We start from the raw sequence: 144,179 nt of genomic DNA, 5'->3' as shown, positions 1-144,179 counted from the left end.
TAAGAAGAGCTTCCTCACGGCCAGATGTCCAACTTGAAGCCCCGGGTGATATTTAACATATAACTTCCCCCTAGCGGCAACGAAACAAATTATTGAATGCATACCAGCGGGCAGTGACTTAAGAACTTAATCGACGAGAATATGTAAAATCAATGAGACTATTATCTATGTAATCAGCGAAAGAATCTAATAAGGTGGAATATTTCAATTTTTTTGTTCTGTGATGATGTATTAATAATATAATATAAATTGTTTTACATAATTTCGAGCTGGCCCTCCTTTTGTTACTTGCTAATATCTTTTATTGTGAAATCGGAACAATGCCAAAACAAAAGATTTAATTTACCTATTTAAATAAACCAGGGAAACCTATAGACCAAGCTACTTATGTAGTGTTTATTTATTTATTATATACCTTATTCTATTTAACGATCCACTAGCTCCCAAGTTGCTTGTGTGCAGGGAGTCTAAAATTGTCTTGTTCACCACCTCGTGTCCCCTCTGGTAATACTTCTTTTTTTATTATTTTTGTCCAGCTTTTTCCTAGGCCTTTTCTTATTAAATTAAAATTATATAATTTTAGGGCACGAGGGGCGTACCAAACTGCAGTAGCAGTAGCCTAGGTACTTACGCTCGCTATTCCTAAAGGGTTGGCTTCTGATGCTGTTGTGGCTGAATCAATGTTTTCTTCTCAGCATTTTTTTTTATTGAAAACTTTTCCATGATTATAACAGTGATAAAACCATCAGTGTAATACGAGATTGCAGATAGATAACAGTTTGTTAGAAGATGCTCACAGAATGGACAATATCCATGGCTGTCCTAGCGACGCCAAGTGCATTCGCTCACCATCTATTGGCAATATATTGAACTACGACTAGCAAACACTTGCTACAAAAAGACCAGGCAACTCTACTTTGTTAAGCTGGATGAATATCCACCATCTAGGATTTTTATTTTATGACTCTAAATAATGTAGTCTGTTAGCACTGTAGACGTACTGATTCCTAGGCATTAATAGTTTTTTTCCATTATTATTTTGGCTCTAGGGGGAGGGGGTTAACACCCAACCCACCCACCCTCGCTGCGCCACTGTTTACCTCAACACAACATGTGACGACAGTGTGTGTAGTGTGCGTTCAATGTGTGTACTGTGCATCCTGTATGTGTACTGTGTGTTCAGTGTGTGTACTGTGCATCCTGTGTGTGTACTGTGTGTGTAATATGTGTACTGTGTACAGTGTGTTTACTTTGTGTCTAGTGTGTGTACTGTGCGTCCAGTGCGTGTACTGTGCATCCAGTGTGTATACTGTGCATCCAGTGTGTGTACTGTGTGTCCAGTGTGTGTATTAATGGTTCAGTGTGTGTACTGTATGTCCAGTGTGTGTACTGTGTGTCCAGCATGTGTACTGTGTGTCTAGTAGGTATGTGTACTGTCCGTGTATTGTGCATCCATTGTGTGTACTGTGTGTTCAGTGTGTGTGCTGTGTGTTCAGTGTGTGTGCTGTGTGTTCAGTGTGTGTGCTGTGTGTTCAGTGTCTGTACTGTGTGTACTGTTCATCCTGTGTGTGTACTGTGTGGTCAGTGTGTGTACTGTGTGTAGTATGAATCTTGTGTGTGTACTGAGCATCCAGTGTGTGTGCATTGTGTTTACTGTGTGTCCAGTGTGTATACTGAGGTTCCAGTGTGTGTACTGTGCATCCAGTGTGTATACTGTGCATCCAGTGTGTGTGTACTGTGTGTCCAGTGTGTGTATTGATGGTTCAGTGTGTGTACTGTGCGTTCATTTCTTTTGTTGAATTTGTGTCGTTTCGTTAAATTTTCGAAGTCAAATCTGTTGTAGCTCTGAATATGTAATAGTTCATAAACTCTTGGTCTTGATCAAATATTTTTCATGGATTCTAGGTGCTTTTGTAAGCATAAAACATGTTCTGTTGGTCTAAATGCTTGTAATTGATTTTATCGATACTTAATTTACCAGTGCGACATATGTTGTTTAAAATCTGTTATATTAGCTATCGAAGAATAAAGTTTTTTGGTTCGGAGATATCTGGTCTATATATCTGACACTATACATGACCTGATCTCGTGGTGAAAAACGCTTAGTCTATATGTATATCATTTTACATGATCTGGTTGGAATGTATTTCTAGCATTGAAAAAATAGACATCCAGGTTAGGCATCGCGGCAATGTATATATTTCGTCGGACAGGTATCTTGCCTAGTGTTGTTTTTCGTAAAGTGAATGATTAATTAACTCCGTGGAAAACAGAATTTTTAAATTTATTTTATGCTTTATTTGTCCTTATCACTGGCCGAGAATCAAACCAAAGACGGAAATCTATCGCGTCAATCATTATTTTAATAAGTGATATTTTGGTGAATTTTGGAATTTTTCTCGACTTTATAGGTGAATAAATACGAATATTCAAGATGGCGGTTATAACTATTTACTACTGGATGGTTGGCTAGGAAACTAAGCTGTTTTTATGACTTTTGAACCATATTTTTATTTGAATAAGAGAATTTTTCACATAAAATTAAAAATTATTTTATAGATGAAGTATCGAACCAAGGATATGAATCGATAGAATCAATCAGTTTATTAATTGCAGAGTTTTAAAATGAATTTTGGAATTTTTTCCGAATTTTTTGTTAGTAAATAATTACGAATTTCCAAATTTCAAGATGGTGGTTACTGTTAGAGATTACTGTCTGTTAATAAATAACACTGCACTCTTGTGGCTACAAATTAAACTAATATGGCAGCAACAGGCTTTAGCAAATGGCATGTTTACTACGTGACACTAGTGCTCCTTGTAACAGGTATTGAAAACAAGATGGCATCGATGTCCTCTAACAGGCGATGTTTGTTAACTAGCAGTCTCAATGGCCAAGTGGTTAAACACATGTTTTCCAACCTAAAGGCCAGAGCTGCGATGGTTCGAATCACATGGCTTTGTACAAAGAATTAAATTTAATATGTCGATAAGGCACATATCAGCTCTGGTAGGTAATGGAACAACTACGGTACCTTATGTGAGCGATGCTGGTGCTCTCTAGGAATAAACAGAGATAACCAAGATGTCGGTATCCAAGATGGTAGCCTCCAGCCGACGATAATATGGTGGCCATGTCGTCATCCAATATGGCGGCCTCCAGCAGACAAAAACAAGATGTCGGACATGATGTCAGAATCAAAAAAAGTGGTTGTGAAGTCAGATTCAAAATGGCAGACATGTTATTATAATTCAAGATGGCGGTCACAACGAAAAATGCAACATTCTATAATCCAAGACGTCGAACACAATGAAATGTGCAACGATGACATCATACACATCCAAGGTGGCGGGCGTAACAAAGTGCAGCATTAGTGAACAGGGCACTCGATTTAAAGATGGCAGATCCCAGATGGTGGATCCAAGATGGCTGCCGGGGTCAAGGTGAAATATCAAGGTCATGCAAGATGACTGCTATGACATCACGATCCACAGACTAAATCCCGGGTTCTGTTGTCAAAGCCCACTGAATTCATTGGTTTACATTGGATTCTGTTGTGAAAGATATTGGAACAGAAAGTATTGGGTTTTGTTGTTTTCTGTTGTAAAGCAGTCTGTTGGATTCTATTGTATTTGAGTGTTTATTATTGTATTCTGATGGGTTGAATTGTTTTCTTTGCAAAGAGTTCTGTTGGTTTCTATTATATTCCAGTGTTTTTCATTGTATTTTGTTGGGTCTTGTTGTTTTCTGTTGCAAAGAGTTATGTTTGTTTCTGTTGTATTCCAGTGTTTTTCATTGTATTCTGTTGGGTTTTGTTGTTTTCTGTTGCGAAGAGTTCTGTTGTATTCTAGTGTTTTATACAGCAGCATCATTGTTATTTACACTGAAGATAGTAGTAAATAGGTTGTATTATCACTAAACAGATAAATGTATATATGTCTGTCATGTTTAGTTATTCGTGTGATTCTGTAACGTTCCAACCCAATGTTCCTACAATAATTCTGACTGCTAAGCTGGTGAACCAGTAAAAACCTTGATGGCAGAGTCCGGTAAAGTTGAAGCATTATGAAAACCAATATGTGCCTTCGGGTGGGGGAACGTGTTAAGTAGAGCATGCCTTCATTTTTTCATACACATAAGAAAAGCAAAATTCATTTATGAATTAACCAAAATATCTGTTAATGCTTATTAGTACTTGGAATTGAATATTTTTATTGGGAAGTGAACTGAGTTTGTCACCAGCATCATTTACAGTTTTTACATAGCCTATGGTAATTTGACACAATTGTATTTCTCATTTCTAAACAAAATTTCATTGTGGTCTTAAGAGACTAAAGCAGAATCAAATAATAGTGTACTTGTATAATATCCAAATAAGAAAATGATTGAAGAAATGTATCCAAGTTTCATTGTTATTAGTTTACATATTTATTTTTAATGTGTAGTATATATGTACCTGTTCTTCTTGTGTTATTTCTTACTGGTTCAGAAAGACACAAAGTTTGTGAATACATATATGCTAACAAAGATTATTTGGTTTTATATTACAAACTTTTTACAGTGTAACGTGCGGCTGCGCTCAATATGACATTTCGTCTAAAGAACAAATATAGATTGGCCGTGGAAGCGCCAGGCAGAAACAGTACTAAACACATTACCCATAGGGGCACAGCGCACGCACAACAAAATTTATGATTAACCTCCTTAAAACTTGGTAAGGTTATGTAGATCGTGATCAAGGATAAGAAAATAATAAGATTTGGTTTGGTTTATATAGGCATTTACTAAATCTTACTTAATGATTTTGTTGCTGTTATTTTTGAATTTACAAACATTATTCCACTGAAGATGACCCATGGCATTACAGCCGAAACAAAATACCAAGAAAATTGTTTACCTTATTTGCTATACTTAATACATTAAATCTTGTTAAACAATAAACCAAATGGGAGGCCCCGGGGCAAGATCTTATATTAAGTAACAATGGTTATACTTGACTGAATCTTAGGTCATTTGGTCTTTTAACTTTACAGGCCATTGAATATTGAGCGCGCAGGCTCTTCATAAGACAAATTATAAAAAATTACATTTACTCCTTAAATAAATAAAAAGTGTCCTGAAACTGGTTGTTTAGAATTCTAAATTATTTTGTGGTTTTTCCACTCAGGGGAAAAGATGTTGAAAGCTGGAACTCTTGAGAAATTCTCCGATTGCAGGAGGCGATGAATTTCGGTGAACTGACTCATGAAGTGCGCATTCGGGAGTTGAATTTGGAGCGGAATTTCTCGTCCTAATTCTTGATCCCCGCCTGCAACCAGTATTCCCATCCAATTAGGTTGGTTAACAGGCGGCTGATGTTGGGCGAAGTTAAGCCCACGAGAACAGGAAAAGAAAAGTGTGTGTGGGGCGACGAAACAACTTACCTAAGCTGCGGGGTGGAGTAGATCAGGTCGGTCCCTGGAGATGGCCAGGTGATGCGCGACGCGGAAGTTCGCGGTCGCCATGAAAAATAATAAGACCAAAAAAAAATATTTCAAAAACTAAACTATTTCGGACAGCTAAAAAATTAAAAATTTAGTGCTAAGGCACTTGGCCTTGTCGATAACCAACTGCATGCTTTAGAGAAAGCGGTTCACGACTTTTCAGAAGCGCGTTGTCTCAGGCTGCGCAGAGAGATCCGCCCTTACCGCGTGCTGCCCGCCGAATCGTCAAAAATGGCGCCGGCTCGCCTAATTCAAACTGTCTTTGGTCGCCTGTCCAGGGGAGGGGCTTCGGTAAACCCGAAGGGAACCCGAATGGTTCCGATTGAGGTAGCCGCACTCTAGCGCGTCCTGGCGAGTGCGCACAGAACTACAAGCCCTAAACGACCTCTCGACTTGGATGCAAGTCGATCCTTAAGGCCTGGCTTGGATAGGAGGGGAGCATGCTGTCCTCTGGCGGAGAGGCGAGGGAGCATGCCCGGTAGTTGGCGAAACTCCCGCGAGATGTCGTGTGTGGTCCATCTGGGGCGCGAGGGGCTGTGGCCTTCATCCCGGGCATTGGCGCGGCTGTGGGTTATGACCTGCGTGGACCAGAAGAAACAGGGGGGGGGGGGGGGCTACGACCGGTGACTGACCCGGCCTGGGAACAGGATGGTCTGACACGACGCTACGTGTTGTTGGGCTGATGAATGGAACACCGTTTCGTGAGAGGGACAGCTAGCTTCAGCACAGCTCCGAGAAGAGGAGTTAGCATCTTTGGGAGCAGATAACAGCTTTTCTAGTCACGCTACTGTCTAGGGTGAACAGCTCGATGCGTGACACCTAGCAGGGTCCAGACGAGACGATCGCTGGCCCAGCATGTCACCAGCAAACCTCAGCCTTAGTCGCTGGGAACGGCGTTGGGAGCACTGGACTGCTAAACAAACTAACCTGTCGGTACACTCGACTGAACAAATCTCGATGAGAAAAAAAATGCAGTGGGACATCATATGGAAGATAAAGTAAAAAAAAATAAAAATTTCATAAAATTAAGTAAATCGTACATTTGTGCCTGAAATTATCACTGAAACGGCACAACAGATTGGTATTATTTGAATACTATAAAAATATAATCCTATTAATAAAGACACTGATTTAATTCAAGGTATATAAATTCTATAATCATGTAAAAAGGAATTTTAGCCAACAACCTACAGTGGGGTTTTTAAAAATAAATGCTGTAAAATAAAGAAATGCTAGGTGTGCTGACACTAGTATTTTTTCCTCTCTCATGTTTTTAAAAGAATCTTCATTATTGGAATACATTTTTTAAATTTAGTATTTTGGGAACACTGGCAATTAAGTGCATTAGTATTTATTTATTCTAAGAGCATGGCATTTTTCATTCATAGCTAATTTTCATAGATGAGATTCAGAGCCACTAATCCAAAATTTTCATCAAGAATAAATATGAATAATAAATTAATGTCCATTTACCTGACAAAATAAAAAATACATTATACATTAACAAATAATTGTGTACTTCAATTACATTTTCATTCTAAAAATTGTTTATCTGATTGTAAGCTATTCCTCAAAAATACAAACAATATACTTTATAATAACTGTCAAATTTTTATTTAAATATATATATATATACATATATTTAAACCAACTAGTAGATAAATACCAAAACATAAACAATTATAAAACTAGAATACAACAGAACTTCTTTGAAACAAAATACAACATAACAAAACAGAATACAATGAAAAACACTAGAATATAGCAGAAACCAAAAGAATTCTTTGCAACAGAAAACAACAAGACTCAACGGAATACAATGAAAAACACTGGAATAAAACTAAAACCAACATAACTCTTCGCAACAGAAAACAACAAAACCCAATATAATACAGTTAATAACACTGGAATACAACAGAAACCAACAGAACTCTGCAACATAAAACAATCAAACCAAACCGAATACAATAAAAACACTGGAATACAACAGAAAACAACAATGCCCAACAGAATACAATGAAAAACATTGGAATACAACAGAAACCAATAAAACCCAACAGAATACAATGAAAAACATTGGAATACAACAGAAACCAACGAAACCCAACAGAATACAATGAAAAACACTATAATATTACAGAAACCAACAGTATTCTTTGCAACAGAAAAAAGAACTAACAGAATACAATGACAAACACTGGAACACAACAGAAACCAACAAAACTCTTTGCAATAGAAAACAACAAAACCCAACAGCTTACTATGAAAAACACTGGAATACAACTAAAACCAGCATAACTCTTCGCAACAGAAAAAAAACAAGACCCAATATAATACAGTTAATAACACTGGAATACAACAGAAACCAACAGAACTCTGCAACATAAAACAACAAAACCCAACAGAATACAATGAATAACACTGGAATACAACAAAAACCATTAGAACACTTTGCAACAGAGAACAATACAACCTAATATAATACAATGAACAACATTGGAATACAACCAAAACCAACAGAACTCTTTGCAACATAAAACAACAAACCCAACAGAATACAATGAATAACACTGAAATGCAACAGAAACCAACAGAACCCTTTACAACAGAAAACAACAAGACCCAACATAATACAATAAAAACCACAAAAAAAACAGAATTCATTAGAATGTTTTACAACAGAAACCAATAGAAAGCGGCCAATTCCCGCATTAAATACAACAGAAAATCCGGTTGTATCCTATTGTATTTCAGTTGGTTTCTGTTGTAAAGTTTTGTTGTATTTTCTGTTGTTTTCTGTTGTAAATTTTTGGTAGGGGGTGCTTCGCCCCCGCGTGTTCCAATAGGGTCGTCGGCGGTGTTACTGGAGTGTGGGAGTGCTACTCTAGATAGGAAACAATGGCCCTAAACAGCATGGTGCGCTGATTCCTAGTTGGTTGTAGGTATACTGACTACCTAAGAAAAAAATATCTTCAAATTACTTTGCATTTAATCGTACATTGCACGGTTGACATGGTACGACAAGGACATGATGAGGTTACATAATACACACGATAGAATTATTAAAATTACACTGTGGCAATGGTTACTAAATTAAACCCTAACGAACAGTCTCGTAAGAGGGGATTCTTTGATTAGTTGGACAGCCAACCCCATTAATAGCTGAAAACTTGTCCGTGACCAGGCTCACCTGTATGAGTCGCGGGTTCACACTATGTGGATGTTTTCATTACGTTGAGGTCAGCAGGTGTCTGCTCGACAGAATAGATAAAGTTCTGTAGGTGGGAGTCTGCCCGGTCCATAAAATGACTAAGTCGCGGACCTGCCTCGCGCAACGAGCAAATTTAAGTTGCCGGGTTAAGCCCTTTACCGTAAAGCAGGTGCGGGAGCAGTCGAGAAATAAAAATGGAAAGGATTGAAGTTGATGAAATATAATTACCAGAGTTGAACAATCTGTGACGAAAAAGTTGAGGTCGTCCCACGGACTCCACGTCTGTACCGGCCCGCGAGGACGCAGATACTGCCTCCAACCCTGGTGCGAGAGGAGAGGTAGCCTCTTTCTTCCGCCAAGGTTTCCTATATGTGATGTTACTTTAAGATTAAATTAAAATTAAATAGTTATGATTTACAATACTCTCTTCTAATAATTACTTAAGCATACATTGAGTGGCGGAAGGCCTATAATTTTTTGTGTTCCAAAAATATATAAAAATTATATTCAAAAAATAAAAGTCAAGCTGGAGACTGTCTGTCGCTTGTCGACTGCTCCAGTAGCTAATTTACAGTGGAAACAGGGAGGTGTTACGTTGGCTCGACACTATTATTAATTTTAGGCTTTAAGGTGCAAGGTACAATCTGGATGTTCGTATACATCGCATTCCCACAGGGGTAACATATTGACTCCTAAGACACACTTTATGAAGGAGGCATGAAATTGCCAGTATAAAAGTGCATACCACATGTATATATTTACATTCTTAAAACAAAAGGCAATAGGTGTTTTTAACATGTAATTAGTTAAAAACACTCACCTGGCGTCAGTGGCTTGTTTGATTCACGTGGGGTGGGCTATGGGTGAGTTCCGCTAGCGGGGTTCAGTACTGGCGGGTGGAGTTCGGGCTTTATGGCCTTCGGCGGGATGACAAGGTGATATGTTGTTAAATTTGGGGCGAGAGGCCCGGAGTCCTAACGAGTGGGTTAAATGGCTTCTGATTGGATGGAATAAGCCCACAGAGTACTTGCCCCGCCCACCAAACAAATACAAAGAGGGTTAATTACCTAACTTAAAAGGGCCTCATAAGTGCAAAGCAGAGCGCTCTGTCGGGGAAAACCGGAAGTGACTCGGCGTTGGTACGCCAGAGTCCCGCGAGGGGGGATTAGCGAAAGCTGGGCTCCATTCAAGCCCACTCTGCAGCTCTGTCGGGGTGGAATGGAACTTATAGTGAGTTGTGGTAGCGGCCAGCAGAGGTCTCGCTCCGATGCCTAACTAAAGGTAAGTTAGTTCACTTTTCCGCCCGGAGATGGCACAAGCTGTCTGTTCACCCGCCAGGGGTTTGTTCTAGAGACCGGGAGGTCGTTGATCTGGGTGGAAGTTCCGGGAATGGATGTAGAGGTGGGGTGGGTGTAAGCTTGTAAGAAATATCTTGTGCCGGGCGCCGATACGTGCTCGACGGCACTGAAATATTAGGAAGGGGACATGCCTGGCATTGCCAACCTAAGCTGGGCTCTTAGGGCCGAATTCAGAGAGCTCTTTCGACAGTTATCCACACACCGAAAGGCTTTTCCATTGAAGCTGCTCGGCAGAGACGTTTTTCAGTGGTTGGTTGACTGCTGGATAAGGAGAGCCAACCACTTGAAAGTGAATGTGGTCTGAAGCTCATTCGAATGCCTGTTCAGTTGAAAATTGGTGGAGCAGTTGATGGTTTTAATATATAATTCCCACATAAAAACGTTTTCATGTATGTTTGTAATTGTTTAAAACATTTTTGTCATATGGCAGATATGTAAAATATGTTTTGGAATTATATATGCGTTTTTAAAGAAATCGTTTCGCCCACAAAGTGTGCATCAGACACGTGTTTTGTAGCGATTGCAGAATATTTGGATGAATTTCCAAATCACATTGACGAGGTTTTAGAATTTTTTTATGATCTTAAAAATGCAAATACAGTTCCGCGAAGGTATGTAAGAAATTTAGCAGACCCGTTTGATTTTTGTCGGGATCAAGAGTTCGAAACACAATTTTTTTTCTCTGTAAGAAACTGCATCTGTTTTTTTTTTTGTTTTGTTTTCGATTACGGTTTTGTGCTTTTTCACGAGATCAAAAATAATCGCTTTTTCATCTGGAGAAAACACTATAATTTTAGGCAACGTATCCATCTTAAGAAAATTTCTCAACCTCGTGTAGGGTTACCAGACGTCCGGCAAAAGGAGGACATGTCCTACTTTTTATGTATTTTTTTGCGTTCGGCCGGATTTTCCTTAATGCTCCAAAATGTCCGGCTTTTTTATAAAGTGAGATAATTCCTGCAGTTACACTCTGGGCAAAGCGCGCGCTGTCCGCAGAGTCATCCCACTAGTAAGTAGTACTATGACAGCTTGACAGGTAGCAGCACATGCAGAAGCACGTGTTTTTAATATGCTGTATATGCGTAGTTTGTTTGATTCTTTATACTGAAACTGTATTAAATGCCAAAACATTGTAAAATATCGTACTCCATTGTAATTAATTCATGGCTTTTTAAAAAATATATATATTGCCCTCCGTTTTAATGAAATGTCCTCCTTTTGCGAGATGAATGTCGTCCTTTTTTAATATCAGTGTCTGGTAACCCTAACCTCGTGTCCAATCCAAACAAAATATTATTTTCAGCGGGAGGGCAAACAAAAGACAATCGAAATGAAATAGGGCGCTTTTCCACACACACTCCAAGTACTTGATCTAAGAAAATTTTTGTGCCATGTTGCCAGATCTTCACTGAAAGTGGATGGGAACAAGCTTTCAGCTGGCAGTCATTCGAAAGGCGTTTTTGAAGTATGAGAGGTGGAGAGTCTGCCAGATGAATGAGAGTTGGATGCGCATTCGAAGGTCAACTCTGAATTCGGGCCTTAGAACTGGGTTGCTGCGGGAGGCAGCTGAGGTCCGCGCTGCCTGTCACGAAGTCGGACATAGTTTCTGATCGGGTTCGTGAAATGGTGCGGGGAGAAAAGTGAGGCGAATTTCTAGCATAGGCGAAATTACATCTGGGTGAAGGTTGGAGTGTTGGGAAAGTGTCGCAAGACTCTCATATGCACAAAGGTCTAACAAAGTTTATGTTGGAGAATTTGGGTGAAAAATAAATTTGTGTCAAATATATTCAAATTTATGGCACAATGCTGGACTTATAAATGCCAGCATGGGTAACAGATGTCTGTCGTTTCCTTGTATTGTAGGCGAACTGCTGGCCACCCAGAGGCGACAATGAAAAACTACTCCACACCAAGGTCAGTCGAGTGTCCGAATCCGACGGGCCAGTATAACAGGTAATGTTCTGGCATACTGAAATCCAGCTCCATCAGTAGAATAGAGGGCGCGCACCAAGAACAGAGGGTAGTTGGGAGTGATTGGCTGGCCAGCCCTCTGTTCCGACTTGAACAGCAGCCACTGATGACCTTAGGGGTGTACTGAACTCTAAGCCATCAATTTCATGAAATGCAGGGGCAGCCAACAAAGACTCTGCTGAACACTAGCCCCAGGTTACATCGAGGACCATGACCAAAGGCCATAAGCACCATCAGAAGAACCTTCTGGCCATCCCACGGGACACCAAGAATCTATTGTGTTGTTGGGTGAATGGCATCCACAGCAGCCTCCCAGAGAGTGAATAGTGGGATAAGGAGGGAGGATCACTTTATATGCGACCTCATTGCCGTTAATATCCTTTGAGGTCACTATGGGACATCGCTCCACCTCAGTGAGGTAAAGGGTCTTTTGTGCAACACAACAAACAGTTGCTGCTATGACCTGTGTTTACTTTTATTTTTTATTTTATTCCCAATGTTTAACTTTATTAGGCATTTCACAGTGCCTTAAAATTGTGTTGATAGTAAACTCTGCCCGGCGAATGTTTTGTTCCATGTAGTGACGCCGCCGTCAGTGCTCCCTCTGAGAGCACAGGCCGTTATGTGTCCTCAACACCTGATCAGTGCCGCGCCTCGAACGCGCCCGCGCGCGCAACAAAGTGCAGTGCCCCGAACGTAGTGACGTCAGTCACGGCCCCCTACGTGTGCAAAGCGCCCGGCCGGGTGTGGCACTGCGCAAGGGTATTAATTATTCATGCATTTGATAAGATAAACAGAAACTCATAAATCTAAAACCATTAATAATTAATGTTAATTTAATAATCATTTTATAAAGGGTTATCATTCACAAAAATGGCCGAAGTCATCTTCTCGCGCTCCGCAGTTTTCCCGCGGAATTTCCCCCCTCCCTGGCCCCGGCGGCCAGGGAGGTTAGTCAGTCGCCATCCAGCACTCGCCCGGGCCGGCAGCCCACGCACGGGGAGCTCTCAACTTTCGCGCCAACAGTCACTACAATAGGTAATTATAGCCAAATCGTTTTAATTCAGCTCCCCGGTCGGCCCGAATCGACCGTTCGAGACCCCGCGCGGTCCTTTACTAAAATGTGCAGTCCAATACAGGACTTTTAGTATACTACGTAAATGATTAGGTGGCCCATCGTGGCACCTGCGCCTCACACTGTAAAGTCCCACATCGGGACGTAGTTCATCGCCCACGCAGGGCGGCACTGCGCCAAATGCGAATCTAAAACATTCAGACGAGTCAGTAACTGGGACGTGCCACGGTCACGTGTGTGATATCCTGCAGGATTCCACCGCGCCCCGTACCCAGCATAACGTGGCCCTCGCCACCCCGCGGAGTAGCCGCAGTTAGTTAACCAGTTGAGTGGAACAATTTACCTAGACCCGAACACGGGACTAATCGCAGTGACTATTGTGTAGTGTTTGATTTTAAGTAATTTCGTGTGAACAACCTCCCCACGCATTTCACGTTGCGTGCCGCAGACTTTCATACAGGTATGAACAGACTTATCGCCTGCCTGAGCATTCCACTCGCAATTCGCCGGGATTAGCCCCTATCGACGTACTTGCCACCGGGCTACCGTGTGGCCGTAAAAAGTCCGCCAATAGTGAGTGGCGGGCGCGGAGCTTAGGTCGACAATGAAGCAGCCAGTTACGTGAGCGTGTAACGTGTAAAGTGTGCGACGGAATAAACCAGCTAAAAGTACGTGTGTGTTTTTATTAATAAGGCGTCCTGGGAGGCCAAAACAGCCCGGGGAGTCCTTTGTCGACGCGTCCCTGCCTGCAGCCACGAGGCCAGGAACCCCGCCCTTAAGACCCAAAATTAATTAAACAGTTTAGATTCACGTAAAATTCAGATCAGGCAACGGGGACGGCGTCAGTAGTATGTAGCAGGCGGGCAATAAGAAGTCTGCATTAGAGTCGTTGACATTGCAGCGAGCACAGAGAATGTTCATGCAGTGCAACACTCCACAGCTTGGGGCTGTAGAACTTAGCATTTCTCTCTAGGACACAGTTTATCATCAAACTGAGTAGATATGAACATAGAACATGCCATCGCCCGGGTTCTCGTGTTCGAGATCCGGCAGGGTTCCTAGCAGGAAGGCTGTTTTCTTGCGGAGAAACGTGTCCGGGAGGGCGCCAGGTTAACTCGGTGGTTAACCACAAGGTGGGTCGTGGGGTACGAAGGCCCCTGCCTGGCCCAATAGGAATGGCGGTGGTGGTTGTGATGTTAGGGGTCCCTAATGCCTGCTGTACTACTGGCCCTACACAGCATAGGACGCTGATCCCTAACTGTATTGGGGAGGTTCACAAATAACGTACATGGTTTTGCACTGTCGTTTACACGCCGCGCACGGAGTGTGCGGAGTGGACGTTTAATTAACGTTGGCAATTACACTTGCAGTTACAGTCACACGATTTCCCTACATAAAATACACTATCATTTTACACTGAGTGCTATGACGCACCGTCCCTAAAATTACGTCCTAAAGCCAGTCGAGGTTGAGGGGGAGAGTTTGATTGGAGTCGGCCAATCCCGTAATTTGCGAACGGCGACTCGCGGGCCCACCTGTGTGGACCGCGGCTCGCTATTAAATTAATTGAAGTCTTCGATTAGATGCGGCCAGTGCCTGTGCACACGGCAGTTAACTTAAAGTCTCTTATGGTGGAAGTCGGCTCGTGCCGTATATTGCACTGCCCCGCGTAATGCGTTGTGCGGGGCATGTTAAATTTACGCGGCTGGGATAGGCCCTACACCGAAAAAGGACCGGGCGCACACGGGGAGTAATTAAAAAAAGGTTTCGAAGTTTGACTATAGTTACCTGAAGGAAGTTCAGTGAAGACAAAGGGTGATGGCTCCCCGTGGGACGAGCGTCCGTCCCGGTCCGCGAGTTGCTCGGTACTGGCATCTGGCCCTGGCGCGATGGGAGGGGTGAGCATCCTCTCATGCCAAGGTTTCTAAAGTTCCGTTATTCGTAAAGTATTATATTAATAGCAAGATGTAAGTGGCTCTAAATTCACACAATATAAATTAATAATTAACCTAATATATATATATATACATTTTAGAAATAAGCTGTAACACGTTTATATGAAATAAGTTTAAATAATCAGAGTCACACTGGAGACTGTTCGTTGCTTGATGACTGCTCCAGTGGTGAATGATAAATGATAATTTGGGGCGATTTTAATTAAGTTACATACTACGTTTTTGAAATCAGGCTGAAGGCCGCAAGGGGAGCACTCACAACTGTATTATTAAAAAACCACACGTGAGTGACCCGGCCACTCCTACGTCGCACTTCCCTTGCATGGGTTTGTTAATTAAAAGTGAGGTAGTCTTAAATGTGTGTTGAATATACAATGTACGGGACTCGGGTTGTCTGGTCGATTAGGTCATGGGCGTTGATTATACCTTCGTTCCGCGGCGCTCGCCTGACTCGGGTGGACCAGGGCTAGGGGCGCGTTCCGTTAAGCAGGATCGGATACTGGCGTTTGCAGGTCGGGCTTTAGGGTGGCCTTCGGTCGGACGACGTCAAACACCCCTAACCCCCTCGAGAAGCCCGACCTTGCGCCGCTAGTGACCCCGCCACGTGGGGCCACCCATAGCTTCGGCAGCAGGTCCATCCAGGAGGTGCTCGCAGTGGCCGCAGCTGGTAGTCTCTGCACTCCGGTCCCATGTCATCCCACGTCGAACATCCGGGTGCTGGCCTGGTGGCATGGTCCCTCGGCGCCTTCCCCTGGTCATAGTCAGCCAGGTAACCTGGCGGGCGGCGGGTCTTCCGGGGTCGGCCACTGGGTCCGTCTCCCGGGCTAGTGGGCCCGCTGTGAGACTCGGGTACCCTAGGCCGCAAGTCCTCCGGTGCTGGGCACACTGTGGCTTGGTATGGCCTCCTCTCCCGTTCCGATATGCCGGGCGGGTTTGGATCGGAGGCTTTCCCGGCCACGTCGTCCGGCTGTCACCACGGGGGTGGATTCGGCATCGTCCTCTTCTGTCGATGCGCCAGGGGTGTGTGAGAGCTCGGTGATGGAGAGCACCCAGTGGTTGTCCCCCTGTTGCTCTGGTGGTGTCGCGTGTTCAGCGATGTCTGGGTCGGAGGACCACTCGATGAGGGGGTCTTGGGGCTCTCCCTGCAGTCCCTCTTCCAGGTCGTTCCTGTCCACTCAGGAGGGGTGTTTTCCTCTGGCTGATTGGGTACGTCGTCCGTGGGTGCGTTGACAGTGCTCCCAGGGGTTGTGGCCAGGACGTACATCTCCAGGTGTCGAGGGAGGCGCTGTTGCCGGTGAGGTCGTGACCTCACCTCGTCTTCGGAGTCTGTCTCTGTGGGGTGTTGCCCGGGGGGCTCATGGAGCGTGGCTCCTGTCCCCATGAACATGGTGTCGGTGAACATGTGCGTGTGGGGTCGCCGTGTTTCCGGCTGTTGTGTGGGTGTCGGTTCCGGTGGGTCGTCCTCCGCGTGTGCCGCGTCGTCGTCTGGGGGTAGGGGGTTTCTCTCACCGCCATTCGTTCCCCTGGCAAGGTGGTGGGCCAGATTTCGTCCCTGTGGACCTTATTTAGGCGCCGTCTTTCGGTGCGGACTAGATATCTTGTCCTCCCCAGTCGCCATTGTACGGTGTACGGGCCACTCCAGCGTGGGGCTAGCCCCGCGCAATAGTTGCGGGGTGCGGCTGAGATTGTGTGCATTCGTGCGATTACTTGATCGCCTACTTGCACGGCAGGTGTTTGGTGGTTGGTGATTGGCATTATTTTGGCGGCATAATCTTCCTGTCGACGTCGAGCCCCGTCGTGGAGGGCGATACGCCGTTGGTCACGTCCCTCTGTGGTTTCGTTGGGGTGTGGGGCACCATGTGTGGCCCATTCGCCTGGCAATGGAAGGTTGTGTCCCTAGATCATTTTGGCGGCGTGAGTCCTGTGGCGGCATTACGGCGGTGGCATACGCAGAAGAGTGCGTCCGCTATGTGTGCGTCCCACTGTGAGTGGTCCACCCCCAATCGGATGCGGAGCTGCGCCTTCAGCTCCTGGTTACGCCGTTCTGTCGGGTTCGCCCTTGGGTGGTAGGCGGGCGTGGTATGGTGCCTAATCTGTTGGTCGTGGCACCAAACTTTCCAGTGGTGTCCCAGGAACTGGCTTGCGTTGTCTGTCAGGACTGATTGGGGGTAGCCCCAGCGCGACAGGAACTCTCGGGTTAGTATCGCGATGATCGTGGGCGTCCTCGCATTGCCGCATGGATACGCTTCTGTCCACGGGGTGAATAAGTCCGTCACCACGAGGAGGGAGCATTTTCCGCGTGGTGAGTGGGGGTAGGGCCCCATCCCGTCCAGGGCTATCGTCTGGAAGGCGGTGGTGGGCTCCCGAGGTTGCTGTTGCTCCTCGCTGTCCCATCGTCATGCCTTCCTCGCCTGGCAGACCTCGCACTCCCGGACGTACTCACGTACATTGTGCGTGATACCCGGCCAGTGGTAGTGTCGGCCAATCTCCCATCGTGTCTGGTCGGTCCCCGCATGTCCGGCGAGGTCGTGGTCGTGGAAGAACCGAGCGTCGCCTCGCGAGCCTCTGGTGGGACGTAGGTCCGCCAGTCTCTGTGTTCTCCCGGTTTTCGTGCCATAATCACGCCCTTTTGCACGCGCCATGCTTCGTCCCCAGCGATCGCCTGTTGGCGGTGTCTGTCGGCGTCCAGTGACGTCCCTTGGGCCCGGCTCACCCGGTGCTGTACATCGGCTACGGTGTTGGGCGGGTCCTTGTCCCCATCCTCGTCTGCCGTTATGCGTGTACACGCCGAGTCCTGTCGTGTCCCATCGTATGCTGTGCCCAGCGGTAGTATGCCCTCCCAGTCGTCGGTGTTTGTCAAATCCGCCTGCTCGTCAGGTTCCTGGGAGAGTAAGTCCGGCAGCTGGTTTTCGGTGCCAGGGATATGTTCTACATCGAAGTCGAAAGACTGGAGGAACAGGGTCCACTGGATTAGTTTGCCCTTCCTCCCCTGCATCGTGTGTAGCCATGTGAGGCATCGATTGTCAGTCCTCAGCCTGAAACTCTTCCCCTCCAGGTGGGGCCGGTACCTCTTCATGGCCCAGACCACGGCTAGAAACTCTTGCTCATTACTATGGTACTGGCATTCGTCCGGCCCGAGCTTCGCGCTAGCGTAGTCGACGACCTCCCTGTCGCCGTTCTGGCCCACATGAAAGAGTACCGCGCCCACGCCACGTGCGCTGGCGTCCATCTGTAGGTAGAGGCGGCACCCAGGGTCTACTCGCGTGAGTATGTGGCAGCGGGTGAAGGCGGCTTTTATCCCATCAAAGGCACATTGCGCGTGTTCGCTCCATCAGTACCGCGACTGAGGGGATAGTAGATCGGTCAGCGGGACTATTATCTGTTAAAATTCGGGTATGTAGCTCCTAAGCCAGTTCAGGAGCCCAATGAACAGTTGCAATTGCTTGCGTGTTCGTGGGGGTTCCACCTCTGCGATCTTCCGCATGTGTCCGGGCTGGGGCCGATTTCCTGCCACGCTCACGAGGTGTCCCAAAAATTCCACTTCTTGGGTCCCGATGTGGCACTTCTGGGGCGCGACTGCAGTGGCGTAGCGTGCCATCTCGGCGCCTGGGGCGGGAGACCCATTTTGCCGCCCCCATTCTATAGGTGCTTAGTTAAAATTAAATTTCACATGCAATGAGGTACCTTTTATTGAAGTTAAAATAGGATGAGCGGTTTTACAAGCGGATTCTACGGGCCTTATGAGCAGCGAAGTCAGAAATAACTTTGTCAAAATCAATATTAGCAGCCAATTCTTGTTCAATCGACAATATAGCCAAGTTTGATAGTCTAGCGGAGCTCATAGTAGATCTGAGGTAATTTTTTATTAGCTTCAACTTCGAAAAACTTCTCTCACAACTTGCAACACTAATCGCCAAAGTCAAATATATTCGAATCAAGATGACTATATTTGGAACCGAAATTACGAGATTCAGTTTTTGAATGAACTGGAGGAGCTCCAGTGGTCCTTTACCACTTATATCTTCCTCTGATTCAGAACAGGCAACAACAAACTGCTGAAGACGCTTCCGCTCCATCTGAAACTCGTCCTTGTCGATGTCTTCTAATACATGGGAAAGATCACACTCGAACTTGCTGTCCAAAAGTTTCGCTGGCATCAAAAATCCGAACTTGTCCGATATTTCTTGAATTTGCTGGAATCGAGTCGTCATTTCTTGAATGATCTTGTCGAATTATGAGATAATCTCTCGACGGATTTCCTGTTCGTGAGACAAAGCTGCATCTTCAGAAGATTCATCGCCATGCATGCGTTTTTTCCTGTGAATTCTTCTCGTTTTGAGTTCGTAACCGAGTTTTTCGCAGAGAGTCATAGCAAAGTCAATTGCTTCTTGCACGAAACGGTCTCTACTTTCCACTAAGAGGGTTTTTAAAGCGCAGAGTTTTATTTGCATGTTAAGGTGTGTCAATTTTTTGCTAGATTTCGCCTATGTTAATTGGTATTTACAGCGGTGATACGCCAGGTGCGTATCTATATTTGTATTTGTATTAATATATTCTTATATATTTTTAATGCCTTTTTGGTAATTATATTTAATTTTCGGAGCTCCGAAGTATATGATCAAATTATAATTTTTGGGGGGAATTGTTAAAGTATTTTTTTAGTATTATTATATAGCTATTTTTTTGTAAGTAGTAATAGGGAATGTATTTTATGATGGATGCGCCGATTTGTGATGAAACGATTTTATGAGATATACATATTTATTAAATGTTGTCATATAAATTTTGCGTCTTTTTAACTTGCTGCCTCCTCTCACTGTTCGCAACCTTATTAGTATTTTTTAAGCCTGCTATTAATTTGGGTTTTGATATTTTTTTGGGTTTACCTGCGCTCGCGGTACGGGGCAATATAGGAGTTTTACTGTGTCCCGGTTTGCGGAAGTTGTTTGGTTTGCCCTGGGTTAAGGTCAAACTTTACAGTACAGTGCGTAGTACTAAATTCAATGAGTGCGAAAGAGAGGCATCGACACGGGCCGACGCGTGAAACAAAAGATTTTGTATGAGTAATTAACATAATAAGGAGTGCCGCTCAACTCGGCTCGCGCGCGCCGGGCGGCGCGGCGTGATGCGGTGTTGCCGTTCCTATGTAAACAAACAAACTTTATAAAAGAGCTCTGTCAGTGATTTCGCAGTTTTTCTTTTAAATAAATACTAAAAAATAGTTGGTGCGCAAAATGTTAGATAAAAATGGAACATTATAGTGTGTGTGACACATGCAATGAATGAATCATAGATCAGATCTCAACCCGCTTCACCGGCGACCCGCCCCCGCGGGCTGCCGCCCGGGGCGGGCCGCCCCCTCCGCCCCACCCACGCTACGCCACTGCGCGACTGTTAGGTGGTGTGTGGCCAGGCGTTCTAATACCAGCGCGATGTGTCTAATGTGGTCCTCCCACATCTCGGAGAATACTATCACGTCATCCAGGTAAGCGATTGCGAATTGACCTCTAACACTCGGGTCATCATCCCTTGAAAAGTGGCTGAGGTGCATTTTAACCCAAAAGGCATGGCGCGAAACTGGAATTTTTGTCCGTCAGGAATCGTGAATGCCGTCTTCTTCCTGTCCTCAGCTTGTATGGGTACTTGCCAGTAGCTGGCCTTCAGGTCGAGTGTGCTGAAGACCCTAGCTCGACCGAGTCCGGCCACGGCGGCCTCGACGCTGATTTGAGGTGGAGAGGCGCTGATCGTGATTGCATTTAACGGACGGAAGTTGACGCAAAAACGCAACGAGCCGTCCTTCTTGGGGGCCAGAACCTTGCATGCGTTATAATGGCTGCTTGACGGCTCAATCACCCCATCCTTGAGCATGTTCGACACCTGTTCGCGGATGGCTCGTTGTTCACGGAATCCGTAGCCTCTCAGGGACTCGTGCACAGGGTTTTCGTGTGTTGTCGGGATATGATGCTCTAGTTGTGCGCCTGAGGAGGTCGATGACACTGAAGACATCTCGCCTCTCTGCTAGTACGCGGTTGACAGCTGCTTGGTACTCGAGAGGGACATTGTGACGCAACTGCTCCAAGGTTAAGCTCTCTGCGTGTGTTTCGGGGGTGGCCCCGATAGCGTACACCGTGAGGTGTTCGCGGTTACCGATATGAACTCACGTGGATCTTATTTCTATCACAGCCGCTTGCTCTGCTAACCACAGCTGGCCTAGTACGATCTCCTCGTGCAAGTTCTCAACGACAAGGGCAGTCACTATGGTGGTGAAGTCCCAAAGGCTTACCTTGAGCTCTGCTTGTCCCACTGTCACTCCTGGTTGGGTGCTAATTGATAGTCTCAGCTCGACCTTGTGTGGCTGCAGGGTGCCGGGCGGCACCAGGTAGGGTGCCACGAAGACGTGGCTCGCGCCTGTGTCCACCAGGGCCGCCGCGGGGTGTCCGTTGACCTCCACCGGGAGGCGAAGTAGGCCGTCTTGGGCGTGGGTCAGCTGGTTCAGCTGTAGTGGCGTCTCCTCCGCGTGTTGCGCAGGTTGGGTCGTGGTGTTCGGAGGCATGGTGTTCAGCGCCATGCCCCCCGAGTCGCATTTCCTGTCGTGGTGGCGGGTTTGTTTGTTTGCTGGCGAGTGGGGCAGTCGTTGTGCCAGTGACGTGTGCCGGTGGGGCAGCCTAGTCGGCACTGTAGTAGTTGAGGGTCACCTCGCTGTGGTGTCCCGTCGTACCATCCTGGTGTCACTGCTTCGCGGTGTGGTGGTGCACCTTCGATGGCGCGGTGCCGTGTGGGTGGTGGGTACCCGCCTGTATTGGGGTTATGCCTGATGGGCGACCTCGGCTCTAGTGCGAAGCTGGTGTTCCCGCGTCCCGTGTTTGGTGTATTGCAGCGCCACAGTCCTTGGAGGTTACATTCAGTTTCTGTGGCCTGTTTTACGTAGGCCTCTGTGTACTCAGGTCGACAACACCGCATGAAGGGTTGCAGTTCGTTTCGCATCAGGGCCGTCACTGTGGTGAGAGCGGCGATCGGTTCGGTGGTGTGTGCTACTCGCTTGAACAACTGGATCTTCTGAGCTACGAAATGTTCGGCAGGTTCACCGTCGCGTTGGTGTTCGCCGTAGAATCGGGAGGTGCACTGGACTAGCGATTGGTCGGTGTCGAACCGGTTTCTGAGTGACGCCGCGAATTCTTCCCAGGGCATGCCGAACCGTCCCCAGAGGCCCCACCACTGGCGGGCGGTCCCCTTCAGCTGCTCGCTGACGCGTACGGACCACTCGTCTGCCGGCATCCCAGACCGCGCTAGCCTCGCTTCGCAGTGTGTTAGGAACTCCTTCGGGTCCTCGTGCCCGACTCCGCTGAATTCTGGTAGCACTAGCTTCCCTGAGTAGCATGGACCGTGGCTGTACATGCCGGTGTGTGGTACGGCGAGTGACAATGGTTTGCGGGCGTAGATAGCGGTCGGGTGGGTGTGCGTATCCATCTGGCACATAGTTGGTAGCATGTTTACCAATGTATCGCTGGTCGTTGCTTCTGTATTGAGTGGTACCCACTGCCACGGTAATGGTACCTGAGATTTTTCCGGTGGCGCTTCGTCCCATGGTCTGACCCAGGTGTGATCGGGCACTTTGTTCAGGTGGGCTGTGCACTGACACGTTCGGTACCATGGTAGTGATCCCGTCAGCAGGTCGACATTTTTGGGCAGTAGGCAGTGTGCACACACGATGCTTCTAGGTGGTGCCTACATGTTTTTGCGGTTGTTCTGGGCTATTGTTTACTGTTCACTAGGGCTGGTTAGCGTGCGCGCGCATGTAGTGTGCACGGCGTTGCGGTCGGCGTCTGGAGAGGCGCCCGGACAGCCGCACAAAGCGGAGGTCAAGAATGGCCGCGGCGCAGGCGAGGTTGCGGATCGGCGCGCGCAGCGAAGGCCGAGAGCGCCCGTACAGTCGCACAAAGCAGAGGGCGGGAACGGGCGAGCTGGGGGTGGGGGAGTGCGGAAAGCCGTGCGCAGCGACAGCCAAGAGCGCCCGGACAGTCTAACAAAGCGGAGGTCGAAAATGTCCGCGGCGGAGGAGGGGATGAGGATGGGCGTACGAAGCGACGGGCGAGAGCACCCAGACAGTCGCACAAAGCGGAGGACAGAAATGGGCGCTGTGGAGGAGGGGTGTGGAGGGGTGCGGGTGGTGACGTTGGTGGTCTGCATCACGCGCTGGGCCGGAATGCTCGATGGGAGAGAGGGGGGTTGTTGGAGCCCCTTTGTTTCCTCGCCTGGTCGCGCCGGCCTGTCTGACCCTAATCACTTTTCCTGCGCAAAATGGCCGTCCTGTGTCCGCGCTGTGGCCTGAGAAAAAAAATGGACACAAAGATAGCTAAAAAAGAAAGTTTTTCCGGAAATTTTTCTGTAACGAACGTGAAGGAAATCTTGAATTTTCTGTCTTCGCCCCACGTTGGGCGAAAAATGCCATCGCCCGGGTTCTCGTGTTCGAGATCCGGCGGGGTTCCTAGCGGGAAGGCTGTTTTCTTGCGGAGAAACGTGTCCGGGAGGGCGCCAGGTTAACTCGGTGGTTAACCACGAGGTGGGACGTGGGGTACGAAGGCCCCTGCGTGGCCCAATAGGAACGGCGGCGGTGGTCGTGATGTTAGGGGTCCCTAATGCCTGCTGCACTACTGGCCCTACACAGCACAGGACACTGATCCCTAACTGGATTGGGGAGGTTCACAAATAACATACATGGTTTTGCACTGTCGTTTACACGTCGCGCACTGAGTGTGCGGAGTGGACGTTTAATTAACGTTGGCAATTACACTTGCAGTTAGAGTCACACTGTTTCCCTACATAAAGTGCACTATCATTATACACTGGGCGCTCTGACGCGCCGTCACTAAAATTACGTCCTCACGCCAGTCAATGTTGAGGGGGAGAGTTTGATTGGAGTCGGCCAATCCCGTAATTTGCGAACGGCCGCTCGCGGGCCCACCGGTGTGGACCGCGGCTCGCTATTAAATTAATTGAAGTCTTCGATTAGATGCGGCCAGTGCCTGTGCACACGGCAGTTAACTTAAAGTCTCTTATGGTGGAAGTCGGCTCGTGCCGTATATTGCACTGCCCCGCGTAATGCGTTGTGCGGGGCATGTTATGTTTACGCGGCTGGGATAGGCCCTACACCGGAAAAGGACCGGGCGCACACGGGGAGTAATTAAAAAAAGGTTTCGAAGTTTGACTATAGTTACCTGAAGGAAGTTCAGTGAAGACAAAGGGTGATGGCTCCCCGTGGGACGTGCGTCCGTCCCGGTCCGCGAGTTGCTCGGTACTGGCATCTGGCCCTGGCGCGATGGGAGAGGTGAGCATCCTCTCGCGCCAAGGTTTCAAAAGTTCCGTTATTCGTAAAATATTATATTAATAACAAGATGTGGCTCTAAATTCACACAATAAAAATTCATAATTAACTTAATATATATATATATATATATATATATATATATATATATATTCGTTTTAGAATTTAGCTGTAACAAGTTTATATGAAATGAGTTTGAATAATCAGTCACACTGGAGACTGTTCGTCGCTTGATGACTGCTCCATTGGTGAATGACAAATGATAATTTGGGGCGGTTTTAATTAAGTTACATACTACGTTACTGAAATTAGGCTGAAGGCCGCAAGGGGAGCACTCACAACTGTATTATTAAAAATCCACACGTGAGTGACCCGGCCACTCCTACGTCGCACTTCCCTTGCACGGGGTTGTTAATTTAAAGTGAGGTATTCTTTAATGTGTGTTGAATATACAATGTACGGGACTCAGGTTGTCTGGTCGATTAGGTCATGGGCGTTGATTATACCTTCGTTCCGCGGCGCTCTCCTGACTCGGGTGGGCCATGGCTTGGGGCGCGTTCCGTTAGCAGGGTCGGATACTGGCGGTTGCAGGTTGAGCTTTAGGGTGGCCTTCGGTCGGACGACGTCAAACGTTTCACAGACCATAACACTCGTGCATTCAGTCATTCAGCATCATTTATCGCACATGTAAAATTTTTCATACATAGCATGAGTTGAGAGTATAACTTTTTCGGGAAGGGTCGTGAAACATATAGTACATTGTGGTTGGCTGAATAAATTCAGTGCCAACTTCCGCGTGTGTACTTACCGAGTGATCGATGTCCTGGACGCTATACAGTCTGGGTTAGGCCTGAGCACGACAAATTAACAGATCCTTTACCACCTAGGTGGAACCCTATTCCCTGGAGTTTCTCTTGCTCTACCGACTGTGAGCCAGTGCAATAACCTTTTCCCTCACTTATAACCGAGTGGTCCCCTTAATCCCCATCAATCCAGGTTTATAGACCTTGTCAATATTACATTAAGTACTTTAGTTTCACACTAGACAAATACACACAGTGTAACCTTTTATCCACATTATAGTTACTTATGCAGATTTTTTAAAATGGTTAATTTTACATTTAATTCATTGATTAACATTTCCCACATTATGTCTCAGAAAAAAAAATCTTACAATTCAGTTTCTAAGAATTATAAACTTAATATAGCAATTAATGTCTTACAGTATTTAATAGATGTGTATCATAACAAAACTAATTGAAATAGAACAATACATATATATTTTAAATGTATTTTATTTTCTCTGCTACAATGGTAATCAATACCTAGTAACCTGAAGAATGACAATAAAATCAAAAAATTACATGTGTTGCTTTGAATTTGCAATGTGATTTCTAAATTTTTTCATCCTTTTCACAAATTCCTACGTAAATGCGCTCTCATTTTAGGCTAATTTTCTTGACTTTGTCAAACAGTGCATTGTAGAGGGAAAAAAATTATGAAATATAATTATGCCACAATAAAGGTGTGTACTGCATAATTTGAACCTCTGTTTTATATTTATGGGTAAATGCCTTGCTATGCAGCTGTTTTGTACTTATTCCACTGTAACTGTAACAAAGCCCCTCCAACACTTCCCTTAATTTTAGCTATGGGAAGAGCTGCATCACTTATGCCACTTTCGATAGCCTCCTGAACTGGCACACAGATGTGACAGTTGAGACAGGATAACATTTTGTGAAGGAGGAGGGGAGGAGGGGAGGGAGTGTGTGAGTGTGTGTGAGAGAGCTAGTGGAGCTTGTCGCAGGGTTCCTCCAACTCACTCTCTGCCTTCTTTCCTTTGGCCGTCAGCAAAGGCCACCTAGGCGACCCAGCATCTGTTGCCACATTTTTCACTTTTCATACGCTTGATTTCTGAACAATGTTTTTTCTTATGCAATATTAAAACTCAATATTTTTTATTTACATCTCCCCCTTGCTATTTTAATACAGGCTGTGTCAACCCCTTGTACTGATGGAAGTGGTAAAACAAAAGTTCTCATAAATTCCGAGAAACCATAAAGAAGCCAGTGTAATTGTTCACTATGCTGTCTTTTGTTGATAAAAATTAACTCTGATAGGTCAAAAAAATTTTCAGCATCTTCAGTATTTAATGCAATAAGATAGAGACATTAACAAAATATAATTTCTTAAGTTATTTATAAGCATTAGGATATTTTTTTTAATTTCTATGTAATAAAACAAAAGCACTTCTAAAACAAAATAACCCTGCATTTTGTTTCAAACTTTGTAAAAACATATAACTGCTTTAAAAAAAATAACCTGCCTTGTTCAGGTCGCTGGGTTAATATCAACTTTCTGCAGAAACACAGTTGTTTGCTCTTTGTGATGTGTGTAGAAAAACCAAATCTTGCATTTTCAATTACCTAGTAAAAATGTTTATTTTTATGTTGTGTCCTTTCATAAGTTGGCAGCAGTGGGACATGTAAACAAAAGGTGATTATGGCGGGACGCGGCTACGACGGGCGCGGCAGGTCGTGTGTTGTGGCGAACGAGGTGCAATACGAGTACCATGAATGCTGCGATGTGCGGCGTTAGTGTCATCAACATAACAGTTTATAATAGTAGATGCAATTATAAATTTTAAAATGCTTTTTTTTTTTTTTTTTTTTAAATATTGTGATGTCAAGTGACATTTGTAAATGCTAATGTATTGTAATTTTTTTTATAAGTGGACAAAATTATTTCTATCAGTTGTTTATACTCTGTGTTTCAGTAGTTTTGTAGTTGAAGCACAGTTTTTCTAAGGCATCCGTTCAATGGTGTTAAAAAAAAGTCCATTATATAATTTAAACAGTGCAAACATTACAAATGTCTAAAATTTCAAACATTTGTTTTCAGAAAGCATCAAGTACTGAATTTATGCACAATTTAAACCAGTAACAGAAGAAACTTTCATGTGTCTAGTGGTCCCATGAAGAGTGTGAATAAGGGGTTCCACTTAAGGCAAAAGTAGAGTTCCCAAGTGAAATGCAGGGTTCTTGACGGCCACGGACGCCAACGTCATGCTTGTGTAAGGGTCACGGGCTTGGATCAAACTGCAGCAGGTTGAGTGAGTCAGAGCCCACTGTAAGCTTGGCAGTCCCCTCCCTCAGTCTCTGTGAACCGTGCACGGTGGAGCCACATCAGACAAACAAAACAAACCAACTATAAAACAAAATAACTAAAAGAAATTAAAATTTTTTTTTATAGCATGTAATAAAAAACTAAATATAACAATGGTTAGGATATAGTTTTATTGCTGATAAGAGTGGTCTCTATAAAACTACACATCATGACACCATAAATAGCAAATAATAGTAAAATAGTAAAATATTTTTTTTATAATGAAAACAAGGCACATTCAAATGAAAATATATTTGTTTCTATGCAAATACACTTTACTTGTGGACATCATTAGCACAAACATTTGAGTGTTTCCAAGAACTGCTATTTTCCAACTAAATAAAGATATTGTGTACATACCTTTCCATATCCAGATATTTTTTACATTAGTCTGTTATTTTATGACACAGTTAACTGAATAAAATGACCAAAGTTTAAATTAGTACAAAAAACATTTTGTGCAAGACTTACAAATAAAATATCAGGTTTCTTGGCAGACTCACACAAGTACAAACACATATTTATAAATTCTTCTATCACAGAGTAACAAAGCATAAAACTATTCACTAAGCTTCATTGAAATGTATAACTAATAATACTGATAAAGTGCAAAGTCTAGCAAGTAACACCTCTCAACAAAAACACTTTGCTAAGAACACAGAAAGGAAAATATAAGCTACAATCTGGCCCTCAAGAATATCACATCAACAGTGCATCATATTTTTAAGTAACATGCAGAAACTAAAGCTAAAGTTAAGCACTTAACATTGACAATAAGATAAACATGTTAAAATAAATGTGCTTTATAGGTAAAGAATAAATGTTTGAAATACAACACTAACCATATAGGAACACTTGTGCCAGTGTGTACATGACGAGGCAGATGGAGACAACGCACAGCCCTCCTGCGCACTCGGCGTGAAGCCACCACACGCCACTGCTTGAGAAGCCAAGTTGTGGCATCCTGCCTGAACCCAGCCACTGGTCCTCAACCGAGACCACTAATGTTCTCTTGCCCATCAATATGGTTTAGCGTACTAAGTGGTCATCCAGAAGACAGAGGTTGGCAAACAGCAAGCTACGCCATCAAGAATTATTCTAGTGAAATAGTTTGAGGCTAGACAATATTTTGCTTGTTTCAATGTTGTACCACTAATCTCAAAGACAGCTATTTGCAGCTTACAATGCACCTCATGATGTACAAAAAAGATTACTGGAGAACTACAAACATACCTGCAATCAATCAAAACAATGCCATTGATCTGTGATATATTTCATGTCCATTGAAAATTGTTTGTGAAACTTTCTTAGACAAGTACAACTCAACCTATCAAGAAGACCCAGTAAGCAAAAGGTAAAAGGTTAGAATGTTATGTTGCACAGTTATGAATAGAGAAAGACAACCGGACCTCCAAAATAATATTGGGCTCTGATTTATGACTCAGTACACATGAATGTAATTGATATTGGGGTATTCCGATAATATAGTGACCCTATGACCATAAGCGTACCTCGAAGCCAGTGAGGGACCTTTTCCTGTTTTTGGCCCATTTGTCTTTCTTTAATAATGTATTTTAGTCAAAGTCCTACATTTTAAACTTAACAACATTGTACACTAAGTCAACTTAAGTTCCAAGACCTATAGTTCCTAGATAAAATTCATTATTTGGAGGTGCGTGTGTTTGTATATATTCTTTTTTTGTTTGGACCAAAATTAAATTTTAACCTATCCCACCACCTAACAATCACACAGCGTTCAATCTCTGGCACAAAAATAACTAGTTGTTTTTATCAAATATTAATTTATTTCAATGAGAAACAATATTGTGAAATAATTATTGCTTATAAGTACTTTAAGGACCTCTCCTAGTCCCTGAAACAAGCATAAGCCCAGCTCACCATGCACAATTAAATGAGTACGCGTGCACAAAGTTGCAGAAAATCAATATACGTCACTGAAGTTTACTTATAACTAGGCCTGTGCAAATATTCAAACTTTTTAATACAAATAGTTTATTTATTATACTAAACTCAACTTCGAATACTAATACTTTGGAATATTGAATATTTAAATGAATGAGTTTGGGATGTATCAACAGTGACTGTTGAGCTTATATTGTACAATATGAATAACAAGTTTACATGCTTTAATAGGACTATATTATCCAAAACATAAACTGATCTAAGAATTTTAAACACAAAATCAGTAATCAGTCATTTCACTGTTGTCTGGCGAAACATTAAAAGAAACAAATACGTAAATTGTCACATTTTTTAATATTTTAAACTTGAAAACAAAGTATTATTGTATTTATTCTGTCACGCATTAGTAGGAAAAAGTAAGGAAACACGAAAGACTATTGACTACAACACTAAATACAAGCTCCTCTTTGCGATGGCTATCAAAAGAAGAGTGTGTGATAGTTACAATGGTGTATAAATTTATATTCATGATCAATATACCACTTGCAACACAGTGGGAACTAACTTGCTCTATTTATATATGACTAAATTAATATTGGGACTCAAAAACAAAATAAAAAAAAACATAAGTATGGTTCCGGATTACAGGGTAAATTGGCAGAAAATAATTTGTACATAATAGAGTTCACCTGGCCACCAATAACCAAAAGCTGTGAATAACAATGTTTTAAATTGTTAAAATAAACTTAATGTGTGTCTATTTCCCAAATAAAGCACATTAAAAATTTCACATTTGTTTTGGTGAAATGGTTCAGATATTGCTGTATTTTGCCATTTGCCTTGGGATATATTTTGCAGCTTGCTGAAATTACCTGGATCAATCAATATGTAGAGTAGCTGCTTTGTGAAATAAGGTGAATAATAACTCAAGTGAAAGGTTGTTTACATAAGATTAGGTTAGCTGAATAAAAACCATTTTTTTTATTTAAAATTTTTTAAAAGATTTATGTACCTACTATTGTAGCTCACTTAATCTAACCAACCTTTCACTTAATATTTATTTGCCTATCTCCCAGAAGCTGCTACTCTACATATTTACTATTTCCTTTCCTTACGTAATTGTTTTTGATATAATAAAAATATATACTTAGTTAAATTCAAATTTTCTAATTATTTAAAATCGAATTTAATATTCATTTGCAATTAAAAAAAACAACTGATATTTACAAAGGCCTACTTATTACTTATCCAGTCATGGTAAGCCACTAACACAGGGCAGGAGAGCGGTGGGTATCATAATGTTTACGTGCTAAGCAGATTCTGTTGTCCTGAAAATGAGCAAAGGAAGTAGCCAGAGACGGCACAACTACTTTTGCACCCTTCCGAATGATAGTTTGCCTGAAATACTAGTGAAGGAGGCAAGATTATAAACATTTATTATTGTACAGTTGAGAACTCAATAGGGTTACGCAAAGCTTCGGAAAAACTAAAAAAACTTTTAAGATTCCGAAGAATTTTTCTTAGAGCAGAATATGTTAAAAGCTGAATTGCAAGTTGTTGTTTGAGACATAAATACCATCCTCTGTGTATGATAACTGCCTTTTAAAGGAAAGAGAGTCACTCAAGCTCTTAAAATGAATTAGAACTGTCAGCAGGTAAAAAAAAAATAATTACAGGCATCGTCAGCACCTTTCACACAAGCACGGAGGCACTATAAAAAGAATTCGTTATCTATCACTATATTCTGTTCCAGATATGGGGAGACATTTTTGGCAGGTCTTCATTGTACATTTAAAATTAGGTATGTACATGGATATTCTTATTGCATAACAAAATAAATATGTATACATAGTAATTAGTAAGTCTGGTGAGAATAATGAGGTATCAAAGGCTGATTGCTTTTAAAGATCGGTCAAATAAGTCTCATGTTATCGTGAAAAGAGAGCATCATTTTTTTCCCTACACATAAGTTAAATAATACTAAAAAAAATGGGTGTGTACGTGTGTTAGAAGTTATACTTAGTTGGCATAATAATAAAACTACCTTCAATTTTACATGCAAATAATTAACAGAAATGAAAATAGTAAAAAGACTGGAGTGATATCAAAAAATATGGTTGGTAAAGTATAAAAACAATCAAATTAAAAATTCCACAAGCTGGCATACCAGTCAATGGACTCTGGAAGTTGTGCCTAATGCCAATAGATGGCAGTAATGTTATATGTGATCTAGACAATTGTATTGGAATTTGTTTTGCTTGTCGCTAGCTAAACCCAGCAAGCAACTTTATGTTAGCTATCAGGACTTAGTAGGTATGTTTACTACGTGATGTACTGGTTACCCAATGATTATTTACAGTTACCCTTATGTGTGTGTACCAAGCAAATGTAAATTACGTAGGTATATATTATCACGGCAATATGATAATTTGTGAAGAATGCCTACTTTTTAAATTGTTAAAACACATTGGTGTGTGGCCACCACACCCATCAGAAGTGCAACTTCACACATGACAGCAATAGGAAATTCTTAGGGTCCTTTAATAATTGAAACACTCATTTAACATGAATCAATGGGTTTATGATAGCTTAAAAAATATTATTAATAACCCCATTGGAAATGTGTATACATATTGGCACTATTTTAATGCTAACACCGGATCCAACCCCAGAGTTCAGAGTTTAGATTGTGAAAGCACAAGAAAGTATGTAAATGTTTAGAAAATTATTTGAAAGTATATTTAGTCCTACGCTGTTACTGCCATGAATAACTCCGTGCCATTGTGCAATATTTGTGTCTTGCATGATCAGCAATCACTCACTGGCCATCACTATATCTCTCTCTTTCTTTTCGCCCTCCAAGGCAGCGATAGAAAATAACAAGCATTAAATGCGAGAACATCGTACAAGATGTATAGGGGTTTGCGAGTACTTGAAAATATCGAATTCAAATTGTATATATGATTTAACATTTTGAAAAAAAATAATTTATTATTCATTCAGATAGCTACTACAATAGCCTACGGAAGTTTAGTTTTATTAGCTGTCACCACTGTCCATAACATTGTATCATAAATCCTGGCCTTACATGTAATAAAAAATTTAATTAACAGTATTGTATCTCTGACATTTTTCTATGTCAAGGTCATATCATCGTGATCAATAATACATGACATCATGATCACTAATTTCAGGCGCACACACACACAAAGTAAAACACAAGCAGTTTTACGGGAGAATAAAGTCTTTACACAAAAACTTTTAACATACTACTTAATGATTTTGCCTTTACCAAAGAAAATAATACTAATCCATTTCATCTTCTTTGTGCACGTAACCACGTTTATCATTATATACCTGCTAATATTTGAAATAAATTTCAAGAATTTCAAGTATTTAAAAGTAATCACTACATAAATATTTACACTGAAACACTTCTCGTTAAGGACTGTGTTTCACGGTAAACAGACAACTAACTTTTAACTTTATCTGTCCTCAAACTGCACGATGGCAGTTTGTATGAACACAAGTCGAAAGTTTTCAACCGTGAACGGTTATATTACGACTATCAATCTCTCGACCACATATCGATTAGCAATATCTCTGGTTTTGTCATGTATCAACACCTCCTCATGGCACAGATTTTCAGGGTTATTTGTATTGTTATCATCAAAAGCGTTTTGAGTTGAATGACAATAAGTGTTATAATTATGACCGGATTTAAAACATCACAGAGAATGCGCAGTTTTTTGTGTCAATATTTCAAAGGTGGCATTATGCAAAATGTTTGCATTGTCCACAGAAACTTAAAACACCAACAGGTTAGTACACTTTAACTTAACCTCTAATTATGACTTATTTTAATTAATTCCATTAGTAATACATATTTTTTTTTTTAAAAATTAAAGTCCTATTCAAATAAAAATGAACTCATTTGGCCCACATGAAATAAAATGAAATTGATGTATTTTTACAAGCCTGTGATATGGGTAGGATTAGTTACTACAGAAAGCCCTTCTTTCATAAATTCTTACCTTTATTGTGTTTTATAATACAAAAAATAAGGCCTATGAGTGTTTGAATTATTTCAGATCCACCTGAATTACCAAAATATAGTTTAGAAAAAAAATTATTTGTTTCAAGAGCAACCACAACTCTCAAAAATCATCTTTCCCATCACCACTTCACCCAGTACCGGGAGTTTTTGAAACAGTCGGACGTCTGCAGCCGCCTCATCTACATCAAATGAAGGCAAGCAACAACCGGTACAATCCTTAATGAAATTACCAGTACACTGTAAAGAAGCAAAAACAATAAATACAAAGATTGCCAAAATGATTACAATGAATCAAGTTATCCAATATCAGTGAATACAACACTCTCCCGGAATATTATTCCTGAACTATATCATTGTGAAAGAGAAAGTTTCAGTTCATACTCCAACACAATTTGATTAAGACAGCATCAGTGTGTGTTGCTCTAACTGACAACTGAACATCAAGAGCAAGTGATGGTTATACGTCACTAACCTGCCACTACCTACATCAATTTGAATACAAGGAAATTACTCTGGGAAACATTGTTGCGCATGAATCTCACACAGGAGAGAATTTCCACGAGTGTTAACCGACATGTGTGGAAGCACTTACTGAACCAAGTCCTATAAAAATATTCATCACCACAAACAATGCCACCAACATGAAAGCTGCCATTAATGAGACAAATTACAATCACAAGGTGGCGAGTGAGAGGGTTTTTTCAACAGCTGGGAACATAGTCACCTGGCGAAGAGAGCAACTCTTGCCTCGCCATGTAGATGAACTTACTTTCTGATATGATAGCTTGTTAATTCTCAGTGGGACTTGTATGAAGATGTTTTGGATTGTTTCATTTAAAGTTTATAATTGTGTATCAGACAAATAATTCTGCTGCTATCCTAATTTGTAACTATCTTCAAAATTATTATTACTAATAGTGTGTGTTTCGTGTGGTTCATATTTTGGTGAATATATTTTATTTTGTTATTTTACTGCACATTAAGTGGGACGCATTTATGAAAATTTAATTTAAGAAGTGTAATATGTATTTTAAGTCAACAAAATTTATTTACATTTGAATTTGTTTTCTGCAACATAGTACATAATACATAAGTTTACATTTTTTTATAACAAATCATCTCGGGTAATAATTAAAAATTACTAAAATACTATATTTTTATTTAATTAATCACTTCTTTTCAGTAACATTTTACTATCTTAAAATTGTATTGGGTGAGAAAATGCATTGCCAAGTATTTAATTTTCTTTCATTCTATTATGGTTCCATTTAAATAATAAGATTAATTCAGTACGTATCTAAATCTCTTTCATTTTACTGTTTTTGGCATCAATTGAATATTTAAAATAGCAATAAAATGATAGTGATGACGTGACAAATTTTTATTTTTTTTTTTCAGTTTTATGTTCTAAATTAACATTCTAAATTTAAAGTCTTATGCAACTGAACAAAAATATTTTAGTTTCTTTGTGCTTCAATATATAATTTGAAAGAGTTAATTATACTTTTTTATTAATATATACTAGTTGCTTACATTTTTTTGTAAGAAAAATTCAAATAGCTAAATTAGCTATTACAGTTGTCAAATTCTTTTGTGAATCTAAATACTGCAGATAGGGACTGTAGGCTATTATGCAGTTATCACTACGACAGAGATTTAAAAACCATCATGATATACTATGTACAGTGTGTACGTTAGTGCCACTATTTCCTGTTAGTTACGCTTAAAATAAAAATGGAAAAAAAAATTAAAAAGTCCCTGACCACTCAAATTGAAAATAATAGTAGTTTTTTTTTTATTATTGAACTTAAAACTAATTTTTTTTTTACACTATTCAACTTGACATTAAAATAATGGTACTCATGCATCCTTACTATTAACAAAGGAACTTCTTTCACTACAACCATTTTGGACACATTACTATTGGTTTGTTAAAATTTAGCTGCAGTTGCACAACACACGTATAGAAGTCAGAATTGACTTAGGGCACGTAGATGTTCAATTGTTTGATCATTTAAACTATACATTAAGTGTGACAAAGACTCCAAAATTATTCATACAAAATAATAAGACTTTTAATGTTTATTGGGTATTGTAAACGTATACATTTAACAGGAGGGGGGGGGGGGGGGGGAATGCAAAATTCCTGACCTGGTGTCAGAATTTGCACAACCACCTGTTTCAAAGATATTTAAAAACTTGCTTCATATAATTATTCAATACCTAATTGTAATGTGTTCACATTTTAAAGTACTTCATAAGTTAATCTTACTAATACATAAGTAATTTCTGGTTTTACAAATTTTGCTTCTTATTTGCATGCAGTGGCGGTTGGTTTACTTACTAAATGTTTCCTACATTGTTCTTATATAGTGTATGGTACGCAGGGTGTGCTGACTGAATAAACATTCAAGCACTCAAAGTTGAGTCTATGGATTTTTCTAAATGAATCAAAATATTTAAGTGATCTTCATCTTCCACTTTCATTCAATTTGAAAAAAAAAAAATGGTGTTTGTGCACCCCTAGAACCCAAACCACTTACATAGTGCACATTTGTCATGATGTTATCTCACATGCAGGGCAGTGGTCCTTGCTACACATCCCGCCTGAACTGTGCACTCGACGGTGCCAGGCACTAATTCTTTAATCAAAAAACAGCCACAGCTACATTTCAGTTAAAATGGCAGAAAGCAGTCATAGACCTACAGTTCAGATCTGTTGGTAACTTATACCCATTTAAATTAAACATGTTATAAATACCAAAACAGATTACCTATAAACATGTTTGTACCAACTCACCTGCCTCTCTCTACAGATTATTAATTGTATATCATAACAAAAGATCATTTAGAAAAAAACTGTTTGTTTTAAAAGTTTTGTAAATATAAATGTTTCTGGAATAAAGTTCATAGGTGACCTTGTGTACACAACACGTGCTACAGGCAACACTCAGAAAGAGAATCAGAATGAGTACCGTTCAAAATAATTGCAAGAAAATTACTTTTCACCTATATTATTCTAATTTTTAAATTTTTCAACAAAAATTTTCACAGTTACTATAAAAAACAAAGTTCCTTCAAGAGGGATCACCGTAAATTTTTTTACCTCAGAGATGTAAACATGTTTTTGTGAACCTCAGCAGGAAAATTAGCAGATTTTGACATAAATTTTTACTTTCATAGGATCTTGATTGTTTAAAAAACAATCAATTTGTCGGTTCATAAGGACTTTTTTAAATATACCACAAAATTTATATTTTCTTTTAGATTGGTGAGAATGTAGGTTAGAAGTATGTTGATGTTATAAAAATTTGCAAACATGCCATGTATGTTGTTATAATATAAGAGTTAAGAATGTTAGTTTTTATTAATATTTTCTGCTTGTAACCTCAGTTATTTCTAAATCTTTTCAAAAAAAAAACATAGCAGGGTCACTGTAGTTTAAAAAAATAATAATGATGTGAAAATATACACAAATGTAATGAAAAGCAGTTATTTTGAATAACCTACATGTATTAGTGCCAAAAGGCAATAAGAGACAACTTGCTTTGTTAACAGATATTTAAGCAAAATGTATAGTTTCTTTAGTGGGTAACATCAACGTTGTTCTCTATTCTGCAGCTAGTTCTTCCACTCAGTGGCATGTTAGCTTTTTTCTTCCCAAAAACTCCAAAGGCAATTGCCAGTCTTATATTTTTTTTCTTTTGATGGGGTGGGTCGGACAATAAACAAAGTTGTCTTCCATAGAGTCCACCTTTCTTGTCTTATCATAAGCATATTATTCAATCTAATGACTCAATAATGCCATCATTCACAAGATACTAATTATTTTTTGTTTAAAATCATGATTTTTTATAATGAAAAAAAAATAATCTCAGTTTTACCTAGTTTCTTTTCTAATGTGTAGGCTACAAACCTACACAATGAAACAATTTGCAAAATATTTACATGTCGTGCTGTTTCGATATTTTAATTAATGCTATATTAATGCTACAAGCAAAAATATAGATGCTACAAGCAGAAATTATACATGTTATTTTCCAACATTTCTAACAAAGAGGTATCTAGAGTCCACAGGAACTGAGCCAGCAACACAATCTCTAGTTAGTTTCAAGAGAGAGTGACCACAACACTCTTAAAGAAATACAGCACAGCTGTAAACAACAAGCTGACACAGCACTTACATTGCCTACAACCCCAACTACAAAGCCAGTTTAGTGCGAAGGCAGTGGCACCACCTAATCTCTAAAACCTTTCATAATATTTATCAGGCAAGACTTCCAGTCTTGTATGCCATGAACATTAGTTGATTAAAAAGCGTGTAATTTAAGTGTACTGATTGCAATACATATAAGTAGTAACACATCTAAAAATTAAAGTGAGATTATGTTTTAGAAAGATTCGGAGAACAAAAGCTTTAGATATGAAAAATAAAATCCATTAGAAAAAAAACTCATTGTGAAAATAGTGAAAAACAAAGAAAATATCAGTTACATGTAACAATTAGAAAATAAAAACTTTTAAACTATAAAATTCCTAAATGTAGAAAAGTAATAATAAAATTTAAAAAGGTTTTATCTTTCTAAATATTATTTTCAGGCTCTCAAAATGTATGATGAAGTTTCCTAAACATCTGGTACTAATTTAAAATACGAACCAACTTTCAAGATTATAGCTTCCTATCTCCCGCTATTATGAATGATTAACTGTCTATTTTACGACTGCCTAAACGAACTCGCGAAGAAGACTCGGTACACTCCTAACTGCAGTGTTGCAACATGCAAGTTGCCAAGTGAGCAGAACGTTGCAGCTCCCACCGCCTCCTCAGCACAGTCAACATCACCTGACAACTGGCAACTGACAACGGAACTCTCTATACTACACTGTACATAGCAGCGAACACTCAACACTGCTTCTATAAGTTATTTATATTTTTATTATTTATAATACTCAACATTTTGATATATAACAGTGAGGCAATAAGTAAGCATTTCCATGTGTAAGTAACACTGCACACAAGATTGCAGATGTTTCTGAGTGCCCAGGCTGGCGGGAATGAGAGAGATATAAGTACCGATACTGGCACCCGCTAACTACTGCACACCTGGAAATGCCCACCGTGCTCGCGTAACAACAACAACAACTCTCAACAACGGCCGGTCTCGTCAGCGTTCGTCCGCGGCAGCATCGTCGGCCCCCTCGCCGTCAGAGTCCTTGGCACTCGAGGCGCAGGCGTCTGCCTCCTGCGGGGACAGCACCCTCAGGGCAACCACCAGGTCCTGCAGGATCTCCGTCTCCTTCGCCTCGATCAGCTGGAAGCGGTCGTTGAAGAGCGTCAGGTGCGCAAACACGCAGTTCAGGTGGGCGTGCAGGTTGAGCAGCACCACCTCCCGGAAATGGCAGTGATACAGGTGCGCCAACACGTGGAAGAGAAGCCGCAGGATCTTGCGCACGATGCTCTCGAACGAACTGGGGAACTCGTTAGCTGCAACCCGTCACAGAATCCACACTGTGCATTAATGCACATGCAGAGTCATGAACTACATTCACCATTAACCATGAATTGAAAAATAATTTTTGATGCATAATTCCAGTGAAATTTTTTAGGGTTAAATTTAAATAGGCCTGTGCAAATAGAACTTACAGAGGTGTAGAAAGAAAGAAAGAAAGTGAGTGAGTGAGAGTAAATGAGTGTGTATGAGTGTGTGTGTCTGTGTGCATGTGTGTGTCTATATATGTAAGCAAAATCTCACTCGACTCACTCTCATAAATTCTTCGGAACAAAAAAAACCTAACTACTTTAAATTCATTAATTATGTTCATAATAATGTTAAATGAACACCCATAAAAACAGATTTTGCAGAAATTATTTCGCAAGAGGGTGAATGGGGTGGGTCACGGAATTTCCAAAATGGGCCAAAGCGGTGTAATCTCCAATGTAGATTTTGTTGCTGTAGTACAACTTCTGCTCTGGGTTTGAGTTTACGTGAATGGTTAATCATCTCCACTACGGAATTAAGTCTGGTGCAGTTATTTTTCACGTACATTCCTGTTTCTCTTTTAATTATGTAAATAAACCCAGATAGCATCAATGCATTAAAGGTAATGATGGATTATTTATAGCTTATTTCATTATTACAGCGTTAACTTGAAAATTCAATAAAAATTTTCCAAATCGTAAAACACAACTAACGTTCCCAAAAACAGTAAACAAGAGTTTTCTTGCAATGTCCGTTTGATATAAACCAATGACCAAAAAAAATATTTAATTTTACAGTAAATAATTATATGTAAAAATTTTAGAAGAATAATGTAGTAAAAAATTAAGAGGGCTATACAGAGTGTGTCCCTCTCTTACATTTGTAATATACTAATAGCTTTTCACTGTGCCGCAAATAAAGCATTTTTCTCGGCACTTTTGATATTTTTTTTCGTAACTTTCACTTACATGATAGGACTAATATTTATTTGTTTTTAATTTCTGTACCCCATGGGCCCCTTACTATTTAAACTTGGCCAGTAGGTCCGACCACTGCAGGGCCACCGCACTCTGCGGCCGGCCGCGCTTCTTCATCCCACACTACAGCGTTAGCTGTACTACTCCTGTTGCACTTGCCCCTCTGCATATCCGGCATGTGTAGTTTCTACCACTCGCAGCACCGGCACCAAACTACTGTACTAAGGCAACCCTCTCCCATCAGCACATGAGCAGCATTTTTTGTCAGGCAAGCACATCCCTTTTCCAGCAGCCACCCATTTTGCTTCCATCACTTAGATTAGTGTTCCTTGCCGCCGAGCGCGGAAGGCAGAGGTGAAAAGCTAAAGGATTCCCAGAGAGGGACTGCAGAATTATGTCTACCATTCCCATTTCACTGTTACGATTTTGAAAGTGCAAGTGGACCCCTATGAGCATCCCCCTCCTTTCCAGATTCATGCCTACGGCTGAAGAGAATAAATACGGTTGCTTTCAGTAAAAAAAATCATGGTAACTTGGTATTTAATATGAATAGTACTGTACATTAATTTAATAAAAAAAAATGGCATAGACTTAATGCTAATTTTACTATCATCACAGTTTCTGTTAATGCTATGGGTGGTATTCCAAGACGTTCGGGTAAGATAACAAATACGCACTTCCTTGTTGGGTTGCAACCTTAACCTAACTCGCAGGCCGTGCCTAGTATGGAAACATATCAGCAACCGTTTTAATAAATTGTCCCCTTCATGAGGTTAGAAACTGATTCCAACACATTATAGCGGATGTTTCACATCCGATACAATTTTTACTGCAAATATCCTAGCAATAGCAGCCCCCTTGCACAAAAATGGAACCGGCTAAATACACAAAGCAGACACTGCAGTAGACTCTATGCCGAGGTAATAGGAAAAATATAGTTGGTTACCCTTTCTTTATGGTAAAAAAAAGTATAAAAAAAGTTTCCAAATCAAATTAGCATTACATTAAGTACAGCCTATACATACATGAAAATAAAGAGTTTTTTTTTTTAACCTGCTGTAAAGTTACTGAAATGTTATTAGGCAGTATTGTTAGATAAGGGACAATATGTATTAGAAATTATTATAGAAATTACTCAAACAAATAATTTTTAAAAAATTCCCCTCTGTCGGGTTATGAACTTGCAACAACCCGTACTCTTTCTTCTGTACTGTGCACTTACCACTGTATTAAAGAGACATAACTAAAACATGGAAGAACTATGGGAATTCAATGGTGTTATTCTCATTTTCTCAAGTACTATTTAAGTTGTGATTATTCTTGTTATGACCATTAAAGTGTACAAAATTTATTCCATGATAGTTTTACTAATATAAAGTTTCATTTGGCACACCAATACGCTTGGTATGTCTCCACATATTCACAAAAGTGAATATACACGAGTTAATGGGGTCAGATACGGGTCCGTCATCTGTACAAAATAGCAGAAAATGTGAGCTCTGCATACGCGCAGAAGTTTTGGTAACAAATTGCTCACAGATAGGACACTAAAATCCATTCCCTAAAAATAAGGGATTAGCAGTGTCATATCATGCTCTAGGAATCTGGTTAGGGTACAGGTGTAGCATTTTAAAATCCTAAACCCTTATTGGGGGTCTTGGAATACATTTGTCTGTCAACAAATGATTATCAAAGGAGCTGGCCAAACTGAAGAATATGGAATGATGAACTATAAGACCAAAAACAATAGGGACATTAGCGAATGGAGGTAGGTAAAAACAAAATGTGAAGTTAGAGCTAGGGTTTTACGTAATATGGTAATGCACAAGTAAGTTTACGGCGACAGAGTTCTAAGATTATAGCAGCCTCCTAACCATATGGTGACTGAATATATGCTCATAATATTTTAGAGTCTTGTCAGGTGTGTGGCTTGAACCGCCACACGTTACAAGAGCATGACGCCTTAGAATGCACGACCATTGAAAACTGTTTTTAGAGATTTTGAAGTAGTTTCTATCATTTGAAACATGACGACTATGAGGAAATCAGGTTCAGAGACTACTGCAGGTTTAAAGTCCACCAAGCACCAGTTTTGCTTCTTGAGGTTGTTGTGGGAGTAAATTTTCACTCTCAACACTAACTCAGAGTATGGTTATTCTATTACTAAACTATGCGTGAACTGCCCACCCATCCCAGGCATTGCAGGGTACACATTATTGCCTAAAAGTGTTGCTTCCTTGCTATTAAATAAATGTAAATAGAAAACAAAAATATTTCCTAATGCAAACTTAACCTTGAGAGAACTGAATGGCAGCCATGATGTTTGGTTGTGCACTAGGCGACGTGCTCTTGTGGCTAATAAGGTCGGGCTGATTATGATCCCAGCCCAACTCCCAAAAAGACTAATGCTGGAATCAATAATGCAACAGCGGTATGCATAAATGATGTCAGTGCGATAAAAATGGATGACGCGACAGACTTTCGAATTAGAAATATTCCCTATTGTGTGACAGCCATAACTACTACCGTTTACTCATAGATTTTTGATAAAGTAGTTGCAATGCACGTGTTCACAGATGTCCATTTGCTTCCTTACAGATCGCATTGGCGTTACAATTAAAATAAGCTGTTGTAATGAGCTTATACGGTTACCAGTTCACAAGTTAATTTAGGAGCCATGGCTGGTCCTGTGGTTAGTGCACTGGCCTCCTTCCAAGGTGATATGGGTAAAATCTGGATTTTTACATGTGGCAGACGTTGCTGATGGCCTTTGGGTTTTCTTGGGGTACTCCCATTTACTCCACTCTTTATTTTCATCCCTGCTCCATTCTCATGTCACATCACCTTCATTGGCACTGAAGACCTCACCCGTTAAATACCGTAATACTTGTCACTCTTCACTCAACTCTTTTTTTAAAGGACATTTATGAGTTTATCATACAGTTGATTTTCCTTTTCAGTACAACACTGTCTGAAGAATTTTATTATTACATACTCTGTGATATTGCGAAAACCGTGAATAATAACATAAATAAAATTAATGAATACGTTTTACCCCTATTAAAATGTGTATACACATACTATATGAAAATGTCTGTAATGTAGGTAAAGTTTGTGCTGCGAGAGAGCAACATGTTTTCCCCACCAGCACAGCTAGAGAAAAGCTGATGACTATTGTCTGTCTGCCATCGGAGAGGGAGGGTAGGACCCACAGGTATGCATCCTCGAGGGGAGAAGTACGCCATGCACTTCATACACAAGGTTCACTGCGAAACAAGAAAATAACGTGAAAAATCGTTCAATCTCATTCGGAAACCAGTCAGATGATTTTGTATTAAATAGCCTTGTTATATTCATAATATTAACAAATATATCAAACAATTTTAAACTTTGTATAGTGATTTACTGAAAACACTCTTATGTACAAGTGCATAATTAACATTAATTGTGAATGGTGATCGCACGTGTATATTCAAACCATTCCTTACATCGAAAACTAGTTTTAACATATTTTACATTGGAATGAAGGTAATAACAATAAATGTTTTATTTGTTATTTTAAATAATATTTCTGTATAATATACAAACTTCAGTGTGCATCTATATAAATGCCTTACTTGATATTTGAAATCCAAAATATTACCACTGAAATCAGGTTTTCAACTAAATATATGTTAATATTTTCAGCAATGAAGAAATCAAAATGCTGAAATAATAAGATTAAAACATTTTGTTTTCTGAACATGGGCAACCTGTAAAAGTTTTCTGATAAAGCAAAAAAAAAAAAAAAAAAAAAACTAGAAAAAACATTTATTATAAATTGTAAACTAAAGTGGCTCAGTGACCTTGGGTGCTAAGGGCCACACTTATATAGGAAGTTGCACGTTTCGTAATGTGTAAAAATAGTGTTGCGTGCGGTATTTGTATGGTCAATGACGTCAGGTGCTGTTTGGAGGGCGTCAACTCTGGTGAAGATACCGTTGTAAGGCTGCACCTAAGAGAGACGGCACCTGTTCTCTCTTTTCGTGCGATAGTGGACGCGCCAGCTCGGCTAGACACTGCCCGAGCGGCATTCACGTGTATGTATCCGACGATGCGGTGACACCCCGAATTCTCTATTGCGAACATTCCGTTTATAAGTCCGTTTTTCCGGAAACCGTGAGGGGTCGCATCAGCCGGATTCTACTGTATATGTTCCTGAAATACCTGAGTAAATCAGGCTTAAAAATTTATTTCAAAGTTAAAGAAAACATTATTTAAGTACTTGCTTAGCTCTCATGGTCTGGATAAGCTGTGGTGTCAGTAATGTGTTACTGAATTTGCATGAATGGGTTTGAAAATGTATGAATTGTTATTATAATATGTATTTGTATTTATAGAATCGTTTATGTCTTGGTTAGTCTTTTTTATAAAATGTTGTCACAAATAGTTTTAATATTGTTAAAATCATAGCCTTAGGTAGATTTTTATACAACACCTTTTGAATACCTTTTTTTGTATTTTATACATTAAATTATATTTATCTTATGTGCTAACATAAAATGGTTGCTTCAAGCTTGGAATTCCAAAATTCCCAGACCTTTCAGACACACACAATAGTGTGGTGCCACTTGATGTTGACGCTGTCTCTGCATGAAAAGAAGGTTGTATCTGCCATTGAAATTTACCAATTTAATCTTAATACATATGCATTTCAAAAAAATAATAATAATAATTACATGATAAAATCTCTTTTCTCTGAAGAAAACTCTAACAAAGGACTTCAACTGCATGTACCTATATGTTTTTATACAGTAGAACTCACCCTATTGAAACTAATTATTGGTAATTTCGACGGGAAATCTCTTACTTGAAAACAAGTTAAGTTGCATTGTTACTCCCTGATACAGTTTCCAATCTTTCAAGTTGTTTACCAATAGTTTACCACTCTTGAGTGGTTAGGTTAGCATTTATATATTACAATTGCTGTGATATCATAATAATCAGTTGGAATAGGTTTACTACATTTGAGATGGTTTAGTAAAAATAGTAAAGACATTTGGTTAGGCTAGGTTAGCTACATTAAAAAATACTTTGAATGCATTTGAATTATTGGTTATGAATTACACATTATAGCTAGGCTAACTTAACCTAACCAACTGCAAAATTGATGTCAAAGTGAAAAATCAATATTATTGAAGTAAGAACCACTTAATTTAATGAATATAACCAAATTTTGTAATGTAGTTTAAATTACAAATAACATAAACTATAATTATTTACTTTGTGTATACCTGAGGTTGTCAGTTTCACAAGTTAAGGATACCTAATCTTAAAAGCTAGTTTCATCAATCACTCACTCCGTACACACGCCCGTGCAGATTTGCTGATAACGGTCATGCCACACTTCTTGGCACATATTTTTATTATTTGCTTTAGTTTTGAAATTCTAAATGATTCCTGATGCTTATTCTTCCCCCACTGGTATCAAAAATGTGCAAGCTGGTATTTAGTTTCATATATTTTGTTTAATATTAACACAAAAGCCAACATAAAAATCCAGTCTATACGAACATTGCAAAAATCACATATAATATTCTTGAAAACACTTCAGACATGATCTCCTTACCTTAAAAATTATTAATTAAAATTTTATTGCAAGTGATATAATTATTCTACTATTTTTTTAAAACCTTTCGTAACTTTATCTCTATTAATCTGCAAAAACCAGTAATATCCAGAATTATTGGAAATAAATTCAGATTTGGATTATTGACGTTACAAGCCCATCAAAATAAATGGCCGCATAGTAAAAATAACGTCATTTGAGATCAAAATATGAGGTTGAAAACGATTAATATAGATTCAACTGAACATATTGAGTAAAGGCCATCGAAAGTGTATGTAAACATGTGTAAATGCTTTTATTTTATTTTTTAGCTTTTATTTTATTTTTTAACTACGTGTATACCGTAAAGGAATTCATGAAACAAAGAAAAATCAAAGGAATTTTGTGATATTCAATGTGTTCAAATTTTTTTGAGGTGCCTAAGCATCAACGAAAGTGATATTTTCCATTTCACTTTGTTAGGAAAAGAAGATAATTCCAGAAATGTGTTGTGATTTAATTGATGTTTTCCAGTATTCTCAGGTTTATAGACCTGTAGCATCCCTGGCTAATTTTTATATTACTATATACAGTGAACTCTCGATATCTCGGACTAAAAGGGGTGAGAGGTGGTCCGAGTTACCGTTTGTCCGAGATACCGAAGGGAAATAAAGGGAGAGAAGACAGCCATATGTTTTAACAAACGGGACAGACTGTACTGTTAGTACACATGGCACGCGGGAAGTGGCAACACAGCAAGTTATTTTAGGGCTACGGTTGACTGTGGTATTACATTGCATCTTAAATACAAAAAACTTAAGGGACGTGATAAGATAAGCCTGTGCTATATGCTGAATAATGAATCCAGTGTTTGCCTACTGCGGAGACTCGTGTTGTTTACGGAATGGTCTAGTGGAGGAGATGAAAGAGAGAGACGGAGAGATGCGAGGTCAGCTGTCTGTTTCTTAACGTCTCTTACGGAATGGAGGGGGCGGACGGAAAACGTGGGAGATAATGATACAAAATATTTACCGATAACAAATACGTACCAAAAAAGGTTTTTATGAGCGTATGTAATATAAATTTATAACTGTGAAAATAAACATTAATTATCACTGTAACATGTTCTGATTTTACATCGTTTAGTCAGAGTCTGAGTAAAACACACTTTCGCGGCTGTCACTGTAAGAGCATGAAGGGGAGAGTAAATCAGCTGGCCTAGCTTCTGCAGATTCTGTTGACTTCGAAGGCTTGAAAAAGCTGTCAATCTTCTTCTGGACGGTCTTGTGTTGCTGCTTACTGATTACTAATTCCCGTGCTGCTCGGAAATGTCTGTAATATGACTGAAGGTCAGCATCTGAAGTTGAATCAACAATGTTGATAAGAGTATCCAGGGCTTGTCTAGCACTGGAAAGGTCCTGCTTTGATAGCGGCCCTAATTCATCCTCTTCGTCTGTGTCTTGCTGCGTGGTAGTAGGAGACAAAACATATTGAGCTATCTCTTCCTCAGTCTGAAACTGATAACCAAGATCTCCTTCATCAGCATCCAACCATTCAGTGACGTCTTCTTTTGTGACACCTGTTTCGCCTCCAGCCATTAGTGTGCGCTGATAGTCACTGGCTTCAAACCCTAGAAAATCTGGCTCTATGGCATCGTCAAAGAGCAGTTTATTCCACCCATTTGCAAGTGTAGATGTCTTGATTTCCTTCCATGCCGAAGCCCAGTTGAAAATTGCAGACCTAATGCTGTAATTTCGAATGTTCTGCAGTGTTCTCATTCCTCGAGTATCATCCTCTTTGTCCTCTGGTTCTTCCAACACCACCATCACTTCGTTAAAAAATTTTTCTTGTATATTCTCTTGCATGCTAAAATTATTCCCTGGTCCATGGGTTGGATAAGAGATGTGGTGTTAGGAGGCAATGCCAAGCATTTAATTTTTCCATCCTGGCTACACATCTTCTCCGTATCGGGATGGGATGGTGCATTGTCAACAATTAGCAAAGCCTTGACATCTTCTGGATTAATGCCTAAAACTTCCGTCTGAAACTTCTTTACTTCAGGCACAAACTGTTTATGAAAACAGTCACCTGTAATTGACTGTGTAAACCAAGCATTTTTTGAGCTGGTATAGTGAACTGGCAGATCAGTCATTATATCCTTTAGCTTTCGAGGTCGGCGTGATTTTCCCACGACAACCGACTTAAGACGATGACTGCCGTCAGCATTGGCGCACAGTAGAGCAGACAGCCTCTCTTTACTCAGTTTACGCCCAGGCGCAGTGCCCTCATGTTTATAAGCTTGTGTATTTTCAGGCAGCGAACGCCAAAATAGGCCCGTCTCATCCGCATTGTAAAGCTGCGCCTTTGTCAGTCCTTCATCGTCAATTAAAGTGCAAAGCCGTTTTCTGAATGGCTCGACACTCGCAGTGTCTGCACTCAAAGCTTCTCCGAACATCCTTTTATTAACGATGCCGTGTCTGTGTCGGAAATGCCACAACCATCCGTCACTTGCTTTGAACTGAATGTTCATGTGTTTAGCCAACTTGTCGGCAGCTGCTTGTAGCTCAACACCACGAATTGCTACACCACTGGATCTTTGCTGTACGTACCATCTGTGTACAGCTTCTTCCAAGTTTGTATCGCCTGGCAACTTTAAACGTTTTCTGCTAGCAACAGTTTCTTCAGCATCACACTTCACAGCAAACGCCTTCAACTTTTCCTTTTGTTTTTTTATATCCGAAACAGTTTGTTTAGCAATCCCAAATTCTACGCACAAACTAGCCACAGATGCACCAGACTCTAGCCTTTCAATCAATTTTAACTTTTGCGCGATACTTAAAGATACACATTTTCGTTTAGGCGCCATTATAATGTGCAAAGAATTAACTGAACATAAACAAAAAAGATACTGCTACGTGTCGATTTATTTTTTCTAACTACCCATTAGTTCACAAGTGCATCAATAACTGGCATTGTTACCGCCGGCGTGACGAGCTCGTACTAATAACAATAGCCACCTCGGCGCGCCGCGCACCGTGCACCGTTGCCACGTCTCCCGATCCACCCACCACGCACTGTTGCCAAGTCTCTCGCACCTCGCGCCAGCAAATACCCACGTATGACTCGCACCTCACTTTTGCAGATGTCCGAGTTATCCGAAGTCCGGGATATCGAAGTCCGAGATATCGAGAGTTCACTGTATTTGCAAACAATTTGTTAATTTTGTTTGCATTTTAATGTATTTTTATTGGCTACAATTTTTATTACGTTTATTTTAAATGTACCTACTTCGTAAAGATTTATATGGTTAACTGTAAGAGAGATGGCCAGATAAAATAAGTCAATAAAATAAATAAACTTAAAAACAAATATAGCCTTCTTTCCTCAGTAGTGATAGGTCCTTGTGCCTTTGTTTGGTGGTAAATGGACGGATATGCAAAATTTTTACGTGTAAAGTAGCAGAGCTAGTGATAAGATTATTTTTTTTGCTGATTTAGTAATGAATTAATAGGTGTTACTTCACCGGCTTAGAACCAACTTTACAAATTCATTCTAAAAAAGCAAAGAATGGCAGGTTACACTGTTTATATTGTGAATAACTTTTCACTTTTTTTTATGTAGCTTGGTAATGCCTTAAATTAATAAATCTTTGCTGGTTGTAATAATGAAAATTATTCCCATCAACATATAAAATAATTTAACTTGCCAACAACAGTGCAGTCTGTACTGGTTATACATAGCTAGGCACCTGAAGAGTACAGCGAGTTCAATGAGGTCGTTACAGATCAGACAACGAAGCACTTGGTGAAGGAATCTGAAAGAATCCCAGCATTTTCCTGGAATGATTAAGAGAAACCGTGAAACACCGAAATCATGATGGTTGAATCAGGATTTGAAACCAGATCCTCTGAAATGAGTCTCCTACATATGCTGTTGTGTTACCCCAAAATGAAGTCATTAGCTTTTCTTACCACTGCTATACCTCAAATAGGAGTTATTAGATTACAACATATCAAACACTATGATTATTATACTTTTAATTTTAATAAAAAAATTCAATAAAGTAAGAACGTGTGTGTCCAGTAACACTACACACACTTGAGAAAACCTGCACTCACCGTACTTTGTGGGAAAAATACTCTCGTCGCTGATTGTTTTCTGCGTGAAGGTCATGACGTAGTCTATGTACTGTGGAGCTGCCACGCGCGTCTTCTTGCCTTTGTCGTCGAACCACAGGTATGTCCTGCCAACATACACTTGTGTGAACAACAGCTGAGCACTGCTCCACCATGGACATTGTCGTATATTCTGCGACTGTCAGCAATCAGGCAGTCAATCATTTCATTTATTACTTATTTCACAGATGCCTACAAATATGTAAAACTTTGAACATATTTACTCAGAAATCAACGACTGATGAATAGATATTGACTGTAGAAAGTACAGAAAAGATACCAATATTAATAAACACTGTCTTGTGTGGTCATACCCTAATTACCTTTTGATTTTAAACACAACAAAAAAATTAAATTTGTTCTTCACTTAAATTGAAAAGATACAGGACTGCAGTTCTAATCACACATCTTTAGTGGTAATGATGAAGAAAAAAAAATGTTTTTGCTAAATAACACAAACAAATTATTCATTTAATTTTGTATGAATAAATGTGATTTTTACATTTTGTTGCAGATACATGCTAACCGCCACCATCCTAATCTCAATACCATATCATCTGAATCAAACATTGAACAAATAATCACAAAGTGTTGAGGAATAATTTGATTTTGAAATGGTTATTGTTTTGCCTGCACCATGTTTATTTACTGATTATTTAAAACAGTTATGAAAATGTTTGTAGTTTTTACTGTACTACACGTTGTTAATGCTTGTTTTGCCACTCAAAATTTTTTTAAGTCATGCTAAGCTGGTTTTTATAACCCAATTTGTTTCTCTAACTTCTTTATAAGATTATCGTGCCAAGTTTACAATATTGTATCAGGGTGACCACACAAAATCTCAAATGAAATTCGGTGAGTTTTCCAGATTTTTCCTGGCCCTGATTTTGCACAGTTACACTACTTCACTTTTGAAAATAAAAGTTTTTTTTTTATTTTTATTATTTTTTTTTTAACTGTGAGTATTCAAAAGAAAAATGAGTAAACAAAGGTTGCTTTTAATTTTATTCAAAGTAGGGCAATATAAATGTGATAATGTGTATCTCTAGTTATTTACTATCCATGTACAAAACTCGCTACAATTAAAAACAATATCAGATTATGTATGTAACCCAAATGAATCGTAGCAGACAATTAAGTTAACAAAATAAGCTGCAGTTTCTAAAGAAGAGATACTTTTCGATAAAATTTATAATAAAAATTCCATGTTTCTTTTTTACTTCCTGGTCTGTTTTCCAGTTATTGTCTAAGAGGGCATTGTGATACAAGTAGTTTACCAGTAATTGACCATTTTAAAGAGTGATTATGTTAGTTTAGGTACACTAAACCAGAGAAAGTTAAGTTAGCTTCATTAAGTTGCGGCCGAGCATTTGTCCCGGCCGAGCATTCACTAACAGACGTGTGCACACGGTACTTGGTCAACTAGAGACTACCCATTTAACCTTCCATCTGTAGGGTGAGCTGTCATCATTAAAGCATTGCTGTTAAATCAGTCTGATTTTTTAGGGTATGAGCCAGCCCCTGATAATGCTTCGTCTATAGTAACTTTACAGACTGATCAACCTAAAATTTTCAAATTACCACTTAAGATAACCAGTCAGCTATATATTCGAGAAACTCTGATTGAACTTCACACATCTGAAGTCTCAAAAATTGAAGATCTTGTAAAAACTGTACAGTCTCTTTGCATTAAAGTCAATGACCTAAAAAATTAAAACGTTTTCTAAAAACTCTTCTACTAGATTCGCATTCTGAAACTGAGTTAATCAAACAAGAACTTTGTGATGTCAAAGTAAGTTTAATCTTACAAAATATAAAAGGAAGATCTTACAGTCAAATTGCCATGGAACCAACCAATGGCTCGTATGGCAAAAAGGTAATACGTTAACATGTTGAAACCCCTAATAGCTTGAGCAATAACAGCGTGCAATACGGACATAATCCAAGACATCTACTAACACTGAAGTTAATCGTGTACAGGAGAGGAAAAAAACACCCATGCAAATGGGCATCAGGAGCATTCTCACCCTAAAAACTGTTGGGAAGCCCACACCGAAAAAAAAGAAAACATTGTTCCTTACACATCTAGATCCCGTGGAACAGGAACATGAAATCGTTGAATATATCTCCAAGGAACTAAATATAACACACGTCAAAGTGACCAAATACAACTCATATGCTTCATTTCACATCTTGGTTGAAGAAGAAAACTTTTATCAGAATAAACAACATCATGTTCAAGCCCAGCGGTTGTCTGATAAGCACATTTTACGACAATTTTTCCTGGATCAAATTGCATAAAACGAACTTATCTAAAACAACTCAGAATCTAATGCTTCTAACGCTCATACAACAAACAAGCTCTCTAAGGCAAGTAGCGCTATTACTTCACCCTTGACTCGTCCGAACTCTTCATTGATATCGTATGTGATGCCTGGAAGAGCATTGTAACTACTCTTCAGTGCATTTCGTCTCGGAAGAGTAGTAAACCAAGTGTTCAATTGCTTATCAAAATGTTACAGGCTTGCGCACCAAGTCAAATGAATTCTTTGTAAATCCTATAAATGCAAATTATGACATTATATGCCTCACAGAAACATGGTGTCATGATAAAAGTATTAATTCTCATTATTTTACTGACCAATTTTCAATCTACAGAAATGATATAAAATAATTATGCTTATTAAAAAAAGAGTTGGTGGTGTACTAATTGCTTCTAACAGAAGTACATTTATTTCAGTCCAACCAATAACCAAATATGATTATCCAGGTATTGAATTCATGTGGGTAAAATTCAAAATCCAATGAAATTCCTGACTCTTGGCAATGTTTACCTATCCCCTGACATCGCATAATCTTTACCTTTCTAACCTTGAAATCTTAGAAGAAAGACTTGGTTTCTGCCTTGATGACTTTGTGCTAATTGGTGATTTTAATGCACCAAGGGTCGGCTGGTCAAACAATATGACCTCTCATATTCTTAACTTGCACATCAGAAATAAGCGTCAGTATCTGGTTAACTTTATTTGTAGTCTGGGTCTAAGACATACTAATGATACCCTACCTTACATTAACATGCTCAACTTATGTTTCACTAATTTACCACAATGTACAGTTTCCCCTGTAAATGATATTCTTATTAAAGAAGATGTATATATACGAGGGTTATTTTTTTTTCAACCTCCGATCGGCTGTAATAAAAAAACGGGAATGAATTGTGAAATCTTTTAATGTCAAAAGAAATGTACATCTTTACTCTATTTTTCCACATAATTACTGTGCAGATTGAGACATTTGTCGTACTGATGCACCAGCTTTCCAATACCCTCTGCATAAAATGATGCCTCCTGCCTATTCAGCCACGTTTTAACAGTGCTCTGCAGTTCATCATTGGTGTTGAAGCATCGTCCTCCAAGCCACTTTTTCAATGTGGGGAAAAGGTGATAGTCACTTGGTGCCAAATCCGGACTGTAAGGAGGGTGATCAAACACTTCCCATCAAAATCTTGCAAGGAGTTGTTGTGTTACGGCGGCACTATGCGGTCGGGCGTTGTCATGAAGCAAGACAACACCAGATGTCAGCATTCCTCTCCGCCTGTTGCGTATCGACTGTCTTAGCCGTCGTAGTGTCGCGCAGTATGCAGCAGCATTGATTGTTGTCCCTGGCTCCATGAAATCAACCAGTAGCACACCTTGGTGATCCCAGAACACTGTAGCCATCTGTTTCTTGGTGCTGAATGTCTGTTTGAACTTTTTCGGCTTGTTTGGAGAATAGGTGTGCATCCACTGTTGTGATTGAAGTTTTGTTTCTTCATTATCGAAATGAATCCATGTTTCATCACCTGTCACAATTTGAGTCAAAAAGTGTTCACCATTGTCTGCGTAACGCAGCAAAAATGACAAGGCTGATGCCATTCGTCACTCCTTGTTGATGTCAGTCAACATCTTGGGTACCCATTGGGCACAGATTTTCCTGTATCCGAGATTGTCTGTAACAATGGCGTATAGGGCTGACCTTGAAATGAGCGGAAATTGTTCAGACAGTTCTGAAATTGTGAATCGACGTCTCTCACAAACAACTGCATCAACTCTCTGAACTGTTTCATCTGTTGCTACCGACTTCCTTCCTTGGCCACCTTCATCATGAACATCAATACGGCCTTCGCGGAATTTCCGACACCACTCTCGCACAACGCCATCGCTCATAAAGTTTTCACCGTACACAACACTCATTCGGCGATGGATTTCTGCTGCAGTGTGCCCTTCTGCCTGTAAGAAACGGATGACTCCACGCAGCTCGCATTTCGCCGTACAGTTTATCGTTGCAGCCAGGTTGACATTCCCATAACCAAGCTTCAACTGAGGTGTGAGTTGGCCGCTCCACATGGTTGGTGGAAGGGGGTAAACACTACGAGACGTGTCGATTCGTGTACGAGCGATTAGGGTATTGATTAATGGGCATGCCATGGAGAAATGAAACTGTAATCACACTGCAGGTCACTGTTAAAACGTGGCTGAATAGGCAGGAGGCAACATTTTATGCAGAGGGTATTGGAAAGCTGGTGCATCGGTACGACAAATGTCTCAATCTGCACGGTGATTATGTGGAAAAATAGAGTAAAGATGTACGTTTCTTTTGACATTAAAATAATTTCACAATTCATTCCCGTTTTTTTATTACAGCCGATCGGAGGTTGAAAAAAATAACCCTCGTAACATTCTGCTCTGAACATCAAAATCTCAATACATTATGTCAAGGGTTACAATTAATTATCGTCTGTGTTTCGCAATTACAGAAATGGTGATTTTCTGGATTTTTACAATTCAATAAATACCTATTTACGTGATAAAATCAATCCTTTTATATCATCTTCAAAAAAGAAGGCTTCATAATATCCTTACTGGTTTTCTTATAAATAAAGCAAGCATTGAAATCAAAAAAACATTTCCATAAACTCTATAAAAGAAATAACAACAGTCTATACTATACTCAATATTCCTACTTTAGGAAAAAAGTAAAAGACATGAATAAACATGATAAAATTCAATGGACCTGGACGATACAACAATATTAAAAATAACCTAAAAAAACTTCTGGAGTTATGTAAAAATTATGAAAAATGGTAATTATGTAAAGATATGTCTTTAAAAATTAATGATGATGTTACTAACGATTCCAAAGTATTATCTAATGCTTTTGCTCAGTATTTTTCAAGTGTGTATGTACAATCTAATCTCCACCCCCATGTACATCCCTACCAATATTAACACTGATACAATATCAATATTTCCTGTTTCTGAAAGCCTTGTTCATATGCAATAAATGAATATCTTTTAGCAATTTTCAAACCTTCACTGACTGTCCTTATTAGTGTTATAAATGTATTTTTATTCCCTTGTGAATATATTAACTGTATTCATATTAGTATGTATTACATTTTAGAGTAAGCAGAAACTTTTTATATAAAATGGTTACACATACAGAATTCTGGTTACATACCAAGAATGATAGGGTGACAAAGATGATTTTAAAACATACAGTTTTTTTTATTACAGACATATGTGAGTGTGAACAGCAAGCATAAAAAAAAATCAAACATTCACTGTGCATTTTACCACATCTGAATGTTCATAACACCACTTTTACGTAACACAAATATTCTCATGTGTAGGCCATACAATATTAAGATGAATGGGCAAAAAAAGGATTTATCCAACAAACATATCCAAACAAGTTCACATGTGCAGTTACTTGCAACTGTGCAAAAATACTCAGCAAACAAAGGAGACCAAGAATAGGCTTTTATGAATATCCGTTTTTAGTTGCAATCAAATATGAATGCAAGTTACAAATTAATCTTAAATTTATGTAAATAATCTCAATAGTTAGAATGAGTATAGCTGGAATTAAAACATTTTTTTATCACAGTGGTAAACATGTAAAGTAGTGGTTTCTGGGAAATTAGACAAAAATAATTGAAGTGAAAAGGTTGGTTAAGCAAACTACATTTATTATAGCTATGTAAAACAATTCATAAAAAAAATTTCAATCCTCAAAAAAATATGTGTTATGTAGCTTGTCACTCTCCAGACCTCCCAGCTCGCTCAACATTTGGTCTAAAGCAGCAGTTCCTAGGGTTCCGAGGCAGGGTCACAGCAGGCAGCCGACGTCGGCGCTTTCATCGATACTGCACGCGCAGGTAGTTGGTACCACGAACAAAGCGCGGGCACCGGAGGGAGCCTTTATTTACATGCACATATACATACATACACACAGACCTAAATACAAACACGTAGAAACAGATGATCTCCTAAGAATATATTCCTTAGCAAAATATGCTACAAACCAAAAGCATTTTGAGACAGTTTTTTTGGATCTATTCCTGTTAGGAATTGCTGAAAATATTAATAGACAATGTGTCATTTGCAACAAAATTTTGTATAATAGCTCTATGGCACCCGCAAAGCTTAAGCAAAATCTTGAAACCAACCACTCACACCTGAAGGATAAACAAATTAGTTTTTTGAAAGACACAAAGAAGCACATCATGCCGGTGTTGCTGCCTTACACAGATATTCAAAAACCGATAATGATAATGCAACAGAAGCATCATTTCTGCTGAGCTGCAGGATTGTTCAAGCTGGGAAATCACACACCATTACAGAGAATCTAATTAAACCATGCAAGTCAGAAAAAGCTGTGTATTCCGACAAGACGCAGCAAAGAAAGTTGCAGCAGTACAATGTTCCAACAACTGTATCCGATTGGATCCATTATATTTCAGACCATATTGTAAATTAATTAAATGATTTGATTGGTAGATTAAAATATAGTAACACCTTTGCAATGCAACTTCATAAAAGTACATGTGTTGCCAGACTGTCAATTCTGCTTGTTCTTGTGAGATACCCGTTCTGAGAATCCATTGAAGAAGATTTGTTTCTCTGCGCACCTTTGGAAACAAATACAACTGGAGAAGTTTTTAAAGTCATTGATAGTTACCTGAATAAACACCATATTGATTGTAGCAAATCTATTGATGTATGCAGCGATGGAGCTGCTGCCATGTTAGGAACAAAATAAAAGGAATGGTATCAAGAATAAAAAATGTTGCACCAAAATGTAACAACAGTCATTGATTTTGCGTCGCCATGCTCTTGTCACAAAAAAAATCCATACAACTTAAAAAAAGTTCTTGATCAAGGCGTATAAATTAACAGTTATGTCAAGTCTCGTCAACTCCAGTCAGGACATTTTTTATGAGCATGTGAAGATATGGGAAGTCAGCATCAATCACTTCTGCAAACTGAAGTGAGACGGCTTTCCAGAGGATAGAAAGGCTATGTGAATTACATGACAAGCATAAGGTTTACCTGTACATCTGTGAGTTATGTTGAACTATCGTATGATGAGCAATGGCTTATGAAATTGGCTTATTTGGACGACACATTCGATAAACTCAAGGCAGTCACCAGGTCCTTACAGGAAAAACCACAACCATGATCACAGTGAGAGACAAAATACTTCAATGAAAAAAAATAAGCTTCTGGATTACATGTTTTCCTCATCTAAATGGATTTCTCACAGAAAATCAGTTGCAATTAACCTCAAATGTGGAAAAAAAACATAAGTGAACATTTACTGATCCTAAAAAAAGTTGAAAGAATATTTCCTAAAGGGGTTACAGGACATTGGTTGGGTACAGAATTAATTCGCAAACCAGAACAAACCATTAATGTTAACCATGTCCGAGTATGAGAATTTGATCAATATCGACAGTTCATCCTCTCTCAAACACCAGTTTGATTCAGTATCATTGAACGACTTTTGGATTGGACTTAAGTATGAATACCCTGCAATCGCTGAGAAGGCCATCATGACTACTTCCCTTTGTATCCACTTACAGATGCGAAACTAGTTTTTCAGCTTACATCTAAAACCAAATTCAGAAGTAGACTGGATGCTGCTCCAGATTTCCAATTCAATTGTCGAACATTAAACCCAATTTTAGGCCTATCATAAATAAAACTAAGAAACAATTTCATTCATCACATTAGATACTTGCAATAAAGGCTTTCAATTCAAAATTATAATTTATTTTTTATTCAAACATTATAGCAAGCAAACAATCAGGTATCAGGGGTCTTTAAAAACAATAAGGTATAAATAAAATAAATTTGGTTTGAATGTTTGCAATTATTGTCAAATAACGTTCTTTGAAGGATTTGGGTTTCCGCCAAAAGAAAATCAATCATAGGGAAAATTGCATATTAAAAACTGTTCGCTAGTAAATCCAGTTGTTGCTTGCAACACACGGTACAAAGCCGAAGAACTCAGTCCTCGGAACAATGGCAAAGTTACTCACTCTTTGCTTTGGGCTAATACCGATGACTGTGGTCTAACCAATTCTATTTTAAAGTACCAAATTACAAAAAAAAAAACCTAAATACAAATGGTAGAGCCCCAACCACAGCCGAAAAGTTCTATATTCACCACTTCGATATGTTATTTGTGAGCTACAGCCCTCATTTGTTTGGGAATGTTGATTGCTTTGGGCCATTGTCACGTTCCAAAGTAACACTACTTAATTAGTCTTGGTCAATACGTTTTCTAAATACATCATGATGTTTGTGATGTGAGACCAAAAGTTTATCACGAACTAAAAAATATTAGTAAAAAGAGTGTTTCCCTTTTTTGGTTCCCCTGCCTATCTCATTACAGACAATACCAAAAATTTATTTTCAGCACAGTAAAAAACTTGGTTTTCAGTTGGGGGATACACCTAGCTCAAACTAGCCCTTACCAACCTGCTGGGAACATGGTGGAAAGGTGTAACCACATGATCAAAAGCCTTCCACCACAATTGCCAGCAGGAATGGGATAAAAGCCTGCATTTTCTTATTTAAGGCATCAACAGTATTGTCAGCATGGTTACCGGATGTATGCCCATGGATGTGTTTCTTGGTAAGGATCTGTTCCACCCACTAGAGAATGTAAGGGATCTAGGGATTCAGGACCGTCCGGATGATGCAAGCACTCGAGCCAGGCAAATTTGGGCGGAAATGACTAAACACCTTAAGCATTATTATGCCAACATGGAAAATAAGTATTTTGCGGGACAGGAACCCATGCGATGCCTTACAAGTTAAATGATCATTTTTTGTTGAATACTCATTATTTAAGTAAAGCCAGGGTCAAGTTTAGTAATAAGCTAGTCTTAAAGTACAAAGGACCATACAGAATAATACGACTGCTAACACCTGTGACACTACCTACTTTTAAAGGACGAGGAAAGGAATGTTTTCTTGAAGCCTATGTGGATAATGCTACGAAATTTGTAGATTAACGCTTAGCTTATAATATTTTATGATAATGTTCTGACTTTGATTGTGTGACATTAATTTTGTATTAGTACCGTATTGGCCCGAAAATAGGCCAACCTTTTTTGCCAGTTTTGTCAACCTTGAAATCTAGAGTCGGCCTATAATGGGGCACTAGCCAAAATAGTATAATTAAACACATACATTTCAAGGAGAATCACTTCTGGCATAAAAATGTTATCAGATATACAATTCATTGACCTAAAATTACGCCGTACTTACGTGGAATTAGTAATTTTTCCAACTTAGAAATTTAGGTAACACACTTAACCCCAATAACGTATTATATTTTAGGTTAAATACACAGATGTGGTCACTTGTAGCACATAGCTTTTAAAAGCTCAGTCTAGTTATTTTTTAACTGTATTTAATAGGCTGCGGTAATTTTATTTGCTTGTGAAATGTGGTATTTACAGTAAACAATTAGTAAAAACAGCAATTATTTTGCCGTAAGGTTATTTACCGTATTCTCCGTTCACTCTTACCGGAATTTTGGAATAAACAAAGCATCTTGTAAACAAACATTTTCATTGGCTGCCGGCTGCCGCGCACATTATTCGTGCGCAAGAAATAGTACGTTGGTTACGTACCATTTGTAGTATTTTCACCATGCCTTTTTTATAACAATTGTTGTTATATAGCAATATAGCGTTTTATCATTGATATCCAATACAGTTTAATGTGTCAGCAAGTATTTACTTACAATTATGTTAGCAGACGCAGTGTGTACGGTGTACAGTTGATGCCCGGCGCAACAGTTGTATTTCGGATTTGTGCGCGCACGGTTTGTTATGGCTGATGCCGGACCGAGTTTTGTAAAACACAGAACGTGAAAGCCTTTGAAAAAAGCACAGAAAACTATTGTGTTTAATGTTTTTAAAAAGTTTTCAGACAAATATCCGGATTGTCGTGTGAACTATATCGCGAGTTTAACTGCGGAATTTACGGGTGTTTCGAATTGTAACACTATCATATTGTTGTCTTGCGTTACGGTGCTATTTTATCGATTATTCAAAAAATAAACATTGCTTTTTTTCTGCCAATTTCAAAAGTGTAATAAGATATGCAGAAACCACAAATAATGTGGAAGCTGGGCGGAAATATGGTGTTGACGAGAAGAATGTGCGTCGCTGGTGGGCTCAAGCAAATAAATTGAAAAATGCAGTTTTCCCTGATTTTGAGTGTGCTGTAGAAGGGATCGGCCTATATTCGAGGTCGGCCTATTTTCGAGCCAATACGGTACCCGGTATAAGAGTTATACTAGTGATGAGCTGGCCACCCTGTTGCAATGTGTAATTCGAACATAAAGGGTGGGGGCTTCCGAGAACGTGGCCAGAAGTCAGATATGTTTTTCACCAGCAGCTAGTGACGACTGGAGAGTACTCGGTTGCCACAGCCGCAGGATAGAAGGGGTATAAATAATTCCTTCTAGCAAGACCAAAGGGCAGAAGGAATCGACAGAAGGCCACAACACACCGCAGAAGCTACCGCTGTCCACACCCAGCTGAGCTCCACCACCACGGTCAAGTCACCTCGTGAGGATTGGACTTATTCTGGTGAGCCCAAACTCTTAAACGCATAAAACTTTGAAGTTAACTTGTCGTCAGGCTGCCATTCAGAGACAACTTGTATAAATTAAAGGCAGAAGAGTACGAGTAACGAAGCACTGTAGTAGTGTTACCTTGTTTGGAACGAGGCAACGGCCCAAAGCAATCAAGGTAATCTCGTTCCCAAACGAGCAAGGGTGGTGGCTCACAAATAATTTATCAAAGTGGTGAACAGAGAATTATGCAGCTGTGGTGAAGGCTCTACCATTTGTGTTTAGCTTTTTTTGGTAATTTGATACTTTAGAATTGGTTAGACCACAGTCGTCAGTATTAGCCCAAAGCAAAGAGTTGGTAACTTCACAATTTTTCCGAGGACTGAGTACTTTGGCAAGTACTTGTTGCAAGAAACCACTGGATTTACTAGCGAACGGTTTTTAATGTGCATTTTTCATTAACTTCAAACAGTCAATTTGTGTTTTGGGAGTCAGTGAAGACGTTTTGTGTGACTTGTAGACTCAATTTTTTTTTTGTGGTCAATGACTATGAATTTTTGTAATGGTTAAATAATTCAGACTTGCTCTACAGTATTCTTGCGTGAAGCGTTTATACAGGCTGATCAGCGGAGGCAGCGAGACTCAGGAGGTGGTGGCAGACACACTATAAGCAGACACTATTATTTGACAGTGTTGTAATATTTTTCATGATTTATTTTAACAAGAAAACTTCATGATACGGTTCCAATAATTGAGCAGTATATTAATTTAGGTCTGATTAATGCCAAATAGAGTGAGAATAGAATCTGGATTAGTTGCGTAAAATAATAATTAATAATTAATAATGGCGTTCTTCGAGAGGATGATTACAAATACTCATCATGTTTATGAAAATACAATTTCAAATCTAGTAAGACACCATGATGTTGACGTCGACCCGGGGCTACGCCCTCCCTAAGCCCGATGTGCCTCACGTCTCGCCCGGCCTCTCCTCTCCCATCTTCTCCCGGTTTCGAACCTACCGCCATCAGGAACCAGTGTGTATGTGCGTGTGTTTGTTCACCCTGCAAGAGGCTCATTTATGGAGCCTGTGCCACACAACCCTAACATTATTACTGTTTCAATAATGAATTGTCATTCTTTATCTTTTCTTTTACAGTTCCCTACTGTGTTTATGTTAAAAGTCTAGACATTAGGACTGAGCAGTGCCATGCGCTGCAGGTTTCAGAACTAAACACGGGTAGACTATTTTTTTTAATTTAAGTAGAAATTAGTGTTTTTTTATGTAATGTTAATTCGGGAAAATATGTTTAAATTTGTGTTGAGAGCTGTAAGGGCTCTGCTTCGCTACTTAGTTCCTCCACGTCATTGTCCGTTGCCTGACGGTAAATCCGAAGTTTCCTACGGCCATGACACCTTGAGCACCGCCAGTATATCTCGATCGCCACCCAGAGCAGGACACAGCGACCACGTGTGATTCCTTCCCGTCCTCCGGCATGTGGAGACACCTAGAAACCACTCTGGTTTCTTCTCGTGAGTTAAAGAGCATGCCCGCCGCTGAGAGCGGGTGGTTAGGCTAGATTTGAGTAGTTAGGGGGTAGTGAGACACGTCACACTTGGGCTACGTTACAACCCTGAGAGGTGATAGCCGGGTCCACGTGCCCTTAAACCACGTGGTGGATGCTCACACACCTCGTGACTCTTTCAACCCCAGTGCGAAAGCAATATTTTATAAATAAGGATTTGGAAATTAAAGTATTTTATAAAATAGTCATATTTAACAGGATGGTGTTTCCTAATGGATATTATCTTCATTTTATTCTTATTAAGAATAAAATTAATACCAAGTTAATACCAATTGTTGAACTTCAATGATATAGTTTTGTAATAATAAGTATTCATGAGATGTGGAAATTTTTCTATAGATTTTAAGATCATCAGCAAAGAGCACACCAGTGGAGTGTTTGAGGACTTGACAGATATAATTTATAAAAATACGAATGATGGGTCAAATCCCAATTTTCTCGAATCTGAATCTCAAATCCGAATCTTAAAGAGTGACTCTAATCCAACCCATGAATCCCCCCCACTTAAACAAGGCCTTTCTTAAGAATTACTGACTGTTTTTACAAAATAAAAACAATTTTTGGTTCAGAAATTATTAAAAAAAAATATACATATATGATCATATTCATAACTTTCTTAAATTCAGCAAAAAAAAAACTTACTTTTGAATCATTAAAACATGTGGTAGGTACTAAATGAAGCAGTGCACCAATTATATCTTTTGGCATAAACAGGGCAGAACCTACACAATGTGTACATTTATAGATCTTGTAATGACAACTTAAGTAAATGAAAACTTAGGGATGGGGCTAAACGTACACATTTTACACATTGCACACAATGTAACATGTCTTCACATGCCATTTACAATAATTTCTTGGACAAACCTATAGGATTTATAAAACTTTCTAAGTGTAAACAAATGAGAAGATAGGTTAATATTGTATTATTTTTTAATTTTCTTTGGACGTTTACCAGGAAACCACATTTTTCTCCACTTGAATAACAATTTTTTTGTGTCAATTAAGTAATAAAAGAAATATACGTTAAACCACGTATAAATATAAAATGTGTTGCAGCTTTTACTGTAAACAAAGCCATCTTTTCTTTTTTTCTCCAATAAATAACCAAAGAACTTGAGATACAAGCCGTACAAACACAGCACAAAGAGCAACTTTTTGAGTTTGTGGCATTCATAAATAAAATCGATGAGCTCTGTAGTAAAAAAATACCACTTTCAAGATACATAAAAATAGTTTTGTGTTTTAAATTTGTTTCCTGTGTTAAAGATACATGATGTTTTCATAAATGACTTTGAACAACTTTGTTTAACTTAAGTTTGAAAGTGTTGAATTTTTTTATTTACTATTTCAACACCAATATTTTTTTTTAGAATCTTTTTCCTCAAATCCCAAACCGTTCAAATACCTGAGAATTGATGGGATTCGAGGATTCGACCGGCCTATCACTAAAAAAAATACTGAAGAGCAAAGGTGATCTCCCTAAGGAACACCATAACAAGCACTGAACATTAAGAAGTTAAGATTGTTAATGGAAACAAAAAAACATTCTTTATTAAAATAACTAGAAAATAATAAATATAGTTCTCACTGAAACCTGAAAGAGATAGCTTACTTAGTAATAATGAATGATTAACAGAATCAAATGCCTTACCTAGGTCGAAATAGCAGGCATCAGCCTATGCCCTATTAGCAACTTAATTTTATATAGGATTAAGAAAAGTAAGTAAATTAGTAGTAACTGACAGTCCTGTTCTAGAGCCATGTTGATTACAAGTTGGAAATTTAAGAATTTGAATTATTTTTTCTTTCTTTTTTTCTTCAAAAATCTTGGAAAAACCATTTAAGTAAAGAAATTGGTTGATATTTCGAAACATTAAATTTGGTACCATTTTTGTGAATCAGAAATACCTTAGGTATTTGAAATTTATTAGGAAAAACTTGAGATTTCAAACTAATATTAAAAATATGTTGTCAGAATGATATTACATATGCCATCAGGTCCCGTGGATTTTTATGATTTTAAGGCCTTGATATTCCAAAGTACAAGGCTTTCAGAAATGGGATGTTCAGGTATATATAGACTCTTATAGACACATATCCACGACAAGTACTTGTGATTTACAGCTAGATAACACATAAACAATAGAATAATACTGGGCAAATATATTCTACAACACATTAGGATCGTCAGAGATAACACCTTTAACTTTTGGTGATAGGTTTTCATAATAGCCACCTTTTATTAATTTGACAAATGCCAAAATATTTTTGGGTTGTCCTTAATATAGTAATTGGTTGTTTGGGTCCAATGAATTTTGTCACACTTGATACAATTTTTACTTGTTTCCGGTAATGAGGAAAATTGGAATAATTGTGGATATTATTGTTTCTTGTGTATAGTTTGTGAAAATGTGTCCTGAATTTAAAAGCTTTTATTAATTCACTAATAAACCAAAGAGGATATTCAGATTTTTTTTATGGATAGTGGTATGAAAGTATTGACTTTATCAGAAAAAAATTAGTTACTTGATCAAAAATATCATTAACATCAGAAGACCTATAAAAATATGTCGAGTCATGATTTTTGATAGTTATAAAAACCAAGATAATTACAGTTTTTGTAATTTCTAAAAACAGAAGATGAATTGTGGGGGTACTGTCAATTGTGATGATGTTTAAAGTGAGCGCATTGATGAGTACATTGGTAGCACAAGTTATTGTACACTGAGATTTTTAGATGGCTGGGTTTTGTTGCACTACATTAGCCCAAGAAAATATACTTTGGATTTGACAAGCATATACAAGACGTTATCAGTATGATTACTGATCCAATCAACACTGGGAATATTTAAGTTTCCAAGAATCAGTACATCTTCTTGGGAGGAGACAAATTTGTCCTTTAAAGACTCAAAATAGTCAAAGTAAGCATTAGAGGTTATATCAGAGGGTAAATAGATAACTCTGAGAATCAGTTTAGTTTGTAGTTGAAGATTTTATTTTCAGCCAAACAGCTTCAATGCCAGGGAAGACATAATCATATATTGGTTGAACCGATAAATTTGTGTTTATTGACAGCTGACATAACACCACCACAACCTCTTTTCTTCATGGTAAGTTGAACATTTCTATCATTTCTGAAAATGAGGTATTTTGTTCCGCAACACCAACAGCGGGACATTTCCGCTATAATTAGGATGTCAGCAATTCAAGCGCAAATGTGAAATTTAAATACTGCCACATTTTTATAATTACTTAGGTATGTACAAACAATATCGCCAGTGTGCAAATTCTATATGTTAACATATTGTATTACGTTCTATTTTTAATTATGTCTTAATGCATTTGTGTAATTATTTTCGGGCTGGCTGTGCTGCCAATTAGTATTTCTGGCACAATTCTAAATTTGAATTTTTGAAAAATTCTGTTACCAGTCATTCTTTTGCTGCAAGAACTTAAACTTTTTCTGCCTCCTGTACACTCCCGTTTAATCTTTGTCAGACCTGTCTCCCCAATCGTTCCCAGCATAAATATAATTTTGCCTATCATCTAATGACCCAGCAAGTGCTATCGTCTTATCCCCGCCTTTGGCGCATGTCCGTTGCCTGTAATTCTCCTCCGAGCCGTGACAAGAAGTGCTATATCCTGCAAGCTATTACAGCAGCTAGGTTCTGAGAGCCAGCCTTATGCGAGCGATTTCAGGCACACCCATGGCTCGTCTTAACCTACGTTTCGGCACGTCGCTGGCTTAATTTCCCACTGGCAGCAGCACATTTTACAACAACCCCCCCCCCCCCCCCCCCCTTACAGCCTTTCCAGGTACCCGGGGCCAGTTGAATGGCCGGGCGTCAACCCCGAGCCAGTCTCGAGGCCACGATCCAGTCTCAGAATGTATCGCCACTGCTCGCTAGTGGCAGAGTTGAGAGTTATTTCCCCTGGGTGTTTGAATACCAGCTAAACGCCTGACTCTTGGCACCTCACGCAACAAACAGTGCCCCATAGTTCATTTCCAAGCCATCAGAGCTCTGCACTAGTCCCCTCCATAAGCCCAAGGCTTTAGCAGTCGCCTCGTGTGAGTCAATCTCTCCTTGTTTCGGACACCCCTCAGTAGGTAGCGCTGACATCGCCCAGTCCCACCAACTTTGAGATATTGAAGTTAGTATTTCTCGACCACTCCCTCAGAAATCTTCGGAACCTTTCTGTCCAGTAGCCGAGGCCTTCCCTCTTTCTTTTGATTAACGTCATCTTTTAATTATGAGTTGCTGCCGCCCCAAACTTACTTCGCGCCGCGACAGCAGACTGACCACACCGCATCGTCAGCAAGCCGCACATCAAGACACCCCAGTCGTTGTTTCATGATGTAATTAGCTAGGCAAGGGATGTGATCCCCACAACTTTAGTAATTGGTAATTAGTCAGTCTGCGTACCTCGTAGAAGTAATCATGCTTCGTTAATAATACTTCATAATATTTTCTATTTTTTGAATCATGGAAACGTCCGCGACAACCGCGTGTTCGCGAGCTCCGTACCCTGGCTGACGCTAGAAGCCATCTCCCTGTATGGTGAGTTTTTGACAAACCTTATTCCCCGATCACAATCAGCTTTGTTAGTAGGCATTTCCTGCCTATTATGCTAACTGTCTGTGATCATGTTCTGATCATGTTTGATTCGGACCTGTTCACAGACAGGGTCCAAGGGCCGGATGCGGACCTAACACCACCACCCTCGAGTCCTCCCTCCAGCAAGCAGGATGACTGAGGCACCCTGACGCCTCGTTAGCAGCTCAACTTTGGCCAGCTAACGTCAAACCTCTCCAGTCCTTCAGTTGTTTTTTAATATCTTCAGGATAACATTAAATAACAACATTGAAATGATCGGAACACCAGAAATTTTTCTTTCGGGACTTTAATCGCTCTAAGTGTACTGGCATTATAAATCTGTTTATTGTTTCTGATTCTATTTTATTTATGTCCAATGATTAATGGTCAATTTTATATTTAGGGCCGGCCCATTCTTTAGATAATGTAATTTTAGATCCATGTTAATATTATTTAATAATTTTAATATAGTTGTCAATTAATTTATTAAGTTTATTATTCTATGTGAAAGTAATCAAAAGTTAAATAAACATAGAGGTACTTATATCTAGACAAAATCACTATTTTGCCTTTTGAAACTAAAAGATCCACCAGTTACACAAGTCATCAAGAGAGAGTGAAGTGTAACATGGCCCTATTATAAATTTAATTGTCATTATCTTACTGATGTTAATTTCTTTTTGTAACACTTCAACATATGAAGTAAAATAAATCAAAGCACGCCTATAGACGAAACCGCATTCTTTATGTATTAATATAAAGTTACTGATCCACAGTCTCTACAGTGTTTACAGGGAGGCATTATCTTTTTCTTTGTTTGGCCTTTGTCGCCTCTGTGGTACTAAGTTTTGTTAGCCTGTTTCCTTTTTTTAATCCCAGTCACTTCCAAGGTAAATTTTATTATATTTTACTAAATATTTATAGATGCAAAAGCCATAATAATATTAATAGAGTATATATACTAATTATTGTATGATTAAATATGGAAATTTAGTGAATTAACAATAGCTATAGATATTAAATTTTGTAAATGGGTTGCTGAAATTGGAATTAAATTACTAATTAGTTTTATTTACAAGTTGGTCAATTTTGATCAAATCTATTGTAGTTCTTGACTAATCCAAAAATAATATAATAGATTTTGTTAATTGTAGTAAAATATATTTTAGACTATGAAATTTAGGAAACTCTTACACCAGCTTTATCCAGGACACATTATCAATTTATTTTGAAACTATACAGTTTTTTACAAAAAGTAAATCCAGATAGTCTTGCCGGTCAGAAAGAGAAATTAATTTAGGTGGAGGAAAATGTTTTAGAATAAAATTTTGATAAATTTATTTTGAGTATTTTCTATTTTGTTGTTATCAGATGAATTATTGTTCCATATTATATAACAATAATCAAGTTTACACCTAAAAGTGCTATGAAAAGAGATAAGATAGAATCAGAATTTGTTGCATAAAAAGTAGGCTAATGTATTTGATTAGCGCTAGTCCTACAGGAGCTAGAGGTTAAGTAACCTACATTCTGAAGAAAAAATAATTTAGAATCTATAATTCCATCTTTTTTGTTAGATACTGGAATTAGAGTTTTTTCTTATTTATTATCATATTTAATAAGAAGATATTTTCTAGTGACGGATATTATTATATTTTTGTCACAGTTAAGAACTAGCTTTGATTTACACCAAAGATTAATTACATTGATGTCGGATTGAAACAATACGAAATCATTAAGAGTGATAATTTTTCTAAGAATTTTGAAGTCGTCTGCAAACAATTCACCAGTAGAGTGTATCAGAGCCTGATATCATCAATGAATAAGTTAAAGAGTAAGGGTGACAATGTACAACCCTGAGAGACACCAGAATTAGCTTCAAAATATGTTGAGTCACAGTTATTAATATAGATGTAAAATCTTATTTTATTAAGGTATCTAGAAAACCAATTAACAAAATTATCAGAAAAATAAAAATTGGATAATTTACCTAGTAATAGTAATGAAGTAGCTCTTGCTTGATCTTAGCAGTTTCAGCTCTTGAATAGATAAGGATTTTTAATACCAAGTTATCGCTCTTCAAGTCACTGACTTTTTCACAGAATTCACAATAATCCATGTTTCAGATTTCCAATTTAGAAACTTTAAAACAATCCGACTTCAAAACATTGCATAATGGTTGTTCCTGTATTCAGTTTTAGAGGCCCTTTGTTTGGTAGGAGACCTAAACATATTCAAGTGAATGACTTGATCTGATTCAGGAGTAATAACATAACTTAGAAGTAATCAAAACTCCAGAAATCCAGGTTGAATAATCAGTGAGGAACAAATACTGAATAATTTATACATTTAATGATAATAATCAACATGTAAAATAACCACCAAGAAGCACGTGTTTAAATACGTCGTCGGCTTTGAACTCCCAACATAAAAAAAAATCATATGTCCATAGCAAATAATGCTGGATGTAATAAAATCAGCATAAATAACTTAAATAATAAACGGGATGCTCTTACCAATTATTTATATTAGTCTCCAAAAAGTGTGAAAAGGCGGTTAATTTTTTTTAAATTATGAAAGTCGTACCTTTGAAGCCAATCAGGGAGATATAAGTTATGCTTAATGTCCATAGTCAGGTACTTTGCATGGCTTCTCCTGAGTGTGAGCACTGCATTGACAAGGGCAGCGGTGTGTGCCGCAAATTAGGTATTTTTCTTGGCACCATGAAAATTCATATTTTTTTTTTTTGTAATTTGATCAGTATATAAAGTCCCATACTTAAATTTGTCTAACTTCTGTATCCTAAGGGGGCCTTATTAGTTCAACTTTAGCCTGTGGGTCTGACCACAGAGGCCAACCGAGCTTCCTTCTTCCTAAGCTGTGTGAGCAGCGTGATTCCTGTTCCCCCCCGTCTTTCTGCACGTCCCGGCGTGTGATTCCTCCCACCCGAAGCACCAGCACCCCCCTGCATTCGAGCACCTGCGACCGTCAGCACACCCACAGCATGGGCGCCACTAAGGTATCGGCTAGGCTCTTCCATCTTCGTCAGGCGTGCGGATCCCCTGTCTGCCTGCCAGAGCACGTCAGGCATAGCGTACAGTTGGTGACAGCACTATCCCCACATCCCTTCACCACCAGTGTTTTTCGCTGTGCTTCTAGGAACCCAGATCTGGCCAATGACCAGATCTCCTACCTATCTACCCCCTCCCATGAGGCATCTACCTTCGCCCATGTTGACCCCGAGCGCAGAGCCATTTCTCAGGCTCTGGCGGAACCTAAGTTAAGCCCCTTAACTCCGCTTGTTCCCGCCAGGCAGTGCCCTCCTCTAGACACTGTCTTCCAGCAGTTTGCTCCACTACAGCATCTCTGAGCACCACCTAGCAGCACTGTCGCCAACTACAGTCGGCGCTTCTAAGTTTAGTTTGACTTCCCTGCCACCGAGCGCCACTGGACAGACAGTCCTCCTGTAAATCCCCCCCCCCCTTCACAACAAGCCCTTCCAGAGTGGAGGTCCTTGGTACCACAAATTCCCCCCCCCCCCCTTTCCTCTTTCTAGCATCTTTTTTTTCCCACTACTCGATTGTCTTCTGACAGGCAAACTTTTATCCCTCTGCTGACTACCTTCTATGTCAATTTTCCTCACACTTTTTTTAGGGGGCCTACATACTGGCAATGCGTGTACGTCCCGCCCTCCGCCACTACTTTCACCTACAGGCTGAATGATAGAAGAGTCCTGCTATTCCTCTTGGTTCTCTGCGTGATATCAAAGAGAATCTTCCCAGTCTTTGTCATGATCATAAGTTACCGCCGCTCTCGTCTGAATTGCTCCTTGTGTATAACTGCTCAGTGACAAGCTTTGATACGAGATGTAGTCAGAAAACTACGGGACTGACTCCCCAAAGTTACACATGTAGTTTTCTTTTACTGGTCTCTTAATTTTTCGTTAAGTATTCTACCTGTATGTCTTACAAAATGTGTAGGGAAATAATCTTTGCATAATATAAATGCGCAGAATAACACTCGATAAATATATCACTCCATTTATCTTTATAAGCCCACCACAAATACATTGTATGACAAATACGACACCGCCTAACGGGAGATAGGTGCTTATGTATGGTTGGCTTGCCCACCCAGGCGTAACCTTTAATTCACGTTGCGTAACTTTCCACAAACTTTCCAAACCATCCTTTACTGGCAGTGAAACCGATGTTACTTCCGGATATTTACATTTTAATTTTTAAAATACTCAAGTGCTTATTTGTGTATCACCGCTTGGTTCACACCAATCATGTCATATCCATGATGTATTTTTCACAGTACTATTTATTCAACAACCTTTTCCATGTGAATTATCAGTTCATTTCTGTTACGGTATCTAATGTCAAATATATTCCTGCTAGTACAACCAACAGCATCAGACTTATACAAACGTTTGATTAGAGTCCTTAAGTATTTAATATGATTGTGCGCAGTTGATTTACTTAAAGCTAAAATGCGACCAACAAAGTGTGGCCTTCATGACATTCTGCACGCCGTAATACTTCTAGTTTTGTCTCAAATACTTGAACACAATGCATTACGCTCTCACTTGGAAGCCATGATACCAATATGGTTCTAACTGCAGGTGCTTTGTGTTTGTGCGTGCGAGTTCCCTGCCACTGGTTAGACTGAAGTTCATCACGGCTCGGCCTGTGGTCGGGCGACAACAGTACGGTCCTTTAAACTCCATAGCTGCAACTGAACTTTCCACAGCTGATGTTTGTACAGCAGCCAATAGCATAGTCAGACCTGTGCATGCATCTCTTGCCCCCTATATGCCACGGTAAATCTGTTGTTAACAGAGTTTAAGCAGACTTCGAGGCATTATGCCTGCCTTTTTTTTGTATGTGGCAATTTTGTGCTAACTGAAATATTCAGATGTGCTACTCAAGACTGGGGCAGTATAATTAAAACCGTGCTAAATGAATTTGCGCAATTTGAAGATATGCTAAGTGAGGGATTAGTATAAAATGTTAAATATAAACGGTAGAACCCTAACTCCAACTATAAAACTCTAAGAACCTCATACAGATGCCGATAAACTCCATGGCCGCCCTTCTCTTCCAAGAAAACGAAGGGTGTCCATGTGACAATTGCCAACCAATTACAAAAGTGAACAGTAAAATATCAGCCAATACTGGCACATGGAAACAGCATTTAAAACCAAACAATGGATTTTTTCCACACACAAGCAACGTCTGTCTGTCTCTCCACTCATAACTGACTAGCTGCCCGACCCGGCTTCGCACGGCTATACTAATGGAAAAAAATTAAGCCATATCTCCCATTTACAGTAATGGTAAATAAAAAAAAATTCAGTGAAAATTTATTACAATGCTGTATAATGTACCGGAGAGAAAATGAATAGCACCGATGGTTTCCCGACTCGTGCACGCAACGTACAACTGATGTACCCGTACTTCGCTACGGCAGTCTAAAGGCAGATCACTCTTGCGCCGCTCATTATACATGCCCCTCCTTGTGGGTACGCCACTGCCGCGCGATGCCCGTTGCCATGGAGACGCAGAAGGCATGAACAATGCAAAATCCTGTCCACATGCAGGCGAAGTACCCGCAAAATTTCAACGGTGATGAGGACTGCACTAACAATGAAATAGTCGTTGCCATAGAGACGAATGAAGCATCAACAAAGCAACAGCCGTTGCCATGGTGATTTCTAACCCAAAACTGAAAATTTTGATATATTACGCCCCCGAAACTCCCCTTGGGATCGGATTTCCGCAGAATCCGTTCTTAGTGAGCGTCTACATCACAAAATGAGTAACTATGCTAAATTTCAAGTCAATCGGGTGTATAGTTTTAGAGATCTCGTGATGAGTGAGTCAGTGAGTGGTATTTCGCTTTTATATATACATATATACACACACACACACACACACAAGTCCTTGTCAGAATTGTAACGGGAGAGAAAAATTATTGATGGTCCGAAAAATGAAAATTAATTAAAAATAATAAAAATAATTCAAGTAAAAGAAAAAAAATTAAACACAGAGAGAGGAAAAAAAACAATAGTTTAGGTTTGCGATTTAAAGTGATAAAAAGTATTTAAATACTAATTGAACTCTTATGAGGGTACTGATTGCTTCGTTGTTAATATCACACGGGTGTTTTTTACTTGTATGGGAAAATTAAGAATGATAAGGCATCTAGTGTGTGGCAACAATGTTAATAGGCAATAGGAAATAAACTTCTAGCGCCTGCGGCTTTGTCAACACACACTTTGTACGTGTACTGCATGTTGTATCTAACCCCCTCCAACGCATTAGATTCTAAATTGGACTTTTAGTAAGGATCCCTATGTTATTGATAATATAATATAGCCTACAGCCTTCCTCGATAAATGTACTATCCAACACTGAAAGAATTTTTCAAATCGAACCAGTTGTTCCTGAGATTAGCGCGTTCAAACAAACAAACAAACAAACAAACTCTTCAGCTTTATAATATTAAGTATAGATAAAAACATTGCATCAGTCTGAATTCTAAAACCTTCAAGAAAAATCCCTGTATCGACACATTTTCGAATCAAATAAATATGACAAAAAATACTTTTAAAATATGTGAAAGTGCATAAAAACATAATAAAAAAAATAAACAAAAGGGTAAATATAACATTAAGTGGCTTATTCACCATAAAACCAGTAAATAATCCCAAATACCAAAAAAGCACAAAACAATGTAAATTATTATCATAAAACACACTACAAATGCACAAATAATTCTGAAAAGAATAAACAGGTGTTACTTACATGCTATCAAAAAATCTCAAAAGACATTGAAGGTGATCAGGAAACATAATAAATCTTTAATAAACTTATTTAGAAAGTGGAGAGGGCAGTGGCTTGGATTGCTGCAAAGTCACAGTGGCAATACTAATGTGGATGTAATTTTGTAGTCAGACAAAACAGCGTAGTTTGATGAGCATGAAATCTACATGTAGAAGAAAGTTTAATCAGGGCAGATTATCATCAAGATCATTTTTCACAGGCAATACAGAATTTACTTGAGAAGTGAAAGAAAAAACCCAACTGCTCGTGAAATGTTAGCTCACTACAAGGATGCGTGACCACACTGAGCTAAATAAAGAAAGCATGGCCAATGTACAGGTAAAAGTAGATAAAAACTCCTAGATGATAGAGAGGCATGAGTCATGCCAAGGCTGCAGCTAGCATGCCAAGCTCCCTCGGCCGTCGCTGACGAGCAGCGGAACTACGGTGCAAGAGAACTCACCTGTATCCAGGGCCGGTCATGTCCGGGCAGCCAGACATGGTGCAGAACTCTGATATGGTTCCGTACACCAGGTTAATGTGATCGAAGAACGCGATGGCTGCAACAACACAAGTCGCTCATAGCAGTCGAGAGTACCTGAGAATAATACACAGACCTAGATAACACGTGCCAAACAACCACACACTAACCACATCCAACCACATCTTCCAGTAGTGAACCCACAGCCAGCAGGCTCCGCTGATCACGAACCCCTTCCCAACCAACATGTGCATAAGTTGCCATGCTCTAAGTGATATCATATTCTAGGTTTTTTCAAGGATTATAAAAGTTGAATCATAGAGTGTTCAGAACTAATAAAACTTGGTGTGTCAAATTTAACACATAAATAAAAAATAAATAAAAAGGAAACTTATTTATACACCAATCCCTTACTTAGCATGTCTTCAAATTGTACAAATTCATTTAGCGCGAGTGTATTTTTACTGCCCCCATCTTGAAAAGCATGTCTGTAAATTTCAGTTAGCACGACATCGCCACAAGCAAAAAAAAGTCGGGCATAACACCACAAAGCCTGCTTCAACTTGGTAAACAACAGATGTACCGTGGCATACAGTTAGCTATACGAAGGGGGAAGAGATGCGCGCGCAGGTCTGACTACGCTATCGGCTGCTGTACGATCATCAGCTATGCCAAGTTAAGTTGTGGCTATGGAGTGTAAAGGACCAAATGTTTTTACGTCCGCGCATATGCCGCCGGGTGGTACCGTTGTCGCCCGGCCACAGACCGCGCCATTGTGAACTTCAGTCTAGCCAATTACAGGGAACTCACACGTAAACAAACACAAAGCAATGTATGTCCATTCGTCTCCTGGTAACCGTACGTATGCAAGCAACTACAGTTGGAATCATATCGGAATCATGGCTTCCAAGTAAGAGCATAATGCATTGTGTTTAAGTATTTCAGACAAAACAAGAAGTTTCACAGCATGCAGAATATGAAGGCCAAACTTATGTTGGTCGTACTTTAGTTTTAAGCAAGTCAACTGTGCGCACTATCGTACAAAATAAGGACTCTATTAAATGTGTAGCTATATACATTTGATGCTGTTGGTTGTATCTACTAGCGGGAATATATTTGACATTAGACACCGGAACAGAAATGAACAGATAATTCAAATGGAACAGGTTGTTAAATAAATGGTGTAATAAAAACGAAAATCACAGGCCTGACATGATTGGTGTGAACAAAGTGGTGATACAATTTAATTTTTTAATTAATTAAATACTTTAATTTTTGAAAAATAAAATGTGAATATCCAGACAGTAATATCGATTTCACTGCCAGTAAAGGATAGTTTGGAAAGTTCGTGGAAAGGTAGGCAACATGAATTGAAGGTCACGCCCAGGTGGGCAAGCCAACCATCTGACTTACGATAAGTACATAACCACATATCTCCTGTTACGCGGTGTTGTATTTGTCATACAATATATTCAATGGTAGGTTTATAAAGATAAATGGTGTGGCATACTTATCAATGAGTGTTACTCTAAGCATTTATATTACATAAAGAATAATTCCCTACACATTTCGGAAAACATTAAGTAAATTAGCCTTGCTATTTATAGAGACTAATGCTTCAGAATATGCGATTTTGATTAACACTAACATTTTGAGAAATGCATTAGTTCTGCTAAGTGAGGGATTTGTGTAAATGTATTTCTCCTCATAAAAATATGGTAACATTAACATGGTGTCTTAAGATGAAAATATGAATTTAATAAAATAATTTATACAAAAGTCAATCTTAGATGTAGGTTTATAGCAAGACATATCACTTGAATGAAACTTTTCGCTGACTCAAGTTGTCTGTACTCTGTAGGCTCCCGAAAAATGGTGGGGAATAATGTCTCTAATATAAATCAATAGTTAAAGATCTTGCTTCTGCTTTGTTCAAAATGTCTTGTAGGCAGTTGCTAAAAATGTGGTATATAGTTCAAGAATGCATCTCCAGCAAGAGACCATTCAAATGTATTGCTTAAGGCTTTTTCTCACTAAAAGTCATGACTAATTAAATGTCTGGCACACATTTTTAGCAATAACAGAAATAAAGATAACAAATATAATTCCGGCATTAATTAACAGGGTAGCATTTTCCGTGTACAACTGAGGGTTTTCCATAAATTGAGTTTCTCCTGTTTTTTTTTATTTTTTTAAAAACTGTGTTGAGCTTGCAGTCATTACCGTAAGTGAAATCTGGAGGAAGGATAAACATGCAGAGCAAAAGAAGACTACTGATGACAGGTGTGTTATTTTTTACATCGGAAGTGAAGTTCACAGTCAAAAGCTGTGCAAGTGATGCAGTTTGTAGCCATGACATGTAGTTTTTAACTAAGCTGTTCGCAACTTGCTAGACAAGCATATAATTCAAAGTTCACAGGTTCCTCCCACATTTTAAAGGGTTAATTCAAGAATTCCTGATTGCTGGTCGGGTGGCCACCTTTCGAGTGCACTAATGGCTGGCAGTGACACACCTGGGGAAGAGGAGTGCAGAAGCCGAGGAATAGGAGGGAAATGAGGTATCCACTGCTGCATATGAAGTATGGAAAAATAATGATACCTTAGTGCAGTGACAGCAGGACAGCAGGTCAGTATAAAGGAGACTTGTGCTGTAATGTGCATGAGCAGAGGAGGGAAAAGGTAAACAATTTTGTAAATTATGCTTTTAAAATGAGCATATTCTATTGTTACTAATATAAAAGTTTAAGCAAAGCATACTTAATGGGGGGCTTAGAACTAAAAGTAATCCCAAAAACAATAAAACTGATATTGTATATTTGACTGCCAAAAAAACTCTTGAATTTAACTAAATGTAATTTTACATGTACGAACAAGTAATTTGTCTTCTAAAAGTATTGGGAAAACATAAAATAAATTTTAAAGCTTATATTTGCATGAAATATACAAATTAATAAAGCTTTTGAAGTACAAAAAAATTTACATTTTGAGGCTTAAAATTTACTACTATATATAACTCCAGCCAATGCAGCTTAAAAAATTAAGTGCATAATATATGCACATAGCATGTAAATAAATCTAAGTGAAGATCACTACACCTTTTCTGGTTGTGTTTCATAAGTAAATACAAATGAGATTACGCGTGTATCCAAGAATAAATACAGCACCAAAATGGATTCTTGAAAACATAAGGTGCTACAAAATACAATAGATACTAATACTGGACAGCTCGCACTGTTAAATTTGAAAAGGCAATCGCCCAGTGCTCTGTCGGCTTGAGACAACACGTGTGTTTATGATTATTTTTATGTTAAGAAAATTACAATGTCAGGTGGTATTTGTGCAGTGTATAACTGCTTCAGCTATTTAGTTACAAACTGTAAAAAGTCATTTTTCAATTTTCCAAAGGACATGACATTTAAGTTACCATTTACACATTTAAATTATTTATTGAAATAATTTGGAACCATAGTGATTAACACAGGTTTGATTTGAGTTATTTTATTTGTCTTTGCAGCTGCCAAAAATAAGTGCTTGAAATCAAAGAGATTATTTTGAACAATATCTTGTGCCAATCATGTGCATTATAGGCACTTTTTTTTAAATAATTGAGTTTTTTAAATTATCTTTAATTAAATTCTTTGCTCCCTGACATTTTATTCAGCCCAGCATACGGCCAGGCCAATTCTTTTTCAGAGTTTTTTTCTCTCTCCTCTCTCTCTCTCTCTCTCTCTCTCTCTCTCTCTCTCTCTCTCTCTCTCTCTCTCTCTCTCTCTCTCTCTCTCTCTCTCTCTCTCCAAATTTTTGTATCTTAGAAGTTTCTCTAAGAAATAACTTAATAGTAATTAGCGCACTAAGGAGAGGCGTAACAATCTTTAAAAAACAAGGACCGGAACACATGAACCAAAATTACAAAGTTTGTGCCGACCATTTTCCATTAGGCTGCTTCAAAAACCTGAATTTAGCACCCCTAAGTATGTAAAATTTACATCATATTTATAAAGTAATTCTAAAGGAGAGCTTGTTCTATGAAAGAAAAACAACACATTTATGCTTCAAACTGAATTTTTTTTCCCCACTTCCTTACACGTTTTTGTATCATTCACTTAAGAGAGAGTTGAGATACTGCCAAGTAGTTTACCAATAGCTTAATGTTTTTAAAAGTGGTAAGGTTAATTAAATAAAGAGCATCTACCCTTGAGAATGATTATTTAGGTTAGGTTACCTACATTAAAAACACTTGTGGCATTGCAGACTACTGCCCTTTCAAAATTTTTAAGTTATTTTGTGAGAGGTATGTATGTATGTATGTATATATATATATATATATATATATATATATATATATATATATATATATATATATATATATATATATATATATATAGTAAGACCTCTATTTACGTCGTACCGATTTACGTCGTTTCGGATTAACGTCGCTAATGTTTGAGTACTCATGTTTCAATTTAAGTTGTCGCCGATTCACAATAACGTCATTTACAATGACCGTAAAACTTTATTCTAACCAAAACACCGTATATAATTCGTTAATAATTCTTTGTTTTCTTCAGTAGTTAATTTATGCTATGTAGCGTAAGCTACACGTTCACCGCCTTATCTTATCATACATCATGAGGGACGCTTCCTGCCATGGAGGTAAGTAAGAAGTTAGGGAGTGGTTGTTTGGCGTGGATGCTGAAGTCATTTTGCTTTTTGGGACACGCCCACTAATGTGACCAAAACAAACGGCGAATACAAGTTTGAAATAAAACAATGTCGTGTTGTGCTTATGGTTGTACAGGGTGTCTACAGGCAACAGAAAAATTAATTTGGTGACTTTTTGGTGACCTTTTGGTGACCTTTTCAAGAAAAGTTGATACTTCGAATTACACGTTTCATTTTTAGGTAAAAAGTTTTCAGAAACGTTTCACATTATACCACACAGAAAAAAGGAATATTTTTAATGCAACTTATTGACTATGTAATAACATACACTATTGAAAATAACGAAAAAGCAACAAAATATACAAAAAATTTTACACAGTTTTATGTGCTTACCTTTTAATAGTCCCGGGTGTTAGCAGTTGTTATACAAGACCACAATTTCAACACTGGCCAAAAAACACTGACAGTTAATATTTAAATTTGTAGGCCTATGTGTTTCTGCACTGTGGATATGGATAGAAACATAATTCATAATTTTAAGCCTGCTTTTTCAAAAATGTTATCCTATCCTCCATGCTGGTCATTTCCTCCTTATGCATTTCTAACATCCTGCGTTTTGTAGCTTGCAGTTCCTTCAGTTCTGACTTGGCTTTCCTCTTTGCTTCTACTTCCTCATCTTTCTTCATGTTTTTCATCCTGAGTGCTTCCTGTCTCCTGGCAGATGCATTCCTTACAGAATGGATCATTTTTTTAGTGATTTGGACATTTTTAACTCCACCTTCTGAATGAACAGAATCATACACACATCTCTGTGCTATCAAAGAGGCTTCCGACAAGTTTTCTACCAGACATTCTCTGTTCACTGAAAACCCCCTCTCAACTGCAGCATTGCCATGAAACATAACTAAAATCTTCTTGCAAAACTGAATCAGGGCAGCATTGTCCACCTTCGCCATAGAAATTAATTCCAAAACAAGGGCATCCAATTTTTGAGACCTCCAATCATATGTCTCTATAGCATCTTTAACAGCTGCATTGTCACAAACAATCAAATAATCTCGTTTGATGCAGTCTGCTACATGTGGAGCCATGTGTCCATTTGACACAAAAATGTCTAATGCAGTGGTAATGCGTGAGTTTCTTAATAGACTACTTCTGATGACTTCAGGCGATAAACAGGATGCTCCTTTAACAATTTTACTTTTGAGTGGAGACTTCACAGTAAACTTTGAAAATATATGTTGTAAGTAACACCTGCATTCATTTCTAAACAACAACACTACAACCTCTTTAAGGTCTTTGCATGCTGCTTTGGCACCAAATCCTATATCTATATTGCTCACAGCTTTCAAGACATCTGAATTGTATACATCAACATTTGTCAGCTGAACACCCGATTTGATGTCTTCTACCACATTTTTCTTCAAGATGCGAGTGCCAATGCCTATCAAGAGAGACAACGTATCTTGATAGAGCAGCGGAAATAATGCATCATTGGACTGGAATTTCGTTAGAAAAGGCTCTAGCTGCAATGAAACTGATAGAAGAAATTCCAACTTTGCAAACAATAGCTTATCTTTCAAGGCTTCTTTCACTCTTACATAACACTGAGAATTCGGGGGATTTTTCTCTACTGCACTGACATATTTCACAAGTGATGGAAACATCTCAATGGCTCTTTGAAGTACTCTTGAATTTTCAACCCATCTAACTTGGCAGAACTTGAGTGGGAAAACTTCAGAAGCAGTCTTCAGAGTGTATTCAGCTCTTCTAACCGGAAAATCCCTGAACAGATAGTACACAGATCGCAAAAATTCATGTATTTTCCATCCTACTGTAGTGTGTGCTGTTTTATAAGCCCCTTGCACAACATGTAAAGGGCATGTTCCAGTATCAAAAGACTTTCCATTTCCATCCAGCTCGTTACCAATACTGTCTTGCAAGTCACGTAAAAACTTTAAGTTCACGTTAGGCCCATCAACAGATACTTGCAAAATGTGATTTAGGGGCAAACCTAGATTGGCCATAGTAGTTTTGAAAGTTTCCAACAAATCTTTTGCTGTTGCTCGTTGAAGAAATGTTGATGTCAGGTACTTGGTCACAACTGCATTGCAATCTTCATCCCAGAAACGTACAATCAGATCCATTTGACCTTTCTGACTAATTTTATTTAAACTTTCATCAAGGGAAATAGCAAAAAAATTTGCATTTTTTACTTCATCTACAAGTTTACTTTGAAAATAAGGTCCAAGACCATAAGTAATAACATAGGACAATTTGTCCTTTTGCATCATGAAATTTTTCGCAATCAAACTATCGGGGAACATGTACGGAAACAGTTCAGAACTTGATCCTGAGCCACGTGAAGACCCATGAGTAACTACTTTATTTAAAGCCCAAACAATTTCTGCCTTTGCTACGTCATCCTTCAAAATGAAATTGCCTAGGCCTATGCCAGAAGTACCTGCACATTCAGTTCTTTTAGTATCACTATTAGTTGTTCCGCTAGAACAGTCATTCTGTGTTTCAGTGTTCATTGGTGAAGTGCCTGTTGCCAACACACATGGAGCATCATTTTTCTTAGAAAATGGCAGTAATGTTTGCTTACCTTTAGAGATTTCCAGGAGTTTCTGAACATGTTTTTTCCCCTTTTCATAAACTTTAACACAGTATACACCACCATGGGAAATACCAAAGTCGCTTCTACAAATAGTGCAATAAGCTTTGTATTGTGACTTTTCTACAGGCCTAAGCCAAGACGTCCAATTTCCTTCTATTGCGCAAGGCATTTTGAACCACTGATCTTGGAAACTGCACTTTCCAGGCATTTCTTTTATATTTCACACATGTAAATACATAAACACGTGAAGACGTGTCAATCAGAATTTCCAGAACTTAAGTAAATAATTAACTGTAACTTTTTGTTACAACAAACTCTTCTATGTTCCTAAATAGCACATGATACATAAAAGTCAAGAAATATTTTGCACCAATTACAGAAAACACCGTTTGGCCGATCTATATTTAGTACCACGTGCTAAAACGTTGCAGTGGCGATTAATTAGAAAAGCACACATCGATTTACTGGTAAATAACGCACGGAACATTTTTACTATAAACTCAGTTAAGTGGCACACAAACGAAAACGTTTTCTTTCCGGTTTTATATTCACAAGAATTACAACTACATGACGTTATAATTAGTAAAATCCACGCCACTTTACACAACACAAGTCGGCAGCCATTACAAATCTACGTACAAATCCAAACATCCGTGTTTCGAAGACAAAGGAAACAGCAAACAGGAAAGCACTATCGATTAGAAGATATCAACGTCTGCTTCCGCGAGACTATCGATGCGCATATGTCGATTTCTACACCCGCAAACTATCGATTTGTATCGAAACGTTACGTACGACGGGTAAATAAACATTAATCCGTGACTTCCACAACAATTGCGCCACTTTTTCGGTACTTCCGTGACCAGCGCTTCATTTTAGTTACTTTTTGGTGACTTCCGTGACCTGTAGACACCCTGTTGTACGAATAGGCTAGCGAAAAAGCAGACGGGAATTACATTTCACAAGTAAGTTTATATCAAACCAGGAGCTTCTATTATTGAAGTGGTGAGATGAATAAGAGAAGACAAGACATGTCTCAAGAAAGTTCCTTTTGAACGTCAAGTGATCTTGTTATTCCATTCAAGAATAACTGTTTTACCTATTACAAATCAGAAACATAAGTATTTTTTGTATTTATATGCAGTCTTAGTAAGTATTGATTGGTTATTGCTACATAGTATTTATGTGTGTCATCAAGTAAGGGAAACCAAGAAAAAGTCTTGACAAAAATAATTAGGTTTCCTAGAAAAAATTTCTATTATAGAGGTATTTGATAAGCCCTCAATAGAAATGAATTTTATGTTTATTATTTTACTTCTTACTTCTATGACTTTGTCTTAGTCCTGTTATGAATTATATTTACCAGTATTGTATCTCTATGGTCAGGTCAATTTGGTTTTACTCTTTAAGTATATTCATGTTTTATCTAAGTAATAATTTTATGAAATGTCTTTGCAAACATTTGTTAAACGGCGACGAATAGGAAATGAGCTTACACCTTTTAATATTGTTTTTGGGTCATTACTGAGGAAAGAGTATATGTGATTGGACGCTCGACTGCGCATATATTTTATTTAAAGAATTTAGTATTTCCAGTGTGATTTCGGAGAGTGTTCAATAGAGAAAGCTTTGACTGTTTGAAACAAATTGGAACTGGAGTTTCTGTTCTACTATCATGGGAGAAGGATTAGAGAGAAAGAGCTCCGTGATTTAGTCATAAATGAATGTAAGAATATCACGTAAAACATTGGTACGACGACTGAATAGCTAGAATCTACGTGAAATTGATGATTTTATAATAAATACCGGAACTACACAATGAAGAAGAGGTAGTTACCGATGTTCGAAGCTCTACTAAAGAATCGACGACGACGATAAGTTTTGACTAACAGCATAAATAGAACTGGATCAACAACGAATTAAGAAGAAAAGAAGAAAAGGACTATCAATCTTCGAGATGGAAGGAGTTCGACAGCGGTAGACGGCATCGTAGACGGTGTACCGGAGGACATCATCCTTCTAGACGACTCCAGGTGACCGACGCCAGTCCTGCTGGAGTACCAGCAGCACGAGAGGAGGTGCATCGAGACGGAGACCCAACCAGCGACATCGGAGGAGAGTGAGATATAACCAGCAACATCGGAGGAGAGACAGGGGTTCGGAGAGGTTTTCCACAGCCTCTTGGTATTGTAACGACGCGACGAGGTTTGTTTGCCCCATCCCCGAATTAACAAGAACAGCGAGAAGTTACCTGTCCTATTTTAATGGCAAGATATCTTAAACTATGATGTTTACGATCAAGACCTAATTTGAAACTCGCAAAACAACTTAATACTACTTAACTACGTAAAGACTTGTAGCTTGTACATACTGGACCTGGTTAACTGACATTGATCAGTAATATGTACGATATCAAAGTTAAAATCTGTTAAAGTCATTAATTGTCTTGAATGTTTAAAGAATAGCCCCAGGTCCAGAAGTCTTGAGACAGTTTGATCTACCGAAAGAGACTGAGCTAGTAAAAACAAAGAAAAGACTAATTTGCCAGTTAAAATGTGTTTCAATAATATTTAAAATATTGACTGATAACCAAACTATTATTCAGTGATACAATTACGTAAAACGTAATTAGTTCTGAAAGACATTTAAGTATAACGGATATTGAAATTTTGTTTAATGAAAAACCTATTTAAACATGAATAATTGTCTCAAAGGTATTTGTATGTTGCTTGCTAATCATTGACTCTGTCACTTTTCATGTTACAGTTGGATATGTTGCAAAAGAGTATTGTCACCCATACAACCATGATTTTGACCCTAGTAAAAAGTTAAAGTTTCATTATATTTTATTTTTCCGATTGATAACCATACTTACATATCATGTGTATGTTAAACCAGATAGACAGAAATATTTAGCTTGGATTGTCTTGAAAGAATAATTAGTTTTTATTACACTGAGATCAGCAGTCATAGAGAAGTTAATGCTTTTAAACCCATTACTTATATTTGTTGATTTTAAGGTCAGAATACTTACACCAAAGAGAAGGAGACATACTGCTAAGGAATTATACGACATTTTATTGTTTGGTATTCACACTGAGTCAAACTACACCAGTACATACAACTTGAGAATAATTTATTTTCACTATCAACATAACAAGACATATTTTAGTTAATATTCTGTAGAGGTTAGTAGTTGTGCTACATACACAATCACAGCACTAGTACTTTATAGAGTTTTCACGGCGCCCAACTAGACCACATTTTACATTATAGATATTGGCATTTTAGGAAATATACTCCATAGAGTAATTCTGAAAATACTTATAGAATTTTTGATCACCCAACGGTGGCACACCCTTTTGAAATTTTGGTCGCTCATCCTTGGAGCTGTCTGAAAAATAACAGAAGAAAAGGGAAAATTTTGAAAACACTTCAGAATTTTTGGCGCACAACGTGTAAGCCAACGTTAGGGACTATTTTATGATCTTTTTTTGAACAACTCAAGACACTTTGAAAAATACAGACAGTAATTTTATTTTGTCAAGATGACAGACACAGGTAGGAAGTCATATTTTTTGAGAGGTAGCAATGACACTTCTGACTCTAGTCCTGAACGAGAACCTAGAGAAGTAGTACCAGAACAGCACATCGAGACTACTGGTATGGAGTCACAGCAGGAAATGGAGTTGGGTCATTCGCCGCCGACACCAACTGTTACCCTAGATGCACTGTTCCAGTTCATGAATAAGGAGAAATTAGAACGGGAGCGTAAAGAACAGGAGGAGAAACTAGAACGGGAACGGGAGAAACAAGAACGGGAGCGTAAAGAACAGGAGGAGAAACTAGAACGGGAACGGGAGAAACAAGAACGTGAGCGTATAGAACAGGAGGAGAAGTTAGAAAGGGAACAAAAGGAGCGAGAAAACGCCGAAAGACTAGACAATTTAGTGCAAGTCTTAAATAACACTTTAGGCAGGATTGCAGATGAAACAGCAGAAATCAGGCATGACTTAACTGAAACACAGCACGAGATGCAACAGAAGTTTTCCAGTGTACACACTCGTATTGAAGGTGTAGAAATATTCAGTAAACGCACTGACGATAAAGTAGTACACTTAAGCGAGCGTCTAACAGGAAGGTTAGATATGGTAGAGGCGAAAATAGGGGAAATAGAAAGAGAATCCAGACACATCGCAACATTCTCGCCCCAACTAACGACTCACCACACTAGCGAATGTAATACCGACAAGGAAGACACGCCGGTAAACAAATCGATAACGATAGAAGCCGAGCGAAATCCCGCGAATATTAGTACTGCAATTATGTCAGCAGATCCGGTACTTACACTACACCACCCTTCTAAGAAATGGTTGGATGACGTTCCAACATATTCAGGGAAAAGTAATGAAAACCCTCGAAGATTCTTAAATCAGTTTGGAGAATATTGCCACACATTTAAGTTAACAGACGCAGAAAAATTGAAATGCGTTAGCCACTGCTTGAAAAACACGGCATATTATTGGTGGGAGTTGGCGAAAGATTCGGTACACGCATACGAATCGTTTCAGAAAGCTTTCATATCCCAATTTTGGAATACTCGTATCCAAAGCAATTTGCGAATACAGTTGCATTCTGAAAAATTCGAAAATCGTAAATTTCAAAATTTAGAGGCGCATATCAGCGATATGTACGAGAGAACTCGTTATCTTGATTGCCGTATGGAAGACGAAGAGTTTATTGCCATGATAATTTCGCAATTACCACTCAATTATCAATTACAACTTAGTGGACGGCAATACAGTAATATTGTAGATTTCAAGGAACAACTGTTAACGTATGAACGACTCGTTAAGCTCGATAAAACGGTAACGCACAAAGAAACTAACGAGCGCAAGAACACGAACCAACAGACACCGTTATACAATAACTGGCGTAACCGAAATGAAGGGCAGAACAGCGGACACAAACAACCTCAAATTCACACACTGAACGTTGAAAACTGCGGAAGTAATTGGTATCACAATGGATATCGAGGTCAGCGATATGGTAACGGATTTTATAAACCACAGTACTATCGTCGTAGAAACGAGAAGCGACAAGACAGACGCGAAAATGAATCACAGTGGGAGAATAAACGTCAGGAGGGGACAGTTAATTTCAGAGAGAATTCAGGCGAAAATCGAACAACGAAAGAACGATCGGCAAATTACAATAATCATTCCGGAGGTCAGTACAGCATAAATGCACAAACGTTTGTACCGTCTGAAAAAGGGAACAGCTTTAGCACCACCATTCACGACGCGCGACAAGGAGAAAGAAATTCATATTCTATAGCGCCAAGTCACGAGCAAAGCAACACGGAATGGCCGCGCATGCAATCTAGCAGAAGCTCAGATACAAACCAAGGAGGTAATAACACATTTTTGATTTCACCGAATGCAAATAATGGATTTGCTAATTTGTCACAAGAGCAAATTAGAGGATTTAAGGACAGTGCGGTAAACTAATTAGGGATGGCGAAAACCCGCTCCGCACGTCAGTCCCTAATTGTAAGTTAGACGGGGCTAGTATAAAATTGGATCCCGACGCAAATGACAAGAATAATTGTCGAAGCATACACACCATTATGTTCAAAGAAAACGAGCGTGAATTTTTACTCAGCGAGCCCACAGAAACCGAAGTTCAAGCGAAACAAGCACTATGTCCGGAGATATCGTTAACTTTAAACGGAGTTAAAGTGCCTGTACTATTAGACAGCGGCGCAGAGATATCCTGCATCAGCGAAGACTGCGTAGCCATGATAGAGAGCACCGGAATATCATTACCGAGAATGCCAGTACCGATTTTAAAGATTTTAGGGGTTACATCAAGGGCTAGTCCCATCATTAATCGTCAGACCTTATTGGAAGTAGAAGGTTTAGGTAGCACCAAGTACATTAATGTATTAATCGTAAAAGGATTGGCTAAACCAGTAATTTTCGGTGTAGACTTTCTAACTAGCCATAAAATAATTTTGAATTTTGCAAGTTGGATGGTAACTGCTATGGATGACACAGAAAATACGAAAACTACTGAAAATTGGGAAGTTTCGGAAAAATGCATTTTGAATAATACTGTACACAGTTCTACCAGTGTTACTCCATATGAAGCGTTAACAGGAAAAAGATCATTGATAATACCGTCATCGTTACTACCGAGACATCACGATGAAGCTCTGGCCGCAGAAGATAAAGAATTAGTCGAGATACAGAAGGAAACTGAAGAGTTGGTCGCAGCCAAGTTGACATCCACGGCGGATCTTCGGAGAAAATACCAGAAAGATTCCAGCAAGATGAGTTTTAATTGTGGAGATTTAGTACTCAAGAGAACGAATCCAGTAAGCCAATTTTGGAAGTACGTTACTAAGAAGCTATTTCTACTCTTCGATGGACCATATATGATCACGAAGATTATTAGAAGTAACTGTTACGAACTGTCTGACATTAAAACGAAACAAGTAATAGGACACTATAATATAACGCAGTTGAGGAAATATTACACTCCTGTAGAATAGTATACACTGTTACACATATGTCCGTTTGAAGACATATATCGGTGACAATACTCTATGTTTGCAAGTAAGTATGTAAATAAGGTCAATAATATGAAATGTAAATTTTCTGCAAATAATTAGAATATAGATGAGATGTTTGTATGATGAGAAATGGTCCTAAGACCTATATCAGAGTATAGTTCGTTAGTCACATTTCTGAAGGGGACTATTCTATAGAGGTATTTGATAAGCCCTCAATAGAAATGAATTTTATGTTTATTATTTTACTTCTTACTTCTATGACTTTGTCTTAGTCCTGTTATGAATTATATTTACCAGTATTGTATCTCTATGGTCAGGTCAATTTGGTTTTACTCTTTAAGTATTTTCATGTTTTATCTAAGTAATAATTTTATGAAATGTCTTTGCAAACATTTGTTAAACGGCGACGAATAGGAAATGAGCTTACACCTTTTAATATTGTTTTTGGGTCATTACTGAGGAAAGAGTATATGTGATTGGACGCTCGACTGCGCATATATTTTATTTAAAGAATTTAGTATTTCCAGTGTGATTTCGGAGAGTGTTCAATAGAGAAAGCTTTGACTGTTTGAAACAAATTGGAACTGGAGTTTCTGTTCTACTATCATGGGAGAAGGATTAGAAAGAGCTCCGTGATTTAGTCATAAATGAATGTAAGAATATCACGTAAAACATTGGTACGACGACTGAATAGCTAGAATCTACGTGAAATTGATGATTTTATAATAAATACCGGAACTACACAATGAAGAAGAGGTAGTTACCGATGTTCGAAGCTCTACTAAAGAATCGACGACGACGATAAGTTTTGACTAACAGCATAAATAGAACTGGATCAACAACGAATTAAGAAGAAAAGAAGAAAAGGACTATCAATCTTCGAGATGGAAGGAGTTCGACAGCGGTAGACGGCATCGTAGACGGTGTACCGGAGGACATCATCCTTCTAGACGACTCCAGGTGACCGACGCCAGTCCTGCTGGAGTACCAGCAGCACGAGAGGAGGTGCATCGAGACGGAGACCCAACCAGCGACATCGGAGGAGAGTGAGATATAACCAGCAACATCGGAGGAGAGACAGGGGTTCGGAGAGGTTTTCCACAGCCTCTTGGTATTGTAACGACGCGACGAGGTTTGTTTGCCCCATCCCCGAATTAACAAGAACAGCGAGAAGTTACCTGTCCTATTTTAATGGCAAGATATCTTAAACTATGATGTTTACGATCAAGACCTAATTTGAAACTCGCAAAACAACTTAATACTACTTAACTACGTAAAGACTTGTAGCTTGTACATACTGGACCTGGTTAACTGACATTGATCAGTAATATGTACGATATCAAAGTTAAAATCTGTTAAAGTCATTAATTGTCTTGAATGTTTAAAGAATAGCCCCAGGTCCAGAAGTCTTGAGACAGTTTGATCTACCGAAAGAGACTGAGCTAGTAAAAACAAAGAAAAGACTAATTTGCCAGTTAAAATGTGTTTCAATAATATTTAAAATATTGACTGATAACCAAACTATTATTCAGTGATACAATTACGTAAAACGTAATTAGTTCTGAAAGACATTTAAGTATAACGGATATTGAAATTTTGTTTAATGAAAAACCTATTTAAACATGAATAATTGTCTCAAAGGTATTTGTATGTTGCTTGCTAATCATTGACTCTGTCACTTTTCATGTTACAGTTGGATATGTTGCAAAAGAGTATTGTCACCCATACAACCATGATTTTGACCCTAGTAAAAAGTTAAAGTTTCATTATATTTTATTTTTCCGATTGATAACCATACTTACATATCATGTGTATGTTAAACCAGATAGACAGAAATATTTAGCTTGGATTGTCTTGAAAGAATAATTAGTTTTTATTACACTGAGATCAGCAGTCATAGAGAAGTTAATGCTTTTAAACCCATTACTTATATTTGTTGATTTTAAGGTCAGAATACTTACACCAAAGAGAAGGAGACATACTGCTAAGGAATTATACGACATTTTATTGTTTGGTATTCACACTGAGTCAAACTACACCAGTACATACAACTTGAGAATAATTTATTTTCACTATCAACATAACAAGACATATTTTAGTTAATATTCTGTAGAGGTTAGTAGTTGTGCTACATACACAATCACAGCACTAGTACTTTATAGAGTTTTCACGGCGCCCAACTAGACCACATTTTACATTATAGATATTGGCATTTTAGGAAATATACTCCATAGAGTAATTCTGAAAATACTTATAGAATTTTTGATCACCCAACGGTGGCACACCCTTTTGAAATTTTGGTCGCTCATCCTTGGAGCTGTCTGAAAAATAACAGAAGAAAAGGGAAAATTTTGAAAACACTTCACTATGAACTAATTTTTGCAAATCTATAGTTGAATGGATATGAATATTAGGGAAATTGTGGGTAAATATTGCCCCCTATGAGAACAAAAAATACAAAAATATAATTTTCAATTTAAATATATCTTCACTAGCATTTTATAATCCTCACTGATCTCAAAGAAGCTTAAGGCACACATTCAAGGCTAAAATTGTGGGATGAAAAATAATTAAAACGTAGACAGTATAAATATATAACACTTGGAATCGCTATAGTAAAAAAAAAGTTGCAAATGTAATCACTGCAACATTGCTGCAGGTAGGCATGTGTGCCCTCTGTTATTACTGTTACTTTACAGTACTGGCTCCTAAAGTGAAATATTCATGGAAAGGACTAATTTAGCTCTGAAGAAACTACTGGTATGTTTACTATTGCGTGGCCACTGCAATAAATAAATAAATATATAAATAAAATGCAAAAGTTGTAGCATGTACAAGTTAATATAGGCGAGTGGGCTCGTGACAGCTAATCCATCCATAAACATAGGCCTAATAATTATGACGAGAATTTAAATATCAGTTAATTTGTTAATTTCGTTTACAGTAACATGTAGGTAATAAGCTAATATCTTTAACATGGTAATAGTCCGATAAATGAAATGACGAAAAAAAACCTTCTTTAAGCACAAATAATGTAAACAATGGTACTATAATGTTATTGACACAACATACTGCCTAAATAACATCAATGCACCCTACCTGAATGCTGTCAAGTAAGCAATAAATTAATTTTATAACCCATTTCGTCATTACATATATCGGGATTTATTGCCTTATTTCTACTAAAAAATCACACGTTACAGTCTTGCAACACAACATTATATTTCATTTCATAATCTTAACAAGATATACTTGCACATATACGCCGTTGGTAGCTAATATCGGATTAACAAAATACAGTATTCTGCATTTAAATGCATTGCAACCAGTGATGTTTTGCTCTCACAAGGGGGCGTGGTCGCTTTTTGTTTTGACTTCAACTGTTAACACAGCAGAGATTACACACACCTACTCCCTAACTTCTTAACTCCATGCTTCCTGCTCTCCACTCGGTGATGCAATACTACCAGCCCGCCCGCTCGGCCACCCACGTACCTCACACGTAGAAGTGTTATCTACTTCCCGCAACGACACAGCATTTTCTCCTACCCCTTTTCGTCCAACTGCTTGGCACTTCAGTCGCTATGATATCATTGAGTTGGCCGGAGTTTTAAACGTGCCGTTGTTACGTAAAATGATATAATTTATATTGTTTGCGACGTAAATTTAAAGTAGTGTTTCTCATGAAAAATATTTTACATTGATTTTTATTAGAATTATTCCCGTACGTAAATTGTAAGAATTGCGCCGCGCTATTGTATAACCTCTTTTAGGTGTTTATTACTTCATGTGATTATTTTAAATCAAGGGCTCTCAATGTTTGTCATACTTATAGTATGTACTTTTATTGTATGTATGCATTTCTTTTGACTTTGTTCTTACCAGCCTCCAAAAGAAAAGTTGTTTTCTCCCGCGAATGACTCAAAGTAAAATCTGTGTAGCGCTAAACCACTTTGTATCCTTACACTTTGAATGCATTATGCGTTTATATTACGTACAGTATGTACTATATATCTGTTTTTATATTTCAATAAATAAAGGTAATAAAGCAGCTGGTTAAATAACCATTCTAAAAAGCTGAGAAGTACTAGTTGGACTTGTTTCCCACGCTGTCGGTTGTCATTTGCTGATAAAATTGCCCGTTGTCACGTCTGTATGCCAGCGCTTCCGTCCGACCTTGGGCCGTGGCCGGCCGGTGGCATGAAACATGGCTCATTTTGCGTCGTTTCTATTTACGTCACGGTTTTCAGGAACGTAACCCCGACGTAAACCGAGGACTTACTGTATATATATATATATATATAGGTTCAAGGTCATGGTGACCTAGTTTTGTATTTGTATTTTACTGTTGTTAATATTCTGAAAGTTATTGATATTTAATTATTTTTATTTAGAAAAGATTTAAAATTTATTTTTTATTGGTTTTCACTTTGTTTGTTAGGTTAGTGTTTAATTATTATGTAAAGAGAATGGTTTGTGAAACTAACCTTAAGTTCTGTAGACAAATTGTGTTGGATAACTGAGCCCCTGCTATAACTGAGGCTATAAGGGGTTTACTGAAAAGTCCCTTCCCTTTCAACAAGTTCGGTAGCTAGGTAGAAAAAATATGAAGATTGTGAAGACTATTGTATTACAGCTAGTATAAATCTGTTGCAATTTCTTTGATGAAGGGGCGGGTTACAAGATATACTGAATGTTTGAAACATTGAACAAAATAAGCAAATTTTTATTTCTGTTTGTAACACATTTTCTTAGTGTTAAAGTTTGTAATAATTGAAATATCTATATTAATACAGGTTATGCTGTAATTTTTCGATGTGATATTTGTTTTTGTAATCTTATGAATACTGGAGGAATGCAATAGATAAGTAGTAGAAATATAGAAATAATAAACCGTTTTTTGGCATGTGTTTTATTATATTAGGAAATTTGTTTAAAGTTAAAATAATTTATGTTTTAGAACATGATAATAAATATGTATAAATAATTTTCTTTGAAAATCAGCTAAGTAAAAATTTTGAGAAATTAAGACTATTATTTTGAACTGTAGAAAATACCAGTTACTAAAAATTGTAATGAATAATGAGGTAATCTTCACAGAATATTTGTTGACACTTTCATGTTAAATTATTTAAACACAGGTTATTAGTGAAAGAATATTGATATATTTTAATGCACTTCGAAGAGTCTTAACTATGTAATGATGAATTTTGATAAAGGGTTTATTATGGGTTATTTTTGTGTAGTTCTGTTTACTTATTCATTATTTGTCACATTCCTACCAAGAGCTGAGGGCTTTAGCGATGCAAGGACATAAATGGTCGCTGAGAGTACGCAGACACCCACTCCATCGGTACCAAGAGCGGGCAAGCACTACCTGAGGTCGGACCCACAGCAGGTACACACATCACAATTGGCCAACATACGTAAGGTGAGTGAGCAGCACACTTGCAGGGACCAGAACAGGACAATACTGTGCCGCAAATTAACGGTTTTCTCAGCACCATCTTATGTTTTCGTTTATTCGTACTTTTGATCAGTGTTCAGTGGCTCACATCTAATTTTATTTATTTTCTTAACTCCAATGGGCCCTTATTATTTAAGAAATAGGCAGTCGGTTCACCCGCTGCTAATGCTACAGTGCTAAATGGCCGGTAGTGTAACATTAGCAGCATGTTGGATTTTCCCCGCCTGCCATCACGTACAACTTCATGCACCCAGTGCAGACGCTGCATCTTTCGTTACATCCGGGCTCCCGTTTCTGTCGCACCAGACAAGCACAGTTCCCAGCATCATCTAGCATTTTCCCCCAGCCATGCCTGTGCCCCAATTTTTTCTCGCCACGACGTTGGCATGACTTCCCTGTTCTCTCCCCGCACCCTAGTGTCACCCACCATTTTTTCACCAGCGCCTCCCCCCCCCTCCTTCTTAACCTATTGCCAGCGCAAGTCACACTGCCCTGTGCGACACCTGTCGGATGGTTCACTAACTTAATTAAAGCACTCTGTAGTTTCTCTAGGCACCCCCAGGAGGCACCACTTACTGTGGGCTTCCTCCTATTTGTACTCCCCCCCCCCTTATTACTCTAGGCCATCCTATTGGTTTGCTCTCTCCAGTTTCTCTTATTATCCAATCAGAGTGCCCCTCCTGGGCCTACTATATAGTTAAACTCTATTCCACTATCCCCCCCTTGAAATCTTTTCAACCCCTAGGGGAGACATTAATTATGCTCAGTACTTGACCAAACTTACAGCAGTTGTATTGGGACTTCCGCTCGAGACTCTTATAACTTATGGTGCCTTCACGTAAAGCATAGTATCGGAATGACGTCACAAATTTGGGAATTTTATTCCCAAAATCTCCTTCCATGTTTCATGCAATAATGTAGTGTTTTAGTTTTATTTGTATGTCTTCATCTGTGCTTATATATATATATTTTTTTTATCTTACTTCAGTGATATCAGCGAAGATGTAACTTCCAGATATCCCTCCCTACCATAAAGCGTGGGTCTCAGTTTTGGAGCCTAAATGCCTACTTCTGGCCCTGTCTTTCGGCTCTAATCTTTCCAGAGAAGTTCCTGCTCCCAGAAGCTCGCATGCTTCAGTAACGGCCTGTGAAGCACGTTGTTTTGGCATCCCTGAACAACTCTATCTTCATGGGTGGTGCACGGCACATAAGTCAAAAAGGAATGTAAGCCTGATCCAGTTTGCTTTCTTAACAAGTAAATTCCAGTGCTAGAACAACTAATTTTGGGTCCTATGAGCCCTTAAACATGTGACAACTAAACATTTACCGTGGACGTATTAATGGCTAAAATATTCTAATTTCATGGTAGTTTTATAACTTGAATTCAATAATGTAATAAATTTATTATTTTATTTTTGTAAGTTGGACCACATTTTCACATTCAAATGTTAGTTTAGTACATGTGTACCCACAACTACGTTACCATTCCAGAGAGGTCACTAAGGTTAAGCGCAGTGACATAGCTTTACTCTTTGTTACCGCTTGCGTGAGTGGGCGAGACGTGAAATGCTACGAAGGGTGCTTGCTGTGCAGTGTCTCGCGCTTGAACTTTTTTTTTTAACTGTGGAGTAACCTTTTTTGTTAACCAAGGGGATAAGATAATTGGCTTTGCAGTCAAGATAACCATGAGCAGCAGGTGTTAAAATGCTAAGGGGAAAGGGGTGGGTGTGGGAGTGAATCTTGATATTATTCTGTTGCATCTCATCCAATGTGTCGCACCGTCACACTACTATGATTTCGGCAAGTATGCATTTACTCCCAAAGATGTTCACTTTAGGCCTGGTGGCATGGAACGGAAAAACAATATGAAGAGGCTAAGTCTCACCCGTCATAAAGTGGAAAGCAATACTAACAAAACTTAACACTCCAAAAATGATCTTAAAATTCACTGCCTTTTCCACCGTTAATTCCTGGTCACGCCCTGTTTTTTATGGTTGGTAGACACCTGAATGTATTTTATCCCTTCGCTCGGCGAGCCTTGCGGCTGGAATACAGGGTCCGGAGCATGAGCATGCCCTCACACCCAATGGCTACAGTGGAGACTCATGACACTGTGACTGTGTGACTGGGTGCTTGATCTGCCACACATGCCTTAGTGAATCCTCACACAGGCCCCAACTGACTAAGATAAAATTGCCAGACTATGTTCACAAGTTGGACGTCACATGATGCCTAGTGTCTTGGTGGGATGGGATACAGGGGTGGCTGATAGTGGGTGAGGAAGACAGGTGGTAGGGATTACTAGGTAAGGGCGCCATCAAACGTATCGAAAGTGAGGAACTGCGTGCTAGCCCGTGGCGAGGAAGAGATGGTAATGGTCCTCAGGATCATGATGCCACAAGTGGCAGTGGCAGGCAGCAGGGTCGTTGCCCAGCGAGGATATCCCATATGTAGGCCCCCAGGTCGCAGCTAAATAAACAGCACCAAAAAACCTTTCTTCCCTTCAGCCGGGATGGCCACTAGTGGGTTAATAGCAGGGTTAACCATTGACCTTGCAGCTTCTTGACCGTTCGTCCAACCAATGTCACCTCTGTGCGTTTTAACAGCCTTGATAACTAGAGGAGACACCTAGAATTAGCATCACAACAATGGAGGTCACAATCCTCAATTATGATACAACTACAAAACTGGAATCAAAACTGGTTTCTGGTTTGCCTTGGTGGGAGCAGTGTGATCAGTCCCCCCCCCCCCCCCCCCAAACATGGCTCCACAAGTGTTGACAGCTAAGACACAACTACAAACATCAGAGGCAACATACATGCACCAGTTATTATAAAACTGGGAGCTAAGTGTTTGTCTGTGGGCTTACCGTACATTGAGAGGACGTGAGCAGTGTTGTGCGGGAGGGGGAAGGGAAAACCCACAAGTTCATTGCCACAGTTCACTTAGATGTGAACCCAGATAACCTTCGTAGGAGGCAAGTGGCCTGGCCCCTCTCACCTGGGTGGCTCAGTGGGCAATAGCTAAGTCTAGTTAATTCTAACAATACCAACCACCAAGGGGTCAAAGTCAGGAATGCCAACCTCCACACCACCCAGGCCGCATGTAGCCTGACAACAGCACTGTTCACGTGAGGTTTAACAAGTAGGTACTGACTGTGCGAGGCGAGCCACTCATTGTAGTCGAGGCCGGCTGGCAGGTCCACCAACACTCGCAGATCGATGTCCGGCAACTTTCGGTCTAGAACAGCCTCCTCCAGGTACAGCTTTGGGTCATCGGGGCACGGGGTTGACGGCTCTTTGTCCTTGCGGCGGGCTTTCCTGCACACACGTGAGACGCTCAATGTGGAAGTAAAAGAACAGCAGTGCAGAGAGGATAGAAGAAGCTACAGGGCTAAGACACACTGCCAGATGTCTCAGCAACAGGTGATATCTGGTGGCAAGAGAACAAAACAGAGTGGGACAATTGCCGCTAGCAGACCTGGTCACTGGCTCAAACAGTAAACTAATTGTGGGCAGTGATAAAGGATGACATTGATGGACAATGAGACATAACTGCTAGAAAATACAGAAACCACCACAACTATAACATACAGTAGAGCACCCCTCAACCGGAATCATTAGGGGGAGGTCTATTCCGGTTATTGGAAAATTCCGGGTAAGGGGAGTTGCGGTAGGGCCGGCCTCCGGGCCGGTTGAATGACCTTCATTCAAGCAAGCTGGCAGGCACGTGTTTCTTATCTCTGTGGGTGGGTGCGTGCGTGAGCGAAGAGGAAGGTGAAGAGGGTTCGGGGGAGGTAGTAAGACTACAGCTGCAGTGTTGTGTTACATCTGTGTTGACGTCCTAGTGATTCACACTTCCTGGAGTGTGTATAGTCACTGCCACGCACATTTTACATTTCACATACACAAGAATAACACTTCAAGCATCTCGTTTAAAAACACAGAGATAGAGAAATACAGGTAAATGTAGACTGTTTAATCATATATTAACATATAAATATGTACATAATACATATTTGTAAACTAAATTATTGTCTACAAATGAAAGCATCACACGTTGGAAGTAAATGTTACTCGCTATCACGTGTGACAGCGTGTGTAGTGGGAGTCTGTGTACATACTCTCGGGCCAGCCGGAATTTTCCGTTTACTTGACAGTGAAACAATAAAACTACTTATAGCATAAACATGTTTATAGTAATTCACGTCCGACGCGAAAACCAGCGGTGTATTTACGCAAAGCGCGGGAAAGACTGGCTATAATTAGCTCTCTGACAGACGTGCGCGCGGGCATGCCTACAAGACATGTACAGTCAGGCAAAAGCAAAAACGCCTCGTTCCAGTGCGGAAATGTTTTGGAAAATTAGTTCTGGATATCGGGAGTTCCGTTTGTGGGAATTACGGTTGAGGGGTGCTCTACTGTAATTCAATAAAGCTATTTCATTTCCTTTCAGAACACACATAGTAACAATGTGACATGGGCAGCAAGCCCCATGCGTCATTCTAAAGCCAACAAGGCAAATGTCGGAACACACATCCTACTTGGCTACTCATCAAGGCACTGGCTTCCACTCAAACATAATACTTGAAATATGTATGTGGTTGGTGTGGTTGGCAAAAATGTGTGATAAAAAAGCTAACAAACTTGTTTGCACCAACAACCTATAAAATAAATAGACTGCTAACATCATGCCACACTCCAATATCTTTTTAAATACTCAATCCCATGATAGAGAATACATTTTGAAAAAAATTGTTAATATTAAATTGTCATTCCACACAAAAACAATTCAAATAAATATAATAAAGCACTTTATTTTCCAAATAAATAGGCAGGCCAACATTTACCAGCATTTTTATCAAAAACTATGTAAGTCAGAAAAAAGCACTCATTGATAAACTCTTAACAGATTATTAACAATGATGGTGGAAATATTTATAATCTAGTTTTATGCATACAGCAGAAAAACCAAATTTGTAATACCCCAAGTGTCTTAAAGAATAATTAATTAATTAGATAAAAAGATTTGGAAACTCTGAATACTGGGCCCCTCAATTAATAGCTATCAAATTCAACATCAGAGGCGACACCTGGAGTAAACAAAGAAAATTTAGAGACTCCCTACGAACACTTGGGAGGAAAAGGATCGTTATTATATATTAAATAAATAAAAACAACTGTTACGTCTATAGACTTCCTTATTTTATTAAACATTGTTCTTTCTTTTTTTTTATAAATTAAATTTTCCTTAGTAACATCTGTTTTTCATTGATAAGTGATCTTACTTAAATTCCTCATAATTACTCTTATTATATTATATTCTTTGAACTTATTTACTATCGGGCCGGCCCTGAATGTTTAACAAAAATAACAATACTTAAGAACATTAATGAAATCAACATTGGTAACTTTAAGGGTTGTACATATAGTCCTTGCAAAACCATAATATAAATTTCTTCTCCTCGACTTGCTTTTACTGTCCGCTGTCTTAACTGGGTTACACTATTTTTTTTTTGAATTCGTGAATAGAATAATAGAATTATGCTGGTATCACCCGGGGCTGTAGGTAGACGGTGATCGAGGTAGTAGGTCTAAAGATGGTGGATTCTGCTCAGGAACCGACTCCAGTGGGTCCTGGCAGAGGATTTTGGCTGCCCCAAACTTGGAACCCTGTCTGAAACAGAGGTCCAAATTCCAAAGAATTAGACCTGTTTCCAGACAGTATACTTAAATGGCGCAAAAGGCCAATAGAAGGAAAATTAAAGGGGGGGATGACGTCAAGACTTACCAAAACAGGGTGTTGGTCCTGGCGCTCAGGAGAGGGCGTCTCGTCTCCGAAAACCCGAACCACGATTCGCGGTCGACACGGAAGTCATCATGAGTTAAAAAATATATATATATATATTAAAAAAAACTAAGGTTCTCTACTTTCAACTAAACTACTGACTGGTTAATATTAATTTTAGATAGGGACTTCATCCCTCTAGTCTGAGAAGACTACATAATATACGATGCGATGTCAATGATTCGCCGAAGATCGCAGTTACAAACTGTACCAGTCAGTCAGGAGGCGCGCACCGAAGTCAGTTCAGAGCGGGATATCACCAGAATATCATAAGCGCGGGGTCTCTAGAGAATGGGAGGGGGGGCAGGCTCTGAGCCGAAAATTACCGAGTCCACCTGAAGGTGTCCGGCATAAAAAAAATTAGATCTTACTGGAGTGACTGCGCGACTGAGGCGCTATCTTTTGGTGGCGAGAAGAAGTACTAATAAATCGACTAGTGACCGACGAGAGAGTCAAGCTAGGGGGTAATGGAGTAACCAGTGGTGCCACCTAGCGGCCTGAGACATAAGGGGGAGAGAGGTTGTCGTTACCTCCGCGCGAGCGCTGGTGTCGGCGCTGCCGACGCCCACAAGTGGCGTTAGTGACCACAGCCGTCGCTAGGTGTCGTTAAAGTCCAGAATCGTAACTGCGGCTGTCAAGCCTGAGATGGCCTTGACTTCGGTTAACGTACCCGAGCGGTCGTCGCTCCTAGTTTCACTTCTGAGAAGAGAGGGTGGGTGAGCAGGAGGGGGATGGCTTCAAAATAACGCATGGTCTGTGGGACGCAAGGCCCAAGGGATCCTCCTGTCGTGTCTTGCTGCTAGTGAACATTATACCGATTCGTGACAGAGTTAGCAGGGCTCAGCACTGCTTCACAAGCTGCTCTAGACAAAAGTGGTCACGCGAAGAAATAAAGTTACCGGCCCTCAACGTGCCTGAAGGCGGGAGAAATATTAGCCAGAATGCTAGCCTAGCATGAGGCTGGGAAAGAAAATCAGCTCGCCTCTGAGAACAGAGGCTGAGGGCCTGGCCGTAAAGAAAATAAGATGAGAGAAAAAAAATATATATTTCCAAAAATATTTAAGATTACAAAATTTTAATTAAAACATGCTTAAATCCCTAATACACGGCACAAATTGATAGCATTGTTCAAGATATACAAGATCATGAAAATGATATTGTTATTTAGAATGATTAGAATAATCATTAATATGCAAAATAATCTATCATGTTTAATTCTACGATAAAGCTAATCTTAATGTATCCACGCAAGATGAAACATTGATTTTTCTTCTGCCTATCCTAGTTTTAATTTTTAATAACGAGCCTGTCCTGTTCAATTAATATGTATCATAACTAGCTTATTGTGAGACACACCCCTTACTAAGTTTAAATAAGTCACAATTTATATGGTTCAAGTAAAACCAATTACCATCCACCTATTCAGAGAAGTTGTTAAATGTGGCTAGCACTACTGAGCATATTTTTTTGTTTTTTGTTAGCTATTTTACTTTAAATTATTAAAATAACATAAAAATTTAAATAATCACACAATGACCTAGTACATTATGTTATACTAACCTAACTTTGGCAATCTGTAGATTAGACTTATCAAAAAACTTTACTGCTTCTTATATATTTTACTTTTAAGTTACAGGTTTCAAGCAGAATATGCTGATGTCTCAGAAATAATTGTGTGTGTTTAAAATAACTTTTATTTGGGTTTCTGCATGTTATGTAAATGATAGCTGTGTTACACATGAATTTAATTACGAAGTCCCTCTATCGTACTATCTCCAAAGCGTGAATATTTCAATATTTCAAAGTGACGTTCTAGCCTATGTGACTAAGACTTTTAAGTTAAGGCATAGAAAATATTGGGAATTTTTTACCTTTGTAATGTACACGTTATTTTTATAAAGTGACATTCTATGTGACTAAGACTTTGTAAGTTAAGATATAGAAAATATAGGGAATTTTTTATCTATGTAATGTACGTGTTTTTTTTTTTTCTGTTCCTAAGTATTAGGGTTGCAATAACTTAGGTGTGAGAAAAATACTGCTTATACAAACTACTTTACATTTTCTGAAATCATATAAAATATAGACCAACATTAATTTTTTTAATTATATGACTATACTGGCTTGACCAACAAAGCATATCGTCTAAAACAATGCCCATATTTCTAACTGTGTATGTGAGGTAACATTTTTAGTGGATTTTGAATCACTGCAATAGACAATTTTAATAAATTTTACCATACCTATTATAATGTCTTACGCCTTTTTTAGAATATAGTATGAGGCCACTTGCAGTGAGTGCATCATGCAATAATAAAGACCACATTATCTATTTATGTACTGTTTATGTTAGACTTATAATAAATGGTCTGGCATACAGATGTAATTGCAGTGAACTACTAATGCAGTGATGTCATTTATCTACAAAGTAAAAAGCAGCAGGATAAATTTGTCAAGTAAATCATGTGTGCTTTATATGTAAAGTACCTATTACAAATTTATCAACTATTCTTCATTTTCTTAAAAACTATATCTGTTAAAGTCGAATTAAATGAATACTTAACATGATTACCTACTTTCAAAAGAAGTTTAAAAACTCATTAAATTCTAACAAAATTATATGACTTGCCAGTTGCCTGCAAATAAACATAACCGGCACAATGATAAATGGGATTCATGTCATCACACTAAAAAATTGCAAATTTATAATAAAATATTAATGTATAGGGAAATGTACATTTTTAATTAAAATAATTATCATTGCTAAGTTGGGCGCCACCACGCAGAAGGGCATGTGGTCCCGGCTCACGACTCTACTACGGACCGTGATGTGGCAAATGCAACAACTCTAGCACAATTATATGGTAAAAATGCAAATGACAATTAATTGCCTTACTTGCGGACCAAGGCACCCCATAACCTGGTCTAGAAAGTTATTGTTATGATTTATTATGTGGGGAGGACTGGGTTCATAATGGATAACCCAATTAATATTTATTACAGTTTTATTGATTACAAATATTTACACTAAACACAAATCACTGACACTTAAAAATGTTTATCAAGTCACTCAAAGTTTGCAAGTTCAAACAGTTCGCACTCCTCACGGCATTCAGCGTCGCGGGATTCTCTCACCAAAACTTAGTCGCCGAACTCTCACCACACTCGCGGCATTCATCTGTCCTCACCATCGCGGGACTCCATCGCCCAAGACCGTCGCCGAACTCCGTCACCCGGTCAAACTTCGTGTCGCGCCACTCTCAGATGGGTCTCTCACCCTCTTCGCCGCTGTCACATTTCCCTTCACTCGGAATCCGCTTGTCACTCTCAGTCGCGGTACTCTCGCCGCCCCAATAACTCACGCACCCAAAAACTGTCACGAAGGCTGGCGTCCCAGCTTAAGTACCTAGGGGTGTCTTTCTCGAAGGGATGAGAGGGGCTGATGACAAGTGACGTTATCCTGGGCCGACTCGACACCTGAATAGTCGAGAAGGGTGTCGTTAGCTCACTCAGAGGCCCGCGGAATTCCCAAGGCTGCTCAGCGAGGCAGGACGATGCGCGGGGAGCAGAGGGGGGAGGGGAGTAGCGACGACCCTTGAAATCCAGCCAGGAATGCGTGGCATGTCTTACGTCAGCGGCCACGTACACACGCCTCACGCCAGCCAGCTCCGAACCCGGCATCGTAGTCTGGTCTCTTGCATTTGTAACATTATGTTTCGTTGTTTCGTGTTAAATTTCCATTACTGAATTGAAATGATTACAGTAAACAGTCTGACACACAGAGTAGGACTCAAAGATAAAAAGAATAGGTTTAAAATAGACTTATGATCAGCGGGTGCTAACAGATCAGCAGTTGCAACGTTGAAGTCATTGAGGTGCGGTGGTTGGGAGAGACTGGGCAAGGGTCAAGGTGTCCTGACCACAGAAAGCTTACTGTTAGGTCATGAACAATTACATGGTGATGATAAAAACATAGCAAAACCCCTTAAACTCTTTCACTTAAATTACAATAGACACAATACTTATACAATATAATACACCTCTCAAATGAGGGAGTATTCTGAAAGAATTGCCCATGGTGCCACTCTGTCCTTATCATAACAACCTGAAAACACACATACTTGGGAATTAAAATAAAAAGTCTCAACATTAGGCAGTTACATCTTATGCAAAACATGGCACAGACACTACACGCTCCTCTTGTGGTGGCGGAGTGAACAAGCACATACACAGCTGGTGGAGGTCATGGGAGGCGTTGATGGGCGAAGATGGGGTTGTGGTATGCGCGAGGCAAAGCACATTGGACTTCAGTAACAGCCCTGGTCGATGTCAATATAAAAAAGTTATTTCTCTATGATATTTTTAGTACATCCATGTTTAAAATAAAATTTTGCATAAAATATTCTGACTTATAAACTTAATTTCATATTCATGATGAATAGTTTAAATATCAAAAGTAAAGTTTTTCTTTTGTATTAATTATCTTTAAAAGTAGTGAAAATCACTTCACTTGCTGTAGGTAACATTATGTAATGGGGGGGGGGGGGGGGGGAAATGTGTCTGCAATATGAAAAAAATAAATAAAAACAGATTTATTCTTGTTTAAGACATGAATTATGACTAGTGAAAATGACAAAGAGAGGCTTCATTGGGTTGGCGGGCAGGAACAAATAAATGTCCCTGTCTCAAAACTCAGAGACAATTTTGTTAAAAACCAGAACTATAGGTAATGACAGTTCAAGAGGGAACCACATAGGCTGCTGAGCAGAGAAGAGTACCCCCCCCCCCCCCCTTAATCATCACTAACTGTAGTCAGTTTTGTTAAAGACCAGAATAACTGTAAAACATGCTTAAGATAAAAATGGAAATACCAAACCAATTGTTCTTCTTAAATAGGATATAAAAATTTAGTAAAAGGGTTAAAAGGCAATGATGTTTGGAAGATATAGAAAATTTGAACAAACCTTAAAATTATGTGAAATCTAATACATATTATAAGAAATTAAAATTTAAACAACAATATTTTTATATGCAAAAAATCTTTTTAAAAAATGTGTGTACACACACACACACACACTTTTCAAAATCTAGTTATTCTTCCATTTTTTTTTAACGGTGGTCACGCATACTGTATTTTAGTTCAGCAATATTACATGTAATTTTACTGACAATTTACTCTCAAATAGGGAACTTTTATTAAACTTTGTTTTGTTCCAAACACAAATGTAACAATAAATCAATCAATCAATCAATTATAGATAAAAGCAGCAAAATAATCAGCTACTATGTGCATGCTGGTAGATTGATCATGACTATTGATTTGTGCAAGATTTATTCAACGTGGAAACAAGTTTGTTCACTACTTTTAATGGCAGTGGAAAAAGATGGACCTTTTTATTTGTTTTAGCCAATTGTCATAGATGTTTGTTAATTAATTTCTGTAGCAAATGCATGGCACAACAAATAAATCAAAAATATTTCATGCTTATTTATGTTTCAAATGTTAAAAATAGTCAATTCAAACATCCACTCAATTTTTTTCATAACTGGTTTGAGACAGAGATCTAATGTTTTTGTGTGTTCATATGCTGAGTATTGTTCATGTTGTTGATAGAGTTTATGAATTTTTTTAAACCATTGTGAATGATTATAGGTAAAAACTGTTGTAAAGGGTGCATTTTTATAGCATGCTTTAATTTACAGAAATCAGCCACTAAAAGTCATGTAATGTTTAAGAACATCATTCAGGAAATAAAAGATGGCACTGTTTTGTTATGATTGTTTCACTACAACAATAGTTGTCACGGCGGTCATGATGGGTACGGGAGGGTATTAGGTAAGGAATTTAATAAAAAAAGAAATATTGGTATAATATTGTTTTATTTGGTGCATATAACACAGGAAAATCTAAACTCACTAAAATATATTAAACAGTTTAAGGTTTGGTGTTAAATTACACTGACTTTTAGATGGGAATAAGTATTAAGTCATCACCAAAAGGAGTTTTATGGTATTATTAGACAGGACAATTGAGAATACCTTCCGCTGGTGGTAAGAAAGGAAAGAAGCTACTAATCTGTAGAAACTGAAGATAGTCTTGTTGAACACAAGCTTATTAAAGATTAAATCATGACCAGTGAAAGGACAAGATAGGCTACCATGAGCAGGCGAGCAGAAAAAAAAGCCTCAAATCTGCAGCTACCTTGCGACTAAGGTTGCATAACATGAAGCCTGACCCATGCCACATGGTCAGGTGTTGAAATAATTATCTAGTACGTTTAAACATTCCCTGGTGGGAAAAAGAAAAATTAGTTTTGTCCCCCAGGCAAATTTTACATAGTAGTTAGAGTTCTGTGTATCAATAATGATAATATGCTAACTATTATGGCATGCCACAGCTGTATGAAGTTGGTTCGGATGCAGAGCTAAGCGAACTGGCACCATTTTGTTCACTGTCAACGCTGCATGGGTAGGTGAACCACAGGTCTGGGCTGCTTGATGTAAGAGTCTACTGGTAAAGTAGATTTTATATTGTTTTAAGTGATTAAATTATAATAATTGTATACAATAATTACTCAGCGAGTATATTATCACTTCTACATATTAAATTTACAAATATTTCTAATGATTTTATGCTAGGAAACTTTCTGTATAAAAATTACAATAACCTATCATTTCAAGACATAGGGGACTGTCATTTATTCAAAAAGACTGCTGGCAATTATTTTCTATAGTTTATGGGATTCAAAATATGATCTTTCTTGTAGGTAATGCTCCGCAATGCCAACCAAAAAGAAGAGCAAAACAAGGGAAGAAATATTGTAACAGTAAAAAATTGCTGAAAATTGAGGTATGAACAAAAGAGAAGAAATGAAAGAAAAGGAACATAAGAAATACCAGATGAAAGAAAAGAGCACGGAAAATTTGTCCAAGATATGGCTCATTGTGCGCACAAAGCTTTAAAAGAAGTTACGAATACACCTATCCCTCACTTAGCACGTCTTCAGATTGTGCGGATTCATTTAGCGCGATGTTAATTTTACTGCCCCAGTCTTGAATAGTACGTCTGTAAATTTCAGTTAACACGAAATCTCCGCAGGCAAAAAAAAAAAAAATCGGACACGACGCCAAGAAGTCTGTTTCAACTTCTGTAAACAACAGATGTGCCGTGGGATACAGTTAGCCAAAAAAGAGGGGAAGAGATGCGCGCGCAGGTCTGTCTACACTATCGGCTGATGTACAAATATCAGCTATGGCAAGTTAAATTGCGGCTATGGAGTGTAAAGGACCAAATGTTTTTACTTCCGCCCGTATGCTGCCGTGCCGTTGTCGCCTGGCCACAGATCAGGCCGTGAACTCAGTCTAGCCAGTGGCACGGAATTGAATCAAACAAAAGCAAGGTCTGCTCATTCAGATGCCGGTACCTGTACGTGCTTGATCACTCATAATGTATCATGTTCAAGTATTTGAGACAAAACTAGAAGTATTACGGCACGCAGATTTTCATGAAGGCCACGCTTACGTTGGTCGCACTTTAGTTTTAAGCAAGTCAATTGTGCGCACAATCGTACTAAATAAGGACTCTTATCAAAAGTTTATATAAGTCTGATGCTGTTGGTTGTACTAGCGGGAATATATTTGACATTAGATACAGAAATGAACAGATGAATCACATCGAAAAGGTTTTAAATGTATGTTGCAATTAAAAAAGTAATACTAATTGGCCTGACAGGATTCGTGTGATCCAGGCGGTATATGCAAATAAGCAATTAAATTTTTGAAAAATTAAATATAATTATCCGGACAGTAAAATTGGTTTCACTGTTGTAAAGGATGGTTTTGAAATATACGCGACGTGAGTTGAAGGTCACGCCCGGGCGGGCAAGTCAGCCAGCCGACTGACAATAAAGTATATAACCACGTATCTCCCATTACACGGTGTCATATTTGTCAAACAAAATGAGATGGGAGGCATATAAAGATTAATGGTGTGACATATTTATAGTAGTGTGTTATTCTATGCATTTATATTATGTAAAGTATATTTTCCTACACAATTTTGGAACACATTAAATAAATTAGACTTGCTATTTATGGAAACTAATGCTTCAGAATACGTGATTTTGAATAACACGAGCATTTTTAGGAACAAATTAGACATGCTAAGTGAGGGATAGGTGTACTTATGTTCGGGCAAATACGCCCAATTCAGAGTATCCTGCAGTGCCTTCAAGATCTCCATTAATGCATTAAGCATTGCGAGAAGTAGCAATGATAAAAAATGCACGAAAGAATTACCAAAGAGAAAGACAGTAAGATAGATCACTACAAGAAGAAAAAGGTTACAGCACTTGGAAAATGATATGAAAAATAATGTTGACACGCTGAACACAAAATTATACAGATGTGTGACATACCAGAGACTTGCAAAAGTGTTGTTAAAAAGGCACTTTTTTGGTGTGGAAAATGAACAGTTGAAAGAAAACATGCCAGTGTGCTTGCTCCACAATGCTGGCAGCATTTTTGTAAAGCAGCCACGTTGGGTACAATATTTATAGAATCAACAACTATAATCGTAAAAACAACAAAAAAAAATTTGTGCTCAAATATTCTGACATGAAATTAACACTAGCTACAATGAAAACAAAACTATTAATAATGAGTTTCTCCAAAAAAAAAGAAAGTATTATTTTATTATTTAGTAAGCTTCCATAGCAACTCCAATAATATTTAAGACAAATATAAATATCTAGTTTCCACGTTGCCAATAAGATGCACACACATTAGTCAACAGTTTTTTTGTATAAATATTAAATTATGCGAAACTTTTGCAATATAAAATTTATTTTAAATCTCAGGGTAATTTTGCCAGCTTACTCAGTCGCTAGTGTCAGAAATTCCTCAACTCAGGACTACTGATCTTGGTAGTTGTGTAGACGGAATCATTAAGATTTGCAAATTGAAACCCACAAAAATTTTGATTAACCTTTAGTTCAGAATAATTTTCAAATTGCACTACGTATACGGCAGCGAAATAAGTCTTTAATAGACAGAAAACAGTATAGCGTAACTTCAAACTTAGGATGTAGCCATACCTGAATAGAAGCCTTAGCCTTCGTGACGTCTGACAAATATCATGAATACATTGTAAAATATATTTCACGAATGAAAATTATTACATCCAGACGTGCACCTACTCAGTCTCCGTCGTCGCACACGTTCCTACGAGACGTAGAAGGCCATAAATGACAAAAATCCCATTATTTTGCCGCCCACAAATGCGTCTGGTGACGCTATCGTCGATAGGCCTTAACTCACTCTTTGATCCTTTCTCTGAATCGGCCAAACGCAGTCCAGAAAAATAGCGTCACTTCTATATTAGCCAATCAAATCATAACTTTCAAAATGCTATTTGTTGTATCTGGGCGTCCTAGCAGAGGCGACTGTTTATTTTCGTAGTTGCCACGGCAACGTACGAAAATAAACGACTGCCAAGAGTACCAACATATACATGAACAAATACCGCACACGCAGTTAGGCGGTGAAAAACGCAACAAATAAAAAAAAACAACACTCTGTACTGTTGAATAAGTATACCAGTTTAAAAACCATTAAATAAAAACAAATTTTTAGGAAAGTTGTGTCTGGTTAAAGTAGTAAATAAATACAAGCTATGGAGGAGAATGCAGAAGTGCAAAAGTGTTACAAAATTATGACAACAGTAAAACTGGTCCAAGAAAACATGAATAAATAACCAGAAAAGGAGTGAAAAACCAAAAAGATACGTGTTAAATTAAAACACCAGCTTATATAAGAAGTTTAAAGCTGAAAACTTTAAAATTAATTACCAGACTTTTGTTATTACATTCTTTCTGGATTTTCACACAATAGGTAAACGTTTGTGTGATACATGCCTCTGCATAAAGCATTCTAATATTGATTTGAAACTGTCTGCATTGCACAGTCAAAAAAAAGTCACACTAAGCTACTAGAAAACACATGTTGCATTCGCTATGATGAGCAGTGTTTATGACGGAACTGCCAAAAACGTGTCAACAAAAATCCCAAATACAGAATTCGATGACAGCAAGCCTAAACAATTAAGAAAATGGGTAGCAGTGAAGCAAGTTTCCAACTAAACAAGCAAGACTGTTTCAAAATATCTTAAAAAGATGCATATATAATTCATCAAAACAAAGCTGTCAAGAACTTTAAAAAAATCTCACTGAGGAAGAAGCTACAATACTCATGGACTTTTCTGAAAATTACTGTACCAAATACAGTCAAGAAATGCAAGCCTATAATTTTGGAGGGTCTAGACTTCAGCTAAGTCTTCATTTCTGTCATAGTTTACACCAAAGGCTGTACAAATCCTATTGTTTTTTTTTTTCACAAAACATCACACACTCACCAGCTGCTATATGGGTTCACTTACTGCCAATTTTTAAATCTTTACCACTTCAATAACCTGCATTCACTTTTTCAGCAATGGACCTGTAACTCAGTACCTTGAATATCACAATGTTTTAGATTCTGGCGTAAAGACTTCATCTCAAGGTCACAAGTGTAGAAACATTTTCCTGGATCTTTTCAGAGTGTGGTCACAGGAAGGGCGCGCCTGAAGGGGTTGTAACTAATGCGTTAGAACTGCAGATGCTGTCGTTGTTGCGTAATGTGACAGCATACAATAAAGATGTCCTGGAATCATTATGTTTATGATTGACGAGGAGGCTATTCATAAAATGAAAGTTTCAGTGGTACCCTCAAAATATATCATGTAAAGGGCATAATATCAAGATGTCTTTTGGGTTTACCACATGGCACTGCCAAGCTTGTAATTAAATGTTTGAGCCATTCTTCTTATTATGAATGCCAGCATTTCAAATTAGGAGTAATGAAGTATAAAAAAAAGACAAAACTTAATGTCTAGAATATTTACATGGACTCCAAATGCCAATACAAATCCAGACCAGACCTCAAACCACCAGATAACACTGTTACAAAAATTAAATATAATCGCTGTGGGAAAACTACTGGATAGCCCATTTAAAGTTTTTACTTCACAGTTTTATTGATTGAGAATATTTACATCACTAACAAATAATCTTTTAAAAATGCCTAATAATTAATTACACTTAAAAATGTTTATTCCCCCAGTCATTAAGTTTTTTTACATATCAAACACCTCGCTGGGTCGCACCTCTCGCACAACTCTGGCCGCAGCACCCCTCGTGGACATTTTCCCCGGGACTCCATCGCTGCCATCGCACTTCCCTTCGCCGAGGATCCACTCGACGCTTCGGGACTCTCGCCACCCAACTATCGCTGAGAAACTCTCTCGTCGCGGAACTCCGCCGCACCCGCGGCACATGACCCAGACTATCACCTTGGAAAAACTCCCTTGGAGGTCGGCGTCCCGGTCTTATATAGGGCCTCGCGCCCTTCCAGAAGTCACGAGCGTGGCTGGGGCCAGTCACGTCATCCCGCGCCGACCCGACACCTGAACACGTCGAGAAAGGTTGACGTGACACACCGCGTCATCCCGGGCCGACCCGATGCCCGAAGCATTGAGAAATGCATCTGCAGCTCGCACAATTGCCAGCGGGATTCCCAAAAGCTGCCAGGTGCCAGGTAAAGGTGCTGAGGCAGGGCGCCGCGCGGTGAGCGGAGGAAGGAGGGGGTAGTGAAGACCCTTGTAATCCGCCAGGCGCGCGTGAAATGACTCACGTCAGTGGCTGTGCAAGGCCGTCAGCCAGCTCAGAACCTGCGTGCGCCGCGGCCCTGCATACGTTCCAAACAATACTATTTCATGCGCTATTTCATGTGATGATAAGTCTAACACTGAATTTGAGAATGCTGCCAGACCTAGTTCAATCAACCAATATAAAATTTGTTTTATTTAAGTTTCCCCACAGAAACACGGAATATCATTATGCTGCTGTGATAAATCCGATAGACTATGAGGAACAGTAACTTATATGAAAATTTAGGACGATAAGGTTTACATCTTCAAATTTGATGAAGATGTTTCAGATGTACCCTCTTTTATTGCATAAACCTAACACGCACATAATCATCGCACCTATATTTTAGGGCGTCAAAATTTGGATAAAAAAAAAACGCTCACGTAAACGTAGCATGATGTTTTTGGTCCCACTATTAGATTCCAAGCGCTATGTGTGGGGTTTTTTTCGTATAAATCTATGTATTTTAAATTAGAAATCTAATATTTATTCTGACATTACCACTTACTTATTTAATTAACGGCAATATGAAGTTGTCTGATTTGTAAATTTTCTTTTAAAGTCTTTTTAAACGTTCTTTATCTATTCGTTTGCGTCGCTGCGCCTTATAAAAATGTAGCCAGTGCTAGTTGGCATCATTCATGTTTGGTTATGTTGCTTCCCATATAGAGGGTGCACAAGTAGTAAAATATTGATGTCTCGCCGATTGCATGCCACGTGCGCTCTCTGTCAAGTGCCGAGTTAACTACATTTGATGGCCCGCACACAATCGTGGTATGTAATATGACTATAGTTATGCGTTCGTTCATGTTCGCATTCGGACCGCAGATTTTGTTTTTCTATTTAAAGTTGAAGAAAGGTTTTTGTTGCATGACTTATTAATTTAACTGTTTGGAGTGCTCTTTTATACTTCACTTTTTAAATAAATGTACTTTCCATGAATGGGTTTTGTTTTTATAAATAACTTTAACTCACAAAAAAAATATTTTGTCGCATAAACGTCGCACTTCTACTTTTCAAACTTGATTTTAGTATAAAATGTGCGACGATTATGCAATAAAACACTAACTTTCAATCAAATATTGGAAAAGTACCAATCAGTCATAAACCCTTTGCTTTACTAAGAAGGAGATTTTGGTAAGTTTATGCACAAGCTTGCTGTAGCATTAAAAAAATTTATTCCTAATATGTTTAGCCTAATTAAGAATTTGTTTTGAAATTCTCTATTTAATTGTATGTAATATGCTCTGTTAAAGTTATAACTAATTTAAACTGAGGTTTTAATTGGTTACATTAATAAAAAAAATTTTTTTTTGTCTTTTATAGAAACACTCCCCTGGGTGATAAAAACAGTCCCCTGTCGCAAATTTTCACAAAATAGTTAATACTGCAAAATAAGAGGAGAATTTGTGAGCTTTTTGAACATTATTTCATTTATTACTGCCCTATGTTGTGTTTAAATAGCTTCTTAATTATCTTTAAAAAATATTATTGGGACAATGTTGAATAGACTAGTTTCCAATTAGCAGACTAAGACCCATTAAATACTGAATCACAACTAGTGAAAGGGCAAGATATGTTACCATGGGCTGGCAAGCAGGAAAAAGATCCTACAATATGCAGAAATATAGTCTCTTATTAAAGACAATCACAAAAAGTGATGGGACAAGATATGCTACCATGGGCTGGCAAGCAGGAAAAAAGATCTTTCAATCTGCAGAAACAGATTAGTCTGATTTACACCAAGTCATGGTATAACGGATAGGACAAGTGTGGCTACCTTCGGTAAAGGAGCTGCTAAGCTGCATGAATCACAACTAGGGACAGAACAAGAGAGATCTGCCAACCTGCAGAAACAGGAGACGGTCTGGTCGACACCCAGCACGAAGCTGCGGTTCACGCTGGCGATGCTGGAGTACTTGGTGGGCCGGCGCCCGCCCATGAACGGAAACATGACTGTGCTAGTGTGTCTGCCTGCATGCTATGGCTTCCCGAGGAAGCCCAACACATGCATTCTCCGACACAGTGCGTTACACCACTACTCAATTAACCTACTTATATCTATTTATAGACCTGCCATTGTTAGGAAACACTGCAGATGTTTTACTCACATCAATCTGGATTATTACTAATGTTTATAGATGATTATTAGCACTTTATTTCTTTGAGAATTCTCTTAATCCCAAACTGTGTAGTGTAAAGGTGTGGTGGTGCGGCAAACTGCAGGTTCAAAGTCGTTTTCAGTCATTTGCACTGAGTGAGGCGGCAAAACAGTAAAATTATGGATTCTCGTTTGATACGAACTGGGTTCAAAACTTAGTTCATCCATCCTGATGTCAATTTTCAACGCTTTCCCCAAAATTAACTCTAGGCAAATGCTGGGACAGTTCTTTACATTCACACACAGCCGAATCCTTTACCAATTTACTAATTTGTAATCTAAGCAATTAATCTCTGATAACCGTGATGTTGACAAGTCATTAGCCTACCTATCTACCCGCCTACCCAGCCGTATGCATTTGTTCACTCTGAGCATTCTGGTTTCCAGAAGATATATTATAATTTTTTTCATCTGATCACAAAGAATTACACAACAACAAAGATTGACGTTTCTTTCAATCCAAGCCTTTAAGCATGGTTCACGGCCTAATTTTTTAGTATCTATCAACTACTTGGTGGACAAAGTCCACTTTAATCCTTTTGCTTAATGCTCTGTACACTATTATATGACTTTATTTTTAATTTAATATTTTCATATGACTCAGCCTTCAATATAGAACTTACAAGCTGCAGCTCATTCTTGAAGTAATGCCGACTGCACAAATGACAAAGGGTCACTAAAGTACAGTCAATAGTTCCTCGCGATAAGATAGGCATTCTGAAAATAATTGCAGACTTATCAAACGGTCATTCCATTGTTAAGAAATGTTGCACTTGTGTCAGTTAAATTACCCAGAATAAAAAAATTATTTAAGTTCTGTTTTAAGCCATAATTGCTTCAAAAACCCAATTACAGGTGTGATACATTTAGTACCTACACTCACCTAGACTTTGAATAATCCCTCAATCTCTGACAATTGTTTGGTTTTTTTTTCTTTCTAATTTATTTTCTGTCACTAGTTTTATATATAATTATTCATTTGTATATGAATTTCTAAAAAAAAAAAATAATTCTAATAATTTTTACATTGAACAGGGTTATGCCCAACCATAAGCCAAGAGATTCCTTACCACGCTCACCCAACCCCCCCCCCCCCCCCCCAATCCTTCCCAATCTGCACCCACCAACACCTTCTATGGCTGTCACTATATTTCAAACCCCCCGCCAGCACGTGCGTGCGTTTCACTTCACCATCGGAAGAGGCATATGTAGAGCCTGTGCCACTTACCTAATAATATTTTAGTGGCTGATATAAACTCATAATTATTTTTTTACTTCATATTTCACATCCCGGAGTAATTATGTATTTCAGGTATATTTGAGGACGGAGCTGCAACACGCACGCAGAATAATGAACGCACCCTGCTTGAGCAGTTTAATTTTTTGAACTTTATATCACGTGGACCACAGTCAAACCACTTGCATGTGGTTGGCTGTATATTGCAATAAATCTAATAGTTTATTTTTACAACTGTGTAATAATTGTAATGAATAACTCAGATCTTACCAGAATACTGCCCGTCTACTTCCGAGCGGCCACATGTCACAGAGAGACTAAGAGGTGTGGCTCACCTTAAGAGACCACACAGTTACCATCTACAACTACTGTAAGTGGTGTACCCGCTGCTGAATGCGGGTGAATCTTCGTGGTCCGATATACTGGGGGAGGAATTATGAGTATTCAAAGATAACTATTATAAGCTGATATAAGGTAAATCAAATTCTTTCTCTAAGAAATTTAATTTATTTGAATTAATAATTCTTAACTTCATTAGCTAGCTCAAGAAGATATGTAGGTGCTTTTAAATTATCCACAGGCACCAGTAGTAAAAATCTAAGCATGTTGTTAACTTACAGCCAGGTACAAATTATAAGTTTGAAGTAAAATAATACGGAAGGTTATGTCGTTTTGAAATAGCACAATTTGCTCCAAGTTAAGTTCTACAATCAAACACAAAGGAAGTGACGCTGAACTCTACGAAAAATAACATGGTCCAGTTTTAAACAAAATAACAATAACCTTCATAATTACATTCAAATTCACCAAAAAAATATTATCATTCTAATTCCTTTGTAACTACGCTTACTGTATCATAACATATATATTTTATATTAATTATAGCACAATATTTCTACATGAATTGACTTGAGTCAAAAAAGTAAAAATTACCTCAACTAGACAAGATCGAAGTGCAAAAATGTTGTTCTTCTTTAATTATATATTCTGACTTAATATAATTGACTTTCAAATATCAAAACGTGACTAGTATACCATGCCACAATACTGATCCCATGTTAGCAATACAATATTTGTTAAGTAACACATGTGTAATATCTGTTCTTCGTAATTTACTTACCAATTTCTGACAAAATTTATCTTTATCTTGTAATGTGGTTAGTTTTTAAAATCATTTTTCAATACTGTATGCCTTTTTAAACTGTCAGCTAAGAGTTTTGCTACTAAAAATTCACTAGTCTTTTTCACTTGACAATAAATCTAAATCTGGGACTCGGCTCAGAAAATTGGATACATTTCCTTTACCTTTGATATGATAAATATTGATATCAAACTATTGTATTAACAAGCCCCCATCTGATTATGCAACTTCCAAAAACTTGTGTGTTTTCAAACACATAAGAGCTTAGTGATAGGTTAGCAATTTTATCTTTTCGCTTAGCAGTAGGTCCCTAAATTTCTGAAAAGACCATACAATCGCTAATGTCTCCTTTTCAGTGACTGTACAGTTCCTTTCCGCACTATTCAACATTCTGCTCGCCATAGCTATGGTCTTTTCAAAACCATTGTCTAGTTGTGCTAACTTAGACCCTAAAGAATAGGCTGAAGCATCAGTGTACAACAAAAATTCACGTCCTTGGACGGGATGGTAGATAAACTGTTCCTTCAAGAAAACTTTTTTAAATTTCCCAATGCAGCATGAAAATTTTAATTATTATATATACACAATAACATAAAATTACAAAGAAATACACAAAAGTACTTTTAAAAAAATTTAATTGAAATGTCACATTCATTTACAGTTACATTCATGAGTTCTATGGAGCTAATAACATTAAAGTGATAAATTACAACTCATATAGTATCTAATAATTATCTGTTTGCAACTGATTTCAAAACTTAATAACTGGGAACATGTTAAAGATCTAGTTAGTTTTATTTTATGAAAATTCTGTCCTGTATCAACATAAAATCATTATATTTCAACATCATCAATATTTAAAGAAATTGAACTATTATCACTGGAAAAACCAAATTATCAAGGAATCGTGAAATACGCAGTTTAAAAAATAATAATTTCTTATAAAACGACTATGTCTTCTTGAGTGTTTTAATGTATGATTTTAATGTAGGGTTATGACTGTGTTAAGAAATTACCTTATTCAAAATAATATAAGAAAATTCCAAAATTTATATACCTCCATTTAATTTGTACTCCAAACGTTTTTTACTAAATTCTGGAGTTATTTTTAAATACATGCATACTAGCATCTTTCAGCTGTCACAACTACACAATAAACACGCTACTACCAAGCAGTGCTGTGTTCAGGTACTGTAGGGCCGCGACGTCTTGGCGTGTCGTTTTGCGGGGAAGCGGGGAAGAGTAAATGAGAGGGGAAGCAGCTGCGCGCGCACATCAGCCGCTATGCGGTTCATAGCAAAAACATCAGGCGCCACGCTCTCAGTCTGAAGTGAACAATGGAGCCCGACGCAGGACGTTCAAGATACAATAAAGTAATACATAGTGGGGAGAGGGAAATTAGAAGTAGTGAAATCCAGTGTTGTGATGAAGAAGCTGCCAACATATGTCTGCTAGTACCTCTAACAAATGCAACCGAAAGAGCTGCGCGATACACAGGTATAAGCCAAAGATCAGTTTCGCGCATCCGAAAACACAACAGAGAGACGCCAAATAAAAAACAAACAACAACATTATAAGTTTTTCAACGCATTCCCCGTAATTTCACCCGCGGTTTGTTTGTTTTGCATTTGGCAATTTTCCAAACTTTCTGCACCGCTTGTTAGAATATGTTTTATCTACAAGTGTAGCCGATATTGCTACACATTATATTGCATTATATTACATGATATTATATTACATTATATACATTATATATTGCATTATATATTTTATGATATATATGATTTTATGATATATATAAATGTTTATTAATACATTATTTATTTATCACTCCTTTATTTGACCGTTAAACAGCCTCTCATGTTTAATTATTCATTTCAAGCCAAAAAAAAAAACTGGGAAACGTTTGTTGTCAGTTGATGACTTTGATAGAAGAGTGATCAGACACACTAGCCACGAATTTTGTGCAGTAAAAAAACGACAAGGAAACTACTGCCAGTTTTGAAAGAAAAAATTCGGATGGAGTTAGGGAAAGACATCGCTGCATAAAATACTCAAAGAAATGGGTTTTGTGTGGAGAAGAAGCCAAAATAAGCGAATGCTTCTTCTCGAAAGATCTGACGTTGTTGCTTGGCGATAATGGTAGCTGACTCAGATGAAACAGTGCAGGGAGACTGGGAAGAATATATTTGACATGGATGAATCCTGGGTTGACACTAATTTAACCTTTCAGAAATGTTGGCAAAAGAAAGGTGACGTTGAAGGTGTAGGTAATGGCAACAGGAAATGCAGCGCACAGGCTGATAGTTTTAAGCGTTGGTTCTAGGCAGGGTTTCCTTCCTGGAGCCTCTCTTGTTTATAAAGCAAGCACAACAACAGGAGACTATAAAATACGCGAGGATGGTTTGTTATAAATATGGTTTTCGGACCCCTCGAAATTACTAAAATGGTTCTTTCAGAGTGCTGTTATGGAAAAAATACCAACCCGTGTGCATAAAAGTGGTAAGGTTCTTGAAGTGCGTGAAAGTGTCATGTCGATCGTCTTCACATTTTAGCCAAACCAAATGGAAAAGTAAGCATCAGCGAGGGAGTTAGCTGCAAGTCTTAATTAATTGTGTTTTCTACAGCAACCCACAATTACAAATTTAGTTCTTAACTTTTAAAGTATTGTATATCTATGTTTAACTATGTTTAACTAAGCTGCCCAGTCGAGAAAATAGTACGCTACCTTTAAATAATAAATTACCGTAAAGCATTATCGCATCTTTGTATCATTAAGATCTGCGCTGTGTTGCACCGTACGTGAGATTGTTCTCGACCAATGTTTTCGGAACGGCATGGAGACTTCCAGGCCGTTGTTATCTGCGGAGCAGACAAGGAGGGACGTGTCGATTACAAGGTCGCTGAGCTCTAGGGAGTCGACCCGCCAAGACGTCGCGGCCCTACTATAACTTAGAACTGGCAAAAAATAAAATAAATATTTAACTGTAAGTAATTTACTAACAGTAAAAAAAAAACTTTTCTTTATTTTAACTATTGTGTATCGAAACCACCCTACAATAAAGTGCCTTCAAAAATCCAATAAACCATGTGTTAAAATTTTGAAAATTTTAAAAACCTAAATTCACAAACTATTTTTTTTTTAACATACATAACCATAGACAAGCAATTGTAAAACTACTGATGATCAGGTTGTGGGAACCAACTCAGTCTTAGATTCTCTTAGCTGGGTAATATTGAAATTTCCTACTACTTGGGTATTTTCCATGTTCGAGAGTTGGTAACAATTTCACTTGATTATAGCTGAAAGTCTATTTATAGTAAAACATTCCCAACACCTGCTTATTGGATTGATTCACTTTAATACCAAACTTCCTAAGGTAAATTTTTATTATTCGTTGACTTTTGATGTTTCTTTCTCTGATTAGCAGACATAATTAACCTGGTTTTACTATCTTTAGTATTTTGTTTATTATTTCGTTGATCTCTTCCCTATCTTAGTATGTATATCCTGATCATTAGCTCTGGTCACGTACTTACAAATATTGCCGGATACATCTATCTTCCAATGAGATGGACCTGGACCGGACTCAATACTACGCTGCCTTGCAAACCACTACCCTTTCAATGCTACTTATTTATTCTCTTCCTTCAAGCCTGGATCAAACGCTTGAAGCAATGTTGAATCATTGTATTTACGACTTGATGGTTGTACTTTTGACAGTTGTCCTTTGTGCTGCAGTTGTTGGTAAAACATCAGTATCATTTCGTCAAAGAATATCTCCTTCACATGTAGATGCTTCCGACACCACATTCTTATTTCAATTTCTTCATCTAACTCTACTGCTAGCATTGCACTCTTGATGTCGCATGATATCTGCAAGTCTTCACATCGCCTTGATCCGCAATTTCTACAACTCCGTCGAAACTGAAAAGTTAACTTCTTCTTTTCTGTTTGAAGATCAAACTGCAAGTTGATTTTCCTTATGATACCCTTCTGCAATACGATCATTTCTGCAGTTTGTCCGATATGGGGGACGTCTTGCTTGTCATGCTTAAATGCTTCAAACTGAAGGGGTAGATGTTGATGTGATCAAGATTCTCTCTTCCCGCCCCTCTAGTTCAATACCATTTCTCCCTATATCGTCTACATCCTGGAATTCAAAGCTATCTGTCGTAGACACATGTTACGTGTAATAATGACTGTAGGTTTCTCCACATGTCTATTCTCTCTTCTAATATATTTATTCTGTTGTCTAATCTGTTGGTCGTTTCACTATATTTCGTATTCTGACTGTCCATTTTATTCCTAGCCTCCCACATTATCGTTGAGATTGTGTCCTCTATGACTAAACTTCAGGTTTGCACTACCTCAAAATGTTATTCCATTTCTTGGCTAGTTTTGTTCAAATTAACACGTAATTTCTCTAATGCCACACCGAGGATTCGCTTTATATTCCCATCTCTCCTTTCCCATTCTAACATTTTCTCTTGTTTCTCTAGTTCACATTTTTCTGTTTTTTCTTTCCCATTCTAACCGTCCCTTTTGTTTCCTTCCTCTTGTTTCTCCCATTCCCATTTTTCTCCCATTCGTGATTTTTTCCTTTCTCATTCTAACCTTCCCGCTTGTTTCTCTCTTTTACATTTTTCCTTCTGTAAACATTCTTTTCTTTCCCGTTCTATCCTTTCATCTTGTTTCTCCCTTTAGCATATTAACTTTTCCTCTAGTTTCTCCCATTCACATTTTTCCTCCTGTTCGTGAATGAATGTCCCTGTCCGAATTCGACCTGGAACTAGTAATGCTGCTTCTTAGAAAATATGGCGAACTGTCCTCTCCTTCCATGTATTGCCTAATGCCACTTTTTATTCCACCTTAACTTTGCATACTACCTATTTTGTGCTCCAATTGGGTGCCAAATTCCTATTAGTAATTAATTAGAATTATTCTAAACTCATATAAGGGAAATAAAATTCTTTCTCTAAGGAATTCAATTTATGATGTTTATTAATACTTCATTAGCTACCTCAAGGTGCCAGTGCTAAAAATCTAAGTATGTTGTTACAGCAAGGTACAAATTATGCTAAACTAGTACCGAAGGCTACATCATTTTGAAATATGTACTATAATTTGTTTTTAATTAAGTGAAACAATTGAGAATATAAGAAGTGACACTGAACCTAAAAAAAAATAACGTGGTCCAGTTTAAAACAAAATAATGCCTTTCGTAATGACATTCAAGTTTACCAAAAAAAATTATATTAACATCCTAATTCCTTTGTAACTGTGCTTACTGTATCATAACATATATATTTCATGCACAACATGAATTTACATAGTATGTAAATATTTTACTCATAAGGGATTTTGTCTTTGCAAAATGATAATTCTTGGTAATTTAATGTAATGTAATGTAATGTAATGTAATGTATTGCTCTATGAGCTTTGTTATGTTAGGAATTTATTAGCATGAAAAATAAGATGATGGAATGAAAGATTTTAGTTTGGAACAGAGGGTCTTGCTTTAGCTTTTGACATAAGTGGAAGAATTTTGTCTTGAATGAGCTTCACTATTACAATATATTCAATTTCACTACTAAAAAGCTGTCTATGAAAAGACAATTTATAACTAAGCATTGTGTGTTTCTGGAAGACATACCTATATTTTGTGTTATGTGCAAGAATATATGTGGGGAAATGAACTTCGAGTTACAAAAAGTGAACTATTTTAACTGACATCAATCAGAACTATTGTGAGTGTTCTTCATTAACTGCATTGGAAGTGGAAATCAGTTACATGAACTATATTTTCTCAAACATATGACTTTACTGGTTTTGTGTAATATTTTAATTTCAAAATCAATACGGACCATGTAAAAACCCAGTTGTTATGGGTTTGCTATAAAATTTGAAAACTGACTTCGACTAGTGAACAATTGGAGGACGGTGTTACTTTGGTGAATCGTCGACAACCTCAGAACAGAGTTCCGAAGCCGGAGTGGTTTACCGCTGCTGTTGAAGGATTTTGGCACTCCGAGAGTCAACATGCCCCATTTCAAAATTTTGGTGGATTCCAGTTCTATCACCATTGCAGTGTACAGAAGGACTCGTACCACAGTCATCAACGATAGATGAAAACTATCATTTCCTAATGTAAGAAATATGATGAACCTGATTGTAAATGTTGTAAGTAAATTAGGTAAATTTTGTTATATTGCTGTTTGTGTAGAGGTATACTTAATGTTTTGTGTGTAATTTTGAGTAGTGATAATAAATTAATTAGTTAACATTGAAATGAAGTATACCTAATTTAATCTTGTGTTTTAATTCTTCATAGTAGATTCGCATTTGTTTTACAGCCTATTTAAGTACTTTGATTCAACCTTGTAATTTTTTCCCATATACTTAGAGGATACCAGAAATAACTATTCTTGTAACATTATTATTGAATAAACGTCTTTATTGACTTTGTTCAGCCGAGTAATTTTTGAAATGTTGATACTGAAGTGTTTATGTAGAGGATTTTGTAGACTCTAAATGATATTTAACATTAAGATTTCAATACTCTTGTACTGGTAACTGTCTCATCAATTGCACTACTACAATAGTAAAGCATATATAAATGTTAGCTATATTTAACTAGTATATAATCATATATTTTAAATAAGTAATTTATAACTAAATTTACTTTTGCTTACAATAATCTCAAGGTCTGCACAGATTGAGATAGAAAATCATAAGGCTGTTGTTTACTGAACGAATCATGTTAACTTTACTTCCTTCCGAGTAAAGTAATTTCGTTAATATTAAACATTTTCAAGGGTCTGCGATGGTGCCCAATTTCCGACAATGTGACTACTACTTTCAATCAATGACAAGATCAATATTTTTCTGTGGTTAGCTGGTATCACTATAAATTAATTGGAGACATAGTTTATTTATGCAGCTACTTCTCACTTTTAAGTGTTAAACACACACTTTCGTGGGTGAGACACTACGAGTATTTTTGTTAGTTGAGTTCTATAAAAAAACTTGTCCCTAGCTTTAAATTCTTTAAAGAGAACCTTTCAATCACAGTGATCTGCACATTATGAATTTTGAGTTGCTAAAGTAGGTACCTCCCTACTTGGCCAACCTATTTTTTTACTATTAAATTAAAATCACTTGAATATGGCTGTAGAATAAATGTACATATCTAAAAACTAAGTAATTGTAATGGAAAAATCTTAAAACAACAGATGTATATACTTTTCATAAGGCAGCCCTTAAAAAACTGATTTATTAAGACACCTAACAAAAAAATAATAATTATGGTTTATCGACTGGTCTAGTTTCTTACATGTTCTTTTTTTTTTATTCTGCAATTGAGATTTTTCACATAAACATGCTAATAGTGTTAAGTCATGACTTCTGTTTACTTTTACCATCTGTGAAAATATTCAGATTTAAAAAGTAAAAAAGAAATGAAAGAGAAGAAAGAGACAAAATTGGTTAGCGACTTCCTCCCATTATTGCCGGCAACCCATAGTATTATCTAAACACAAGTTGAATTCTCACATCCAATGCAAAGGTTCACCAGCAAACCACTCAAAAATGGTGTAAGTAATGCAGTTCATAGACACAACAAGCAGTTTCTCAACTAAACTCTTTTCAACTTACTAGACAAACAAATAATTCCAGATGGCTTTCAAAAACTCACGAGTTTCTCATGGTTTTACCGGCACCAAAAAAAAAACGGCTAATTCAAGGTTTCCCGATATTGTGATTCGGTGGCAACTCAGTGGTTGTTTTTAGGCCAATGTTAGGCCAGTAAATAGTAGTTACGGAGAGCTAATGTTTTGTCACGAAGAGACTAGCCAGAGTATAATCCAGCAGGCCATAAGTGTCAACTAGTCATGCGCTGGGATGAAGGTACTCGCCACTGGGGTCCTATGTTTAAGTCTCTGCTAGAGTAGGAGCACCAAGCAACCTGTCCATGTACAGGGCAGAACATAGTAAATAGAATAAACTGCATGACAAACTTCAAGTGCAAGAATCAATAACTCACAGTTCTACCCAATCCTTAAACACTCCCCTAACAAATCCCAACTCCTATCCAAACCTTTTCCGTGCGGAAACACTGGTAGTGTCAAATAACTAAGAATGGCAGCCTTACAAATGGTACCATTATATTTGGTGCCATTACAGAAGCATAACTTAACAGTTAAGCCAGTTTTACAATGAGTCAGATGTTGCAGTCATTAGGTCATTAAAGTAGCAATAGGGTAGTTCACAGAGTCGTAGATTGCTAGCAGGAACACTTTGATAATATCCAAGTATTACAACTAAGACTGCTACAACTAGCCAATCAGCACTGACGAGAATGAGCCACGACCATTGAGAGGAAGACACAAAAGGGGATCAAATCCCCAAGGCTAGGGCATCAGGAGGACCCCGGTGAGTTTCAAATCACAAGTATTTTGTTAACATAAATGATAGGATACCTTGCAAGTCATGCAATAAGTGCAGATCACATTTACAGTTACGGCCAGAGTAACATTTAGTCTTTGTTTACAAAAACACCATTGTATAATACCATTTTCCTGTACAAGAAGAAATATTCACAGTTAAAAGTCTTTTCAAGTTTCTGATTCGTTTTTACAAATAGGCTACTGCATCATATACTACTTACTACTAAGACCAACGACTCACTGTAGTAATGACTTTAACCATCAGTTAAGTTTCTGTAAGATGTATCGGGGAAATTTGATTAGATTGCTGCCAAAACATTCTGAATAGTTATGTTCATTGCAGTTAGTTTTTATCATAGCTTTGACAATGGTCGGTAATGCTTTCGGTAATAGCTATTTCAATTACACACAGACACAATAATAATGTTACTATGGCACGATTATTTTGATCAAATGAAAACATTAACTAGGCCTATATAGATCCGCAAAATATGATAATCGTATGAATAAATTAGGAAAACGTCAACTTTAAATCACAATTTGTTGTTGGTTCTGTATTAATTACTTAGCGATTTTAAACCAATAAGCATACAACACCACAAATGAGATTAGTTTCTTAATATAAACAATGAATCCCATCATGAACAATTTATATGAAAAACAAGTTACGACACTTACCCCATAAACCAATCCACAGTATCGCGGAGGTATTCGGGTAGCCTATCCAGTTTGAAAAAATTGATAAAATTTTCACCACAATGAAGTAAAAAATATTAATAATTTATTTCCTTTCCTCAATGACACATTACTAAACACAAAACATGGCGACTTACATTACAAAACGTTCCCCCATAATACACCAAGGGGACCTACAACCAGATCAGCCAAATCTAACACCATACGTGACGTCACGGTTATAATTGCAACAAAGAAACGAGATAAACAAACAAGCTGTTCAAATGTATTCAAAGTATGCGAAAGTGGTGACAAGCAGCGTGAATTAAAATATATATAATTTATGTGATAATATATATATTTGACAATTATTATTAACTTATTACCAAATGTTTTAAAAAAATGTTTTACTTATTAAAAAAAATATAGTTTGAAAAATATTGCAATCATTTGACGTCGCCGTCGGTGCTCCCTCTGAGAGCACAGGCCGTTATGTGTCCTCAACACCTGATCAGTGCTGTGCCACGAACACGCCCGCGCGTGCAACGTAGTGTAGTGCCCCGAACGACGTGACGTCAGTCACGGCCCCCTAGGTATGCAAAGCGCCCGGCCGGGTGTGCCATTGCGCGACTAGGTAGTTTATGTACATGCATTTGATAAAATAATCAAAAACTAGAACTTTTAAAACAACCAATAATTATTGTTGAAGTGTTTTCAGAATTTCCCCTTTTTTTTTTTTTTTTTTTTTCAGACAGCACCAAGGATGAGTGACCAAAATTTCTAAAAGGGTGCGCCACCGTTGGGTGACCAGAATTACTCTATGGAGTATATTTCCTAAAATGCCAAAATCTCTGATGTAAAATGTATAGAAAACTCTATAAAGTACTAGTGTTGTGATTGTGTATGTAGCACAACTACTAACCTCTACAGAATATTAAATAAAATATGTCTTGTTACGCTGGTAGTGAAAGTAAATTATTCTCAGGTTGTATGTACTGGTGTAGTTTGACTCTGTGTGAATATCAGAAAATAAAATGTCGTATACTTTCTTAGCAGTATGTCTCCTTCTCTTTGGTGTAAATATTCTGACCTTAAAATCAACAAATATAATGACTAAAACAATATTCTTTAACTGGTAGTGTGTTTAAAAGCATTAACTTCTCTATGGCTGCTGATCTCAGTGTAATAAAAATTAATTATTCTTTCAAGACAGCCAAAGCTAAATAATTCTTTCACTCTGGTTTAACATACACATGATATGCAAGTATGGTTATCAATCGGAAAAATAAAAGATATAATGAAAATTTAACTTTTTACTAGGGTCAAAATTATGGTTGTATGGGTGACAATACTCTTTTACAACATATTCAAATGTAACATGAAAAGTGACAGAGTCAATGATTAGCGAGCAACATACAAACACCTTTGGGACAATTATTCATATTTAAATAGGTTTTTCATTAAACAAAATTTCAATATCAGTTATACTTAAATGTCTTTCAGAATTAATTACGTTTTACGTAATTGAATCACTGAATAATGGTTTGGTTATCAGTCAATATTTTAAATCTTATTGAAACACATTTTACCTGGCAAATTAGTCTTTTTTGTTACTACTAGCTCAGTCTCTTTCGGTAGATCAATCTATCTCAAGACTTCTGGACCTGGGGCTATTCTTTAAACATTCAAGACAATTAATGACTTTAACAGACTTTAACTTCGATCTAGTACATATTACTGCTCAATGTAAATTAACCAGGTCCAGTATGTACAAGCTACAAGTCTTTAAGTAGTTAAGTCATATTAAGTTGGTTTTGCAAGTTTCAAATTAGGTCTTGATCGTAAACGTCATGGTTTAAGATATCTTGCCTTTAGAATAGGACAGGTAACTTCTCGCTGTTCTTGTTAGTTCGGGGATGGGGCAGACAAACCTCGTCGCGTCGTTACAAGACCAAGAGGCTGTGGAAAACCTCTCCGAACCCCTGTCTCTCCTCCGATGTTGCTGGTTAGATCTCAGTCTCTCCTCCGATGTCGCTGGTTGGGTCTCGTCTCGATGCACCTCCTCTCGTGCTGCTGGTACTCCCGCAGGACTGGCGTCGGTCACCTGGAGTCGTCTAGAAGGCTGATGTCCTCCGGTACACCGTCTACGATGCCGTCTACAGCCGTCGAACTCCTTCCATCTCGAAGATTGATAGTCGTTTCCTTTTTTTCTTCTTAATTAGTCGTTGATCTAGTTCTATTTAGGCTATTAGTCAAAAACCTATCGTCGTCGTCGATTCTTTAGTAGAGCTCCGAACATCGGTAACTACCTCTTCTTCATTGCGTAGTTCCGGGCATTTCTTACAAAATCATCATTTTCACATATATTCTAGCTATTCAGTCGTCGTTCCAATGTTTTACGTGATATTCTTATATTCATTTATGACTAAATCACGGAGCTCTCTCTCTCTAATCATTCTCCCATGATAGTAGAACAGAAACTCAAGTTCCAATTTGTTTTAAACAGTTAAAGTTTTCTGTATTGAACACACTCCGAAATCTCACTGGAAATTACTAAATTGTTTAACTAAAATATATGCGCAGTCAAGCGTCCAATCACATATCCTCTTTCCTCAGTCATGACCCAAAAACAATATTAAAATGTGCAAGCTCATTTCCTATTCGTCGCCGTTTAACAAATGTTTGCAAAGACATTTCATAAAATTATTACTTAGATAAAACAAGATAAAACATGAAAATATTAAAGAGTAAAACAAAATTGACCTGACCATAGAGAAACAATACTTGTAAATATAATTCATAACAGGGCTAAGACAAAGTCATAGAGGTAAGAAGTAAAAATAATAAACATAAAATTCCTTTCTATTGAGGGCTTCTCAAATACCTCTATAGAACAGTCCCCTTCAGAAATGTGACTAACGAGCTATACTCTGATATAGGTCTTAGGACCATTTCTCATCATACAAACATCTCATATTTATTCTAATTATTGGCAGAAAATTTAGATTTCATATTATTGACCTTATTTACATACTTACTTGCAAACATAGAGTATTGTCACCGATATATGTCTTCAAACGGACATATGTGTAACAGTGTATACTATTCTACAGGAGTGTAATATTTCCTCAACTGCGTTATATTATAGTGTCCTATTAATTGTTTCGTGTTAATGTCAGACAGTTCGTAACAGTTACTTCTAATAATCTTCGTGATCATATATGGTCCATCGAAGAGTAGAAATAGCTTCTTAGTGACGTACTTCCAAAATTGGCTTACTGGATTCATTCTCTTGAGTACTAAATCTCCACAGTTAAAACTCATCTTGCTGGAATCTTTCTGGTATTTTCTCCGAAGATCCGCCGTGGATGTCAACTTGGCTGCGACCAACTCTTCAGTTTCCTTATAAATGATTGCAATGCATTTTTCCGAAACTTCCCAATTTTCAGTAGTTTTCGTATTTTCTGTGTCATCCATAGCAGTTACCATCCAACCTGCAAAATTCAAAATTATTTTATGGCTAGTTAGAAAGTCTACCCCGAAAATTACTGGTTTGGCCAATCCTTTTACGATTAATACCTATATGTACTTGGTGCTACCTAACCCTTCTACTTCCAATAAGGTCTGACGATTAATGATGGGACTAGCCCTTGATGTAACTCCTAGAATCTTTAAACTCGGTTCTGGCATTCTCGGTAATGATATTCCGGTGCTCTCTATCATGGCTACGCAGTCTTTGCTGATGCAGGATATCTGTGCGCCGCTGTCTAATAGTACAGGCAATTTAACTCCGTTTAAAGTTAACGATATCTCCGGGCATAGCGCTTGTTTCGCTTGAACTTCGGTTTCTGTGGGCTCGCTGAGTAAAAATTCACGCTCGTTTTCTTTGAACAGAATGGTGTGTATGCTTCGACAATTAGTCTTGTCATTTGCGTCGGGATCCAATTTTATACTAGCCCCGTCTAACTTACAATTAGGGACTGACGTGCGGAGCTGGTTTTCGCCATCCCTAATTAGTTTACCGCACCGTCCTTAAATCCTCTAATTTGCTCTTGTGACAAATTAGCAAATCCATTATTTGCATTCGGTGAAATCAAAAATGTGTTACTACCTCCTTGGTTTGTGTCTGGGTTTCCGCTAGATTGCATGCGCGGCCATTCCGTGTTGCTTTGCTCGTGACTTGGCGCTATAGAATATGAATTTCTTTCTCCTTGTCGCGCGTCGTGAATGGTGGTGCTAAAGCTGTTCCCTTTTGCAGACGGTACAAACGTTTGTGCATTTATGCTGTACTGACCTCCGGAATGATTATTGTAATCTGCCGATAGTTCTTTCATTGTTCGATTTTCGCCTGAATTCTCTCTGAAATTAACTGTCCCCTCCTGACGTTTATTCTCCCACTGTGATTCATTTTCGCGTCTGTCTTGTCGCTTCTCGTTTCTACGACGATAGTACTGTGGTTTATAAAATCCGTTACCATATCGCTGACCTCGATATCCATTGTGATACCAATTACTTCCGCAGTTTTCAACGTTCAGTGTGTGAATTTGAGGTTGTTTGTGTCCGCTGTTCTGCCCTTCATTTCGGTTACGCCAGTTATTGTATAACGGTGTCTGTTGGTTCGTGTTCTTGCGCTCGTTAGTTTCTTTGTGCGTTACCGTTTTATCGAGCTTAACGAGTCGGTCATACGTTAACAGTTGTTCCTTGAAATCTACAATATTACTGTATTGCCGTCCACTAAGTTGTAATTGATAATTGAGTGGTAATTGCGAAATTATCATGGCAATAAACTCTTCGTCTTCCATACGGCAATAAAGATAACGAGTTCTCTCGTACATATCGCTGATATGCGCCTCTAAATTTTGAAATTTACGATTTTCGAACTTTTCAGAATGCAACTGTATTCGCAAATTGCTTTGGATACGAGTATTCCAAAATTGGGATATGAAAGCTTTCTGAAACGATTCGTATGCGTGTACAGAATCTTTCGCCAACTCCCACCAATAATATGACGTGTTTTTCAAGCAGTGGCTAACTCATTTCAATTTTTCTGTGTCTGTTAACTATAATGTGTGGCAATATTCTCCAAACTGATTTAAGAATCTTCGAGGGTTTTCATTTCTTTTCCCTGAATATGTTGGAACGTCATCCAACCATTTCTTAGAAGGGTGGTGTAGTGTAACTACCGGATCTGCTGACATAATTGCAGTACTAATATTCGCGGGATTTCGCTCGGCTTCTATCGTTATCGATTTGTTTACCGGGGTGTCTTCCTTGTCGGTATTACATTCGGTCGTGTGGTGAGTCGTTAGTTGGGGCGAGAATGTTGCGATGTGTCTGGATTCTCTTTCTATTTCCCCTATTTTCGCCTCTACCATATCTAACCTTCCTGTTAGACGCTCGCTTAAGTGTACTACTTTATCGTCAGTGCGTTTACTGAATATTTCTACACCTTCAATACGAGTGTGTACGCTGGAAAACTTCTGTTGCATCTCGTGCTGTGTTTCAGTTAAGTCATGCCTGATTTTGCTGTTTCATCTGCAATCCTGCCTAAAGTGTTATTTAGGACTTGCACTAAATTGTCTAGTCTTTCGGCGTTTTCTCGCTCCTTTTGTTCCCTTTCTAACTTCTCCTCCTGTTCTATTCGCTCCCGTTCCTGTTCTTTACGCTCCCGTTCTAGTTTCTCCTCCTGTTCTTTACGCTCCCTTTCTAGTTTCTCCTTATTCATGAACTGGAACAGTGCCTCTAGGGTGACAGTTGGTGTCGGCGGCGAATGACTCAACTCCATTTCCTGCTGTGACTCCATACCAGTAGTATCGATGTGCTGTTCTGGTACTACTTCTCTAGGTTCTCGTTCAGGACTAGAGTCAGAAATGTCATTGCTACCTCTCAAAAAATATGAATTCCTGCCTGTGTCTGTCATCTTGACAAAATAAAATTACTGTCTGTATTTTTCAAAGTGTCTTGAGTTGTTCAAAAAAAAATCATAAATTAGTCCCTAACGTTTGCTTACACATTGTGCGCCAAAATTCTGAAGTGTTTTCAGAATTTCCCCTTTTTTTTTTTTTTTCAGACAGCACCAAGGATGAGTGACCAAAATTTCTAAAAGGGTGCGCCACCGTTGGGTGACCAGAATTACTCTATGGAGTATATTTCCTAAAATGCCAAAATCTCTGATGTAAAATGTATAGAAAACTCTATAAAGTACTAGTGTTGTGATTGTGTATGTAGCACAACTACTAACCTCTACAGAATATTAAATAAAATATGTCTTGTTACGCTGGTAGTGAAAGTAAATTATTCTCAGGTTGTATGTACTGGTGTAGTTTGACTCTGTGTGAATATCAGAAAATAAAATGTCGTATACTTTCTTAGCAGTATGTCTCCTTCTCTTTGGTGTAAATATTCTGACCTTAAAATCAACAAATATAATGACTAAAACAATATTCTTTAACTGGTAGTGTGTTTAAAAGCATTAACTTCTCTATGGCTGCTGATCTCAGTGTAATAAAAATTAATTATTCTTTCAAGACAGCCAAAGCTAAATAATTCTTTCTCTCTGGTTTAACATACACATGATATGCAAGTATGGTTATCAATCGGAAAAATAAAAGATATAATGAAAATTTAACTTTTTACTAGGGTCAAAATTATGGTTGTATGGGTGACAATACTCTTTTACAACATATTCAAATGTAACATGAAAAGTGACAGAGTCAATGATTAGCGAACAACATACAAACACCTTTGGGACAATTATTCATATTTAAATAGGTTTTTCATTAAACAAAATTTCAATATCAGTTATACTTAAATGTCTTTCAGAATTAATTACGTTTTACGTAATTGAATCACTGAATAATGGTTTGGTTATCAGTCAATATTTTAAATCTTATTGAAACACATTTTACCTGGCAAATTAGTCTTTTTTGTTACTACTAGCTCAGTCTCTTTCGGTAGATCAATCTATCTCAAGACTTCTGGACCTGGGGCTATTCTTTAAACATTCAAGACAATTAATGACTTTAACAGACTTTAACTTCGATCTAGTACATATTACTGCTCAATGTAAATTAACCAGGTCCAGTATGTACAAGCTACAAGTCTTTAAGTAGTTAAGTCATATTAAGTTGGTTTTGCAAGTTTCAAATTAGGTCTTGATCGTAAACGTCATGGTTTAAGATATCTTGCCTTTAGAATAGGACAGGTAACTTCTCGCTGTTCTTGTTAGTTCGGGGATGGGGCAGACAAACCTCGTCGCGTCGTTACAAGACCAAGAGGCTGTGGAAAACCTCTCCGAACCCCTGTCTCTCCTCCGATGTTGCTGGTTAGATCTCAGTCTCTCCTCCGATGTCGCTGGTTGGGTCTCGTCTCGATGCACCTCCTCTCGTGCTGCTGGTACTCCCGCAGGACTGGCGTCGGTCATCTGGAGTCGTCTAGAAGGCTGATGTCCTCCGGTACACCGTCTACGATGCCGTCTACAGCCGTCGAACTCCTTCCATCTCGAAGATTGATAGTCGTTTCCTTTTTTTCTTCTTAATTAGTTGTTGATCTAGTTCTATTTAGGCTATTAGTCAAAAACCTATCGTCGTCGTCGATTCTTTAGTAGAGCTCCGAACATCGGTAACTACCTCTTCTTCATTGCGTAGTTCCGGGCATTTCTTACAAAATCATCATTTTCACATATATTCTAGCTATTCAGTCGTCGTTCCAATGTTTTACGTGATATTCTTATATTCATTTATGACTAAATCACGGAGCTCTCTCTCTCTAATCATTCTCCCATGATAGTAGAACAGAAACTCAAGTTCCAATTTGTTTTAAACAGTTAAAGTTTTCTGTATTGAACACACTCCGAAATCTCACTGGAAATTACTAAATTGTTTAACTAAAATATATGCGCAGTCAAGCGTCCAATCACATATCCTCTTTCCTCAGTCATGACCCAAAAACAATATTAAAATGTGCAAGCTCATTTCCTATTCGTCGCCGTTTAACAAATGTTTGCAAAGACATTTCATAAAATTATTACTTAGATAAAACAAGATAAAACATGAAAATATTAAAGAGTAAAACAAAATTGACCTGACCATAGAGAAACAATACTTGTAAATATAATTCATAACAGGGCTAAGACAAAGTCATAGAGGTAAGAAGTAAAATTAATAAACATAAAATTCCTTTCTATTGAGGGCTTCTCAAATACCCCTATATTGTTAATTAACTAATCATTTTGTAAACAAATATCGTTCACAAAACTGGCCGTAATCATCTTCCCACGCTCCGCAGTTTCCCGCGGAATTTTCCCCCTCCCTGGCCCGGTCGCCAGGGAGAGCGGGCAGTAGCCATCCAGCACTCGCCAGGGCCGGCAGCCCTGTGCACGGGGAGCATTATCTTTCGCGCCAATCTCAACGTTAACATCAATAGGTAATTATAGTCAAACCGTTTCAACAGCTCCCCGGTCGTCTCTAACCGGCCGTACGATATCTCGTGCGGTCTTTCGATAAAATGTGTGACTCGCCACCGAGTCTTTCCTGTGTTACGTAGAATTATTTAGGCGGCCCACCGTGGCACCTGCGCCTAACGCTACTAAAACCTCCCCTTGGGGAATTAGTTCATCACCCACGCGGGGCGGCACTGTGACGAACGCGAGACTAAGCTTACGGACGATTCATCACCTGGGACGTGCTACGGTCACGGACGAGATATCCCGCTGGATTCCGCTGTGCCCGTGCCCAGCTTAACGTGGCCATCGCCACCACGCGGACTATCCGCCTTTACGTGACCACCTGAGTGGGACACTTAAACTTCACCCCGAACTCGGGACGAGCCCTTAGTGACTCTAGTGTAATAATTCTTTGTTAAGTGTACGTGTATAACCAGCCATTAGTGTGCCCCGTGTTACGTCCCACGCAACTCGACCACGTGTGCATAACGGGCTTGCCGCTCAACCGAGCATTCATCTCCGTAGCTCGCCAGGTTACCTACCTCTCTTAAAGTACTAGCCGCCAGGCTATCGAGCGACCGTAAAGAGTAACGCCAATTGAGGGTGGTGTAGGCTGAGCGGAGGTCGACGATGACACAGCCAGTCGCGTGAGAGTGCCATATGTGACGTTGAGAAGGGTAACGTGTGCGACGTAATAAATCTGTTAAACGTGCGTGTGTGTTTTCTCTAATGCGCCGTACTGGGAGGCCATAACAGCCCGGGGAGTCCTTTACCAACGCGCCCCTGCCTGCAGCCATGAGGCCAGGAACCCCGCTCTTGAGATCAAAATTCTTTAAATCTTTTTAATTAGTGTAAATTCCAAAACAGGCAGCGGGGACAGCGTCAAATTAGCACCCAACTTGTGTGGCTAAAACATCATCAAACTCTTTCGACAAACAATCCACGAAAAACGAGACGAAATTTAGCAGACAAAGGGCTCGAGTAGGTACCAGTGCAACAGCGCGAAACGTGGCAACACCGCGCGATGGAGTGGCGCCGCGCCAGTCAGACAACCTCCCCTCCTCCGCTCTACACCCCGCATCACACCCCTCCCACCCTGCTCGACACCGCCCCTCTTCACCCCTCCTCTTCCTCGCTCGTTTCCACCACTCTCCACCCCAACTTCCCACCCCGCTCTCATCACGCTCCACCTTCACATCAGCTGTGAACAGACGTCACGCAGCCACGCAGCCATGCCACGACACGTCATGCAGCCACGTCGCCACGAGCTTCGGCGTTGCAGGGAGCGAGCGAGCAGGGCAATCAACTCTGTAATCGAGGGGAGGCGTCCTCCCCTACCTGCTCACGCCCTACCACCGACGCCCCCATCCGCCGCTCGGGTCGGACAGCCGCGAGCCCACAACAGTGGAGCAACAAGGTCGTAAGTCCCCACGAGTCTGAAGATGAACGACTTCCAGGAGGCCTACGAGACATGGGCAAGCGAGGGCTACCCATGTCCAGGGGACAACTAGGAGTACGAAGATCAGGACGAGTGGGAAGATGACGACACCGCAGAGTACACAGAAGGGCCGGAAGTAAACTGGACGCCGCTACTTCTGTACCACATGACACAGCACGAATCGCCGCTGCCACACGCGGCCAACCACCACGCCGCTGTCGCGGGCCATGATGCCGCCCACTTTACTAAATATCGAGACGACCATCTGCAACTCGTCGCCAACGCCGACGCCGATGCCACCGACGCCGTCGCCGCCGTCGCCATATGGGGTGGAGACATCACAGGCGGAGGAAGCCACGCCCTTCCAGCCCCTGTGGTACAGCTGGCACGTGGGGATCGGGTGGACACGTCAGGCCGATGCAGACGCGCCGCCTCCGATGCCGCCCCCTGTCGCCGCTCAGGTGCCAACCGAGCCCGCACAGAGCGGCACAGCAAAGGGGGCGGATATGTGAACTGGGCGGAGCTGACGGGCTGCACCATTACGCCGTCTACACTGCCACCAGTACAACCGACACCGCCCCCGCCATATGGGGTGGAGACATCACCACAGAAAGAGGAAGCCACACCCGTCCAGCCCCTGTGGTATGATTGGCACACTGGGACCGGGTGGACACGTCAGGCCGACACGCCGCATCCGACGCCGCCCCCCGTTGCCGCACAGGTGGCAAACGGGCCAACAAGAACAGCCACATCACGACCCAGTCCGGCAGGTCACCAGGTGGCGGATCACACTCAGAGCCACTGCGGATCCCGAACACCACCTCCGGCACCACCGACGACGCCGACCCCAGCCACTGAAGAGGCGACTGGCGCGGTCGCGCGTCCCAAAACTGCCACTTTGTGACATAGTCAGCTGGATCACCAGGTGGCGGATCACACGCAGCGCCACTGCGGATCCTCAACACAACCTCCGGCACCACCGACGACGCCGCCCCTAGCCACTGAAGGGGCGACTGGCGCGGACGCGAGTCTCAAAACGGCCACTTTGCGACACAGTCGGCCTGATCACCAGGTGGCGGATCACATGCAGCGCCACTGCAGATCCCGAATACCACCTCCGGCACCAGCGACGGCGCCCCCCCCCCCCCCCCAACTGCCTAGAAGGCTCACAGGGGTTGGCGCGGTGCAAACTGGCCACACTGCCACACACGCCGATGAAGGCGCCACGCCGCCACCCACTACTGAGGGTGCGTCATGTCCGCCTCGCCACGCACACCACCTCGGACGCACCGCCGCCCGCCGCGTGCGCCACCTTGAACGTGCCGCTTGCTGCTGAAGGCACCGCGACGCCGGCTACCTCGGCCGCCGTTGACGCTGACCCACAGGTACCTGATGCCGCCCCATGGACAGCCGTCCCGGGTGTACCATGTTAGTGTGCCGGCGTATTCTTAAGAGTGTGTGTGAAGGTGTTGAGGTACAGAACGGCCTCGTCGAGGGGGGGCATTTGACGCCACCATCGGTGCTCCCTCTGATAGCACAGGCCGTTATGTGTCCTCAACACCTGATCAGTGCTCTGCCACGAACACGCCCGCGCGTGCAACGTAGTGTAGTGCCCCGAACGGCGTGATGTCAGTCACGGCCCCCTACGTGTTCATAGCGCCCGGCCGGGTGTGGCATTGCGCGACTAGGTAGTTTGTGTACATGCATTTAATAAAATAATCAAAAACTAGAACTTTTAAAACAACCAATAATTATTGTTAATTAACTAATCATTTTGTAAACCAATATCGTTCACAAAACTGGCCGGAATCATCTTCCCGCGCTCCGCAGTTTCCCGCGGAATTTTCCCCCTCCCTGGTCCGGTCGCCAGGGAGAGCGGGCAGTAGCCATCCAGCACTCGCCAGGGCCGGCAGCCCCGCGCACTGGGAGCATTCATCTTTCGCGCCAATCTCAACGTTGACATCAATAGGTAATTATAGTCAAACCGTTTCAACAGGTCCCCGGTCGGCCCTAACCGGCCGTATGATATCTCGTGCGGTCTTTCGATAAAAAGTGTGACTCGCCACCGAGTCTTTCCTGTGTTACGTAGAATTATTTAGGTGGCCCACCGTGGCGCCTGCGCCTAACGCTACTAAAACCTCCCCTTGGGGAATTAGTTCATCACCCACGTGGGGCGGCACTCTGCCGAACGCGAGACTAAGCTTACGGACGATTCATCACCTGGGACATGCTACGGTCACGGACGAGATATCCCGCTGGATTCCGCCTAGCCTGTGCCCAGCTTAACGTGGCCATCGCCACCACGCGGACTATCCGCCTTTACGTGACCACCTGAGTGGGACACTTAAACTTCACCCCGAACTCGGGACGAGCCCTTAGTGACTCTAGTGTAATAATTCTTTGTTAAGTGTACGTGTATAACCAGCCGTTAGTGTGCCCCGTATTACGTCCCACGCAACTCGACCACGTGTGCATAACGGGCTTGCCGCCCAACCGAGCATTCATCTCCATAGCTCGTCGGGTTACCTACCTCTCTTAAAGTACTAGCTGCCGGGCTATCGAGCGACCGTAAAGAGTAACGCCAATTGAGGGTGGTGTAGGCTGAGCGGAGGTCGACGATGACACGGCCAGTCACGTGAGAGTGCCATATATGACGTAGAGAAGTGTAACGTGTGCGATGTAATAAATCTGTTAAACGTGTGTGTGTGTGTTTTCTCTAATACGGCATCCTGGGAGGCCATAAAAGCCCAGGGAGTCCTTCGCCAACGCGACCCTGCTTGCAGCCACGAGGCCAGGAGGAACCCCGCTCTTGAGATCAAAATTCTTTAAATCTTTTTAATTAGTGTAAATTCCAAAACAGGCAGTGGGGATAGTGTCACATTAATGGGGGGAAAAATAAATTAGGTGCAATATTTTATCACTGATTTTGCTGTTGACATGGTTCTGCCCTGGGCAGTAAGCAAATCCCGGGTCCCAGTACTATCCGCCAATGAAGAAGCGCACCCTGTGACATGGTCACATGCCTATGTTGGTGTATAAGACTGGGAATCGCCAAGCATCAGTTGGTGTGCTAGTTCACTCATCCACCAACTCATAGGCTATAGAGACTCTGATGGCTCGAGGCATGATGTCAACACTGGGCAAGTGAAACAGGAAGGCGCTGCAGACTAGGAACCTTAAAAGTTACCTGAACGAGATGCCACTAACACATGAATGATACTTAGTTGCATTGGTAGGAGTTATTTATTCACCCGCCATTCATATTAACTTAAGAAAGTGGATAGGAACTATCCCCTGCCCAGAACCTAACCTTTAGTTTGATGTGTCTTATCGTTGGATGTGCGTGATGTATAGTGAACCAACTAATAGTGGCACGGCCTAGGGGCAATATTGCAAGACATTCGGGTGAGGTAATGAATAAACTCTGCTTTGTCGAGGTACAACCATAAACTAACATTTTTGTCATATTCAAGAACGAATTCAAACCGTATCCCAGTAAGGTGACAGGAAAGCAACGGTTTTAATTAACCTTACCCTGCTTGAGGCTAAAAATTGATTCCAAAGTATTCGAGTGGATATTTGGTAACCATTGTTGCAATTGTACAACCAATATCTTAGAAATAGCAGCAACATCGCAAGAATTAAATGATGTTATTCTAATTTTTTTCAGTACATTTTATTTTGCGATTATTACTTTTTATATCCATTAAAGTTTACCAAATGTATTCCAGGGTAGTTTCGCTTTCATTAAGTTTTATTTGGCACACCAACACACTTAGTACGTCCCCCGATGATAATAAAATGACTATTTAAAATTTAATGGCCCCATATACATGTCTGCCATCTTGACGAAAACAACGAAAAAGTGAGATATGTGCATGCGCAAAATTTGGGTAACAGATAGGTCATGGATAGGACACCAATTTTCTTTGTATAAATAATGGACTGTCCATGTCCTATCATGCACAAGGAATATGGTTAGGGTACAGGTGACTCTGCTGTCGGTGCTCCCTCTGAGAGCACAGGCCGTTATGTGTCCTCAACACCTGAACCAGTGTCAGTGCGCCGAACACGCCCGCGCGTGTAGCGTAGTGCAGTGCCTCGAACAGCGTGACGTCAGTCATGGCCAGCTAAATGCACAAAGTGCCCGGCCGGGTGTGGCGATGCGCATAGGGTATCCAGTGCATATGTAATTCAATTAACAAACACAAACTAAAAATTTTAATGAGCCTAATAATTCTTGTTATTTAATTAATGATATTGTAAACTATTTCCGTTCACAAAACTGGCCAGCATCATCTTCCCGTGCTCCGTCATTTTCCCGTGGGTTTTCCTCCCCTCCCTGGCCCGGTTGCCAGGGAGAGTCGGCAGTAGCCTTCCAGCACTCACCAGGGCCGGCAGCCCCGCGCACGAGGAGCATCCAACTTTCGCGCCAGATTCCACATGTAATGTCCATAGGTAATATTTCTGAATCTTCTTTTCTACAGCTCCACGGTCGGCCCTAACCGGCCGTACAATATTTCGTACGGTCCTTAATTAAAATGTGCGACTCGACTACGAGTCTTTCACGTGTGCTACATAATTGATAATGCTTTAGGCAGCCCGCCGAGATGCCTGCACTTCACGCAATTCTAACTCCGCACGGAGAACGTGGACATTGCCCACGCGGGGCGGCATTGCACCTAACGTGAAACTGAACTTCAGAACGCATCATTCCCTGGGACGTGCAACGGTCGCGGACGAGATACCACATCGAGTTCTGCCGCGCCCGTTCCCAGTTTAATGTGGCCCACGCCACCACGAGGACGAACCTCGAATTACATAAATCCCCTGAACAGAGGGGCTGAAACCACCCCAAGCCCGGAACTTGCTCGTAGTGACTTAAGTGTTGTAATTCAGTGTTATGTGTAATTTCCCCATTCAGTCATTAATGTATCTTCTGTGCTACACACCGTACGGACTACCACTTGCTAATCACTAGACTTGTTGCTCTCATGAGTCATCGTCTCCGTAGCTCTCAGGGTAGCCTGCACCCCTCGACATGCTAGTCTCCGGTATACCGTTAGACACTAACCAGTACCGCCAATCGAGGGCCGTGTAGGCGGAGTGGAGGTCGACGATGATACGGCCAGTCACGTGAAAGTGCCTTATGCGACGTGGAGGATTGTAACGTGTGCTTCAGTAATAAATCAGTTAAGTTCACATGTGTTATTTTCATAAGTACGGCGTCCTGGGTGGCCGTAACAGCCCGGGGGGCCCTTTGTAGACACGTCCCTGCCTGCAGCCACGAGGCAAAGAACCCTGCCCTCAAGACCAAATTTCTCTTCACGTAATTTAATTAGCATAATTTCCAGGACAGACAATGGGGACGGCATCACAGGTATAGCATATTCAACAACTAAACCCTTATTTTTGTTTGTTGGAATACTGGCATGAGCCATATAAGCATGCAGACATTAAGAATAAAAAACACAAAATGTATGCGAGCATAAAGAACTCATTTTATATGTGTGCATTTGTCGATTTTCTGGATTCACATTGAAGTGTGTGACCTGATACAACCTGACAAAATATACTATCGGAGCGAGAAAATAGAGTACAAGCCACGTGGGCGACTATATGGTATGTACCAACCATCCTAGACACTTGTCAACCAATTACTAGGGTAGGCCTACATATATCATTAGAGTTTGCAGTCCTGTGAGGGCGAAGCTTTAAAACATCACAACTGCTGATGCATTTATTGTTTCCAATGATTTGAAGCTTGGAGACATATTGTGCTCAGGTGTGAATGTGGCTGTGATTAGATGTGTATTACAGCCTACAAATTAATAACTAAGCTCCTGTTTGAAACATACATAATAAAGGTGAGAGTTATGCAATAAAAACAATGATAAATAACACTTGCCATATTATAAAATCAGATTAGTTGTGCTAACAATGACAGCTCCTCGATTCAGTGCGCATCTACCCCAGAGGATGCCGAGTCAGAACTACTTTCCACAGGCAGGAATGACCTCAAACCAGGATAGTTTTCACTGGAGACATGCATAAATCTGAGACCAAGTCTAGGTTATATTTTTGTAATAAATAAACCCTTTACATAATTAGGTTAATTGATTACATTGTTTTGTGAGTAATCGACTTTTCTAAATGTTCACTGCCAATGCATTTAAGTAATTAAATAAACACAAAACATATTCCCTGTGTCGATGATCGCACTGGTCTACAGAAGTTGCATGTCCAAACATTGGTAACATTTGGCATGCTGTACAGTCCTACCCTGCTACACATGTCTGGCTGGGGTGATGGAACATAATGGCATAGCCACAAGAGGGAACACCAATGGTAGGATTAAAGTGTTGAAACGCCCCTTGTGCCCAATTTTTATATTATTTTAAATCAATCAAAAAGTCCTTGGATACTGCTGGGCAAAATATTAAGAAAATTTAAAGTTAATTACCAGAGGGGGCACGAGACGGTGAACAAGACGAAATTTACACTCCCTGCACACTAGTAACTTGGGAGTTCGTGGATCGTTACAATGAAGAAGGTATTTGATAAATAAATACACAACATCGGTAGCTTGGTCTATAGGTTTTCCTAGTTTATTATTAAGGAGGGCCCGAAGATCATGTGGGGAGCAATTTCTCTCCTCCATAACTTCGACCCTGTCAAACAGGGTGTGGAAACAGGGCTCGCAAGGTGTCTCGCGCCGACATCAGGATGACGCGCACCGAGAATTCGCGAATGCGCGAAGGAAACCAGAATTTTTAGAATTAAATTTAATAAAAAAATTAACTATGCATGACTTTTCTAAAAACTACCTCTGCCTGGCTACTGTACAAATGGGATCACATCCCTTAAGCAACTGACTACATCTTTTGTGCTACCGAAAATCGCCGTTCCCGCGAAAAGCCTCTTAGCGCAGAGGACGCCGAGAACACGTGATCAGCAGCCGAGCTCAGAGAACTAAGTGCCACGATGGCGGACAAGGCTTCTAATTAAAACAGGCGCTAAAGCCCAAGGGAGAAGGGGGGAAGGTTGGGTTCTAAGCCGAAAATTTCCGAAGGAGTCCGAGGCGGGCGTGCCAAGAACACGACATGTGCGCTCTCTACCGGACCGAAACGAAGGCAACGAATAATCGACTTCTACAGGCCGCGAGAAAACAGCATAGTGCCTTATGGCACCGCGACGCTGCTTTCTAGCGGCGTAAGGGGGAACTACTTGAGGCGGTGAGCTGACTTGCCACCAGGTGTCATGAGGGTGAGCTCTGCACGCTGGCGACCAGGCCCGCGGTTACTTTATCCTCCGCTAGATGTCGGGGATGTGTCTGTCGGACCAGGGAGAAGGTTTTTTGAATTAGACCATCGTCCCGTCCGGTCACTGCTCCTAGCTTGATTTCTCAGAACTAAAGTGAGGTGGAGAGAGTGGAAGGGGGGGGGGGGGGGCACAGAAAACGCCACTCCAGTGGGAACGCAGCTCCACTGGAGACTGCATCGTGACGAGACATGCTATTCTCAGCAGGTCTCTACAAGGTAGCAGCTTGCAGCCCAGGAGCTGCTCTATGCAGTTTTGGTCATGTAGGGAATTAAAATTACAAACTCGGGACGTGACTGCAGGCGAGAGAAATTTCAACCGGGCTGACCATGTCTACATTAGACAGCAAAATATCAGATTGGCCCCCTGGGAAGGGGCTTCGGTCCACTGGCACAGAGTTTAAATCCGTGGCGTACACCGGCCTAACAAAAAGTAAATCACCCCCTTAACAACCAGATAAATTTAAAAAAAGATTTCCAAACAATTTTAAAATTATTGAAAAAATTAAAAAAGGTGACGAAATGCCTAATTTCCGGTACATACTCCCCCGGTTGAATGCGGAGCATATAGGGAAAATAAAAAAACAACACTTACACTGCTCAGTAAAATAGTACCAGGTTCGCCTGTATCCTCCTACTTATATTCTAACACCTTTGAGACGCGTCCACCTCTCAGGCACAACATATCGATAACCCTTAAACAAACTTATTAACTAAGAGCTTATTAACTAAGTGCTTATTAACTAAGAGCTTATTAACTAAGTGCTTATTAACTAAGAGCTTATTAACTAAGTGGCCACTTAAAACTAATACAAGGTAAAGCTAGCATTCTTACTTCTAGTACCATGGATTTTTAAGACCTCGAGGATTTCTGGCATGCCTAATATTAGAGAGTCCCCTATGTTAGGGGAAAGAAATTAAACATATCTACTTTAAGTCAGCCTGTGTTTCTTTAGATGAGAGATGTGCGCTCTGGTCACGAATTCTCCTGGACTGGGGTCAGCTAGGCTAACCGTAACTGGCATTAAAAATCGCTGTATTTGAAAGGGACCTCTTCAGCGGTACGCCAGCTTGGCGGAAAACTTATCCACTGCCTTGCTGAGTGGGTGTGCCTTTCAAAGCACAAAATCGCCTACCCTGTAAGGGTTAGGAGATCGATTTTCGTTGTATTTCTTTTTTCTGCTCTCATGAGCCAGATTGAGATTTTTACGAGCTCTTCTCCAAATCCTGTCTACAGCCTTCGACTTCCTGTGACAGTACTGCGCCTATAGCCACACTGGACGCATCAGTCTGTAAAATGAAAGGTTTGGTGAAGTCTGCCATGCGGAGTACAGGCGGGGAATAAATCGCCTGTTTCAGGAAATTAAAAGCTTTTTCTTGTTCCGGACCCCAAGTGAAAGGTGTGTTTTTCTTGCGCAAAGTATTTAGTGGTGCTGCGTGCTCAGCGAAATTGGGAATATATTTTGAGTAAAAATTTGCCATACCAATAAAACGTGAAATACCCTTAGGGTTTGTGGGAGGCGGAAAATCACGAATAGCTTGTGTACGTGAAGGATCAATGGTGACTCCCTTGCTAGAAACCAGGTGTCCTAGAAAAGACAGTTCTTGGACTGCAAACTTAACCGAAATCTACTCAGGACTTCCTCTAAATGTTTGATGTGTTCTTCAAATGTTTCTGAATATACAACGACATCGTCTAGATAGTTGTACACTGTTTTGAATTTTAGATCTCCTAGTATCTGATCCAGGAGTCGAGTTAGTACTTGGGCTCCCGTGGCCAGTCCGAAAGGTACTACCGTGTATTGGTACAAGTTCCAAGGGACACAGAAGGCGGTGATGGGTTTAGAATCCGGAGTAAGGGGAATTTGGTGATAAGCAGAATTTAGATCAAACACAATAAAAATTTGGCCTTACTGAACCAATGAAAAGCAGTGTTTCGGTCGGGCAAAGGTATGTTTTGTATGACTGTTTTCTCAATAACTTTTCTGTAATCAATTACACATCGTTGTTTATCCTTGCCCTTAGGCATTAGAAAAGCTGGGGAACTGTAGGCGGAGGTCGAGGGTTTGATTACCCCTTTGTCCAAAAGCTCCTGAACATGATTGCGCATCGTCTGCATCTTAGGGCCTAAAAATTGATAAGGGTGAGATCTCACTGGTATCTTATCCGCTAACTCAATTTGGTACTCGACTTAATTTGTGCGACCTAGTTTACAAGTCAAGACATCTGGAAAACTATTGCATAA

The 144,179-nt window shown here is 39.2% G+C and overlaps 1 protein-coding gene across 1 annotated transcript; it reads right to left on the bottom strand.

The window, feature by feature from the left end:
- Positions 1-27,649: 27,649 nt before the first annotated feature.
- LOC134531604 (MOB kinase activator-like 2) lies at positions 27,650-124,958 on the bottom strand. The gene is made up of 5 exons (XM_063367347.1): positions 124,738-124,958; positions 96,638-96,801; positions 74,138-74,234; positions 49,684-49,808; positions 27,650-39,006 (listed from the first exon to the last, which is right to left on the bottom strand). Exons 1-5 carry the CDS (start codon positions 124,740-124,742, stop codon positions 38,687-38,689), a joined length of 711 nt encoding a protein of 236 aa, XP_063223417.1. The 5' UTR covers positions 124,743-124,958; the 3' UTR covers positions 27,650-38,686.
- Between the last annotated feature and the right edge of the window lie 19,221 nt (positions 124,959-144,179).

Source organism: Bacillus rossius, chromosome 5, assembly GCF_032445375.1.
Source record: "Bacillus rossius redtenbacheri isolate Brsri chromosome 5, Brsri_v3, whole genome shotgun sequence".
Taxonomy (NCBI): Eukaryota; Metazoa; Arthropoda; class Insecta; order Phasmatodea; family Bacillidae; genus Bacillus; species Bacillus rossius.
This window is presented reverse-complemented; position numbering and strand designations above follow the sequence as displayed.

Bases quoted from the DNA above. Each gene is read 5' to 3' on its own strand.
- LOC134531604 (XM_063367347.1), bottom strand. The intron at 74,235-96,637 runs GTCAGTACCTAC...GTGTTGTTGCAG, and splicing joins TGAGTGGCTCGCCTCGCACA to CCATCGCGTTCTTCGATCAC. The intron at 49,809-74,137 runs GTGAGTTCTCTT...GTATGTTGGCAG, and splicing joins ATGACCGGCCCTGGATACAG to GACATACCTGTGGTTCGACG.